General features: G+C 41.8%; 6 protein-coding genes across 6 annotated transcripts; 4 read left to right on the top strand and 2 right to left on the bottom strand.

Moving 5' to 3' along the window:
- The first annotated feature begins 10324 nt into the window (after positions 1 to 10324).
- LOC139456944 (adenosine receptor A3-like) lies at positions 10325 to 19735 on the top strand. Its single transcript, XM_071238411.1, has 2 exons — positions 10325 to 11220; positions 19501 to 19735. Exons 1-2 carry the CDS (start codon positions 10325 to 10327, stop codon positions 19733 to 19735), a joined length of 1131 nt encoding a protein of 376 aa, XP_071094512.1.
- A 9353-nt stretch (positions 19736 to 29088) lies between these two features.
- On the top strand, positions 29089 to 44093 carry LOC139456943 (scavenger receptor cysteine-rich domain-containing protein DMBT1-like). The gene is made up of 6 exons (XM_071238410.1): positions 29089 to 29191; positions 31853 to 32019; positions 37577 to 37718; positions 39128 to 39460; positions 39927 to 40086; positions 43985 to 44093. Exons 1-6 carry the CDS (start codon positions 29119 to 29121, stop codon positions 44091 to 44093), a joined length of 984 nt encoding a protein of 327 aa, XP_071094511.1. The 5' UTR covers positions 29089 to 29118.
- Positions 44094 to 47574: 3481 nt separating this feature from the next.
- Positions 47575 to 71088, top strand: LOC139457468 (scavenger receptor cysteine-rich domain-containing protein DMBT1-like). Its single transcript, XM_071238857.1, has 9 exons — positions 47575 to 47712; positions 50111 to 50443; positions 53357 to 53523; positions 56280 to 56421; positions 58067 to 58399; positions 58571 to 58737; positions 59324 to 59465; positions 62945 to 63276; positions 70990 to 71088. Exons 1-8 carry the CDS (start codon positions 47688 to 47690, stop codon positions 62998 to 63000), a joined length of 1365 nt encoding a protein of 454 aa, XP_071094958.1. The 5' UTR covers positions 47575 to 47687; the 3' UTR covers positions 63001 to 63276; positions 70990 to 71088.
- On the top strand, positions 63102 to 88414 carry LOC139456942 (uncharacterized). Its single transcript, XM_071238409.1, has 13 exons — positions 63102 to 63276; positions 66629 to 66641; positions 66881 to 67378; positions 67764 to 68845; positions 76139 to 76465; positions 76850 to 77203; positions 78355 to 78663; positions 80924 to 81232; positions 81630 to 81896; positions 82793 to 83074; positions 84691 to 85008; positions 87896 to 87911; positions 88174 to 88414. The coding sequence occupies exons 1-13, from the start codon at positions 63102 to 63104 to the stop codon at positions 88412 to 88414; spliced, it is 4191 nt and encodes a 1396-aa protein (XP_071094510.1).
- Positions 88415 to 90980: 2566 nt separating this feature from the next.
- On the bottom strand, positions 90981 to 107175 carry LOC139456941 (dopamine beta-hydroxylase-like). The gene is made up of 10 exons (XM_071238408.1): positions 107144 to 107175; positions 104373 to 104562; positions 102921 to 103050; positions 101547 to 101645; positions 100361 to 100549; positions 98622 to 98770; positions 98167 to 98410; positions 97243 to 97339; positions 92854 to 93133; positions 90981 to 91259 (listed from the first exon to the last, which is right to left on the bottom strand). The coding sequence occupies exons 1-10, from the start codon at positions 107146 to 107148 to the stop codon at positions 90981 to 90983; spliced, it is 1662 nt and encodes a 553-aa protein (XP_071094509.1). The 5' UTR covers positions 107149 to 107175.
- A 2604-nt stretch (positions 107176 to 109779) lies between these two features.
- On the bottom strand, positions 109780 to 113735 carry LOC139456940 (MAGE-like protein 2). Its single transcript, XM_071238407.1, has 2 exons — positions 113659 to 113735; positions 109780 to 110932 (listed from the first exon to the last, which is right to left on the bottom strand). Exons 1-2 carry the CDS (start codon positions 113733 to 113735, stop codon positions 109780 to 109782), a joined length of 1230 nt encoding a protein of 409 aa, XP_071094508.1.
- Between the last annotated feature and the right edge of the window lie 30444 nt (positions 113736 to 144179).

The following is a 144179-nucleotide window of genomic DNA, read 5'->3' as shown; positions in this document are numbered from 1 at the left end:
GTTGTGTCATTGCATCAAGACTACAGACACTGCTGACATCATGATGACAATTAACATTAACGTTATTTATAAGAGAGGACCAACGTTCAAGGGGTATTTCAAATATAGGCAAAAATACGACGTGTCTCGTTATGCAAAGGAGACGAGTGCTACTTTCAAGGTTTGGATTCAGAGGCAACATTATTGCACTTCCATTCGGGATCCATCTTTGAAATTCGAATCTTAGTAGTGTCGTGATCCGTATCAAGAATCGCAGAATCGCCTGTTCCGTGATTAGGGAACTCCAAGCCTATTCCCGGTGTCGTCTTGGTGGCAAACGGAGAAGGTGGGTGAGTCAGGTTTAACATCGCTTTGAACAGTATTCCAGTTACATCACGGCGTTTTCCATTCTCGTGAAACCCACGAGCACGGGTATGGTGCTCACAAACCAGGAGACATAAATCAAAACCTACCTGTAGAAACTGCTCGATAGAATAATACCCCTAAAGAGTAATGTTTATGTGGACTTTGTAATTCTCCAACAGGTGCTGATGAGTTCCATTATGTATTCCTTTGTGAAGCCTTTGTTTATAAGAGATTGCGACGTATACCTGAGAAATATTCATTTATGCATTTAAATGTTTGATAACAACTACTTAGTTAAAAGTACCCGGAAACATCCTTTTCCGTAAAAGCGACTATGCTTGTCTTAAGAGGCGACTATGCTTGTTTTAAGAGGCGACTATGCTTGTTGTAAGAGGCGACTATCCTTGCCGTAAGAGGCGACTATCCTTGTCGCAAGAGGCGACTAACGGTATCGGTTGATCAGGCTCGCTGACTTGGTTGATGTTTGTCATTGCATCCCTAAAGCGTGGATCGATGCTCATGATATCAAATCACTGGATTGTCTGGTCCAGTTGAATTACCATAGAAAACAGAAATGTGGCTAACATTAGTGAGTGAGTGAGTATGGTTTTACGCCGCATTTAGCAATATTCCAGCAATGTCACGGCGGGGGACACCAGAAATGGGCTTCACACAATGGACCTATGTCGGGAATCGAACCCGGGTCTTCGGCGTGACGAGCGAAGGCTTTAACCACTAGGCTACCCGACCGCCCGCTCTCACTTGTGAATTCACATACAAACTACGTTTATAACGAACATGCTTATAACGAACTGACGGATATAACGAACTTATTTTTAGTCCCGGCCATTTGCTGTGTATATGCTGTATATACGCGTATAACGAACTACGATTATAACGAACTAAAATTAGTGGTCCCTTTGAGTTCGTTATAGCCGTACTTTACTGTATGTTTTTAAGTTGATCTGGAGGAATACTGGAATATCTTACGACAAAACTTGATGATTTCAAAATATAAATTAATTAGAGAGAGACAGTATTCCAAACTCGATATTTGTAAGAGAGAGAGAGTTCGGTTTAACGCCGCTTTTAACAGTATTCCAGTTATATCACGGCGTGTCAGCTTAATGTGGGAGGAAAGCCCGAAGTGATGCAGGTCTCAGACGTTTACCACTTCGGTGAAACCCACGAGCACGGGTATGGTGCTGACAAACCTAGAAACATAATCGGGGCGAACCGGGATTCGAACTCACAATCATAGGTTTCTGGCATGCCCAAGGGACGCAACTCTGCACAGCGAATCGCGGCGCCTTAGACGACTGGGTCACCCGTGCCCCCCGATATTTGTAAGACTGACATTGCAACAGACGAGGTGTCACGTTTGTAGTTGTTCAGCTTGGAAAGATCTTGGGTCAGCTACTGACACACTGTCTTCAAATGTACACAACACAGTTTCAAAGATTCAAAACATCAGTATGTGACCGAATTCAACCTCTGAACTGTGTTCTTCAGACAGATAAAGGTTTCTTTAAGAATTAGGAACGGATTGGGAGATATTATGAAACTACCTGCACGTTTTGGTAACATTTTGGTCACAGGTTGACGAAAATCACGTCCTGACACGAAAAGACAGGATTTAGACAATTAATTCTGTAGGAAGACTGTGCCCACTGACACCATACTTATGAACATTTATTAGTTTCAGCTTGAAACCCTGATCTAAGTACATTCCTCAAAACGAAAATGATAGTGGTGTTTCACGGCCATACTTTTCTATCTCCAAAATGAACTTGAAAGTGTCTGTATTCAGATAAAAATGCTCAATTCCAACAAGAAAGGGCAGAATACTTTCCTCATTTGACTATTTTACAATTGAACATTTTCAATAATAGTAAATGAAAAGTATTATCGTTGCAAACTATCAAAATATACTGACATTTTGCATCACTAATTATCCATCTTTTCAATTTCAAAATATTCTATCTCCTGATCACGTGATATAAGGAATTATTTTCATTGGATACGCACTTGGATCAGCCTGGAGCTTAGATTGAGTTTAGATTTGGAGTAAACACAATACTGTGACAAGTCTCAGACGTTTACCACTTCGGTGAAACCGCCTCCGTGGTCTAGTGGTAGAGCGTCCGCCCGAAGGGGCGAAGGTCCGGGGTTCGTCGGCCTCATCATACCAAAAGATGCTAAATATGTTACTTGTTGTTACCCTGTGTGGCGCTCGGCATTAAGGGGCTAAAACAAGGATCGGACGGCTCTTCAGTATACTGTGTCTGAGTGGGGTGTCCATGTAAAACTGCGGCATGGTATCCCAATGGGATAGATGCCTAGCACTATAAGTCGGCATCAGTCCGGACTGGTACAAGCAGCCACACACACACACACACACACACACACACACACACACACACACAAACACACAAACACACACACACAAACACACAAACACCAACACACACACATACACGTTAAACCCCATTTCACCTAACCTCACCTCACCAGTATTGGAGTATACTCTCAACTTCTTGAGCATGTATTCATTTCTTGTCACGAGATAATGCATTGGTTTCTCCGTTAAAGGGACGTGTTCTTATGGGAGGAGTCACTGCACGTGCTACATATGTGGGTGTTAGTGTGTAATATGCTTGGAGTGGGTTGATATCGGCGCCTATGACAACTTAACACGTGATGAACTATCGATCCTGTACCATTGATGCTGACAGGCAGACTTTGAGATGAAGCACATCTCCCTGGTTTGAAGTGCCATGTGAAAACCGGGCTGAATGTCTTGAACAACGGTAAGGTCTAAAACTTCCTATTATCATTTTGGGGACACACTGTTTTATTTTATATCCAATACTGGTATGTCCCGAATTGAAATCCGATTTGCTTATGAAATATTTTGTATGTTATGCCATTAATCTGTTCGATTACTACGACTCTTTTTGTCTGTCAATTGTCATTTCAAGCCTCACAAACTTACATTCTAATCAAAGTATTTACCGAGGGCGGTCTCTGTTTTCTATTTTTTTGGGAAAATAATATAGTCCCTGTTCATGTATCTCCTAGGCCTGATTAATGTTAGCCACATTTCTGTTTTCTATGGTAATTCAACTATGGTATTCAAATGTGTGTTTGTCCGGCATTTGAGCCACGGTTGTGTTATTGTTTATAAAGAAAACCTTCGTTTGTCTGGTGAAAATTGTTCACTTGTGTACAAAGTGGACTAAACATATAGACACTCGAGTAATGATAAAAAAATAAAGGAATAAATGGAGAGACAAATATCGATCTAAATCGTCATTACCCCGAAACAGAAGTACTTGTGACGGGCACCTTGTCAATTTCGCAGGTGCAACACAAAGGTCATGTAAGGAGGACACGCCTATTCCTAAAAAAAAGGTGATTAAAACGTGTTTTGCACATTTAACTTTATGAACAAAACAATGGATAATACGGGTGCCATTGTGTGTTCAATAAAATGTCAGTAGTAGTTGATGGCCCCACTAGGGTAACCACTTTGGGTTCTCTGTATGCCCGATGACGTCACTTCCTGTGTCCGATGGCGTGCACATCCAAGATGGCGGCACTTCCGGTTCCGGCGATGCATGCGCATCCCAAATGGCGGCACTTCCGTTTCCGGTGGCGCGCGCATCCAAGATGTCGGCTTGTCCGTTTCCGAAAGGTGTCCACACTTCCAAGAGGGCGGCACATCTGTTTCCGTGGAGGAGAGCGACCCTAAGAAGCGCTCGTACATTATGAAAAGATCAAAATTGAAAGAGGCGCCTGTAAAATCCTTGATGTTCATTTTTCTTCTTTTTTAAAATAAAAAGAAAGGGTGGTGGTGGTGGTGGAGGGAGGGAGGAGGAGGAGGAGGAGGTGGGTTCTTTGTTTTGGTTTGAGGGTCGTCAAAGCCATGGATGAAAGTGTTCTTTCGGGAGAGATGGGTGGCCCTGAAAAGGGCCGTTGGAAACAAATTGGAAACAAGCTGGACAAGGGTTGTTTCCTTGATGACATTACTTTCCTTGATCTCGATACTAGATAATAATACGGACCATCCCAACAGTCGGGGACGTCAACTCCGCGTTGTATCGCTTGTTGTAATGCTGCAATAGCCTCAGACTTGTTCTTAAACCAGTGCGGGCTCTGCGATAAGATCGTCTCCTATTCATCAGGTGGATAGGCCACTATTGTAAGACAGACTGTACACCCATGTAAGGTTGACTGTACATCCATATTGATTCAAACATAATTATAAAACTGATTGATCACTGATGTACGACTGACAGTACGCTCAGGTAATACTGTCGGTAACCTTCTACGGTTGAATTAACTTACATCAACTGACTGTACACCCCTTAAGACTGACTGTACAACCCTGTAAGACTGACTGTACACCCTTTAAGACTGACTGCACAACTCTGTAAGACTGACTGTACACCCCCTAAGACTGACTGCACAACTCTGTAAGACTGACTGCACAACTCTGTAAGACTGACTGTACAACTGTGTAAGACTGAATGTACACCCCTGTGTAAGACTGAGTGTACAACCCTGTAAGACTAAGTGTACAACCCTTTAGAGTGACTGTACACCCCTGTAAGATTGACTGTACACCAATATAAGACTCGGTGTACACCACTGTAAGACTGACTGTACACCATGTAAGACTAGGGGTACACCACTGTAAGATTGACTGTACAACCCTGTAAGACTAGGGCTAAGGATAGAGTTTGGGTAATCCAATAGCCACTAAACGGGTACCTAACCCTAATGACCGTAAAGGGATGATTGATCGTAAAGGGGATCCAAGGGCTAAGGACAGAGTTTGGGTAATCCAATAGCCACTAAACGGGTACCTTACCCTAATGATCGTAAAGGGGTGATTTATCGTAAAGGAGTTCCAAGGACTAAGGATAGAGTTTGGGGTAGCCTACCCTAACACTGGCGACATTTCGATGTGTTCAGCGCCAATATAGTATCCCCAATAAACTGCATTCTTGTGCATAATAATGAAAATTAATGAACCGAAAAATATAATAGATGTATATTAGTTCCATTTTAGCCACTTCAATAACGAGAAAAACGAAATAAGAAATAAATAAAAAATAAAAGTGCTTTCGTTTACTAGCGCTTGCTATAAAATGCGCCGCCGAAGGCTATATTTAGTAAACAAATATTCAAAACGCTCAACACCGCTTGGCGTCTTCAATAATATTGCGTGTAGAGATGATAGATCTTTGGGAGGAGGTTATGCACACTCGATGACCTCTGACGTCACAGGGCATTGTTTCGCCGGTGTGACTGGCAATAAAATACCACAAATTACGACATAGGGTATTGTCACGTGTTTGTAAAGTTTGTGGTACTGTATTCTCCCATTACAGGGCTTGATCTTCAATCGCCAGCAGTGGTTTATTCGCAGTGGTTTTTTTATTCACCCAGTCTGATTGACTTGCTGAGAGTGGAGAGCTCTGTAATCGCGTTTTGATTGGCTGGCTATGACGGCACTATTTTCGGATCGGGGATACCCGAGGTCGTCAGGTTCAGGAAATCCCCAGCCGGCAAAACATTGCCGTAGTGACGATGTTTCCATCTCCGAAAGTTGGTGACCGAGAGAAAATTTGTGGGGGAAGAAGGGGTGTGATATGTGGAGATATATCAGAGAATTTCGGCTTCCCAATGTATGAGAATCAGTTGCAGAATGGGGAGACGGTAACCGAAGCGAGATACCGCATCGATATTACGGGACCAGGTGAGCCACTCCGGTATATTCTTTACTGGGCGTTTTCAAGGCTAATAACAAAGCTAATGAAACAGTACATTAATTCATATAAAAATACTGATGAAATAGGTAAACAAACCATATTGTTTTTTGTTGTTTTTTTAAAAAATAACTATCAAACACATATTAAATGTCATGTTATAACGAAGTGTTGATCTAGAGCCGATCGATCACAAACATAGTTATATTAACATAATCGAGACTTAAATTTCATATTTTAAAAAAATAAAGGCTCAAATAATTTGGATGTAAAGCAATACTCAATGTTTATGCAGGAAACGGCCAATCTTTGCCGGACGGACTGTACATCTCGCGACCATGATGTTGACAAAGCAGACAAACTGATGAAGATAAAGATAGTGGGCACTAATCAACATTATTAGGTATTTTTTGTCAAAAACTTTTTTTTCAACAATTATTTACATTTATGCATCTTCAAATATATTTTGTATTTTAGATACGATGAAATAATCTTAAAATTAATTTCATATTATTATTTTTAGGTAGAAACTCAATATCACAGTTAATCATTTTCAGAATTAACAGACAAAACAGAGTATTAAAGACATGTAGAATTAAGTTTGTCTCAAGTATATTCTTTAAACCAAAGATTTATTATTTACCATGTTTACTGAAAAAAATCCAATTCTTTAATAATGCAATTGTTATAATATCATAGCAGACAAAGAGCCCCAATATGCATAGCTAGCTTAATTTTAATGATAATTATTTAGCATTTCTCGGGATGATAAACTGGACATATGACAAAATAAGAAATGTATTCTTATTTATTATTCTCCCATTACAAGGTTTACAGTGGTTTTTTTTCCCATAATCTAATTGGCTGCCGGAGAGTGGAAAGCTGTATCGCTATTTTAATCAGACACCTTGAATTATTCTGATATGTACATTTTCAGAACATGGTAAGTAAAGAAAAACTCAAATTTATGGGTGATGAACAAATGACCAACAAGAGGTCCTCTTATAACATTTAACCTTAAACTTCAGTTCTTTACATAAGAAATGTCTAATTTTAATTTTAATACTTTTCACACAAAAATCATATATGAACAGGTCACTTAAATACAAATTTATTATGAGTCTTGTTTTCATAACGATAAAAAGAAGAACATGTTTATTTAAATTACCTATTATCAGTAGGTCTTAACTTCTAATCTGATAAAATAAGAAAAGAATAAAGTTTGGAGGTATCTGTTTCAGTAAAATAACAATGTAACTTTACAAAGGTATTAAAATGCAAATATTTGTATAGCTATTGGAATAATAATTTATTGTTTACATATATTCTATGTATTTATGTTTCACACACAATAAAGTATTGTGCTTGTCAAATTCACATTGTTTCTTGTCATTCACAAATATGGGGAAATTAGATAACTCATTTAGTAACATTTTTGGTGCCATGATGTTAAATATTATGTTCAAAAGAAAAATTGTCCACTGAATAAAAAAAAAGTTTTTTTATTTAATAAATACACGTGTGCTTCCAAGAAATGCTTAATAATTATCATTAAAATTAAGGTAGCTATGCATATTGGGGCTCATTATCTGCTATGATATCATAACAATTGCATTATTAAAGAAGTTGTTTTTTTCAGTAAACATGGTAAATAATAAATCTTTGGTTTAAAGAATATACTTGAGACAAACATAATTCGAAATGTCTTTAATAATCTGTATCGTCTGTTTGTAATTTTGATATTGAGTTTCTACCTAAAAATAATAATATGAAATCAATTTTAAGATTTTTTCATCCTATCTAAAATACAAAATATATTTTAAGATGCATAAATGTAAATCACTGTTGATAAAGAAATATTGTTTTTGAAAAAAATACCTAATATTGTTGATTGGTGCCCACCATCTTTATCTTCATCAGTTTGTCTGCTCCCTATTAGAAACCAAAATAGTTTAAAAAAATATAAATACATATATTACATTCTTGAGTTTACATAGATCTAGGTATGACTTAATACATTCAAGTTTAAACGTGGTGATAAAAAATGAGTTTCTTAATTGTCCTGAGATAGTATGTTTAAATAACTGAAATCTTCGTGTTAAAAAACCCCAAATAATTAAAGGCCAAAATAAACTAATTATACTGATCTGGATAAACTTCACCTGTTGAAAGGGGAAACAACTGCTGTGGTTGCAAAACATCTTGGTCGTGAGATGTACGGTCCGTCCGGTAAAGATTGATCGTTTTCTGCATTAAAATTGAGTATTGCTTTAGATCCAATTTATTTTTAAAATAACAAAAACAATACGGTTTATTTCACTATTTCATCAGTATCTTTACATGAATTAATTAACTGTTTCATTAGCTTTGTTATTAGCCTTGAAAACGCCCTGTAAAGAATATACCGGAGTGGCTCACCTGGTCCCGTAAAATCGATGCGGTATCTCGCTTCGGTTACCGTTTTCCTGCAAGTGAATCTCGTACATTGGGAAGCCGAAATTCTCTGATATATCTCCACATATCATACACCTTCCTCCCCAACAAATTTACTCTCGGTCACCAACTTTCGGAGATGAAAACATCGTCACCACGGTATTGTTTTGCCAGCTGGGGATTTCCTGTACTGGACGACCTCGGGTATCCCCGATCCGAAAATAGTGCCGTCAATTATTTTTAACCAGCCAATCAAAAAGTGTTGACACAGCTCTCAACTCTCAGACAGCCAATGAGATTGAGTGAATAAAAATAAACCACCGCTGGCGATTGAAGATCAAGCCCTGTTATGGGAGAATTTAATATTATATATCACAAGCATGAATACCATTGAAAGGTAATCGCTGCTTTGTTAAAGTTATATGAATAAATGGTCTTCAGAAAAATTATTAAATTTTAAAAATATAAAACAAAGAGTATTCAGTTGTGTAGCAAATATAAACCTCACATAGGCTCCTGTTTAGTTTTAGATGACAGTCCTATTAAACTTGTAATAGAAGCCCAGTTCTTGAGTATTGTTTTTATTTTCGATCAACATATGACCTTTCTGCCCAAAATGAAATACCTAAACAATACATGCCTGAAAGCCGTTGACATATTGAAAGTTGTTTCAAATGCCTTGTGGGGAGGGGATCAGAAAATCACCCTCCAACTATACAGAGCACTTATCCTTTCTAAACATGATTACAGCTCCATCATTTATGGCGGAGCTTGTAAAAACATTTTTTAAATTATTATGTTACGTCCACCACCGAAGTCTGCGGCTTAGCCTTGGAGCTAACAGAACTGAAATTTCATAGTATGTGGAGGCTGATGAGCTTGTCCAAAACAACGTCGCATTCAATTATTATCTCAGTATATATTGGCCATTCGAGAGATACACATGAATATTTATTGAAACTTAAGGATCCTCCGTTCTGTGTCTGTGTACTGTGATGGATTAATCACAGTCAAGCATGTCCTGCTTGAATGTGTTGTTTTTTTTCCACCACAAGGGATAACTATTTCAAATCATCATCTTTAAAGAATATTTTGTTAACATTGATTTAATTATAAGGTTTTTTTAAATAATTAAAATTATACAATACATTTTGATTGATAACTGAGATGGTCAGTGGCTGTACCCTCGAATGGTGTTGAAGTGCCCGAAGAGGGTATACAATACCACATCATTCAAAGCATACTTATTACAATACGTGGTTTTAATTTAGGCTAGATTTGTCAATATTCCCCAACATCTGAAGAGATGATGTCTAAATGTCTTGATGATTACTTTTAAACTCTTTAAAGTCACAAATAAAATATAAAATGAAATATATATTGCCGATATGACGACATCTTAACTCACTCACCCGAGCTTGATAATTGTTATCAACTCACATGTACGTTGTTGTTTTACGTTACCACTTTTAAAATACATGATGTGTTTGTGACTAATGTTGTATATATTATTGCAGAGAGAAGTCCCCAGAAGAACATCACTACAAAACAGGACGTCGTTGAAATAATACGTTTGGTTTTGATTGATTTTGGGCAACACCAAGATGTGGTCCTAATCAACGCACAGAAGAGGAAATACATTTCGAGGCTGACATCAACAAGGGTGCAGATATTCCAATACTTTCTGTTTGATTGAAACTTCGTCATCTTTCCTCGTGTCCAGAGTGTTTATAATGCAAAAGGATAATGCAACTGTGTTATTCTCTGAAATGGAAATCGCATCGACGTCAGTACTTGCAATAGCCCAGGCATTGGGAGCGATTGGAAATATCCTCATTATCATCATCATTGCAAGGACGCCAGGGATGAGAGGCGTTTCCGGTGCGCTCATGATAAACCAGGCTGCAGCTGATGTGATACAGAAGATCATTTCATTGGTTTCGATATGTGTTGCTCCTTTTCAAATGGCTCAGTTTCAAATACATCTTAGACTTAGTCTGTTTGCTCTGCAAGGCGTGGTCTCTCACAGTATAGCTGCCCTTTCAGCAAACCTCTACCTGGCTATATGCATGCAGCATATGTACAAGAGCAAGGTCACAATGAAGCGGGTGTATGTTTTTCTCGGTTGTTCCTGGACATTCAACATTGCGATCGCATGCACAAGCCACACTGTTCAATCATTCCACAGTGTTGATCTCACGTCGCTAAACATCATCCACATTCGTCTAACTTCTTCTAACTGTTGGTTCCTTGTTCTCATGATTCTCAATACCATCGTCGCACCTTTCTGCTTGGTAGCGGCTTCTTTCTTGAGAATTCGCTCCTTCACAAACCGCCCTTCCATGACCAACATCCTTCCTAGCAGTGTGAGGAAGGTGATGCTGTCTCACATGATACATATAATGGCCATCATCTACCTCATCTCCTCCATTCCCATCTTCGTTGCCATCTCCGTCGAGGTTCCGTTAAAAGGATTCAAGGCAATTGCCTTGACGGTAAACTCTATCTATCACATCTTGAAGCCATTTCTTTACATCAAGCTGTATAAGCCTTTCCGGGAGACTGTGACGGCTATGCTCGGCAACCCATGTCAAAACCGTGTATTGCCTTCCCAGCAGGACCAAATCCTCACTGTCCAAACTAAGGGGAACAAGTTTGCCCACAGGCAAGTTGCAGGGAGAAATGTCATACTATCGACCCACCTGTGAGTACTGGTGTTAGACGGATTGCTCATTTGGCTACTGGAGAACTGTCTGAACTCAGAAACCACAAAGTTGAACTGCGCACACTGACGAGAATACGCTCTTAAAAAAAGAAAAAAAAGAAAGAAAAGAATACGCTCTTCAGACTGGTGAACCCATCATAGTGTGGGCATGTGTTCGTAGAACATTACCAAGTGGTGATGATACAAGGTGTTAGCTGGACGTTGAGCGTACCCTGCACCAACCGGTGGCACTCGTCACAAACGCATGCAAAGACAAGATGACTGTTCTAAAGTTATAACGTCAAAACTTCAGTATTCAGTATATCCCCACACCTAGCATCAACTTGTGTTCAGTATATCCTCACATCTAGCATCTACTTGTGTTCAGTATATCTTCGCATCTAGCATCTACTTGCATACAATATATCCTTACATCTAGCATCTACTTGCGTACAGTATATCCCGACATCTAGTATCTACTTACGTACAGTATATCCTGACATATAGCATCTACTTGTGTTCAGTATATCCTCACATCAAGCATCTACTTGTGTTCAGTATATCGTCACATCTAGCATCTACTTGTGTTCAGTATATCCTCATATCTAGCATCTACTTGTGTTCAGTATATCCTGACATCTAGTATCTACGTACGTACAGTATATCCTGACATCTAGCATCTACTTGTGTTCATTATATCCTCACATCTAGCATCGACTTGTGTTCAGTATATCCTGATATCTAGCATCTACTTGTGTTCAGTATATCCTCACATCTACCTTCTACTTGTGTTCAGTATATCCTCACATCTAGTATCTACTTGTGTTCAGTTCATCCTCACATCTAGCATCTACTTGTGTTCAGTATATCCTCACATCTGGTATCTACTTGTGTTCAGTATATCCTCACATCTAGCATCTACTTGTGTTCAGTATATCCTCACATCTGGTATCTACTTGTGTTCAGTATATCCTCACATCTAGCATCTACTTGTGTTCAGTATATCCTCACATCAAGCATCTACTTGTGTTCAGTATGTCCTGACATCTAGTATCTACTTACGTACAGTATATCCTGACATCTAGCATCTACTTGTGTTCATTATATCCTCACATCTAGCATCGACTTGTGTTCAGTATATCCTGATATCTAGCATCTACTTGTGTTCAGTATATCCTCACATCTAGCTTCTACTTGTGTTCAGTATATCCTCACATCTAGTATCTACTTGTGTTCAGTTCATCCTCACATCTAGCATCTACTTGTGTTCAGTATATCCTCACATCTGGTATCTACTTGTGTTCAGTATATCCTCACATCTAGCATCTACTTGTGTTCAGTATATCCTCACATCTGGTATCTACTTGTGTTCAGTATATCCTCACATCTAGCATCTACTTGTGTTCAGTATATCCTCACATCTAGCATCTACTTGTGTTCAGTATATCCTGATATCTAGCATCTACTTGTGTTCAGTATATCCTCACATCTAGCATCTACTTGTGTTCAGTATATCCTCACATCTAGTATCTACTTGCGTACAGTATATCCTCACATCTAGCATCTACTTGTGTTCAGTATATCCTCACGTCTAGCATCTACTTGTGTTCAGTATACCCTCACAACTAGTATCTACTTGTGTTCAGTATATCCTCAAATCTAGCATATACTTGTGTTTAGTATATCCTCACTTCTAGCATCTACTTGTGTTCAGTACACCCTCACATCTAGTATCTACTTGTGTTCAGTATATCCTCACATTTAGTACCTACTTGTGTTCAGTATATACTGACATCTAGCATCTACTTGTGTTCAGTTTATCCTGACATCTAGCATCTACTTGTGTTCAGTATATCCTGACATCTAGCATCTACTTGTGTTCAGTATATCCTCACATCTAGTATCTACTTGTGTTCAGTATATCCTCACATCTAGTATCTACTTGTGTTCAGTATATCCTCACATCTAGTATCTACTTGTGTTCAGTTCATCCTCACATCTAGCATCTACTTGTGTTCAGTATATCCTGACATCTAGTATCTACTTGTGTTTAGTATATCCTCACATCTAGTATTTACTTGTGTTCAGAATATCCTCACATCTAGTATTTACTTGTGTTCAGTATATCCTCACATCTAGCATCTACTTGTGTTCAGTATATCCTCACATCTAGCATCTACTTGTGTTCAGTATATCCTCACATCTAGCATCTACTTGTGTCCAGTATATCCTCACATCTAGCATCTACTTGTGTTCAGTATATCCTAACATCTGGTATCTACTTGTGTTCAGTATATCCTCACATCTAGCATCTGCTTGTGTTCAGTATATCTTCACATCTAGTATCTACTTGTATTATGTGTATCCTCACATATATAGTTCATATTTACGCCACATTTAGCAATATTCCAGCAATATCAGCGAATATCACCGGAAATGGGCTTCACGCTTTGTACCAATGGCGGGAATCGAACTCGGGTCTTCGTCGTGACTAGCTTACGCTTTAACCACTGGGCTAGCCGACCGCCCCTTGTAGATATAAGACACCACATTCGAGCGAAATGGATATTTATGTTATAGGAGTTCAAACAAATAGTACCAGTATTGTTATACTAGCCTCCAGTATACACGGACTACAAGAGGCACAGCCAACAGTTTTCTACATTCCGTCATATAGCTGGAATATTGCTGAGTGCGGCGTAAAACAACAAACCAACCAGCCAATACTAGGCAACCACATACCGCTCAAGTATGAACCAGCCTTAAAGCCCCACCCTGACTGTAAATAGCCCGCAAGGTTGTGGTGTTTCAGTTTCGAACAATGACTGACAATGTAAACACAACCGAGTGTTAGACCGGCAGCCCAGAGCACTTTGGTCAAACGAACAAGGTACCAATATCCGAACACAGGAACATTTACTGTGTAACCCAACATATTCATATATGGATGTCTGCCGGGGAGCCCCTGCTGCGTGTGGCCCCTGTCCCCCCAAAAGAAGGGGCCATTCAAGGGCTGGATCAAACATTGGAGGTACCACATGAAAGTAACTGTAAATGAACTGGTACATCTCACAGAGTACAGAATGGGCCACGCCAGACAAATCTTCCTCTGCAAAAGGCCTGCCAGACACCCCCAAAGAGGGTCCCAAAATTTGGGCTGGGTTAAACATTGGAGGTACCACATGAAACCAACATAAAATGAACGATTGCACTCTACTTATTGCACAATACCCATTGCCAGACAAATCATCTTCTGCATAAGGCCCGCCGGACACCCACAAAAAGTTGACCCTTCAGGTATACACGGGTAAAATTGGTCTGGAATATATATCGATTGTACCACATTAAGGTACGTTTGAATGAACAGGTTCATATCACAATAATTAAATTTTCGTTGTGTTCATGGAAATTCCTGCATTCTGATTAGCTGAATTGGTCACGTGTTATTGCATTCATTTCCCAATGAATGTAAAAAATTAAGCCACGCCCACCGCTGCGCACTACTTTTATTACTGCGGAATGTCGGGGAATCCCAATATTACAGTCGAGGGAATTCCCTTTCTGCTCACGTGTATCGTCATGCACAGGACATTTAGCGACTTTCATACATATTCATTGTCCAAACTACCCTTTGAAACCGAAGGCCGAGAATGAATGAAACAGCAAACGTGCAGGCTCGCTCGCCAGTTTTTTCCGCTCGCCTCGGTTCAACTTTCATGTCTTCGCGTTTCATTTCTAACTAGCATTTCTCCAACTGTTTTACCGTAATCAGAGAAGTAATGTTTGAATCACGCAGTAAATGACCATGTTATTTGAAACAGCCGCCTTCTCTCGGACATATTTCTTCCGGTTCGTTACAGTCTGACTGTTGTAAGTCTTTTCGCCTCTTGCCTTAATTGACAGGTCAAATGAACATTGTTTTAATCCCACTCTCCGTTGATTGGCTACTGACTGTGTAGGCGTGTCAAGTTATGTGCATAAATGAAACGATCACCTGATTCATGTCACGCCACTGTATGTATTCCTACACCTGGAATGTTCATCAATGCCGTCATTTTTGACGTAGCGGATTCATACAGTTTGCACATCGGTTTTTCGATTCATACCTCCATGAACCGAAAAAAATACACAGTCAATCCTTAAGAGTACAGAATGGGCCACACCAGACAAATCTTCCTCTCCATAAGGCTTAAACATTGGAGGTATCACATGGAACCAACATAAAATGAACTATTACACTCTACTTATTACAAAATACCCATTGCCAGACAAATCCTCTTCTGCATAAGGCCCGCTAGACAGACCCTCACCCCACCCCACACAGTTGACCCTCTGTAATCCCAGTGTGCATAATGAAACATTGGACATCAGCTCTGAGAGTCAACAGATGGTCAAATTTATGAGATTATAGATTCATAGATTAGGCCTATCGTTGAAATGTAATAAAAAAAGGCATGAATCTGATTTTTGTGAATATATATATGATCAGCTATGAAGTCCTCAAAGCCTGCTATAGCCTGATAGCTTGGCTATGGATTCCTACAAACACAAACATGCTTACGTAGTCCTCAAAGCCTGCTATAAGAATGGTAAATGACAGTCCCTAATACCATATGAAAATCTTTGGGTGATAATTGTGTTTAAAAACCTATGATCTCCGTTTATTTAGCTGAATGATCTCCGTTTATAAAGCTGAATGTAAAATTGATAAATATGGAGATGTATTTGGCCTGAATTCAGATTTTTAGATGATAAAACTTGCTAAATAAATGGAGATCATAGGTTAATTATTAAACACAATTATCACCCCGAATTTCCAGATTATCATCCTAAAACATTTCCAAGTGGCATTAGGGGCTATCATTATCCATTCAGCAACACTCAACAACAAAAGTGTATAGTGTATTTTTCAAACAAGTAAAGTTTGGTTTTCATTATTGTAGTACATATGTGGAATCAAGTCACAAAAACGCAAATGCTACAGAAAAGCATGCATTCCATGCAAATGATGACTTTTATGCAAGCCCCATGCATTTCGTGTGCGTTAACGGGATTCCATATGCATTGTTTAGCATCGTGCTGACAACAACCATTCAGAAAAAACAACAAAATTACACAATTATTCAACATTATGAAATGCCACGCTTGTCCGAAAACGAGCGTCTACGAGCCATTGGTGTGCTTGAAGAAGGATTGAGTCAACGTGATGTTGCAAGACAATTTAACGTCCACAGAAACACCATTTGGCAACAGACGAATGCAGTCAGAGACCATCCTCGGAGTGGCAGGCCACGCGTAACCAATAATCGACAAGACAACTGGATTCGAACAACTCACCTACGAAATCGATTCTATCCAGCAACTGTGACTGCAAGAAGCATCCCTGCCCTTCGACGATTATCTTCACAAACCGTACGTCTCCGCCTCAGATGTGCAGGGATTGTCCTTGTTGTGTCATGGAAGAAGATCGGTTCTGGGGCAGCAGCGTTTTGGTATCGGGTGGGATTACAGCAAGACAGAGGACCCGTTTGATAGTGGTAGAGGTAAATCTCAATGGACAGCGCTACCGCGACGAGATCATCGGACCTGTTGTTCTACCGTTTTTGAGTCGTCATGGCCCAGGCATTACCTTTCAACATGACATCGCCCGGCCTCATATTGCTCGCCTTTTTCAGGATCTCTTCAACAAAAACAACGTGAATGTCATCCCCTGGCCGGCTCACTCCTCTGATCTATCAGCAATCGAGCACATGTGGGATGAGATGGATCGGCGCCTTCGACGTCAACCACGTGTTCCACAGACACTCCTGGAACTTCGAAACATGCTCCAGCAGATATGGACAGATATCCCACAGAACTTTGTGCGACGCCTGGTCCATTCCATGAGACGAATATGTGTTGCTTGCATCGCAACCAGAGGCGGACACACACGCTATTGATTTGTAAATTGACATTTTGGCATGTTCATGTTTTGTTTAATGAAATCACGCATTTTCAGAAGTCAGTATGACAAATTAAAACCATTTGAACACTTACAGGAGTCTTTTATCTGTTGCAAGCCGAAATTGTTTCAGATTTGGTAAAAACATAACTTTGCATTAAATCTTATTCAATGACACAGGAACTTTTGTTGTTCAGTATATAAAAATCATGGCACATAGCATCATATGCCTATCCGGCTTGTAGGAATCCATAACCAAGCTATCAGGCTGTAGCAGGCTTTGGGGAATTCATAGCTGATCAGATATATATTCACAAGATTCAGATTCATGCCATTTTCATTACATTTCAACGATAGGCCTAATCTGTGATATCAATACTAGTATTCAAAGACCTGATTTTATAAATACGTGATTTTAATCTCAATAAAATCCTTCCATCTTTAAGAACAAAACATAAATTTGACCATTTGTTGACTCCCAGAGCTGATGTCCAATGTTTCATTATGCACACTGGGATTACAGAGGGTCAACTGTGTGGGGTGGGGTGAGGGTGTGTCTGGCGTGCCTTATGCACAAGAGGATTTGTCTGGCAGTGGGTATTTTGTAATAAGTAGAGTGTAATAGTTCATTTTATGTTGGTTCCATGTGATACCTCCAATGTTTAAGCCTTATGGAGAGGAAGATTTGTCTGGTGTGGCCCATTCTGTACTCTGTGATATGAACCCGTTCATTCAAACGTACCTTAATGTGGTACAATCGATATATATTCCAGACCAATTTTACACGTGTATACCTGAAGGGTCAACTTTTTGTGGGTGTCTGGCGGGCCTTATGCAGAAGATGATTTGTCTGGCAATGGGTATTGTGCAATAAGTAGAGTGCAATCGTTCATTTTATGTTGGTTTCATGTGGTACCTCCAAAGTTTGATCCAGCCCTTGAATGGCCCCTTCTTTTGGGGGGCCAGGGGCCACACGCAGCAGGGGCTCCCCGGCAGACATCCATATATGAATATGTTGGGTTACACAGTAAATGTTCCTGTGTTCGGATATTGGTACCTTGTTCGTTTGACCAAAGTGCTCTGGGCTGCCGCTCTATGTCAGGAGAAGCTTTTTGAAAACCATACCGGAACAAGATCCCCTTTGACCGTCAAACTTCGTATAAAATGGAATATCAAGCCCCTGATACCACAAATGGGTCCATATTTATATCTATAGATAAGTCAATATATTTAGATCATAGTTTCAATATTAGGTAACTAACGCATTCTAAAGAAGGCCTGAGTCCCTATATATACGGAGTCCAGTGGCAGATACTTCACTCTGCCACCAATAAGACTTAAAGGGACTCAGCAGCCTTCTCTCTGTTTTAAAGGTAAGATGACATTATTGTCTTGTTAAATTATTCCTGCCTTTAACTTATATGGTATCCTGTGCAAGCAACTAAATATTTACCATGGTTTGTAATATTTAAGAATAAGTTATATGTCATTCATTATACCGCAAAGCAACTTGAATGTTAATTGTATGTGTGTGTTTACATATATGTTAGTAGATTAGTTCACTTGTACATTAACTGTTGATAATGCCAAGTGATAGATAAAGCCGTACATTTCATAGCACATTGTGGTAAATACCCGCGGGTAATCTCACGTAAATACCTTCTCATGCGAATATTGGCCATGCTACGTCTATCATTTGGTTAAGCATTTACTGCATTGGAATTATACAGTATGTTAAATACATTTGTATGTCAATACACGAGTAACGCTAGAGTACCGTAAATGTAAATGTTAACAGTTCCTGCATGAAATGTCTTAGCATAAAATACTTCCCTGTCCGTTATTATTCACAATTCGCTTTTTGTACCTTTTTTGTCAGAACAATACTGTTAAGAAACGTTCAAACCAGTCACTATCAATTCATGTATGGTTGTCAATTATATATTTAATGCAACAAGTCACTGACTGCATCTATCTTGTAATGTAATATTGTTGAAATATCTCTCTCTATATGAAATTTGACTCTGCCACGAATAAAGACTTAAAGGGACTCAGCAGCCTTCTCTCTGTTTTAAAGGTGATAGACGAGTAATCAGCTCTACCTAGTTAATTCGCCCACTATCTTGGTCATTGTGACATAGCAAACGGGACCACGCCCACACAAGGCAAAACGGTCCCAAAGACAAGCTACGTCAGTTGATGGAGATCAATGTTTCTGGTGCTGATGAAAGGCAGAACATAGAGAACAGGATGAGGCTGCAGTCATTTAGTCTTGACTCGTTGTAACCCTGAGTTACCAGGCAGAGTCATCATCAACAACAGCTCCACATCACAGACGCCAACCTCTACAATACCAACATCACCAGCAACATACACAACGTCAACATCAACGGTACCAACGTCAACATCAACATCTACGTCAGTATCAACAACCGTATCAACCTTATCAACAAAATCCTCAACAGCAGCTACTCAAAGTATTCCCTCCTCGGCTTCAAACACATGCATGGCCATGTCACATATTCAGCTTCCTAAATATTCAGGTAAGCAGGATGCAAATAACTGGTGGTCAGATCTTGAAACTTGAGTTAAACTCCAAGGTACTGATCAAGACAGAGCGTGTTTAATGTTGAACTTCCTCTTAGAAGGACCAGCCAAACATTGGCATCATGCCTTGAGTGACGATATCAAGTCAGACTGGAGTAGCTTGAAACAAGCTTTTATTGCGAGATTTCAACCATCAGGACAATTTGATCTGTCAGTATTGGCGATCAATCATCAACCTGCTGAATCAGTATCAGATTACATCTGTAGGTTACAGCAGTCCACCTCTAGTAAATCCATACCAGTCCACATCTTAGTTGCCATAGCTGTGAATGAATGGTCTGTGCCCTTCCGTCAGACAATGGGTCTATAATAAAGAACCAAAAACATTGGAAGAAGTGCGTCAACAGGGTGAACTGGCAGCCAAGTCATACCTCAGCATCCAACAGACAGATCACGCTAACCTCACAGACCAGGTGACTAAGCTATCAACACTATATATAGAGAAAACCATCTATACTTGCCGCCAGTCTATCCATCAATAGATACTAGCTACCAATGCTTACGAAACATATATATATACTGAGTCAAATTAAAAACTTCACATTGTTAAAAGTAATCCCATATATGATGTACAACGGACAAATGTATGAAAGAAGTTCATTTTTAATCATTAATGTCCAAAGAAGGATTTTAATTAACGGTGGTGACCTTAATTTGTTCCAAGCACCTACGGTATTCGGTAATAACATCAACAGTTTAATTCATAAGTCACAAGCACGAGAATCTAAAGGCACGAGAATCAGTAGCGTGTATGTGCGTTGACAACTGCCACACTGCCTCCTCATGGACATTGTGATTCTTGTTAACACATGATTGGGAAGACGACGCCATTGTTGCTTCAAAATGGTGCCAAGATCTTGCAAATGCTGTGGTTGGTTCTGCAGAGTGCGCAGACTTCTGCCAAGAGCATCACAGACGTGTTCGATGAGATTGAGGTCGGGAGACCTTGACGGCTAGTCCATGACGTTGACTCACACATTCTGAAGGAAATTCCTTGTCAAAATTGCTGTGTGGGGTCTGGCATTGTCGTATGGGAAGATCAAACCGGGTCCATGTGCTGCCATAAAAGGCAAAAGTTCTGGTGCCAGTACCTGGTCGCGGTTAGCAGTAGCGTTGAGGTTGTCACGGATGAAACCTTGAACGTGCATTGCCACAGAAAGCACCCCACACCATGACACTTCCGCCTCGAAATCTGTCAACTTACTGTACACAACACTGGGCGTAACGTTCATGACGGCGCCTCCACACCCTCGCCCTACCATCAGCAAATCGAAGATTGAATCGGGATTCATCACTGAAGACAACTTGATTCCAATTCCTCTGAGTCCATCGTAAGTGTCGCAGTGCCCACAACTGACGTTGACGTCTGTATAATTGAGTCAGAATCGGCCCCCAGTATGGCTCTCGTGCTTGAAGGTGAGCAGTTTTCGGACGGTTTCGAACAGTTTGCGCACTCAGTCTACCCCGAAACAGTTCATTTCTGGTTGATGTAGCCGTCAAAAATCGGTTACAGAGGTGACGTGCATGTGACGTCACACGTGGTCGACCTGGCCGAGGTACCCGTTTGCTGTAGACGCGTCTGTAAATCATAAACAGTCCGTCGACTACAACCCATCGTCCTTGCGACTTCAGCTACGGACGTTCCCGTCTGCAACATGCCGATGGCACGTTCACGTTGCACATTTGAAAGGCGTGGCATGACAAATGGCCGTAAAGACTTTTGTTTTCTTGTGTTTTTCTTTTTTTGTTAATGACTGCTAACAATTATGGCTGAAAAAACGCGCGGTATTATGGCCACGTGACCAGTTGCATGTGAAAAAACACTTTTGCCACTATAGTGCTGTGCACATGATTTTAATCGATTCACCTGCACAAAAACGGGTATTATCTGAAGACAATACGTGGCCATTACTGTTTAAATACAAAATAAGGGCCCACAATGATAACTGGTCAAAATGTTAAAATTTTAGGATTGTGAAGTTTTTAATTTGGTTCAGTAATATATATATATATATATATATAGTAAACATCGGTAGCTAGTATCTATCGATGGATTGTACACACTGGTGTATAGATAGATGGTTTTCTCTCTGTATATGGTACTCTTAAAAAATAGAAACGCAAAGCCAGTTAAGTGTGAGATAGGAAAATACATTCATACGAGGAACCGTACAAGGCAAAAACAATGTTGTCGAGCGTTGTCCTGCTGGAAAACACCGTTGCCGTTGCCTGCAATTTGGAGGACGTGCAATTTCGTCGATGTATCGTTGAGTCGTAAGATTTCCCTGGATATGATGGCCTAAACCTGTCCTGCCATGATGGGAGATACCCGCCCTCATCATAACGCTACCCCCACCAAACCCGTTCACTTCCTGTACGCAGTTTCCCGTGTAACGTTCTCCTCGACGTCTGTAGACCCGTGATCTTCCATCCCCTCAATGAAGGAGAAATCTTGATTCGCCACTGAACCAGACATTTCTCCATCGCAGTTGAGGCCATACTCTGTGTTGACAACACAAATGCAGTCGTTGTTGACGATGTCGTCGACTCAATATGACGCGTCGAACAGGACGTCTTGCTCGTAGACCTGCTGCTCGTAAACAGTTTCGAAACGGCAATCAAACACCCTGCTCCTTAAACTGTTCATAGTGCTGCTGCACGTGCAGTACGTGCAGCTCCATGGCCCCTTTGTTAATGCATTAGGTGCGTTTTTTCGAACCGTTCGTGTTTCCCGACTAATGGTTTGCAAGTCTTTGTTGTGATCATTTTGATCCGGGAAATTTGTCACTGACACTATAACACATTAAACCTCTTCATTTTGTACCTCTTGGTCCGCTAAGTTTGCTTTTATGGCCAAGAATATCCGTATTGCGTTTCTTTGTTTGAAGAGTATATGCAGTGAATATTGATTACTGGTAACTGGTTAATAATGACATGTCACAACCTGACCAAGACAATAATATACTGACATACTAGAAACGCATCACAGAAATGAAATTCGGATCCCTTCATCCGCATGACCAAAATGAAATCTGGATCTAACGGATGGATCTAACGCCGATATATCATGCACCCCAGTACACGTTGTTGTCGGTGTCTCTGAGTCAGTATCGCACCAGTATGGGGTCTACGAGCACGCAGTCCTGGCTGACGTAGTCGCCATTGTACTGATGTGGACTGATTATTCCCTGTCGTCCACGGATGACAGGGGCTGTTCTGGATGCTCCCTTGAACCTGTTACTTAAATGAGTGAGTGAGTTTTGACACCGTCGTTTTTTTTAAATTTATTGTAATATGACGGCGGATTCCACAAAGAACATGCAGTTTCACCCTGTATACAAAGTGAGTGAGTGAGTTGGGTTTTACGCCGCTTTTAACATTATTCCAGTTATATCACGGCGTGTCAGCTTAATGTGGGAGGAACGTCCGAAGTGATGCAGGTCTTAGACGTTTACCACTTCGGTGAAACCCACGAGCACAGGTATGGTGCTGACAAACATAGAAACATAATCAGGGTCAACCGGGATTCGTACCCACAATTATAGGTTTCTGGCGTGTCCAGGGGACGCAACTCTGCACAGCGACTCGCGGCGCCTTAGACGACTGGGCCACCCGTGCCCCCCTTAAATGAGCGAGGGCCCTATAACGATCATGGGTCGGGGTTGTGACAAGTGGTTGCCCTTGGCGTGGTCGATCAGGTATTGTGCCAGTTTGTCGTTGGCGCTGTGGTAACCTGACAATTGTTGAATTGTGACAATTACACCCTCTGGCCAGACTGGTGAAGATTCCGGGGTAGAATAGGTCTTCAGCAACCCATGCTTGCCGTAAAAGGTGGCTCTGCTTGTCGTAAAAGGCGACTAGCGGGATCGGGTGGACAGGCTCACTGACTTGGTTGATGCATGTCATCGATCCCAATTGCGTGGATCGATGCTTATGATATTAATCACTGGATGGTCTGGTCCAGACTCGATTATTTACAGACCGCCGTCATATAGCTGGAATATTGCTGAGTGCGGCGTTAAACAACAAAGCAACCAACCAACTATCTGACCACTTGACGTGTTGACAAACAAGCCTTTAGAGACCCAAAAGATCTTTCTCCTTTAACAGCTGATAAACTTCGCATTATGTATAGTCAACAATATAGTGCTGTTCAAAATGAAGGGGGGATTTTGGTTTGCAGTTGAAAGGTCTGCCAATGTGTTGTGGAACTCCGCGATTTATGCTTTTTCATGCGATGTGAACGTGAAAACGTGATTTTCAGCAAAGGTTGGTCACGTGGTCACACAGGGATGCACGTGCTTCTCAGTGTGCGGCGCGTGTATCTGTCATAGATTAATTCAAGCAGTGTTTTGGTTCAAATTTCATTTTTTTTTTTTCATTCCATGATCATTGATAATTAGGATGATGCGTTTCTTGTGAATTTCAGTATTATAGGACATCAAAACAGAGTTGGAATATTACTGGCTGATTCATGAATTAATACTGAAACACACGTATGCAAGTGATAGCAATGTAATTACCAATATGACCACGTTAATTGCAACATGGTGAGTATTATATTAGCACGTACCACCTGATTTCTTCATTAATGACCACCTACATATCACTGATTATACAACACAATAGCCTGCCAACTCTTATCAAGAAGTAATGAACTTTCTTATTAGAAGTATTTATGAAGTATACTAACCAACAAAAGAAACGCGAATATCATACATGTTGGTTAATGTGTGATTACTTACTCATACATAAGTGAGTGAGTGAGTGGGGTTTAACGCCGCTTTTAACAGTATTCCAGTTATATCGCGGCGTGTCAGCTTAATGTGGGAGGAAAGCCCGAAGTGATGCAAGTCTCAAACGTTTACCACTTCGGTGAAACCCAGGAGCACGGGTATGGTGCTGACAAACCTAGAAACATAATCGGGGCGAGCCGGGATTCGAACCCACAATCATAGGTTTCTGGCGTGCCCAAGGGACGCAACTCTGCACAGCGACTCGCGGCGCCTTAGACGACTGGGTCCCCCGTGCCCCCTACTCATACATAAGATTGGTTCGATCCGCAAACGAAAATACTGGCATGGTGTATGAACCGATGCTCCTGAACGCAATATATGTGACGTCATAGATCCATGACTCGACATGACCCGTGAAGATCCGGGGTAGAATAGATCTTCAGCAATCTATGATTGCCGTAAAAGGCGACTATGCTTGTCGAAAGAGACGACTAACGGGATCGGGTGGTCAGGCTCGCTGACTGGGTTGATACATGTCATCGATCCCAATTTCGTGGATCGATGCTCATGATATTAATCACTGGATTGTCTGGTCCAGACTCGATTATTTACAGACCGCTGTCATATAGCTGGAATATTGCTGAGTGCGGCGTTAAACAACCAGCCAACCAACCAACATTACTCGACATGCACCACTTGTCTCGTGCAGGATTAGCATGTAAAGTTTGGAAATCACGTGCAGCATAACGTGATTTTGCGGTTACCTCTGACTCATTGTTAGTTTTGTCATTAAGTGGAACACATTGGAAACATCTCCTCTGAACGTATATGCTACTTAACATGTTTCTATGGTTTCTTTTGGTGGTGAGTATATATATTTCTGGCTGGTATACCGTAATGACTTGTGTGTGTGTATATAGAGAGAATCTCACCCGAGTGTCTTTGGATATCAAATATATCAACACGAGTTGATAAAAGTGGTAAAACTCGGAGGCTTGCCGAGGATTTTTTCCACTTTTATCAACGAGTGTTGATATATTTGATATCAAGAGACGCGAGGGTGAGATTTTATTTATCATCCATCATCATTCTTCCAACTTTTTCAGTTTGTAGACAGTAATAAGCAGTGTCTTAAGTGTAAAAAGTACTGCTAACAGCTTTAGTAGTAGAGCCATTAGTGATGTTATTTGATTGTGACGTCATTGATACCATGACGTCACAATGGTCTGCAAAGCATTGTGATGCAATGTCATTGCAGCGATATCTACAGTGTAGACATCGCTTGATCTCACCCAAGCGATATCTCCCGTGGGAGCCAGTTTTGGATGATGAATTACATACAAGTAATAGAGTTGGAATATTACTGGGTGATTAATAAATTAATATTGAAACACACGTATGCAAGTGATAGCAATGTAATTACCAATATGACCACGTTAATTGCAACATGGTGAGTGTTATAATGGCACGTACCACCTGATTTCTTCATAAATGACCACCTCCATATCACTGATTATACAGCACAAAAGCCTAACAACTCTTATCAAGAAGTAATCAACTTTCTTGTTAAAAGTATCAGTGAAGTGTTAGTGGAAGGTGATGATGCTATTAGTGTTTGTTCACAGAATAAGTCCGACCTGGGTACGGAATCGTCTCCGCTTCAAGCTTCTGGGGGAATTGTCGTGAACGCGTACGGGGGCGGTGTGTGTGTGTGTGTGTGTGTGTGTGTGTGTGTGTGTGTGTGTGTGTGTGTGTGTGTGTGTGTGAGAGTGAGTGAGGGGGAAATACAGTATAGAGGGTAGGGGAAACCAAGTAGGCCTTTACTAAGTACATACAGGTTTTGCCCCTTATTTCTGTTTCATAATAAACGTTGTCGAAACTTCATTCATTTTTTTGCTTTGTTTGGGCGATGGGTGGCCTAGTGGTTAAAGAGTTCGCTCGTCACACAGAAGACCCGGGTTAAGATGTCCAAATGGATACAATTACTTGAGTGTGGTGTTGTGTATCAATATCATATACTACAACCTAGATTCCCCTCAATGCAAGGAGCGGGCATCGTATGCACTGATCGGACGAGTGAACACCTCTTAGGACGTTCATTGTATGTAGAACCCGTGGAGATTCAGGGTAGAATAGGTCTTCAGTAACCCATGCTTGCCGTAAAAGGTGACTAGGCTTGTCGTAAGAGTCGATCGGGTGGTCAGGCTTGCTGACTTGGTTGATGCATGTCACCGTATCCGAATTGCGTGGATCGATGCTCATGATGCGAATCATTGGACTCTCTGGTCCAGACTCGACTATTTCCAGACCGCCGCCATACAGCTGGAACATACAGTGCGGCGTTGAAAAACCAAGAAGCAAAACAAGCAAACATTAAACAGGCAGGTACAGGAACTGATGATGTGACGGTAGATTTGAATAGTGTTATATCTGTTTGTACTGATCTGTGTACGCAGACTATGCTTGAGAACAAGATCATTGTATGTCGTAGGTCTAAAGTAGTATGGGAGTAAACACTTCTGAACTTTCCCATGTAGAAATGAACGAATAATGTTCTTATTGAGGGGTCACGCAGATAATAAGTGAGTGAGTGAGTTGGGTTTAACGCCGCTTATAACAGTATTCCAGTTATATCACAGCGTGTCAGCTTAATGTGGGAGGAAAGCCCGAAGTGATGCATGTCTCAGACGTTTACCACTTCGGTGAAACCCACGAGCACAGGTATGGTGCTGACAAACCTAGAAACATAATCGGGGCGAACCGGGATTCGAACCGACAATCATAGGTTTCTGGCGTGCCCAAGGGACGCAACTCTGCACAGCGAATCGCGGCGCCTTAGACGACTGGGCCACCAGTGCCCCCGCAGATAATAAGAGGTAAGGGTAATGCTGTTACAAAACGTCACATTTTCAACTTCCACGAGTGCTGTTTCATCGGAATGAACCATAGTATGCCCACGTTGACCGTTACATGTCATGTATTGCACGGGAACGAGCTAAACCACATGTGTTTTTGCGTAGCTTTTACAATCACCGTCTATCTTGCATATTCATAGCTTCTTATTGTCCATTTTTCAAGTTCCATACACGCATCCAATCAGTGTGACATAGACAACTCGTTCTTCAACTGTTAATCACATTGTCAGCATAATCGTGGCAAGTGATACTGCTCAATAACGGCGTAAGAATCTACACCGACACGTCACTCCTAATTGTTATAACGAGGTGAGGTGAGGTGAAATGGGGTCTAATGTCACGTCCAAGATCATTGCACTTATATAGCGACGTGCATGCACGTGTGTGTGTGGCTGCTTGTACTAGTCCGGACTGTTGCCGATTTATAGTGCTAGCCCACTGAGATACCATGCCGCAGTTTAACATGAATACCCCACTCAGACACAGTATACTGACTCCGAGCCGACAAGTCCTTGTTTTAGCCCTTTAATGCCGAGCGCCAGACAGGGTAACAACAAGTACCATCTTTTACCGTCTTTTGGTATGACGCGGCCAGGGATCAAACCCCAGACCTTCCGCTCTCCGGGCGGACGCTCTACCACTAGACCACGGAGGCGGTCCTTATAACGACGTTGTTCATCCATATATATTATCCTGAATTAGTAGTCCAGCTTCTAAATGCCTATCAATAACACTTAGTCGGTTCTATTCCTGCGTGTTGGTAAACACGGGTATGGTCCTGACGAACCTGGAAACATAATCGGGGTGAACAGATATTCGAATCTACATTCATAGGTTTCTGGAGTGACGCAGATCCACACAGCGAATTGCGGCGCTTAAGACGACTGGGTCACCCGTGGCCCTTGGAATCCCCGGGGATTATGATCAGTGTGCTTGTTTATTGGTTATCGCAAAACTCAGCAGTATTCCAACTACAGTAAACTACGGTTATAACGAACTCAAAGGGACCTCTAATTTTAGTTCTTTATAACCGTTGTTCGTTATATGCAGTTATACTGCATAACCAAAGCAAATAGTCCGGGCAAAAAAGGTTCGTCATATCCGTCAGTTCTTTATAAGCGTGTTCGTTATAAACGTAGTTTACTGTACTTGATGGCCATCTGTAAATAATCGAGTCTGCACCAGCCATTCCACTGATTGAGCAATGATCTACGCAACTGAGATGCGATGACATGCATCAACCAAGCCTGACCACCCAATCCCGTTAGTGGCCTCTAAGAAGAAGCATGGGTTACTGAAGACCATTTCTAGCCAAGTTCTTCAGGGGATTATGACTATGAGGTATGTACATGTATATACCGGTACCCTATCTAGTTTGAAGGTGTCTAATATACAATGTGTATCAAGGCATCTGTAGTTCGTCCTCACCAACAATTCCGCGCCACGGAACACTACAAACACTTAACAATTCATCAACAACACTTGAACAACACTACAAACGGAATCTAGCAATTGTATCTTATATATTACGACTTACACATTCCGATGTAGCATCCAAAAGTCAGGCCAATTAATCAACGAGGTCCTATATACTGCTGCTTAATAATATAACGTATGTGTTAGAGTCATCGTGGGGAGCTTATGCTGTATCGTCGCACAGATGAAGAACTATCATGTGTTGGTTGACCTTTTCTTATACTGTGTTCTCACTGGGGAATTACAAGACGTTTATGGTGAGTAAGAGACAGGAATCTGTTTTACCAATTGGAAGATACATTATGCAGAGAGAGAGAGAGAGAGAGAGAGAGAGAGAGAGAGAGAGAGAGAGAGAGAGAGAGAGAAGGGGGGACGAGGAGTTTGAGGAACAAAGACTCTCACAAAAACTAGGGATGAGAAAGATAGATGTCATAGATTAATTCAAACAGTGTTTGGTTTGTCAAATTTCGTTTGTTTGCATTCCATGATCATTGATAAATAGGGTGATACGTTTCTGGTGAATTTCAGTATTATAGACCATCAAAGCAGAGTTGGAATATTACTGGCTGATTCATAAATTAATACTGAAACACACGTATGCAAGTAATTGCAATGTAATCAGTAATTACCAATATGACCACGTTAATTGCAACATGGTGAATGCTATATTAGCACGTACCACCTGATTTCTTCATTACTGACCACCTACATATCATTGATTATACAACACAAAAGCCTGTCAACTCTCATCAAGCTTTCTCACTGGGAATTACAAGACGTTTATGGTGAGAGACAGGTATCTGTTTTACCAATTGGAAGAGATACATGCATATAGAAGAAGATGGAAACGCGTTAGAGAGAGAGAGAGAGAGAGAGAGACTAGAGAGAGAGAGAGAGAGAGACTAGAGAGAGAGAGAGACTAGAGAGAGAGAGAGACTAGAGAGAGAGAGAGAGACTAGAGAGAGAGAGACTAGAGAGAGAGAGAGAGACTAGAGAGAGAGAGAGAGACTAGAGAGAGAGAGAGATACTAGAGAGAGAGAGAGAGACTAGAGAGAGAGAGAGAGAGACTAGAGAGAGAGAGAGACTAGAGAGAGAGAGAGACTAGAGAGAGAGACTAGAGAGAGAGAGAGAGACTAGAGAGAGAGAGAGAGAGCGAGACTAGAGAGAGAGAGAGAGAGACTAGAGAGAGAGAGAGACTAGAGAGAGAGAGAGGGAGAGAGAGAGAGAGACTAGAGAGAGAGAGAGAGAGAGACTAGAGAGAGAGAGAGACTAGAGAGAGAGAGAGAGACTAGAGAGAGAGTGAGAGAGAGACTAGAGAGAGAGAGAGAGACTAGAGAGAGAGAGAGAGAGACTAGAGAGAGAGAGAGGGAGAGAGAGAGAGAGTGGGAGGGGAGGACGAGGAGTTTGATTGAGGAACAAAGACTCACAAAAACTAGGGATGAGAGAGGGAGGGAGACAGGAAGCAAGGAAGGATAAAGAGTGGTGCGAGGAAGAGAGGGAGGGAGGACGAAGAGGGAAAGGGAGTGGCGGAAGTGTGGGTGATGGTGACAGAGAGAGTGAGAGAAGGATTAGAGGAAGAAGGAGAGTGAGAGAGGGAAGACTGTGAGATAGAGTGAGTGAGTGAGTGAGTTTGATTTTACGCCGCTTTTAGCAATATTCAAGCAATATCACGGCGGGGGACACCAGAAATGGGCTTCACACATTGTACCCATGTCGGGAATCGAACCCGGGTCTTTGGCGTGACGAGCGAACGCTTTAACCACTAGGCTAACGACCACCCCCTGGGAGATAGAAATATGGAGAGAGAAGTGTGGAGGAGGGAAGAGAGGAGATTGGGAGAGAAGTAAATTGAGAGAGCGCGGAGAGAGTGTTGGGGGGGGGGGGGGGGGGGAGATAGGATGAGTGAGGAAGAGGAGTATGAGGACGAAATGAGGATGGGAGAAGCAGCTCAGTTAAAAGAAATGGTTATAGAGTGTGAAGAGAGGGAGGGGGAAGGGGAGAGGAGGGAGGGTAGGGAAGAGAGGGGGGAAAACAGAGGTTGCAGAGGTGAGTAAGATTGATTTATTGATTGATTGAGTTTGATTTTACGCCGCTTTTAGCAATATTCCAGCAATATCACAGCGGGGGATACCAGAAATGGGCTTCACACATTATACCCATGTCGGGAATCGAACCCGGGACTTCGGCGTGACGAGCGGACGCTTTAACCACTAGGCTACCCGACTGCCCCAGGTGAGTAAGAGAGAGTGAGAGTAAATAGAACAAACAAATATGTATGTTCGCAGAAAAGTTTACATAACAACACAACTGTGTAAACTGAAATGATACTTTAAATAATGACATACTGAGATGGTGTATATTTCCGCTCCACTGGCGCATGGAGCGCAGTTCTCAAGTTGCCACTTCCTGAATAGAAGCGGGTTTCCTGACGTTGATGCAGACAGCAGAGACCAATGTACAAAGTATTGTCCTGGTCACAACCGAAACGTAATTCATTGTGTTCCCCTTTACTGATGACAACTAATCTTGGTACACGAATAGATTCCATCCAATGTCCATATAGTTAAAATAAACGTTATGATAACTTCATTCAAGTTTTGAAGCTAGTTGGAGCATTTTATACATTTCGTTTTCTCTTTAGGAGTGAGTGAGTATGGTTTTACGCCGCTTTTAGCAATATTCCAGCAATATTACGGCGGGGGAACCAGAAATGGGCTTTACACATTGTACCCAAATGGGGAATCGAACCTGGGTCTTTGGCGTGACGAGCGAACGCTTTAACCACTAGGCTACCCGACCGCCCCTCTCTTTAGGCATAGCACGTTGCAATTACCAGGTAGCTGACATGCGCTTAATGGCCTCAATAAACACATTAGCATTTGTACTGAATCCATACGAGTGCCTGTTATCTTTTTAAGGATGCGGGGGAAACTATTCGGGCACCACTGGGTCGTTCACGTCCCCAAACTACCCCTTGAGGTACGGCGGCAGACTTCGCTGCACTTACATCGTCGATGCAGGATCAACGCTCATCACGCTCGTGTTTGAAGAGTTCAATACACAGAACTTCTACGATCAAGTCCAGGTATGTGCTCCATGTTTCTTCACTATAAAATGAAATATTTATTCCAGCAGCTGGCTTTATTGACACTAACCGTGGGGTGCACGGGTGGCCCAGTCGTCTAAGGCGCCGCGATTTGCACTGCAGAGTTGCGTCCCTTGGGCACGCCAGAAACCTATGATTGTGGGTTCGAATCCCGGTTCGCCCTGATTATGTTTCTAGGTTTGTCAGCACCATACCCGTGCTCGTGGGTTTCACCGCAGTGGTAAACGTCTGAGACCTGAATCACTTCGGGCTTTCCTCCCACATTATGCTGACACGCCGTGATATAACTGGAACACTGTTAAAAGCGGCGTTAAACCCAACTCACTCACTCACTCAATAATTTACGAGTGACGAGGAATGATGGATTATCTGTCCCGAGTGAAATTAAAGTTGTAAGTCCCGAGCCTTGGGGAGGGACTTTCAACATTAATTTCACGAGGACAGATAATCCATCATTCCTCGTCACGAGAAGTTTATTGTTTTTATAACCCATCGTCACGTTTTAGAAATAGAAGCTAAAAGACAAGAAACAGTTTCCTCTTATCACAGAGGCGAAGTCGCATTTCATAATATTCATACGCGATACTCAACGCCCTCGATTTCGTGAATTTTGACCTGATCACACAGTCACTCAACACTAAGATTCCGCGAATGCCAAATAGTTCGTTTGACAATAATTCTTTGACAATTTAACCAATGTTATGAATTTTGGCAAAAACATACAGTTTGATTAATATCTAAATAATGAATAAAACATGATTTGGCATTATTGTCTAGACAAACTTCAAACACGTGTAGTTCAAACTGTTTGCCAGTTTGTCTCGGTCAATATGCCGTCAGTCGCCTCAAAGACACCAGCTCTCGTGACTACGAAAAGATGACCAAAGCTTTTCGTCTGCACATTCTCAACAACATCAAACTGTGAAAACTGACTCTACAACAAGTAAGGTGTTTTTGACAGGCTATTTCATGCGAGCATAGGGGCGGTCGGGTAGCCTAATGGTTAAAGCGTTCGCTCGTCCCGCCGAAGCCCCGCGTTCGATTCCCGACATGGGTACAATGTGTGAAGCCCATTTCTGGTGTCCCCCGCCGTGATAATGCTTGAATATTGCTAAAAGCGGCGTAAAACCATACTCACTCACTCACTCAAGCGAGCATTTGTCTTACATTTTAAAACAACAGTAAATATTTCAAACTGGAACGTTGGAATGTGACGTGGCCTTGACCTTAGACTGACTAAGTGTTTATGCAGCATTTTCACGAACGTTAAAACCAGGAACATTGGAGCAAGAATTCAAGAAGTCCGAAGATATGTCGGCAATGCGCCGACGTTTGGGGCAGCCAACATCTGACTCGACAGGCTTGCAAATGTTTACGTTGAATACGCCGCCATAGATCGGGCCAGAAAACAGGCAGTGTTGCTTGCGAGTTGGAAGATCGTTCATTGGCTGGGATGCTACTGATTGACATGGGCCTAGTAGTCTGTCTTACAGACCCTGATACAAATATATAATGTCTATATGTTTGGCAAGTCTAGATTACTGCAGTATCAGTACTGGGCTCCCTTTTATTATATTTTTATTAAGATAACTGAACAACTGTTTTTTTCTGTACGATATGTTCATTTCAGAGACTATATGTTAGTCTATGGGCCTAGCGGAATCCGAAAGTGGCTTGACGGGGTCACTGCGTGAACTGGTATTGGATAAACTGTTGGATATACCACGGTGTTAATCTTCAGTGATTTGTGAATATGTGTTTATAGAATGTATATTTTTGTGCCCAGACACTTGCATTATTTGGTGGGCTCGAACTCCCTCCCTGGACAGTGATTGTATCATGTGTTTCCTAGCGCTGTGATTACTGATGCGTTTGTCGGATGACAGGCTGGCTTTGGAAGTCCTGTTTTTAATTGGTGCACAAGATTGTTTTTCCTCACTGGCTGCCTTTTGAACCGGGATTCGCTAGATTTTGGACACCCTCTAGTGTTTGTTGCGAGATAGAATGGATCTTCTCTCCCCGAAACATTTCTGGGTCTCTAGTCGCGGAACACCTTATACACGTTGCCTGGACAACATGAGGGGTCGTCGGGTTGGGTCAAGGCCCTGGGTGTCACAGCACGAACACCCGTGGGGTCGTCTCCGATTCTGGTGTTGGATTGCCTTTCAACATACTCGATGAACTCATGATAACATGGTTCTCAGAATCTCATTTCAACTGAACCCCCATGTGTGGAGTTATTGACCATAGACCGAAAAAAATATATTGTTCCGCCATAGAGTGTTAAGTGAGTTGGTGAGTTGGGTTTAACGTCGCTTTTAACAGTATTCCAGTCATATCGCGGCGTGTCAGCTTAATGTGGGAGGAAAGCCCCAAGTGATGCAGGCCTCAGACGTTTACCACTTCGGTGAAAACCACGAGCACGGGTATGGTGCTGACAAACCTAGAAACAAAATCGGGGCGAACCGGGATTCGAACCCACAATCATAGGTTTCTGGCAAGCCAAAGGGACGCAACTCTGCATAGCGAATCGCGGCGCCTTAGACGACTGGGCCACCCGTGCACCCCATAGAGTGTTTAATATGGATTCAGGTGTGTTAGTGCATCTCGGAGTTGTTTTGTTTCACTGTTGGAAATAGCTTCCGCTCTGTAACGTCAGTTACCCTTTCCCAGTTTTTTCAGTGATTTTGTTTTTAACTTGAAGACATCCCTCATTTTAGAAAATTCAATTGAATCGGAAAGTGAGAAGCCATAAGCCTTGCGTCTTAAGTGACGATCTAAACTGCCCCTGAATCCAATAAGTGAGCTTTGCTCGTACTCGGAACCATCCTGTTTCCTAACGCCAATGAAAAACTTGCACATGATCTTAAGTTAAGTGGGAAGGAGAACTTTCATCGGGCGTTGCTCATTTAGCTTTTCTGAAAGAGACTGTTTGACAACTCGCATCCTGATCATATTTTTTTTTAAATGTTTGGATTTTCATTTACTGCCAGAAATTTGTCAATGTCGCCATCATGTACATCAACAAATCTTTCTGCTTGTTTTTGGAACATCAGGGATGTTATTTGGGCCATCCAAGAAATCATTATCCATCAAATCATCCACAAATGATTGATTTAGACCAACATGTTAGGGCGTGACAGACATTGAAGTCACGGTTTCAGGAATCACGTGAAGTCTATAACGAGGGACTTGTCGCTCACCCGTGTCAGTTTTCACCACAAAGAAGTTGATACTGTTCAATGGCTTTATTATGTTCATTACTCTTCCAACCAATTTTTCGTCAATCTTCACAAGATCGTGTGCACTTTTACCAGGGACAACAATGTCGCCATTGTTGTTTACAGGCAGGTTTAGCAGACGATTTATTCAATCAAATGTAATTTACAAGTCTCAATTAGTTTTTACGTCCGTATATTCAATTATCGTAAACATGTGTGAACGATATTTAGTTTAATGAATAAAAAAAACATAGTTATAAGAACGCTTTATGTTGTAAATGACAAGTCTCGAATGGCAGAGATGAGTTTGTGGAGCAAAGATGACTAATTTCATACTTTGAAGTTTACACTGTTTCTTTCAAGGTGATTGGCTGAAGGGGTAGTCACGTGATCTGATATTTGGCGTTCACACACCTGTGAACGGACAGAAAAAGTTCACACGATGTGAATAATTGTTTGTGAAATTGATCGTGTGAACTTTTGCCGGAACTACTTTCCGGTGTTTCCCAGAATTCTCGATCGGTGTTTACGATCAGCTCGTTGTTCTATTTTCTTTTCAATACCTGCATTTATCAGCAAAATAATTAATTTAATATTTTTGCCTGGTCTTGTAACGTTTCACCTGACTTATAAATAAATATAAATTATATGCTTTGGTTCTGGTGATTGATGTCGTCTAGCTGCTACATGAAACGAAATGGATTGTCCTTGCGATGATTTGGATATGGAATGGCTATCTAATACTAATAACGCAAGTGAAGAAAATTAATTCTGTAAAATTACTGAGGTGAACGAAATTGATTTATTGAGCGATATTGACTTTGATGCCTTGTTTTTGGAAATAACAGGAATTTTGCACCAATGAAAACAATGTCGTACCCTGCTCAGATGTGGCCGCTGACACAGCAAACGCGACTGCTCCTGATCAATCCCAAACCAAAATCCAATTTACTATCGTATCGGGAAAAAATCTAAGATTTTGAGAAACCATAAAACATAAAAAAATTAAGGTAAGGAAAGAAACTAAATTTAAATAAAAAACAAAAAAAACTTGCCTACCTGTTTTATCGATTGGTCATTCGAGTCGAGAAAATATCCGTAGACGGAATTAGAAATCTACTATTCCGGTTTCTGAGTTTGCCGACCTTCTCCGTGCATTCTAGGCCGAGAAGCGGCGTCACAGGAGGAATGACGGGGCACAGAAATGAAACTGGTATCAGGTCATACAGTAGGTCCATCTCAGGTGACAAGAAACACCAGCTAAGCAAAGTATTACAGCACACGCGACAAATCCCAAACTCCAAATATAACATACCCTGACGTTGAAAATTATCACAAAACACTCAAGTTTCAGAGCACTCGGTTCACCCCCCACCAGTCCATTCCGCATCGTCCGAATAGGTTTGCGATGATCCAAACACAAGCAACACATTCATAATTCGGTGATATTCCCAATTTGCTAGTGCCATGAGAGGGTTCACGCGTCGGGGTGTTTTCCATAACTGCTCCATGAACGTCATTTTCAACAGCAGTAAAGATCATGCTCCCGTTCGACTCGAAATACACCTCTTTACAAATTTATGTGACGTCATGTATAAATCCGCGCTTGAAAATTGACCTCACCTCGGTGCATCGAGGTCATGTTTATATTTTTGTCCAACTTCCTGTAACCTATTTTTAAGATTTGATTTATCCCAAATATTGTTTGTAAATTTGTTCAGAGAATGAAATGTTAACGTTTAAATTAATGTTGACATATTTCTAGATTATGCTGTATATATTCAAAGAACTATTTTTCTTTACATAACTGAGTATGAGTAGGGAAACGTATGTGACCGTGAGCCGGCAAATACCGAACATTGTTGTAATGTTCTTCGGCGAAACCAGAGGACTTCAAATTTAAGAAAACATTGTTACAATATTATTGGGCGAGACCAGTAAACTACAAAGTATGAAATTATAAGAATTGAACGTCAAGCTCGGAGGTTCGCACAGTTTAACCAGCGCTTTGAAATCGTTCGCACTTCCATGAACCCATCCAAACTGACGTTCAGTTCTTAAAGGAACATGGTGAATGGGGTAATGTAGTTCCGGCAATGCGTCATTAACCAATGAAAATACAGGCTTTCTAAAACAACCAATCGGCATTAAGCGATTGTTGTAACCTCCCAAGAGGTAACAAAACAAATACTACCCAACATCTCTGTTCCCACATGGGTAATAAAGTAAAATAAAATATTCACTGTAAGTATGTCATGAACAATTCAGGAAAATATTTCCGTCAAATATGGAAGCTATCTTTTTGTGAACTACAGGTTTATGATTCCGATGGGAACATACTGGCTGAAATTGATGGAAAAAGACGCGGCTACATCGTCCAGTCAGCTATCTACTATCGTGTTGTGTTTCGTACAAACAATTGGGGGACAAGAAAAGGATTTAAAGCTGTATGGTCACGTATGTTCCATCTTCCTATTAGCTGACACTTTTGTATATTTAGACTTTCTGCATAGGAAATGTTTCTCGGGTTAGTTTGTACCATTTTCTTTAACATTTCCCACGTGACATGAAGCAGACTCTGTTTCCCATGTGTCACGACATGTATTGAAGTGAGTGTGTGAGTGAGTTTGGTTTAACGCCGCTTTTAACAGTTTACCAGTTATATCGCGGTGTGTCAGCTTAATGTGGGAGGAAATCCCGAAGTGATGCAGGTCTCAGACGTTTACCACTTCGGTGAAACCCACGAGCACGGGTATGGTGCTGACAAACCTAGAAACATAATGGGGGCGAACCGGGATTCGAACCCACAATCATAGGTTTCTGGCGTGCCCAAGGGCCGCAACTCTGCACAGCGAATCGCGGCGCCTTAGACGACTGGGCCACCCGTGGCCCACATGTTTTGAAGAACCGACTGTGCTCAAGTGGTTTGTTGGTATGTCTAGTGGGGAAAAGGTCTTTCTGCCTTATCACTTTTGTTTTTGACCAAAAAAACCCGGATAAACGTCCTACCTTCCACCCACGTTTAAGACACATGTAATTCAGAAACATTTATTTTGACCAAGGGGCCCTAGATACACTTACCAATCTTCAGTCGTAAGCATATATCAGCACAATCTGACCAACAGCATCATTCATAGGTCCAACATATGTCCCAACAGTGCAATTTAACATGACCAACAGCATCATTCGTAGGTCCAACATATGTCCCAACAGCGACATTAACATGGCCAACAGCATCATCCGTAGGTCCTACATATGTCCCAACAATGACATTAACATGGCCAACAGCATCATCTGTAGGTCCAACATATGTCCATACAGTGACATTAACATGACCAACAGCGTGCTACACATTTAGACTACAGTAAACTTAATTGTTAACTTAGCAGTTAAACTGGTTTTAGGGGGCACGGGTGGCCCAGTCGTCTAAGGCGCCGCGATTTGCACTGCAGAGTTGCGTCCCTTGGGCACGCCAGAAACCTATGATTGTCGATTCGAATCCCGGTTCGCCCCGATTATGTTTCTAGGTTTATCAGCACCATACCTGTGCTCGTGGGTTTCACCGAAGTGGTAAACGTCTGGGACCTGCATCACTTCGGGCTTTCCTCCCACATTAAGCTGACACGCCGTGATATAACTGGAATACTGTTAAAAGCGGCGTTAAACCCAACTCACTCACTCACTAAACTGGTTTTACTTCTCCGTCGCAATGGACTCGTGTCTAGATAAAGCCTTGAGCAATAATATTTCAACGATAAATTTAAAACGTGAGCGACATGGAATTACCAGTGTCGTTATCCATAAAGCAATGGCATGAAATTGTCAGGTGTATCACCGCTATGATGTGGATGTTTTCTGTGTTCCAGTGACCACAGCTGAACATGCCAGGTACGGAGGCTACGCTACTTTGTCCTGGAATCTGACCCAGCCTGGAATCAGAGAGTTCACCGTGTGGAACAGCCGGTCAGGGGAATACATACTGCACATCACGAACTATAACAATGTCAGGGCTGTCAGGGAGAAGATGGCGTCCAGGATACAGTTCATTGGACATATCACATTATCAGGCATAGGGTTGTTGCGGTTTGTCATCCATGACATTATTTGGGAAGATGCAGGCCAGTACGCGTGTTACAAAGGCTCCATGAGTTCACGAGGAGCCAGGATCCCTGACTGTGGACAGGAGCTGGCTGTGCTGGGTAAGCATACTTTAATACGTCCAGGAACATTTCTTGACCAAGCGACCTTGCAAAAATAGCTTAGGGCGTGATGGGCATTATAACATAGCATGTGTTCTGCTTAAGGGTGTGATAGTCACTATAACATGGTATGTGTTCTGCTCAGGGCTGTTGTGGCAATATAACATAGTATGTGTTCTGCTCAGGGGTGTGATGGCAATATAACATAGTATGTGTTCTGCTCAGGGGTGTGATGGCAATATAACATAGTATGTGTTCTGCTCAGGGCTGTTGTGGCATTATAACGTAATATGTGTTCTGCTCAGGGGTGTGATGGAAATAAATCATAGTATGTGTTCTGCTCAGGGGTGTGATGGCAATATAACATAGCATGTGTTCTGCTCAGGGGTGTGATGGCAATATAACATAGTATGTGTTCTTCTCCGGGCTGTTGTGGCATTATAACATAATGTGTGTTCTGCTAAAGGTTGTGGTGGACACTATAACACAGCCTCTGGTTCCCTCAGCTCTCCCAACTACCTGGACAACACGAAGATGTACTTTTCATGCATATACACTATTGACGCTGGATCAACATATGTCACAATGGTGTTTGAGGACCTCAGCACGATGCGCACGATGTCAAGGTAAGTTGATACATCTAGAGACAAACAGCATCTCACGAGGATGGTAGTTGGTCAAGTATCCTTGACAATAAATTGTTTTTGTCTCAGATAGCTCTTGCGGATGTTTTTGGTGATTTCAGAGTTTTCATTTCGAGTGTATCCCTTTTGGAGTCATGAGGTTTACTTAGAGTAATTTATCAGTAACGTCAAGGACCAACAGTGCGTGTCTTCCTTATCTGGAGAAGCATTTACTGTAGGTCAGTGAAACTTGGTATATCACGATTTCAAGTGAGTGATCTACATACGCAGTCAATGTGATCAGTTAGTCATTCCCCGCTAAAATGCCATTACCTGCAAATATTTTGAAGCTTACTCATTTAATGGTTATAGCATTTGAATGATTATGTATGACAAATGATGAAAAATGGTATGGTTAGAAAAGTAGGTCAGCGTGACTTCAAGTCACAGATATAAATGTTCCATCGAGGGACATATAATTGAGTTCATATTATATATAGCCATTTTGAATATTCTTGAGAATACTTGTTTAATATTAAAGGTCAAATTTACTCTGAATGTCATGCACTCAAAATATATTAGGTTGGTAGCAATATCACGAGTCTTGTCGGCCACAAGAAGTTTCATTCACCTCATGAACTGCCAAGTCCACATTCAGCAACACGTTCCTGTAATTGAACAAAGATCATGACACTGCCGCAATCTCACTAGAACCACAACATAAATCTTAATTCTCGCAACCGCAATACAAAGATCTGAGGTCGTCACTTTACAGATCACGTTGGATCGACCTTTCGCGAACTTTGACCGACCAATGGAATGACTGATAAGAAGTCGGCAACAGCCAATAAGAAGGCAGCCTTCGCGTGATTTACGGCACTAATTTCAAACTTGCGACTATGCTTCGAAATATATTTTGACAAATTCTCACTTTATAAAATGAAGACTGACCATAAGAGTATTCTGGAGTTGCTAAAATATGGCCTAGATTGTATGGATTAAGTTGTAAAGCCCGTAACTGTCGTTCTGAATACCCGAGTTAAATTTTTGAGGTTGCATGATTAGAAAACATATTCCGACTGTCACTTTCTTGATCTGAAAAGAGACCTTCAAATTTGTCAGATGAAAGGTCATTCTTATGTGATCCCTAATGGGATGTCCACAGATCTTTGTTTAGAGGTAGCGAGAACTATTAGATCTGATTTAAACGAGATTAGAAACAATTGTTGGTTCCAGATATTTAAAAGTATATGGACAAGAAAGGAAACTGTTGTCTGAGAATGTTATTTAAGTTTAAAGCATCAATTATACACATTGCAAAATTCAGTCGGCCCGTTTCTGATTTAGTGGATGCCATTTCACCAGAAGTGTATGCTGCTTCTTTGCTAGAACCATCAATGTTTTTGCGTTTTTTTGCAAATGAACCATTAAGCCCAGCCTCAACGATTAACCAAAAACTCTTGAACAACAACGGAAGGACTTTCTCTACAGTCACAGAGGTATTTGAGACCATGGAATTGATACCATCTGTATTCACAATAACCCCAAGGATTTGCTTGATTTGTTGTACCCTCAAAACACTGTCAACTATCCCACACGTCTTACTAAAGGAAAGACATCCTTGCCTTGTACCATGGGGCAGATGTTTCTGAACGTGGTGACCACAGATATGGTTACATATCTATTTTAAGTGGTTCAGAATATTTGTCCATACTAAAAGCAAATGGCTTCTGAAGTTTCCTGAGAAAACAATATGTGAAATGCTGGAGTTCCTCATTGATAACATCTATGTAACATTTGGGGGTGATGCATTTAAGCAAGCAGAAGGCATCTCCACCAATTATGAACTTTAGATTGGCAAATTCAAAATAAGGCAATTGTGTCAAAAAGTGTAACATAAGCTTCAGATAATATATCGATGATCTGATATCATTCTCCTCAATTGCTTTACCCACCTGGCATGGGGGCCGTTCCACAAAGGCATTTTAGCGGTATGACTGACGTAAGTCTATGTTAAAGTATTGGAGTTACGATCGTCTTAGTGATGTAATGGCTTTGTGGATCGAGGCCCTGAAAATGAAATTAATAGTACGATTTACGCATAACGATTCAGAGTAAAAACAATATCCATAAGACTGTATGACAAGATGGATGACTTCAACATTCCAGTCGTCAAGAAGTCGAGCTGTCCAGCAGCTCTAGCCTTTGGTGTCTACAGTCCGTTTGATTCCATCTGAGACCGATGAATTTCTCACTAACTCAAAACCTAATAATTGCAACAAAACCAAAATGTGCACAGCGACATGAATTTGACAGACCAACTCTGATGGTTTGTCTCATAATTTTGGACACCCGAATAACAAAATTGTTTAACAAACGATCATCATATTGTTGACAATTTTTCGCCATCACGTACCAGGGAGGACGATGTCTGATGCAGTTACCTTTTCTGAATTGAACCCTGTGTTTCCATGTTCTTTCAGGTGAAAAATTGAAATGCCTTAGCATGGGTGGCATCGGTAGGGCAGGATACGTGCATCTTTTCCGACCACCTGCTATCATTACTATTTGATAGTGATTCATAGACACATGTTGATTGTAAAGTCATAATCGTTTCTGCTTTTATCGCGGATTTCTTATGAACATGGAAAGGGTTTTGTCGCTGATACATTCATTGCTTCACGCTGTAAATGCATCGTGTTATCAAAAGATTCAGGGTCTTCTTGGAGAGATGAAGGTGATATTGTTGTCTTTTTGCAAGTATTAGCAACCATTTTCCTGCTTTAATAAAGTTTAGGTAACATTACAAAGTAGTTAATACTCCGGAGTTCGTGGTTCGTTTGTCATTTTAGGTTTTTGATGCCTCAGACGATGTGCTGGCAGTACTGGATGGCAACCTTAAAGGATATGTCATGCAGTCAGCCAATTACTACCGTATATCCTACAATGAAAATTACCCAACGAAAGGATTCAGAGCCACATGGTCAGGTAAGTGAAAAATAAATATCTGGCAAGAATTAATTTATTCTGCTCAAAGTTTTAAATACTCAAGCTTTCATAATGTTAAAAAATCCCCAACAAATAAAAATTGAAATATTCTGGTACACTATGATTGGGTCACCCCTATAGGACCCAAATTGAACGGTCAAAGGCAAGAAGTCCTTGGCAGGAGGTGCTTGAAAACCTGTGTTTGTATGTATCATGACAGATTCATTGCACATCCTTATCACAGAACATAACAGCATTTGCTACTGAGGATTGCAACAATTAAATGCACTTTTTCCCCTAAGTGTCAAAGACATCGTTTGACGGTCGAAGGTTAAGGCAGATGCATATGGATGCTTGAAACTGGGTCACGATGCAAATGTCTTTGGTGTGAGCAAAAGTGTGATCAACAGGGCGTCGAATAGAAACCAGACGTTTGGACATGCAGGTGGTCGACAGCATTCCACCACACAGCAGGAAGACAGATTACTCCTGATTGCAGCAAGACGTGACTGTCACCACACTCAGTAATGACATGCAGAACGCCAGTGTCTTTAACCCCAGTCACGGAGGGCATGCATTTGTATACCACTGCCCCAACATTATAAACATGCACATTTGGATTGGAGTGAAGACAGAACAGGACTAGTCTCCAGTATTTGTCACTGATGAATCGAGTAGCTGTCTGGAACTTATCATACCTGAGTGTGGCGTTGGGAAGGAGATAGATGTCAGGATTCCAATACAGCCGAACATGACCACTATGAAAGGGGCTAAATCATGATTTGGGTGGGTTTCTGTAGAGCTGGAAAAAACGATCTCCGTGTCCTACAATAGGGCACAATGACAGGTGTGAGCTACAGGGATGACTTTGTGGATATGTACATGTGACCGTATGTTGGTGCAATCGGGTCAGATGTATCCTCATGGACCTCATCATGCCAGAGTCGTTGATGACCATGCACTCGTCGTGTGAGGGCAATCTACAGCCCCTCCCACATGTCATCAACTGGGCTCAGGTCTAAGAGTGAGTGAGTGAGTTTGGTTTAACGCCACTTTAAACAGTATTCCAGTTACATCGCGGCGTGTCAGCTTAATGTGGGAGGAAAACCCGAAGTGATGCATGTCTCAGACCTTTACCAATTTGGTGAAACCCACGAGCACGGGTATGGTGGTAACAAACCTAGAAACATAATCGGGGCGAACCGGGATTCGAACCCAGAATCATAAGTTTCTGGCGTGCCAAAGGGACGCAAATCTGCACAGCGAATCGCGGCGCCTTAGACGACTGGGCCACCCGTGCCCCCTCCTGGTCCAAGAAGGTATCAACATCTCCGACCTTCGGAGAAACCAGTCATATCATATAACGGATCACATTGTGTTATCCACATACGCCTATGGAGACGTGAGATGCATTTGAATGATAACTCACATGGAATAAGCCATGATGACACATGTTTATAAAAACAGATGGAAATGAATATATACTAGCCTCTTCTTACTATCAATATCTCGCATTGAGTCTTTTTAGAGTGTTATATATTCAAATCGCATTTGTAAATATGGCCAAGCCTTTAGTTACAATGGGTTACCCTCGTTTTATACATGTACCAATCGGCCCGTGAAGATTCCGGGGTAGAATAGGTCTTCAGCAACCCATGCTTGCCGTAAAAGGCGACTATGCTTGTCGTAAAAGGCGACTAACGGGATCGTATCCATTGTTAAATAATAATAATAATAATGATAATAATAAATTAAAAAATAAATAAATAAATGAATAACATATTATATATGTACTATACTAATAAAATACTTTTACAAGCCCAAACGATTGTTGTCCACACGACAGTCTAAATGACCGTCACCGTGGTGTAGTGTAGCCTAGTGTAGTGTGTAGAGCTTCTACTATGCTCGGGAGGCTAGTGGCAAAATGCTTGTCGTAATTGGTGACTTACGGGATCGATTGGTCAGGCTCGCTGACTTGGTTGATGCATGTCATCGATCCCAATTGCGTGGATCGATGACCATGAGGTCAATCACTGGATTGTCTGGTCCAGACTCGATTATTTACAGAGACCGCCGTCATATAGCTGGAATATTGCTGAGTGCGGCGTTAAACAACAAACCAACCAACCAACCAACATGTACCAATCATATCAAATGATACGGAGACCACAACTCAACATGCTTGGGGCATCAATCAGAAATTTAATTACGACTGACGAAGGCCAAGCTGTGTCCCCTAATTATGTAATAGTACTTTTAGTGTGTGACGTCAGTGCACAAACGGCACGAGACGATAAGGTATTAATTTAAGAACATAACCTTTAACTTTATATTTCTTTATGCTTATAAACATTATGTAAATCTTTAAATCTTTATTTAAAAAAAATACAAAAAACAAATATTCTTTTTTTTTTTTTTTTTAAATATTTACATTTTGTAAACGTATACACGTAAAAGTAGCTGTGTGACATGTTTTTTCTAGTGACTACAGCTGAACATGCCAGGTACGGAGGTTATGCCACCCTGGCCTGGACTCTACAACAGCCTGGACTCAGAGAGTTCACCGTGTGGAATAATGACACGAGGAAATGTATACTGCACATCACTAACTACAACACTGTCGGCATTGCCAGTGAAGAGCTCACCTCTAAAGTGAAATTCACTGGCAATATCACATCCTCTGGGACAGGGCTGATGCGGTTTATCATCACTGACGTACGTTGGGAAGACAAGGGCCGGTACGCGTGTTACAGAGGCTCGAAGGCTGTGAGGGGTTCTTGGATATCCAACTGTGGACAAGACCTGGATTTGCTTTGTGAGAGTTTGCAGAGTAAGTCTTGTATTTTTGCAATCCATATGGTTGAAATGTGGAGTTTTGAAGCTGCCACTTATTAGCATGCGTCATAATGATAGTACAAAACTGACAACTTGTTTCACGCGCTTGGGAAACCATGAATCCTGACACAAGTGTCCTGCTATTCACATATGAATGTGTTGGTCTACATTATCTTTGCCCTCTGTGTTAAAGACACGTAAGTGCATATGTGCTCGATCTGTCTTATAATAAGGGGCGGTCGGGTAGCCTAGCGGTTAAAGCGTTCGCTCGTCACGCCGAAGACCCGGGATCGATTCCCGACATGGGTACAGTGTGTGATGCCCATTTCTGGTGTCCCCCGCCGTGATATTGCTGGAATATTGCTAAAAGCGGCGTAAAACCATACTCACTCACTCACTGTCTTATTATAGGGCTCCGCTAGTCGGAGGTTCGAATCCTTAATTCTCCGTGATTACTTCTGCCTCAATAACTGGTGAGTGTGCTCCAGGTTGTGGTGGTCACTACAGCACAGTGTCAGGGTCACTTACCTCCCCTAACTACCCTGGCAACTTCACACTCACCTACGACCAGAGATGCGTCTACACCATTGATGCTGGAGCAACTCTAGTTACGCTGGTGTTTCAAGATTTAATTACACCACACCAGCTTAACAATGTCAAGGTAAATTAGCTTAGCTGGAAATACAGGTACGTCTATATCACATGAAAATGATTCATAAATATGTCATTAATGTTTGAGTGAGTGAGTTTGGTTCAATGCTGCTGTGAACAGAGCACTAGTATTATTGAGGGGGCACGGATGGCCCTGTCGTCTAAGGCAATATGAATCCCGGTTCACCCTGATTATGTTTCGAGGTTTGTCAGCACCTTACACGTTGTCGAGGGTTTCCAAAAGTGGTAAGCGTCAGACTTCGGATTTGTCACCTCCATCAATCTGAAACAACGTTATATAAATGGAATACTGTTCAAATGACCGTTAAACCCACTCACTCACCCACTCACTCACCCACTCACTCACCCATTCACTCTTAATGAGTAGAGAATCTCTCACTGGCGTGGGGCGGTCGGGTAGCCTAGTGGTTAAAACGTTCGCTCGTCACGCCGAAGACTCGGGTTCGATTCCCGACATGGGTACAATGTGTGAAGCCCATTTCTGGTGTCCCCCGCCCTGATATTGCTGGAATATTGCTAAAAGCGGCGTAAAACCAAACTCACTCCATCCTGAGCACACAATGTCATTTAGAAAGTGGTGAAACGTAAGAAATGTTTTATTTGGGATAACACTTTCATTTTTGTGGCTGAGTGGGTTTGACCGCTGACTTTGTGTGCTGGCGATTAGGATCCTCACTCAACCCCCCAAAACATTTGTACGACAATCTGTTCTTTACTAAGAAAGAGTTAACCCCAATATAACATTTGTTCTACTTATTCATCATTTGCACCTTGCTAACAGTAAATTCTAAAATATATTCTGGTAACCATCGGTTCCAGTATATACTGAACAGTTAGGAGTCATGACTATTGTTGTGGATATTCTAATGACATCGTGTGCTCAGTCATCACTGCAAGACTGTGTCCTGATTTTTTTTATTATCTCTCACCTGTGTTCAGTATATGTTGCTTACCTTTGACCCCGGAGTATCAACAAAGTTGTTACTTATTTCTAGGTATACGACATATCAAATAAACTCCTGGTTCAGTTATATTCGAACAGAGAAGGGTACATCCTTCAGTCGTCCGCGTACTACCGTGTTGTCTTCAGTGGTGACGATACACAGATGGGTTTCAAGGCTACATGGACAGGTATGTAAAAGTTACCATCAATACGATTGGTGGATGTGAGTGGGGTACATGTGTGGGTGCGGATGTCAGTGAGGGTGTGATTGGTGGCTTGGGGTAGGGCATTGGTGTAGGGTCGGGTAGGGTGTGATTGGTGGCTTGGGGTAGGGCATCGGTGTAGGGTCGGGTAGGGTGTGATTGGTGGCTTGGGGTAGGGCATTGGTGTAGGGTCGGGTAGGGTGTGATTGGTGGGTGGAGGTAGGGCATTGGTGTGGGGGTCGGGTAGGGTGTGATTGGTTAGTGGGAGTGGGGCATTGGTGCGGGTGTCGGGTAGGGTGTGATTGGTTGGTGGGAGTGGGGCATTGGTGCAGGTGTCGGGTAGGGTGTGATTGGTTGGTGGGAGTGGGTCATTGGTGCAGGTGTCGGGTAGGGTGTGATTGGTTGGTGGGAGTGGGGCATTGGTGCGGGTGTCGGGTAGGGTGTGATTGGTTGGTGGGAGTGGGGCATTGGTGCGGGTGTCGGGTAGGATGTGATTGGTTGGTGGGAGTGGGGCATTGGTGCGGGTGTCGGGTAGGATGTGATTGGTTGGTGGGAGTGGGGCATTGGTGCGGGTGTCGGGTAGGGTGTGATTGGTTGGTGGGAGTGGGGCATTGGTGCGGGTGTCGGGTAGGGTGTGATTGGTTGGTGGGAGTGGGGCATTGGTGCGGGTGTCGGGTAGGGTGTGATTGGTTGGTGGGAGTGGGGCATAGGTGCGGGTGTCGGGTAGGGTGTGATTGGTTGGTGGGAGTGGGGCATTGGTGCGGGTGTCGGGTAGGGTGTGATTGTTGGGTGAGAGTAGGGAGTTGGGTGTGGGTGTGGTTGTGGCTGGGGATGGGTGTGGATGTGGGTGTGGGTGTTGTTGGGGATGTGGGTGTGGGTGTGGGTGTGGATGTAGATGTTGTTGTGGTTGGGGATGTGGGTGTGGGTGTGGGTGTGGGTGTGGGTGTGGATGTAGATGTGGGTGTGGGTATGGGTATGGGTGTGGGTGTGGGTGTGGGTGTAGGTCTGGTTGTTGTTGTGGTTGTGGGTGTGGATGTGGGTGTGGTTGTGGTTGTGGGTGTGGGTGTGAATGTGGATGTGGGTGTGGGTGTGGGTGTGGGTGTGGGTGTAGGTCTGGTTGTTGTTGTGGTTGTGGGTGTGGATGTGGGTGTGGTTGTGGTTGTGGGTGTGGGTGTGAATGTGGTTGTGGTTGTGGTTGTGGTTGTGGGTGTGGGTGTGGTTGTGGTTGTGGGTGTGGATGTGGATGTGGGTGTGGGTGTGGGTGTGGGTGTGGGTGTAGGTCTGGGTGTGGGTGTAGGTCTGGTTGTGGTTGTGGTTGTGGGTGTGGATGTGGTTGTGGTTGTTGGTGTGGGTGTGGGTGTGGTTGTGGGTGTGGTTGTGGTTGTGGGTGTGGGTGTGGGTGTGGGTGTGGGTGTGGTTGTGGGTGTGGATGTAGGTGTTGTTGTGGGTGTGGGTGTGGATGTGGTTGTGGTTGTGGGTGTGGATGTGGTTGTGGTTGTGGGTGTGGGTGTGGGTGTGGTTGTGGGTGTGGGTGTGGTTGTGGTTGTGGGTGTGGTTGTGGTTGTGGTTGTGGTTGTGGTTGTGGGTGTGGGTGTGGTTGTGGGTGTGGATGTGGTTGTGGTTGTGGGTGTGGATGTGGTTGTGGTTGTGGGTGTGGGTGTGGGTGTGGTTGTGGGTGTGGGTGTGGTTGTGGTTGTGGGTGTGGTTGTGGTTGTGGTTGTGGTTGTGGTTGTGGGTGTGGGTGTGGTTGTGGGTGTGGATGTAGGTGTTGTTGTGGGTGTGGGTGTGGTTGTGGTTGTGGGTGTGGGTGTGGTTGTGGGTGTGGATGTAGGTGTTGTTGTGGGTGTGGGTGTGGGTGTGGATGTGGGTGTGGGTGTGGGTGTAGGTCTGGTTGAGGTTGTGGTTGTGGGTGTGGATGTAGATGTGGGTGTGGGTATGGGTGTGGGTGTGGGTGTGGTTGTGGTTGTGGTTGTGGTTGTGGTTGTGGTTGTGGGTGTGGATATGGGTGTGGGTGTGGGTGTGGTTGTGGTTGTGGTTGTGGTTGTGGGTGTGGATATGGATGTGGGTGTGGGTGTGGGTATGGTTGTGGTTGTGGTTGTTGGTGTGGTTGTGGTTGTGGTTGTGGTTGTGTCTGTGGATGTGGGTGTGGGTGTGGTTGTGGTTGTGGTTGTGTTTGTGGATGTAGGTGTAGATGATTTACGTTAGTGACGAACACTTAGACAAACTCTTTGAAAGAAAGAGCAGTTAAGTTTCTTTTCGCAACACATGTAGGATGTCCTGTCCACCATTATTTAAAAAAATAAACACACACACAAAAAAAACATGTTTGTCGAGTATCCCCACCCCCCACCCAAACATTCATGTATCTGAATCTGCGTTCCAGTGACCACAACTGAACATGCGAGATACGGGGGTTACGCTACCCTGTCCTGGACTCTGACCCAGCCTGGAATCAGAGAGTTCACCGTGTGGAACAGCCGTTCAGGGGAATACATACTGCACATCACGAACTACAACCATGTCAGGGTTGTCAGGGAGAAGATGGCGTCCAGGATACAGTTCACCGGGAGTATTACACCGTCGGGCACGGGGCTGTTGCGGTTTGTCATCCATGACGTCACTGCTGCAGATGCAGGCCAGTACGAGTGTTACAGAGGCTCCATGAGTTCACGAGGAGCCAGGATCCCTGACTGTGGACAGGAGGTGGTTGTCCTGGGTAGGAGCTAATTAGGAATACAAGCTATATTTTGTAATCTTCTTACTGGTCTGTACATAACCAAATATCTAAACATTAATTAATTTCTAATAAGCGTGAAATGATTAAATTCGCATCAAAGATTTTTTTTTTTCCAGAAGGTACTTTGAATAAATAACTAATGATGCTAATGTCTTGGTCCCACTCCCCGGGGGCGTTTTCACTGATTGGCTTGTGTTTTTTAAAAACTGTTGTTTGAAATCAATCAACAACATTCAAATATAATATAAACATGTCGGACTTGAAAATAATACACAAATATTTAAAGTAAATATAAAATTGTGGATAACATGTGTTATAATATAAACTAATTACCTACTCATGATAGTTTTCTCACTGTAAAAAATAACATTCAAGTTGAAATAGGTTAAAATTCCATAAATTGAATAATTACGAATTACGTGTCCCATGAAATAAAACCATGCTATAGTTACGACTCAATAAAGAAATGGTTTCTTTCTTCAGCGTCCCAAAGAACTAAAATGGACAAAGGCTTCAAAATTGTATCATAATAGTATTTCTTTAAATGTTGAGCAACATTTTTTCACTTGCATCAATCAGATGAATGCAGGAATTTCAGGGTTAATAAACATGTTTATTACAGCCACATCCAGTAAACGGCAGCTCATGTGTATTGTAGAGCTATATTACCTTTCCTACGTTCTGTGCAAATCCAGACAATATATGGTTTCAATGTTGACAAATGTGTAAGAACAGATTGTTTGTTTGTTTGCTTGTTGTTTAACGCCGCACTCGGAAATATTCCAGCTATATGACGGCGGTCTCTAAATAATCGAGTCTGGACCAGTGATTGACATCATGAGCATCGATCCACGCAATTGGGATCGATGACATGCATCAACCAAGTCAGCGAGCCTGACCACCCGATCCCGTTTGTCGTCTTTTACGACAAGCATAGTCACCTTTTACGGCAAGCATGGGTTGCTGAAGACCTATTCTACCCCGGGATCTTCACAGGTCCACACCAGTTTGAAATTCATAGCGACTACTTACGATAACACAGGTACCAAAGCTGCAGTAAAGCACTACGAAGTTATGGCCCTTTTCTGTATAGCGTGCACATGTGTACTTACCCATCTGGGGTGTTTTTATGTCATAGATGAAATTCCATTTTCATCAAATATTGCAGGTGATAATTAATATCAACTATGTAACGTCATTTAAGACGATACATATCCTATTTATATATCATCATGTCTTTCAGACGTCAGACAAAGGTTTGGCCATTCACAGCTCGTGTATCGCTGTCAGAAGGCATTTTCGTTGCAAAATGCATCAATCTATGTAGGATTATGAGCGACAACAATTACTCTTGGACAACAATCGGCACTGTCTGGTGTTCGATTTGTTAATGTCTAATATTTGCAATTTATCTTTCAACATATTCGGAAACTCGTTATATGCGTGATGGAGGTGGAAGTCTCACAGAAGGCTCCTTTTACAAACCTGAAAACAATAAGTGAGTGTGAGTGAGTTGGGTTTAACAGTATTCCAGTTATATCCAGCTTAATGTAGTTGGAAAGCCCGAAGTGACGCAGGTCTCAGACGTTAACCACTTCCGTGAAACCCACGAGCACGGGTATGGTGCTGACAAACCTAGAAACATAATCGTGGCGAACCGGGATTCGAACCCCAAATCATAGGTTTCTGGCGTGCCCAAGCGACGCAACTCTGCACAGCGAATCGCGGCGCCTTAGACGACTGGGCCACCCGTGCCCCTTAAAACAATGAAGGAGTGACAAGAACAAATGTAGGTTCTGATAGATTTATCCACCTAAACTAGACAAAACACACAAGGGAAACCGACTCATCTGTTTCCTATTCAGGACGACAAAAAAAACACTAATGTTATATTTGGGATAACACTTTCTTAGTAAAGTACAGATTCTAGTACTTTTTTGGTTTGAGTCCCGTCCGGGATTCGAACCCACACCTGCCAGGTTGAGGCACCTAATCGTCACCGAGGCTTCCACAAATAGCATGTTTTTTTGTAACTTGTGGAAGCCTCGGTGGCTGAGTGGGTTACATCGCTGACTTTGTGTGCTGGCGATTAGGTGCCTCACCCTGGCAGGTGTGGGTTCGAATCCCGGACGGGACTAAAGTGTTATCCCAAATATAACATTAGTTACATTTGACCACTTTCTAAATGGCATTGTGTATTTAAAAAAAACACTCCACAAGATTGTATGACAAGAGGGATGACTTCAACATTTCAATAGTCAACTTTCTCTTTATGTCGAGCAATATTCCAGTAGCTCCAGTCTTTGGCGTCTACATTTCATAATTGTTAATGTACAATCGAGAATGCTACAAAGATGTCAAAGAGTGCCATAAGACGCTTTAAACGTTGGGGGTTTAAAGCATACAAGGCATTAGTAAAGACTTGGAAGAGTCCACAGCAGGTGGTTCCGTTATTGAATAGGACCGCCTCCGTGGTCTAGTGGTAGAGCGTCCGCCCGGAGAGCGGAAGGTCCGGGGTTCGATCCCCGACCGCGTCATACCAAAAGACGTTTAAAAGATGGTACTTCTCTGTCTGGCGCTCGGCATTAAGGGGATAAAACAAGGCCTGGTCGGCTCGGAGTCAGTATACTGTGTCTGAGTGGGGTATTCATGTTAAACTGCGATATGGTATCTCAGTGAGCTAGCACTATAAATCGGCATCAGTCCGGACTAGGACAAGCAGCCACACACACACTTGCATGTACGTAGCTATATAAGTGCAATAATCTTGGACGCGGCGTTAAACCCCATTCCACCTCACACCTTATTGAATATTCTTTTGCGGCGTTAAACAACATTCAACCGTTCATGTTTCGATCGCCTCTATGTTCATCTTGCTTTGTTCTTGCTCAGGTTGCGGTTGGCATTACAACACGCCTGCAGGATCCTTCACCTCCCCCAACTACCCAGACGACTATAACAGCAGTCTGTCATGCATCTACACCATTGACACTGGATCTACATTAGTGACGCTAGTGTTTGAGGACTTTCTCACTGAGAGATTCAATGACTTTGTACAGGTAGGTGACCTCATTGTGACCTGCCTTGACCTTATGAACGTAGTGACAAAGTGAACAGCGCGTCATTTTTGTCCGCACACTTCCATACAAACGATTTGATCTCTGGCATAGATAGATAGATATTCTTTATTTCTTCTAGTTGATTGAAGATGAAAATATGAAGATATAATTATGTTATATGTTTAACATGAATTAGGGGTATATTTACACATGTTCATAGACATACAATTTTTTTAGCAGGTATCGTCATTTCCTTATGAAGCGGCTTACATTAATTATTACTCCTGCCCAACACATATCTTTCTAGTTCCATAATACATTCTGTTGAACATCCACATGAGGGGTGTAATGGGGAATGTCTGTGTATGGCGTACCCAGACATTCGTACACCATGAGAGGTGTTATGGGGAATGTCGTGGATGGCGTACCCAGACATTCGTACACCATGAGAGGTGTTATGGGGAATGTCTGTGTATGGCGTACCCAGACATTCGTACATCATGAGAGGTGTAATGGGGAATGTCTGTGTATGGCGTACCCAGACATTCGTACACCATGAGAGGTGTAATGGGGAATATCTGTGTATGGCGTACCCAGACATTCGTACACCATGAGAGGTGTAATGGGGAATATCTGTGTATGGCGTGCCCAGACATTCGTACACCATGAGAGGTGTAATGGGGAGTGTCTGTGTATGGCGTGCCCAGACATTCGTACACCATGAGAGGTGTAATGGGGAGTGTCTGTGTATGGCGTACCCAGACATTCGTACACCATGAGAGGTGTAATGGGGAGTGTCTGTGTGTGGCGTACCCAGACATTCGTACACCATGAGAGGTGTAATGGGGAATGTCTGTGTATGGCGTACCCAGACATTCGTACACCATGAGAGGTGTAATGGGGATGTCTGTGTATGGCGTACCCAGACATTCGTACATCATGAGAGGTGTAATGGGGAGTGTCTGTGTATGGCGTACCCAGACATTCGTACACCATGAGAGGTGTAATGGGGAGTGTCTGTGTGTGGCGTACCCAGACATTCGTACACCATGAGAGGTGTAATGGGCAATGTCTGTGTATGGCGTACCCAGACATTCGTACACCATGAGAGGTGTAATGGGGATGTCTGTGTATGGCGTACCCAGACATTCGTACATCATGAGAGGTGTAATGGGGAATGTCTGTGTATGGCGTACCCAGACATTCGTACACCATGAGAGGTGTTATGGGGAATGTCTTGGATGGCGTACCCAGACATTCGTACATCATGAGAGGTGTAATGGGGAGTGTCTGTGTGTGGCGTACCCAGACATTCGTACACCATGAGAGGTGTAATGGGGAATGTCTGTGTATGGCGTACCCAGACATTCGTACACCATGGGAGGTGTAATGGGGATGTCTGTGTATGGCGTACCCAGACATTCGTACATCATGAGAGGTGTAATGGGGAGTGTCTGTGTATGGCGTACCCAGACATTCGTACACCATGAGAGGTGTAATGGGGAGTGTCTGTGTGTGGCGTACCCAGACATTCGTACACCATGAGAGGTGTAATGGGCAATGTCTGTGTATGGCGTACCCAGACATTCGTACACCATGAGAGGTGTAATGGGGATGTCTGTGTATGGCGTACCCAGACATTCGTACATCATGAGAGGTGTAATGGGGAATGTCTGTGTATGGCGTACCCAGACATTCGTACACCATGAGAGGTGTTATGGGGAATGTCTTGGATGGCGTACCCAGACATTCGTACATCATGAGAGGTGTAATGGGGAGTGTCTGTGTGTGGCGTACCCAGACATTCGTACACCATGAGAGGTGTAATGGGGAATGTCTGTGTATGGCGTACCCAGACATTCGTACACCATGAGAGGTGTAATGGGGAGTGTCTGTGTGTGGCGTACCCAGACATGCGTACACCATGAGAGGTGTAATGGGGAGTGTCTGTGTATGGCGTACCCAGACATTCGTACATCATGAGAGGTGTAATGGGGAATGTCTGTGTATGGCGTACCCAGACATTCGTACACCATGAGAGGTGTAATGGGGAATGTCTGTGTTTGGCGTACCCAGACATTCGTACACCATGAGAGGTGTAATGGGGAATGTCTGTGTATGGCGTACCCAGACATTCGTACACCATGAGAGGTGTAATGGGGATGTCTGTGTATGGTGTACCCAGACATTCGTACACCATGAGAGGTGTAATGGGGAATGTCTGTGTATGGCGTACCCAGACATTCGTACATCATGAGAGGTGTAATGGGGAATGTCTGTGTATGGCGTACCCAGACATGCGTACACCATGAGAGGTGTGATCCTCACGTGGGAGGACAGCATTGAGTCCAGCAGGTCTTTACAACTTTAAACCCACGAACATGTGCATGGTGTTTGCAATGATCATCATTGGTGCGAATGCAGGATTTATGGCCACTCGTGTCAGTTCATGTCGCGATTAAAGGACACTGCACTTCGAATTGCTGCCTGCATATATACTGAACCGCAAAAAAAACGTTACCCAAATTTGTCATTTAAACATCTGGGTATTTTTTGTCAAAGTTTCTAAAATTTATCATTAACTTGTCCGGAAAAATGAAATTTGATGATAAAAAATCAAAGCAGATGACAATCAAACCGATCGCCCAAACGCATCACGACTACGGCCATGGTAACCTGATACACGTAATGCAGATCGAATAACATTTATTCGTCATTGAATTGCCTTGATGTTTCTACGATGTATGTGCCATTAGGTCTACGATGCCTCCCAAAATCTTCTGGCACATCTCCATAACAAAAGAAGTGGGTACGTACTTCAGTCTGCCACCTACTACCGCGTCAACTTCACCACAGATAGCTATGGTACACGAAAGGGCTTCAAAGCGACATGGGCTGGTATGTAGACACACAATACAATGGAAGGAACTCTCATATTGTAAACGCTTCAGTTACGAGGCAGAGTCGGATATTGCTATTGAGTGGGTTTTTCCGTCTGGAAACGTATTATTCAACTATCTGTACTAAAATTTAGATTACAACGATATTTCATCGAAAATTACACTTCTCAATTTTATATAACCATTGGATAAAGGATGGATAACCTCCAATATGTCCTGATAAATTGGAAACTATGTTCCAGTGACGACAATAGAACATGCCAGACATGGAGGCTATTTAACCTTTAACTTTATATTTCTTTATGCTTATAAACATTATGTAAATCTTAAAATCTTTATTTAAGAAATAAAAAAAAAATTTAAAAAAAAAAAAAAAAAATGTAAATCTTTATGTACATTTTGTGGGTAGACTGCAGTATTTGGGTCCCCACTTCGGAACGAACGTTTTTACGTGTTTACGGAAGTTATCGAATGAAAAACGTTCCACGCATGCGCAGTTCGTTATTTACGGTCGAAGCGAGAGGATTTATTGGCCGCCATTTTTCTACCGAACGCTCTCTGCAGTTCAGTATTTTCTTACTCAGACAGCACACGGGAGGTTCAAGGGGGGTTTGTCCCCCCTTGTCGAAATATTGAAGTAAAAAGGGGGGTAAAGGGGGGTCACACACCCCGTTTTTCAAATAAATCGCACGACGGTAAGTTCATTCGTATACGTATACTTCACGTCACTAACTACAACACTGTCAGCATTGCCAGTGAAGAGTTCAAATCTAGATTGAAGTTGAACAATATATTTTGTTGGGCGGACAACACAGGGGGGTTCAAGGCAGGTACAACCCCACCTTTAAGACATTTTAAAAGGAAAATACCGGGGGTAAAGGGGGAGGATCCCCCTTTTTCAAATAAATCGCACTATGGTATAACTTCATTCATGAAAGCATGTGACTTTTCATAGGAAAATGATCATCGATAGATACTTTCTCATTCTAACAAATCATTTGAAACGTTGAATTCGTATCCATCTAGACCTAGTTCAATTTCTTTTTCTGCTTCTTTTTCCCTAAGTTTATAAATGTAAACACGGCTTGTGAACTTAGAAACTGATCAATTGAACAACTGGAATATTTCTTTTCTGATAATGTTTTGAACAAAATAATTGTCATACATTCCCGCATTCGTCTCATACCTATGCAAAGATGTCTTCACTGTACGCCAAGTCGACTCTGTTTTATTTGTACAAGCCACACTTTATGAATTTACAAGTTATGAACGAAGTTGCTTTCGTAGTAACGAGTCCATATAAGGAAAGTCACATGATCAGACACGTGACGTCTAACGTCATTTATGTCCCGCCCATAAACAATACGAAGTCGGCAGTACCATAATTCGGCTTCACTTTCTATCGTAAAACTATCGTTTTAGACCATACTTTTCACGTCTAGCTCATATTTGGGGTTCTTTTTGCTAAAAAATGGCTCCTAGCGGATTTTGGCACGCTTCCGCGTGTGCGCTTATATATAAGCGAAGATGCCGAAGGCAGCTTTTTACTTACGGAAACCCCCGAAGTGGGGACCCATATACTGCAGTTGACCCCATTTTGTAAACGTATACACGTAAAAGTAAATGTGTGACATTTTTTCTAGTGACTACAACTGAACATGCCAGACATGGGGGCTATGCCACGCTGTCGTGGAATCTACCACAGCCTGGAATCAGAGAATTCACCGTGTGGAATAATGACACGAAGAAACGTATACTTCACGTCACTAACTACAACACTGTCAGCATTGCCAGTGAAGAGTTCAAATCTAGATTGAAATTCATTGGCAAAATCACATCCTCTGGGACAGGACTGATGCGGTTTATCATCACTGATGTACGCTTGGAAGACAAGGGCCGGTACGCGTGTTACACAGGCTCGAGGTCTTCAACCGGGTCCGGTATATCTAACTGTGGACAGCAGTTACATGTGGCGGGTACGAGTACAATCTCGACTATCCGCTGCAACAGCTTATACTGTGCGCATTGGGCTAGTAATGATAAGAATGTTTACATTTTGTTTCATTCTTTATTGAAATTGTATCAAAAATACGAAAATTGCAATTGTTGACGACATTGATGGCATTTAATATGAGCTTCCTCTCCAGGCTGTGGTGGGTACTTTAACACACCCTCGGGTACAATCACCTCCCCCAACTACCCCGGCAGATATGGCAACTACCGGACATGCGTCTACATCGTTGACGCGGGATCAACGCTAGTTACGCTGGTGTTTGAAGATTTCCTTACATACAACGATGAAGATTATGTCACGGTTGGTGCATATATGAATCCCTTGTTCAAGTTAAAATGTTCGTGAGGATCTGGGGTAGGGTGTGTCTCCAGCACTTGCTTGTGGTAAGAGGGGTCTAACGGGACGGGACCATTGCTATATAATGTCTTATAATATCCCAGGGATTTTACTTGATGTCCTGGGTATTTTATTAATATAACTTTCCGTTCAGATTGTAACATGTAATGAAATGTAAAATCAAATGACTAATGTTTTCTTTATATTCCCGAGGATCGAACACGCAACCTTCATATCTGTAGCCCAGTGAGTGTACCACAAAGTTACAGAGGGGTTGATAAGGCATAATGTTTTTTAGAATGTCCTTTTCAACATCCGTACGCAAGCAACAGATATTTTACGCGCGTTTCCTAAGGTTCATGGAAAGTATGTTCGAAACATATAAATGTTGATAAATGTTGTTTTGAGTTTCTTTTTTCGGTTTATAAGTATGGAAAAACACTTTCCCTCGGTTTTGGTAGACAGAGCATGCCCTTGGGGTCTATGTACCAAAGCCTCGTAAGCGTGTTTTCTCCAATAAGTCCTAACTTGCCTTTGTCTGCGCGTCTAGGTACATGATGGCTATGGTAATCGCCTGGCGCATCTCACTGGAAACAGAAAAGGGTACATTGTTCAGTCTGCCTCCTACTACCGTGTTTACTTCAATACCATCAAACTTGACAAAGGGGATGGATTCAAAGCCACATGGTCAGGTTAGTAAGTCTACACACGTGTCATGGTGAAGATGTTTATAGGAGAGAGTCGTTATAGCCAGCTGTCAATCGCATGAGACGGCATCCGATGTGTGGTGGTTAGAGCCTCTGTCATAAGATCGCCTCGTGGTGTAGTGGTTAGAGCGTCTGTCATGAGGTCGCCTCCATGGTGTGGTGGTTAGAGCGTCTGCCATGAGATCGCCTCCATGGTGTGGTGGTTAGAGCGTCTGCCATGAGATCGCCTCGTGGTGTAGTGGTTAGAGTGTCTGTCATGGGGTCGCCTCGTGGTGTGGTGGTTAGAGAGTCTGTCATGGGGTCGCCTCGTGGTGTGGTGGTTAGAGCGTCTGTCATGAGATCGCCTCGTTGTGTGGTGGTTAGAGCGTCTGTCATGAGATCACCTCCATGACGTGGTGGTTAGAGCGTCTGTCATGAGATCGCCTCGTGGTGTGGTGGTTAGAGCGTCTGTCATGAGATCGCCTCGTGGTGTGGTAGTTAGAGCGTCTGTCATGAGATCGCCTCGTGGTGTGGTAGTTAGAGCGTCTGCCATGAGATCGCCTTGTGGTGTGTTGGGTAGAGCGTCTGCCATGAGATCGCCTCGTGGTGTAGTGGTTAGAGCGTCTGTCATGGGGTCGCCTCGTGGTGTGGTAGTTAGAGCGTCTGTCATGGGGTCGCCTCGTGGTGTGGTAGTTAGAGCGTCTGCCATGAGGTCGCCTCGTGGTGTGGTAGTTAGAGCGTCTGCCATGAGATCGCCTCGTGGTGTGGTGGTTAGAGCGTCTGTCATGAGATCGCCTCGTGGTGTAGTGGTTAGAGCCTCTGTCATGAGATCACCTCCATGGTGTGGTAGTTAGAGCGTCTGCCATGAGATCACCTCCATGGTGTGGTAGTTAGAGCGTCTGTCATGGGGTCGCCTCGTGGTGTAGTGGGTAGAGCGTCTGCCATGAGATCGCCTCGTGGTGTAGTGGTTAGAGCCTCTGTCATGAGATCACCTCCATGGTGTGGTAGTTAGAGCGTCTGTCATGAGATCACCTCCATGGTGTGGTAGTTAGAGCGTCTGTCATGGGGTCGCCTCGTGGTGTGGTGGTTAGAGCGTCTGCCATGAGGTCGCCTCGTGGTGTGGTAGTTAGAGCGTCTGTCATGAGATCACCTCCATGGTGTGGTAGTTAGAGCGTCTACCATGAGGTCGCCTCGTGGTGTGGTAGTTAGAGCCTCTGTCATGAGATCACCTCCATGGTGTGGTAGTTAGAGCGTCTGTCATGAGATCACCTCCATGGTGTGGTAGTTAGAGCGTCTGTCATGGGGTCGCCTCGTGGTGTGGTGGTTAGAGCGTCTGCCATGAGGTCGCCTCGTGGTGTGGTAGTTAGAGCGTCTGTCATGAGATCACCTCCATGGTGTGGTAGTTAGAGCGTCTGTCATGGGGTCGCCTCGTGGTGTGGTAGTTAGAGCGTCTGTCATGAGATCGCCTAGTGGTGTGTTGGTTAGAGCCTCTGTCATGAGATCGCCTCGTGGTGTGGTAGTTAGAGCGTCTGTCATGGGGTCGCCTCGTGGTGTGGTAGTTAGAGCGTCTGTCATGAGATCGCCTAGTGGTGTGTTGGTTAGAGCGTCTGTCATGAGATCGCCTCGTGGTGTGGTAGTTAGAGCATCTGTCATGAGGTCGCCTCGTGGTGTGGTAGTTAGAGCGTCTGTCATGAGATCGCCTAGTGGTGTGTTGGTTAGAGCGTCTGTCATGAGATCGCCTTGTGGTGTAGTGGTTAGAGCGTCTACCATGAGATCGCCTTGTGGTGTAGTGTTTAGAGCCTCTGTCATGAGATCACCTCCATGGTGTGGTAGTTAGAGCGTCTGTCATGAGGTCGCCTCGTGGTGTGGTAGTTAGAGCGTCTGTATGAGATCGCCTAGTGGTGTGGTAGTTAGAGCGTCTGTCATGAGATCGCCTCGTGGTGTGGTAGTTAGAGCGTCTGTCATGAGATCGCCTCGTGGTGTGGTAGTTAGAGCGTCTGTCATGAGATCGCCTCGTGGTGTGGTAGTTAGAGCGTCTGTCATGAGATCGCCTCGTGGTGTGGTAGTTAGAGCCTCTGTCATGAGATCGCCTCGTGGTGTGGTAGTTAGAGCGTCTGTCATGAGATCGCCTCGTGGTGTGGTAGTTAGAGCGTCTGTCATGAGATCGCCTCGTGGTGTGGTAGTTAGAGCGTCTGTCATGAGATCGCCTCGTGGTGTGGTAGTTAGAGCGTCTGTCATGAGATCGCCTCGTGGTGTGGTAGTTAGAGCGTCTGTCATGAGATCGCCTCGTGGTGTGGTAGTTAGAGCCTCTGTATGAGATCGCCTCGTGGTGTGGTAGTTAGAGCGTCTGTCATGAGATCACCTCGTGGTGTGGTAGTTAGAGCGTCTGTCATGAGGTCGCCTCGTGGTGTGGTAGTTAGAGCGTCTGTCATGAGATCGCCTCGTGGTGTGGTAGTTAGAGCGTCTGTCATGAGATCGCCTGGTGGTGTGGTAGTTAGAGCGTCTGTCATGAGATCACCTCCATGGTGTGGTAGTTAGAGCGTCTGTCATGGGGTCGCCTCGTGGTGTGGTAGTTAGAGCGTCTGTCATGAGATCGCCTCGTGGTGTGGTAGTTAGAGCGTCTGTCATGGGGTCGCCTCGTGGTGTGGTAGTTAGAGCGTCTGTCATGAGATCGCCTGGTGGTGTGGTAGTTAGAGCGTCTGTCATGAGGTCGCCTTGTGGTGTGGTAGTTAGAGCCTCTGTATGAGATCGCCTCGTGGTGTGGTAGTTAGAGCGTCTGTCATGAGGTCGCCTCGTGGTGTGGTAGTTAGAGCGTCTGTCATGAGATCGCCTCGTGGTGTGGTAGTTAGAGCGTCTGTATGAGATCGCCTCTTTGTGTAGTGGTTACGGTGTCTGACACAAGTACTGAACTTGACGATCTCGAGCGAGCGCTTTCATAAATGATATAGTTACCGCCTACGATACTGCTACTTTTTATTGTTTTATGTAATTGCAAGAAATAACACATGACCGTTGCAATTACTTCGGAATCCGTGTTTTAGTTTTTGTTTCAGTTCCAGTGATTCTTGGAACACTTACGTCACGGTGGTACCATGACGAAACATGAGGTGTATTGTATTATACAGCAGGAATTGTATGAATGAATTGTATATTGATAACTCACCCGTTGACAAACATGAAAACAAGACAAACATGGCTACAAGTTATTTAGCACTATATCTTAAGTACATGGGTTCACTCAAACGAAGTCTTTATACGCGGTTACTAGAGATAAAACGTCTTAGTAAGAGAATAAACAGTCTAGAGTATCCTTTATATCTCATCTTTGAGCGAAGAGGGCCTTTTATTGAATCCCTGTGTTTCAGTGAGCACAACTTAAAATGCCAGGTATTCGAGTCGCATATGGAAATATGGCCAAGATTTAGATACACGGATTTACCAACAGCTTAAATATGTCCTGACGTCCCACGTTTCCAATGTTCCAGTGACCACAACTGAACATGCCAGATACGGGGGTACGCTACCCTGTCCTGGAATCTGACCCAGCCCGGAATCAGAGAGTTCACCGTGTGGAACAGCCGGTCAGGGGAATACATACTGCACATCACGAACTACAACAATGTCAGGGCTGTCAGGGAGAAGATGGCGTCCAGGATACAGTTCACCGGGAGTATTACACCGTCGGGCACGGGGCTGTTGCGGTTTGTCATCCATGACGTCACTGCTGCAGATGCAGGCCAGTACGAGTGTTACAGAGGCTCCATGAGTTCACGAGGAGCCAGGATCCCTGACTGTGGACAGGAGCTGGCTGTTCTGGGTAGGAGCTTATTACCTAGCTGGCTTTAAGTTCCCCTCTTGTCCATTCTCTCACCTATCAGTGCTAATGTCAGCGCCAATCATCTGTTGGCTTCCTTTGTTAGCTTCTATCACTTGTGACCGCCTCCTAAATGCGGCGTAAAACAACACTCACCCATGCATGGCTTTAAAACACGCTATAGACTGCCTCCGTGGTCTAGTGGTAGAGCGTCTGCCCGGAGAGCGGAAGGTCCGGGGTTCGATCCCCGACCTCGTCATACCAAAAGACGTTAAAAGATGGTACTTGTTGTTACCCTGTCTGGCGCTCGGCATTAAGGGGCTAAAACAAGGACTGGTCGGCTCGGAGTCACTATACTGTGTCTGAGTGGGGTATTCATGTTAAACTGCGGCATGGTATCTCAGTGAGCTAGCACTATAAATCGATATCAGTCCGGACTAGTACAAGCAGCCACACACACACACGTGCATACACGTCGCTATATAAGTGCAATAATCTTAGACTCGACGTTAAACCCAATTTCACTTCACCTCTATCCTTTGTTATTTTCCATATTTTGTTATCTTATTAATTTAGTTGCCCATACATGTACATATATATGGTCTCTGCCTCCCGATGAAGGAGTAAGCATATACTCCGAAACGTTGTGTTCCTCGTGATAAAGAAGTTGACGTCCATATATTCTCTTCCTTATGTGTATCACTTCTAAATGCCCTTCAAATGCAGGAATACAAGTTTTTACTATGTTGGCAAGTCTTCGTTCTTGAAGATTCTTATTCCAAAGTTATTAAGAGGAGCATATTCCCTCACACAGTAGGAGCATATTCTCCATGTTTCATGACATGAGTAGTACGGGACGATGTGGTACGTGACCCTAGAATATCATGGACTATTCTGCTGAGGCAATCTGGGCACATCATTTTTAAACAAAAACTAAATGCACAACCCAAAGTACAGTCCATCACATACTGGACAGTTTATCATAGACAGTTTTATCATAACATAGACAGTTTTATCATAACATAGACAGTTTTTTCATAACAAAAACAGTTATATCATAACAAAGACAGTTATATCATAACAAAGACAGTTATATCATAACAAAGACAGTTTTATCATAACAAAGACAGTTATATCATAACATAGACAGTTTTATCATAACAAAGACAGTTATATCATAACAAAGACAGTGGTATTATAGCATAGACGACCCGTGAAGATTCCGGGGTAGAATAGGTCTTCAGCAACCCATGCTTGCAGTAAAAGGCGACTATGCGTGTCGTAAAAGGCGACTAACGGGATCGGGTGGTCAGGCTCGCTGACTTGGTTGATGCATGTCATCGATCCCAATTGCGTGGATCGATGCTCATGATATCAATCACTGGATTGTCTGGTCCAGATTCGATTATTTACAGACCGCCGTCATATAGCTTGAATATTGCTGAGTGCGGCGTTAAACAACAAACCAACCATAGCATAGACAGTTTTATTATAACATAGACAGTTATATCATAACAAAGACAGTTCTATCATAACATAGACAGTTTTAGCATAGCATAGACAGTTTTATCATAACAAAGACAGTTTTATCATAACATAGACAGTTTTATCATAGCATAGACAGTTTCATCATAACATAGACAGTGTTATCATAACAAAGACAGTTTTATCATAACATAGACAGTTTTATCATAGCATAGACAGTTTTATCATAACAAAGACAGTTTTATCATATCATGGACAGTTTTATCATAGCATAGACAGTTTTATCATAGCATAGACAGTTGTATCATAGCATAGAGAGTTTTATCATAGCATAGACAGTTTTATCATAGCATAGACAGTTTTATCATAACATAGACCGATTTTTCATAGCATAGACAGTTTTATCAAATAATGGGAGGCGGTGGGATAGCTTAGTGGTGAAAGCGCTCGCTGGTCACACCGAAGACCCGGGTTTGATTCCACAAATGGGTACTTGTGTGAAGCCCATTCCTGGTGTCCCTCGCCGTGATATTGCTGAAAGCGGCGTAAAACCATACTCACTCACTCGCTATCATAGTATGGACAGTTTCAGTGCCAATAAACCAATACGATAAACGTGGTATCATAACCTGAAAAATTAGCAAACGAGGTCACCTTACAGGAACTACATGCAAGCTCCTTATATCGACGCAATGACGTTTTTCGCAACAAACTATTGAGTATCGATCCCTAAATGATTGCATAGGGTATCCCAGTGTGTCACCCTGTTTCTGAAGACAAGTATTGCTTCAGGTTCATTTGTACAATAATATACATAGGGCAGATCACTCAAACAGTGTACTAATACAATTTCACTAAAGCATCTTCACTGAATGAGGTGAGGTGAGGTGAAATTGGGTTTAACGTCGCGTCCAAGATTATTGCACTTATATAGTGACGTGCATGTACGTGTGTGTGTGTGTGTGTGGCTGCTTGTACTAGTCCGGACTGATGCCGATTTATAGTGCTAGCTCACTGAGATACCATGCCGCAGTTTAACATGAATACCCCACTCAGACACAGTATACTGACTCCGAGCCGACCAGTCCTTGTTTTAGCCTCTTAATGCCGAGCGCCAGACAGGGTAACAACAAGTCTTTTACCATCTTTTACCGTCTTTTGGTATGACGCGGCCGGGGTTCGAACTCCGGGCGGACCCTCTACCACAAGACCACGGAGGCGGTCTCTTCACTGAGTGGGAAAACATCTAAAACATGAATTATTGTAGGAATAATATGATATAGACTGTATTTCCTCTGTGTGTTTCTGTGTTGTAAATGTCAAATATTAGGATTAAACATATGAGGGTGAGTGAGTGAGTTGGATTTAACGCCGCTTTTAACAGTATTCCAGTTAAATCACGGCGTGTCAGCTTAATGTGGGAGGAAATCCCGAAATGATGCAGATCTCAGACGTTTACTACTTCGGTGACAACAGGTACTAGATAACAAGTAGCATACAGATAATTGGATGAAGCCAAATGTACAGTAAGAATAACAAAAAGCACACAGGTAGTGAAGTACGAGGGTAGTTAAGCCAAATGTCCAGTAAGGGGATGAATTAAAAGGATTAAACAGTTGTGAATCTATATCGAAACGTCGCTAAAATAAACCAGAAGTTGTTATCCATAAAACCGTACGTTTTCTTTCTTACTCACCCATTTCGAGAATGCTTATCAAACAGTAACCATGGTAACCTGAACTCAAGCACTTCGTCAACAGCATGAGTTGTCCAGTTGACATTGTATGACACTCTTGATACTGATGGCATGACGTATCCTAGTTATATGAACTGCAATGAAATGCTGCTGTCTGGTTTAGTTGTGATTCAGGCTCAGAATATATGTAGGTCCTCAGCATCCGCAGCTGGCGCTCACAGCGACTAAATGGACCAAGTGGTCAAGCTCGGTGATTTGGTTGATGGCGTGTCCTTGACCCCGACGATGTGGATCGTTGGTTACAACATCAATCACGGAATTGTCAAGTTCACTTGAGATAATTTACAGTCAGTCACCGTACAGCTGGAATATTGGGGAGTACGGCGTTAAACAACAACCATTCAACAATGATGAGTCGTCCTATAGCTGGGATATTGGGGAGTACGTCGATAAACAACAACCATTCAACAATGATGAGTCGTCCTATAGCTGTGGTATTGGGGAGTACGTCGATAAACAACAACCATTCAACAATGATGAGTCGTCCTATAGCTGGGATATTGGGGAGTACGTCGTTAAACAACAACCATTCAACAATGATGAGTCGTCCTATAGCTGGGATATTGGGGTGTACGTCGATAAACAACAACCATTCAACAATGATGAGCCGTCGCACCGCTGGGGTATTGGAGAGTACGTCGTTAAACAACAACCATTCAACAATGATGAGCCGTCGCACAGTTGGAATATTGGGGAGTGCGTCGATAAACAACAACCATTCAACAATGATGAGCCGTCGCACCGCTGGGGTATTGGGGAGTACGGCGTTAAACAACAACCATTCAACAATGATGAGCCGTCGCACCGCTGGAATATTGGGGAGTACGGCGTTAAACAACAACCATTCAACAATGATGAGCCGTCGTACAGCTGGAATATTGGGGAGTACTGCGTTAAACAAAACCATTCAACAATGATGAGCCGTCGTACAGTTGGAATATTGGGGAGTACGTCGTTAAACAACAACCATTCAACAATGATGAGCCGTCGCACCGCAGGAATATTGGGGAGTACGTCGTTAAACAACAACCATTCAACAATGATGAGCCGTCGCACAGCTGGAATATTGGGGAGTGCGTCGATAAACAACAACCATTCAACAATGATGAGCCGTCGCACCGCTGGAATATTGGGGAGTACGTCGTTAAACAACAACCATTCAACAATGATGAGTCGTCGTACAGCTGGAATATTGGGGAGTACGTCGTTAAACAAAACTATTCAACAATGATGAGCCGTCGCACCGCAGGAATATTGGGGAGTATGTCGTTAAACAACAACCATTCAACAATGATGAGCCGTCGTACCGCTGGAATATTGTGGAGTACGTCGTTAAACAACAACCATTCAACAATGATGAGCCGTCGTACCGCTGGAATATTGTGGAGTACGGCGTTAAACAACAACCATTCAACAATGATGAGTCGTCCTATAGCTGGGATATTGGGGAGTACGTCGATAAACAACAACCATTCAACAATGATGAGTCGTCCTATAGCTGGGGTATTGGGGAGTACGTCGATAAACAACAACCATTCAACAATGATGAGTCGTCCTATAGCTGGGATATTGGGGAGTACGTCGTTAAACAACAACCATTCAACAATGATGAGTCGTCCTATAGCTGGGATATTGGGGTGTACGTCGATAAACAACAACCATTCAACAATGATGAGCCGTCGCACCGCAGGAATATTGGGGAGTACGTCGTTAAACAACAACCATTCAACATTGATGAGCCGTCGCACAGCTGGAATATTGGGGAGTGCGTCGATAAACAACAACCATTCAACAATGATGAGCCGTCGCACAGTTGGAATATTGGGGAGTGCGTCGATAAACAACAACCATTCAACAATGATGAGCCGTCGCACCGCTGGGGTATTGGGGAGTACGGCGTTAAACAACAACCATTCAACAATGATGAGCCGTCGCACAGCTGGGGTATTGGGGAGTACGTCGTTAAACAACAACCATTCAACAATGATGAGCCGTCGCACCGCTGGAATATTGTGGAGTACGTCGTTAACCAACAACCATTCAACAATGATGAGCCGTCGCACCGCTGGAATATTTGGGAGTACGTCGTTAAACAACAACCATTCAACAATGATGAGCCGTCGCACCGCTGGAATATTGGGGAGTACGTCGTTAAACAACAACCATTCAACAATGATGAGCCGTCGTACAGCTGGAATATTGGGGAGTACGGCGTTAAACAACAACCATTCAACAATGATGAGCCGTCGTACAGCTGGAATATTGGGGAGTACTGCGTTAAACAAAACCATTCAACAATGATGAGCCGTCGCACCGCAGGAATATTGGGGAGTACGTCGTTAAACAACAACCATTCAACAATGATGAGCCGTCGCACAGCTGGAATATTGGGGAGTGCGTCGATAAACAACAACCATTCAACAATGATGAGCCGTCGCACCGCTGGAATATTGGGGAGTACGGCGTTAAACAACAACCATTCAACAATGATGAGTCGTCGTACAGCTGGAATATTGGGGAGTACTGCGTTAAACAAAACTATTCAACAATGATGAGCCGTCGCACCGCAGGAATATTGGGGAGTATGTCGTTAAACAACAACCATTCAACAATGATGAGCCGTCGTACCGCTGGAATATTGTGGAGTACGTCGTTAAACAACAACCATTCAACAATGATGAGCCGTCGTACCGCTGGAATATTGTGGAGTACGGCGTTAAACAACAACCATTCAACAATGATGAGCCGTCGTACAGCTGGAATATTGGGGAGTACGGCGATAAACAACAACCATTCAACAATGATGACGTAGTGGCTGTTGGTCGTCATGCAGATGGTCAATGTTTCACTCGGTCTGTACAATGTAGAAAGCCATTGTCTATCCCAGATCCGCATATACCACGTGACATATGATAATTAGCGACAAACATATATTGATAGATGAATGTTTTATTTTAACACCATTTTTAACGGTTATATTACGCTGTGTAGGAGGAAACCCCGAAGTAATGAGGATCTTAGGCTTCTGCTTTGAAGAAACTGGGGTTCGGTACTGACATTCCTCGAAATATATTCGGGGCAAACGGTGATTCGAAATTCGAGCCCACGATCATGGGAAACTAGCGCACCAAAGGGACTCAACTCTGCACAGCTAATTGCGGCGCCTTCCGATTCATTTTCACCTGGCTATAGTTATCAGCAATCATATTACATGAGAATGTTGATGTTATGATGTGAAAGTTATCGGTATTTGGTATGGAAACGACTGATCTAGCTTTGTACAAGATTTATGAAAGAAAACCAATTTTAGCTTGTACTGTCGGTAGTTCAAGGTGAGGTGAAATGTTTATTGATCTGCCCTGAATTAGACAAGGAAAGTTAAGAAACCAGCTACGGTGGAGGTTTCTTTGTTTGTTTGTTTGTTTGTTTGTTTGTTTGTTTGTTTGTTTGTTTGTTGTTTAATGCCGCAATATCCCGGCTTTATGACGGCGGTCTATAAACAATCGCGTCTTGACCAGACAATTCAGTTGTTGACATCATGAGCATCGGTCAACACAATTGAGATCGATGACATGCATCAACCACGTCAGCGAGCCTGACCACCCGATCCCGTTAGTCGCCTTTTATGACAAGCATAGTCGCCTTCTAGGCAAGTATGGGTTGCTGAAGACCACCCCGAGATCTTCACGTGTGGAAGTAATGTAAACGAACATGCATATTACTATTGACGCTGATATATTTTGACTGCATCTGTGCTCTAGAATTCCCTTCCAGTGGAAATTAGGCAATCTCCAACTCTGGACACTTTCATGAAAAAACTACAGGTTACACACAACCAAATGTTTTCCCATAGACTTCTATAGTAACGTTATATCTTTTTTAAAAATAACTAGGCATTCAACAGCCATTACATTTACATATATGCACAGTCTGGCCTTAAAGCTGCAATAAAAACACAAATTTTGGCTAGGTTAGTCAGCTCCTTTTCCGAGTACAGGAAGCTGAACACACCAACCCCAGTTCCGCACCAAATGTCGCCTACTTGAAAATATCTGTGCTCACATAAAGCACAAGTCATCTTGTTAAAAAAAGTCAGCACCAAATATTGAAAAATATGGGCAGTTTTAATTGCTGGATGGATGTACATTTAAAAGAGATAAAAATCTTACACAATATCATCCAATCACAGCCTGCAGATGTCTCTTGAAACCGCACTGTCACAACCAGTTCTGATTTGGTGTAGTAGAACCTGTAGACTTATCTCTTTAGATATGACCCCGTGTGTGGCGCTATGAGCGACTACGTAGACGGAAATGGCGCTGAAGAAATGGACTTTATGATTGTTATTATCATCATCATCATCATCATCATCATCATCATCATCATAATTAGTATTAGTATTATTATAACGCCAAACGTAGCGTGACACTAAACTCACTCAATGGGTGATATTTACATTTTTGTTTCTGCTTCAGGCTGCGGTAGACTCTACAATACAAGCTCAGGGTCCTTCACCTCGCCTATCTACCCCTACAGTTTCAACAGAAGGCCGCCATGTATCTACACTATTGACGCTTGAATTTGAAAACATCAATACACCAGATACTGTTTCTGGCGCTGTCGAGGTATGTCAGACTTGCTTAGAGCTGGAAATTATTGTTGAGATTTGATTGATGTTTATTGAACTCTGAAAATCTCGGTAGTATGGGACCCGGTAATCCGGAATCTCTTCCTTCCGGGCGATTACCATGGGGGCGTCCATATGTATTTCATGATATTCCTATTTATTATATCGAGGTTTCTCAGTGGGCGGTGGGGTAGCCTAGTGGTAAAAGCGTCCGTTCGTCCCGGCGAAGGCCCAGGTTCGATTCCCCACATGGGTACAATGTGTGAAGCTCATTTCTGGAGTCCCCCGCCATGATGTTCCTGAAATATTGCTGAAAGCGTCTCAAAACCATACTCACTCACTCATTCACTCACTCACTCACTCTGCGGGACAAAATCAACAACGATATACTTTGGAGACAATAACCAAATAATTAAGGTAAAAAAGGTACTTGTTTCAGTGTATCTAACAAATAGGGCTTCGCTCTTGTCTATTTGACAAGTGTCTGTTAGTATTAACTGTCGGTGACCTGGATAAAATTATTAGGACAATCGTTATCATTATCAAAATAATTTCGATGATACCGAATTTCAATGTATAAAAGTGACGTAGCTGAGGTCTTTCAGAAGTGTCAGCACCATTGGAGATATTACTTGCGAGGTATCAGTTCCCATACCGCATGTAGACATTCGTATCTTGGGGGGGGGGGGGGGGGCTTTCCCTGAATTAACAAGAGTTGGATATCGCCGAAATATGACCTGGTTTCGTTTTATCGCTGTGTGTGATATCTGAGTGCATTACGTAATACCGTTATGTAACGTCATCACAGACCACCATACTCTAAGCAAAAGTAATGTTTCATAGAACTAGACTGAGTAGCTGCCCTTTGATAAAGGGCAATCACTTTTGCGGGCTGACTGATGGATTGCCGCATAATGCGTTCAGTGACGAAGTTGAACAAACGATCCAATGCTAGTACTTAAGGGCTCCTGTTCAGTTCCATTTCGATATACTGAAAATGAACAGATTAAACAAATCTTATGAATGACACCATTTCTACTATACAGAATAGCGAATTGCTAACCTGTAGTCTTACCATCTTCCCGAGGCAAGTGAGTTCACTGACTATAAAAGTCCAGTTTCCATCCTTGCCGAACTAGGCTGGTATTTTGGAGTTACAATTTGGCTGGACTAACGAGTCTATGCATAGTCCAATCAAAATCGCGCAAAACGAAATCGAAATCCGGTTCGTAAACTGTCATGCAGATTTCGGTCTATTGCAGGATTTGCAAAGCATGTGCACCGCCAACTCGTTGTCAACAGATATTTTCAATTTTTTTTCATGTTGTTTATCAAGGTGCCTACGTGATTTGATGCATTTCGAGATGTTAGGCCGGTTTTATCACAATATAGATCCTGATTATCGAGCAGATCGTCCTGACATGGCGCCGCCATTTTGTTTGAAGCAAATGCAAGTGATACGAGAGGTGGAATCGGATTGGTCCATAGGAGAGGCTTAGAAGGGACATAACTGGTAACAGCCACTGGTTGCGCTACGATCGAACCCAGTAATTCCAGCCTAGTTAGGCAAGGGTGGAAACTGGACTTTTAAAAAACTGATAGTAATATTTTACCCGCGTGTACTCAACGCGCCATTATCTTCAGGGATGTTGATTACTTAAAGGGGAAGTGTACACGCAAAAATCACTTTCTTTCTTTTTCTAAACAAAACGCAATTTTAGAATTAGTTAGTATCTGTGTTTGAAAATATACACTCATTTTTTTTCACAGTGAAAGTAGGAAGCTCACAATAGTGTGAAAGTGATATGCCGTTATGAGGCCTTCGTTTTACGAGCGAAATAGGCCTGAGTTATCCCCCTTAGATTATGACGTAATTGGTGCCAATTCAACTGGGTCCCTGTCTATTCTCAACGCAAAAGATATCAAGGACCAGTTTGCGGTAAAACAACATGGTCTACGACACACTCCGGCGCAGTGGTGACTCAGCATAACACAATTCTGGCTGGCATCTGAGATGCTAGAATCACAAAACTGTACCTACACCACGTGAAGCGGCTCTAACAAAGCATGATGACGTCATAATGTTTATCAATTGGCACCAATGACGTCATATTGCAAGGGACATAAGCCATGGTGTTTTTGTTATGGAAATAGAACACTTGGTAAATGTGAAAAATATAAATCGTTTTAGTGCAAAAAATATGTTAATTAAATATGATGTTTTTATATTTTTGTCTATGACACTTCTATGTTAACACTTTTAATGTGGAAAAAGTACAAGAAAAAAAGGTTCATTTCCGTGTGAACTTGCCCTTTAACATCCGGATCTTTGTCCTTATATCGAGTGATAATTTTATTCTTAACCGCTATTTAGTCCTGCTAAAATACATCAGTTTACATTTGGGTTTTTTCAAAAGCCTTTACTGTTCCCAGGGGGCGGTCGGGTAGCCTAGTGGCTAAAGCGTTTGCTCGTCACGCCGAAGACCCGGGTTCGATTCCCGACATGGGTACAATGTGTGAAGTCCATTTCTGGTGTCCCCCGCCGTGATATTGCTGGAATATTGCTAAAAGCGGCGTAAAACCATACTCAGTCAGTCAGTATTGTTCCCAGAGTTGTAGAGTAACACAGTATTGCGTTAAAAACATATTTCGGATTGCATAGAATGACACAATGCACTCTTTAAAAAAATAAATGGTTGGAAGCAAACATTGTCATGTTTCAAACCAAAAAGGTTGCAACACACAATCAGACTCAAACAAAGCATATATTAAAAGAGCTAAGAATCAAATAAAATTGACCATTTTTTTGTTAAAGTTATTTTTGTCATCTTTTTGTATAGCAATTAATTTCTCGATTGAATAAATGTTTTTTAGAAGTTTTCTTTTTTCGGTTTGGTTCCTTGAATTCATACATGAATATGCCCTTTTCCCAATATAACTATATGATTGATTAGGTTATTAGAGTTGTTAGAACCAAACCAAATAATATACTTTGTTAATTTATTTTTTGTGAAAGATAATTGTTAAGTCAAAGTTTAAGATCATTCCAAAATTGTTTAGTTTCATTACATTCCCAGCAGACATGGCTGACGTCCTCATTGACAGCATTACAAGAGCTACAAACAATGTTGTCCACAAGATTCATTGTTAATAGTTCCTTCTTTGTATAGATAATTCCGTGTAGAAATCTGTACTGAAAATCTAAAACTTTTAAACAGTAACTATCTTTTTCCCAATTAAAATCACAGTGAAAAGATTTTTTTACATGTGGCTAATGGTATAAAGGGGACAAGTTGACAGAGACTGGAATATTTCACTTGTATCAAAGTATTGGCATTATTAAAGTTATTAATGGAGATCAGTTTGTTATGACGTTAGTTTATTAGAAGATGTAATTACACTCAACATATACTGCTTTGAAAAGAATATTTATATAAACCAGTGTAGTATTAATTTACCATACAAATCTCTTCTACTCCACTCTCACATGTAAGGATGTGACAGAATGACAACATGGTGTTTGGTTGGACACAGGTATATGATGAGACCAACATACGTCTAGCGTATCTCTGTGGGAACTGGAGGCGGCACACCCTCCAGTCCGCAACATTCTACCGTGTCTTGATCTCAGAGAGGTCGAGATTTAAAGCATCATGGTTCGGTGAGTAAAACATGTATTCAAGTAATAAACAACTGGTCGGATTTGTTTATTGTACAATAAAACACTGCAGGGAGAATAAACCATGAGGGTCAAGATTTAAAGCATCATGGTTCGGTGAGTAAAACATGTATTCAAGTAATAAACAACTGGTCGGATTTGTTTATTGTACAATAAAACACTGCAGGGAGAATAAACCATGAGGGTCAAGATTTAAAGCATCATGGTTCGGTGAGTAAAACATGTATTCAAGTAATAAACAACTGGTAGGAGCTGTTTATTGTACAATAAAACACTGCAGGGAGAATAAACCATCAGGGGCGCAGGCCCGAGTGGTTTGATCTTCCCGCAGTGTTTTATTGTACGATAAGCAACGACCACGAGTCGTTTATTTCTTATGAGATATCACCGTAATGTACCACCTCTTTAAGGATGATGATCAAATGTACTAGCTTTAAAAAAATATTTACCCGCATTTTAATAATGAGGACTCAATGAATTTAATCGAACCTCGGGAATGTCGGACAAGTCCATCTTATGAACAGGTGGGTTTAGTATTGGTATTTCACACATATTCTTACACCGTACCTTTTCTCTTGATACCGATTATGATATTTTACCACTTTCGAAAGCGATCGTTCGCCAGCTGCGTGTATTTGTGTACCCCGGCTAAATCTACGGGAAACAACTGACTGGACACGTCATCCAAAATAACGTCATCCAATATACGACGTCATCAAGTTGCGAGCGCATATTCGAATCTCCAGAAACAATGTTTTATCCTGAAATATACCAAGATTCGTTCATCATTGTTCTTGTCGATTTATCGTGTAGATATGTTATATATGTTAAATAGCACTGTACAACGACGCCATTGATATCACTGTTACAGCAACATATGGTTATATTGTCTGTGTAATTGTGTTATGACGTCACAAGTAACACTGGTGCACCAAAACGTGTTCCTATGGCAAGCCGTTTTTGTGGATACATGCGCATGTATAACTTAATTCAAGATATCTTGAATTTATTTCTAATATATTTATGTACTGTAGGATGGTAATTGTTTAATGATATCTTAAATACAATTAGAGATATCACAAACTTATTCGTTGATATCACCGTCACATTTTAAGATATCAGTAACATGTATTATGGATATCAGAAATGAATTTCCGATATCTTTAATTATTTTTTGATATCTTGAAAAAACATTATTGATATATTTCAATAAAATACCGATATCTTTAAAACAATTGAAGATATCTGTAATTCCGTAATAAATGTGAAAACGGCTTGCCATGTGTTCCAGCAATTTCACGACCAATGTGTGTTTCAGTGACGACAACAGAACATGCAAGATATGGAGGCTATGCCACGCTGTCCTGGCCTCTCCCCGCGCCCGGTATTAAAGAGTTCACTGTGTGTAACAGTGGTTCGACGGCGTGCCTCCTTCAAATCACAGACTTTACTGTTGTCAATACTACCGGCTCAACATCCAGAGTCAGATTTGTGGGCAGCCTATCCTCGTCAGGGCCGGGACTATTCAGATGTCTGCTGTATAATGTAACTTGGGAGGATGAGGGGGAGTACAAATGTTACAGCGGCTCATCTCATGCAAGAGGGTCCATAATCCCTGACTGCGGACAGAGGCTTACAGTGTTAAGTAGGTGCAATTCCTTCCTACAAAGTTTCCGACTGCCTCCGTGGTCTAGTGGTAGAGTGTCCGCCCGGAGAGCGGAAGGTCCAGGGTTCGATCCCCGGCCGCGTCATACCAAAAGACGTTAAAAGATGGTACTTGTTGTTACCCTGTTTGGAGCTCGACATTAAGGGGCTAAAACAAGGACTATGTCTGAGTGGTGTATTCATGTTAAACTGCGGCATGGTATCTCAGTGTGCCAGCACTATAAATCGGCATCAGTCCGGACCAGTACAATAGCGTCCATATATAAGTGCAATGTTCTTGGATGCGACGTTAAGCCCCATTCCACCTCACCACATGTTATATTATTTAGGTTTCCATGTGATCACGGGACCTATTGTATTTCAGCGGCTACAACAGCCTATGCTCGTTATGGCGAAACTGCGTCCCTCACCTTGAAAGTACCCAAGCCTCGAGTAAAAGAGTTTACCGTGAGACGTCTTTCTACCCATTGGGGGTACGATTTAGCACGTGGTCCAGATCTATTCCATGTCACCAACTACCACACCGTGTACACAACGAACACATACGAGTCACGTGCCTTGTATACAGGGAACATCACCACACCGGGGTCTGGTGTCTTCACTTTCCTACTGGACAATGTCCGAGATCTGGACGGTGGTGAATACCAGTGTCTTGTAAATCAGTCGGGGTCTGGAGAGGCCAGAATATCTGACTGTGGCCAGAAGCTTGTGGTCCTGGGTAAGTACCGTGGTAAACACATGGTTGGTTTGATGTTTAACACCGCACTAAGCAATATTCCAGCTATATGACGGCGGTCTGTAAATAATCGAGTCTGGACCAGACAATCCAGTGTTTAATATCATGAGCATCGATCCACGCATTTGGGATCGATGACATGCATCAACCAAGTCAGCGAGTCTGACCACCCGATCCCGTTAGTCGCCTTTTACGACACGCATAGTCACCTTTTACGGCAAGCATGGGTTGCTGAAGACCTATTCTACCCCGGAATCTTCACGGGTCACTTGGTATTGTGCAGGTGGAAGGAAAACTAAAGTGTTGATTTAGCATCAATGGGTGTAGGAATAATTGTTTTATGCCGCTTTTAGCAATATTCCAGCAATATCACACATTGTACCCATGTCGGGAATCGAACCCGGGTCTTCGGCGTGACGAGCGAACGCTTTAACCACCAGGCTACCCGACCGCTCGATCACAAATGGATTAGACAGCACGAGATTGTTTATTGTCAGCGAAGCATCTAGACTTCGAATTTGTTTTAAATATTTGAATATTTCGAAATATGGTGTGGATGACCTCTTCAACTTTGACGCATCAGTGTTATTCTTTATTTTGACTTGTACCATATGTTGTTACATATTTCAGGTGTTCAATTGACTTGTCTTTGCATGTGTTTGTGACGACACAGTGCCATAAAATTAGGGTCAGGTATGACACATCTGCTGCTGCATATGTTACTTTGTTACTGCAAAGTGTTACTGCCAAACCCATGGGCCATCATCAACACGCACTCCATTGGTTATCTGAGACATTGTTTCTTCATCCCCTCCCAGACCCGTGAAGATCCGGTGTAGAATAGGTCTTCAGCAACCCATGCTTGCCGTAAAAGGTGACTATGCTTGTCGTAAAAGGCGACTAACGGGATCGGGTGGTCAGGCTCGCTGACTTGGTTGATGCATGTCATCGCTCCCAATTGCGTGGATCGATGCTCATGATATCAATCACTGGATTGTCTGGTCCAGACTCGATTATTGACAGACCGCTGTCATATAGCTGGAATATTGCAGAGTGCGGCGTTAAACAACAAACCAACCAACCAACCAATCATCCCCTCCTGTCGTGTCGCATATTCAATTTATTGTTACCAGAGACTGAAGAGCCATACATTGTGGCCACAGACAGACTCCGGGCAGGGAGCATCAGTTTGACCTGTCACGTCATCCTTCACCCCTCCTTTCATTGCCACCCCGAGGTTTCCGTGACCTGGAGGAGGAATGGGGCGACGCTGACGGGGGAGTACCACGTGGCTGTAGAAACGTGGTCGTGGGGGCATAACTACTGCAGCTACTACAGCACTCTGCATGTCAGATGGCGACAGGGGGATAGGTACAAATGTCACGGTGTGGTTGAGCGCACACTCGTGTCTGTTTGGAGCGAGGAGCACGTCCTTGGCACAGGTGAGTAATCTTGATATAGCTTGATATGAATAAAACTTGATATAGCTGCTTTTGGTCAGGTGAGGTGAAATGGGGTTTAACGTCGCGTCCAAGATTATTGCACTTATATAGCGACATGCATGTACGTGTGTGTGTGGCTGCTTGTACTAGTCCGGACTGATGCCAATTTATAGCGCTAGCATGACTAAAGCATAAAAGGTTTTGTTTAATATGATGATGTGCCCAGATTGCCTCAGCAGAATAGTCCATGATATTCTAGGGTCACGTACCACATCATCGTCCCGTACTACTCATGTCATGAAGCATGGAGAATATGCTCCTACTGTGTGAGGGAATATGCTCCTCTTAATAACTTTGGAATAAGAAACTCCAAGAACAAAGACTTGCCAACATAGTAAAAACTTGTATTCCTGCATTTGAAGGACATTTAGAAGTGATACACATAAGGAAGAAAATATATGGACGTCAACTTCTTTATCACGAGGAACACAACGTTTCGGAGTATATGTTTACTCCTATATCAGGAGGCAGAGACCATATATATGTACATGTATCGACAACAAAATTAATAAGATTACAAAAGATGGAAAATAACAAAGGTGAGGTGAAATGGGGTTTAATGTCGCGTCTAAGATTATTGCACTTATATAGCGACGTGCATGTACGTGTGTGTGTGTGTGTGTGTGTGTGGCTGCTTGTACTAGTCCGGACTGATGCCGATTTATAGTGCTAGCTCACTGAGATACCATGCCGCAGTTTAACATGAATACCCCACTCAGACACAGTATACTGACTCCGAGCCAACCAGTCCTTGTTTAGCCCCTTAATGCCGAGCGCCAGACAGGGTAACAACAAGTAGCATCTTTTAACGTCTTGTGGTATGACGCGGCCGGGGATCGAACCCTGGACCTTCCGCTCTCCGGACAGACGCTCTACCACTAGACCACGGAGGCGGTCTATAGCGTGCTTTAAAGCCATGCATGAGTGAGTGTTGTTTTATGCCGCGTTTAGCAATAATCCAGTAATGTAACGGTAGGGGACGTCAGCAAATGCAAACATGTGAGGTGAAAAGGGTTTGATGCCGCGTTCAAGATTTTTGTACTAATAAAGCGACATGATGCACGTGTGTGCGTGTGAGTGTGCGTGTGTGTGCGTACTGCTTGTCCGGACGACTGCCGATTTTATAACGTTAGCCCACTGAGAAACCATGTGACATTGTTAGCCCACTGAAATACCATGTGACAGGACCCGTGAAGATCCGTTGTAGAGTAGGTCTTCAGCAACCCATGCTTGCAGTAAAAGGCGACTAACGGGATCGGGTGGTCAGGCTCGCTGACTTGGTTGATGCATGTCATCGTATCCCAATTGCGTGGATCGATGCTAATGATATTAATCACTGGATTGTCTGGCCCAGACTTGATTATTTACAGACATCCGTCATATAGCTGGAATATTGCTGAGTGCGGCGTTAAACAACAAACCAACCAATCAACAACCATTTTTACGAAACTAGTGGACTTTCTATGATATCTGACGGTCAGGTACCACAAAAAGATCAAGAGTTTCTTAAAATTGGTATCTAACGAGAATAAGACATGTGACAATCTACACAGATCAGACACAGTATACTGACACCCAGACGAATCGACAATATCTTCAGAAAATATCTAGATGTCGTGTGATCAGTAACACATCTACATGCTAACCGTAACAAGTATAAATTGCATGAACGCAGTGTGAATGTATGTGTTCTTACATACTTAATGTTAAAATTTTTGGGTAAAAATTCTTAATTCAACACATCAACAATAGATGGTGATGAAGGGGAAAGCATATATGCCAAAACGTTGTGTTCATCTTAATAAAGTTGACATCCATAAATTATCTTCCATGATAAATTCTCATTTCCAAATATAGAGGAATATTTAGGTTATGTTCTAGTCATCTACCCTCTACATGTTATAAGGGGCACGGGTGGCCCAGTCGTCTAAGGCGCTGCGATTCGCTGTGCAGAGTTGCATCCCTTGGGCACGCCAGAAACCTATGATTGTGGGTTCGAATCCCGGTTCGCCCCGATTATGTTTCTAGGTTTGTCAGCACCATACCCGTGCTCGTGGGTTTCACCGAAGTAGTAAACGTCTGAGACCTGCATCACTTCGGGCTTTCCTCCCACATTAAGCTGACACGCCGCGATATAACTGGAATACTGTTTAAAGTGGCGTTAAACCAAACTCACTAACTCACTCACTACATGTTACAGCCTGGCTTGAAAGTGACGCAAGTTACACTGTCGTTCGTGAAGGCAACAACGCCACGCTCACGTGGAAGATACCTCTGCAGGGACGTAAAGTTTCTATCAGGGCCCCGAATAGAAAAGTCTTGCTTTACATGGAGCTGACTAATGTCTTCCCACCATACAAGTCAAGCGTGAAGATTGTGGGTGTTGTCTCCTCGCCTGCTGCTGTTGTCGTGAGGTTAAGACTCTCCAACGTCACAGCGGCTGATGCTGGTGTGTACTTCTGTCGGGACACCAGACCCCCCGGGTGGCAGCACACCCTCTTTGTTTCGAGTAAGTACAGTGCGAAATGTAATCACACATCACGTATTGTATTCATCAAGTAAGTACAGTGAGAAATGTGATCACCCATGAGGTATTGTATTCATCAAGTCTGTACAATACATAATGTATCTTCCATGATGTATTGTAAGTTGTGGGGGTTGGTTTGTTGTTTAACGCCGCACTCGGCAATGTTCCAGCTATATGACGGTGGTCAGTAAATAATCGAGCCTGGACCAGACAATCCTATGATTGACATCACGAGCGTCGATCCACGCAATTGGGATACGATGCAAGGCATCAACCAAGTCAGCGAGCCTGACAACCTGATCCGTTAGTCGCCTCTTACGAGAAGCATGGGTTGCTGAAGACATAATCTACCCCGGATCTTCACGTTCGCCTTTTGCAGGAACACCAACGAATCCCATCATGGTTTACTCCCAGTTTCAACAGATGACACTCCTGACATGTCTGTCGATATCACGGACTCTTCCAGAACACCGTCAACTGAAGCTGTCCTACAGATGGCGTAGAAACAGTCCTCACCTTGAGCACCACGTCCTCGGATTTATAGGGCCTTCTGTTCTGATAAGAAAGGAGGATAATGATACTACATACCTGTGTCAGGCTGAAGAGGAGGGGCTGGTATCGCACTGGACTTCTGACCGAACTCTCTGTATGTATTCATCTCTTTTATAATTCTGATACAGTAGACTACGGTTAAAACGAACGCGCTTATAACGAACTGACGGACATAACGAACTTACTTTTTGGTCCCGACTATTTGCTGTAGTTATGCTGTATATATGCTTATAACGAACTACGGTTATAACGAACTAAAATTAGTAGTCCCTTTGAGTTCGTTATAACTGTAGTTTACTGTATCATGTTTTATTAAATTCGGATAAATGATCAGTTAGAGTGAATGAGTGAGTGAGTGTGTTTGGTTTTACGCCGCTTTTAGCAATATTCCAGCAATATCACGGCGGGGGACACCCGAAATGGGCTTCACACATTGTACCCATGTCGGGAATCGAACCCGGGTCTTCGGCGTGACGAGCGAACGCTTTAACCACTAGGCTACCCGACCGCCCCTGATCAGTTAGAAGTGTATGTGGACACACCTACCTTACGATCATACGGAGTTTGTGAGTGATAGTGTAGTGTTTAAAGTATAATGAATAAAATAAGATGACTAAAACAGCATTTAATTATGTACATGAATTATAATTAAAACGTAAAATACAAGACATATTCAAAAGCTGTAACGGTCACATTTGGTATGCAATGTATAGGGAAATAATGGACATGTGTATATTGGATACGTGTAGGGTGTAACCTTACACGGTGTTAAGTACATAGTGTATGGGTGTGCCGTGTATAAACACACTGTGATGGTGCAAAGTGCGTATGTGCGCAGCGTACACGGTGCATATTACCCAGTGCACAGGTGCACAATGCCTGGTGTATGCCCACGATATACACATTTGTTTTAACATTGATGTAATTCTATCTGTGTGACGAAAGTAAAATTATGCGATGTAAGCAATCCTGTCATAAACATCCTTTCAGACGAACTATTCATCACTGATTTGACGGTGAATAACACGAAAACGGTGGTGGTAGAGGACGGCTGGACACTCCGATTCAAGTGCAACGTAACAGGCTACCCCCGGGCCTCAGCCCACATCGTGAACCATGAGACACGTGGAGTATATGCTCTGTCTGACAGGCTTCAGGACGTGATTCTCACCAACATCAACGCTTCCCACCATGGACAATACACATGCTCAGCGGTCAACATGATAGGTGTTACACACGGCGATGACCACCCTGTGTTTGTTAAAGTCAAATGTAAGGAGTATAGAGATACGGAGATGTGTTTGTTAAAGTCAAATGTAAGGAGTATAGAGATCCGGAGAGGACCACTCTGTGTTTGTTAAAGTCAATGTAAGGAGTATAGAGATACGGAGAGGACCACCCTGTGTTTGTTAAAGTCAAATGTAAGGAGTATAGAGATACGGAGATGCGTTTGTTAAAGTCAAACGTAAGGAGTATAGAGATACGGAGAGGACCACCCTGTGTTTGTTAAAGTGAAATGTAAGGTGTATAGAGACACGGCGATGACCACCCTGTGTTTGTTAAAGTCAATGTAAGGAGTATAGAGATACGGAGAGGACCACCCTGTGTTTGTTAAAGTCAAATGTAAGGAGTATAGAGATACGGCGATGACCACCCTGTGTTTGTTAAAGTCAATGTAAGGAGTATAGAGATACGGAGAAGCGTTTGTTTAAGTCAAAAGTAAGGAGTATAGAGATACGGAGAGGACCACCCTGTGTTTTTAAAGTCAAATGTAAGGAGTATAGAGATACGGAGAAGACCACTCTGGGTTTGTTAAAGTCAATGTAAGGAGTATAGAGATACGGAGAGGACCACCCTGTGTTTGTTAAAGTCAAATGTAAGGAGTATAGAGATACGGAGATGCGTTTGTTAAAGTCAAACGTAAGGAGTATAGAGATACGGAGAGGACCACCCTGTGTTTGTTAAAGTCAAATGTAAGGAGTATAGAGATACGGAGAAGCGTTTGTTTAAGTCAAATGTAAGGAGTATAGAGATACGGAGAGGACCACCCTGTGTTTTTAAAGTCAAATGTAAGGAGTATAGAGATACGGATATTGTAGCCATATATCTCCTATCTGATATATGCATGTTGATAATAGGAATATAAGGGTATTGTTGTAGAATGAGTGAATCAAATTGGGTGGCGCCATTTTGAACAATAATTCTGTACTGGCATGGCATGCCCGCCTGATGTGTTGTTCTGAGCCTCTTGTTAATGTTCCGTGGCAAAATAAATGGCCAGTACATGATGACTGTCATACAATCTGAAGGAAGGATTGGGTTGTGGATGGTGACCGCAAGATATAGCCTGTCTGGTTGTGTGACAGTCTGCATTAAAGGCACACCACATCACTCTCTGATAACATGTATGAGACGAAAATGATGTCCGATACAATTCCCTATTTTGGCTTGTACTATACCTTACCGTGCTTTTTACAGATGAACCATTGTTTTGCCTTTGCATGTGTTCATGATGGGTGCCACCTGTGAGTCAGGATACGCTCACATTTTGGTGCACAACTGGTATCATTGCTATTTGATAGTGATTCATAAACAAATTCTCATGATATAGTCGGCATCGTACTATCGATTCTGCCGCACTCAGCAATATTCCAGCTATATGACGGCGGTCTGTAAATAATCGAGTCTGGACCAGAAAATCCAGTGATTAATATCATGATCATCGATCCACGCACTTGAGATCGATGACATGCATCAACCAAGTCATATGAATATGGAAAGGGTTTTGTCGCTTTATGTATTAGTAATTATAATCATTTCTATCTAAACATATTTATATTCATGAAAATTTCGTTCGTCATATTTCAATCTGATATGGAATATTTCAGCAAGTCCAGTAAGAACGGATTCGGGCAATGTTTCTCTGACATTGACCTACAACAAGTACGTTATGACCGGGACTTTCTTAATCCGTGGTTACCCGGAACCGAAGCTCAACAAGATGTACTTCTCACGAGATGGGAACACGACTGTGGACATTTCAAACAGACGCAGACCCAAGATCTCCGTGAACCCTGTCAGAGACAACTTGTTCAAGTTCACATTCACCATCACCGAAGTGCTAAAGACGGAATTGGGAACGTATAGAATTTCCATTGACAATGAGATAGGTGCAGTTGACATCTACATCAAGCTGCTCGGTGGAGGTCAGTGGGAGTAACTCTGGTTACCATAGGTGTTACCTCACCATAGTGTACTTAATGTAAATGTATTACGACGCGCTGTCATTGTGATTGACTTAGTGAGTGAGTGAGTTCGGTTTAACGCCGCTTTTAACAGTATTCCAGTTATAGCGCGACGAGTCAGTTTAATGTGGGAGGAAAGCCCCAAGTGATGCAGGTCTCAGACGTTTACCACTTCGGTGAAACCCACGAGCACGAGTATGGTGCTGACAAACCTAGAAACATAATCGGGGCGAACCGGGATTCGAACCCACAATCATAGATTTCTGGCATACCCAAGGGATGCAACTCTGCACAGCGAATCGCGGCGCCTTAGACGACTGGGCCACCCGTGCACCCTGATTGACTTACAGAAGTTGTTCTTAAGAGACGTTTTTCATCTAATGGTGTTGTTATTTGAAGACGTGTTGTGTATGATGTTTCTGAAGAGCAAGTTGTGCATACATACGCTCATGTCACCTCTCCTAATGAGGAACTATTTTATTCCGCGATACAGCTGGTTGTTGTATGGCTGTCAGTGTAAACATGAAATCACAAATACTAAATAAAATAAGACATCCAGGCCTACATCCTTTGAGTAAGAAATTGTGATAAAAAATTATAAGAATTGACTTTCAGTTTGTGTGATTTCATTGGAGTATGAACCTTCCTAGAGTGAGGGTCAAACTGTATGAACGTCGGAGCTTGGTTCAGTTTATGTGACGATATCTGCAACTTTGACTAAATCGAGTCTGCAAGATGACAGTTATTCGACCTACATATAGACAATATCTCACCTTCACAGAGAACGCAATTGCCACTTCTGGTTAGACTCAAACATACATCAGATCTGGTTAGTAATTCCACTGTTAGTCGCAAACACAGATGACTCATTCATGATTGTATAATGAGCAAAATATTATGAGCATAATTAAACCTTCTTTCTTTATTGCTTTGTGTTCAATATATCAGTAGATCAAATGTTTCAAACTTACTGTCTTTTCGTTACAAGACACAGAATCTCCTAAGAGGAATCTCTACGTCACCTTGTGTCTTGCTGTGGTCGTACTTGCTGCACTAGTGCTCTCAGTCTTCCTGTTGCCTTGCAGGCGACGTAACAGTAAGTAGCATGGTATACTAGTGAGTGAGTATGGTTTTACGCCGCTTTTAGCAATATTCCAGCAATACCACAGCGGGGGACACCAGAAATGGGTTTCACACATTGTACCCATGTGGGAATCGAACATGGGTCTTCTGCGTGATGAGCGAACCCTTTACCCACCAGGCTATCCCACCGCCCCGCATCATAGACAAGCATTTCTACACGGGACTGAGGGTTGTACAAAAAACATCCGGTAGTAAACGGTATATGTTAAAGAGATTGACATTTTGGTATAACCATAAAACATCACCCTTATTGTTAGGGCTAGTCACGTGATGACAAACGATCAGACTTCAGAGTCTCAAATCCCCGAATATATCAGCAGTTACACAAATGGGAACAAAACTGCACGTTAGTTGCATAGCAACACCGACATTCCTCTCCTTATTCACGACGATAATCTACAAAAGTATGACGCTAACAACAGACGACCTGCCCTCATCTAAGGTGCTCCGTTTAACAACTTAGTTTGGAGACTTAAGGACAAGAGGTGAGGTGAGGTTAAATGGGGTTTAACGTCGCGTCCAAGATTATTGGGGGGGGGGGGGGAGTTTGGGTGTGTGGTTGTGGGTGGGTGTCGGTATGTGTGTGGGTGGGTGTGTTTGGGTGTGGGGTGTGGTTGTGGGGATGTGTGTGTCTGTGTGTGTGTGTAGGGTAACATTAGCTCATAACAACATATTGTCACATTCTTCAGAAAGGCGTATTGGAACAACTCAAAATATTTCATCAAAATACCTGAAATAGCCACAGTACAAAGTTGCATCCCATTTGTGCTACTACAGACCAATGCCGGGCCTCAGACACCTCGGCCTTCACAAAATGCGAGTTTTGATGACAACGTTGACGTGATTGATTTTTCTGCCGCTTCAACTGATCTAAAAAATCGGACAGGACAATGTTGAGAAGTTGCACTCGAGCTCTGGAAATACTGCAGGATGAAATTACACGACCAGTGAGAATATGGTTGAATCTATCCCAGACCGAATAGACATAATCTATCCAAAACTAAATGAATAGTGCAACATGGTACAGGCAGTATGACGAGACCAGTATGAACCAGTGTGCAGACAAATACCCTCACTGAGTAGTTATATTGTCCCAGTGACAGAATTGACGCTAACGCTGCGTATCATCGTACAAGCACCTTGAAATATATGATTATTTCTTTGTAAAAAACATGTTTGAGTGAGTGAGGGATTTGGGTTTAACGCTGCTTTTAACAGTATTCCGCTTATTGTCGGAGTAAAGCAAGAAGTGATGCAGATCTCAGACTTTTACCTCTTAGGTGAAACCCACGAGCACGTGTATGGTGCTGACAAACCTAGAAACATAATCGGGGTGAACCGAGCCAAAAGGAGGCAACTCTGCACAACGAATAGCGGCTCCTTAGACGGCTGGGCCACCCGTGCCCCATAAAATATGTGTGACAAATTCCGGATTTCTTTGCACAAAGCTATAGCTACAATTACTCCTAACACTTGAAGTCAGCATTTAAATATCAACGTTTTTGTTATGTGAAGGCAATGCTATCTGTATTTGGTATGGATACATATTATTTCTCTCTGTATAGCATTTATAAATAGAAATACTATTTATTTATACTGTTATCAGTGAAATATGATTTTTTACATTCAAAAGTTTTAGAGGTATACAGAGTATATATGTATCAATGGCGTCTTTCCTTGCTTCATGTTTGTGTTTCCTTTTCAGAATTGAGCACGTCGAGGTAAGGAGCTAAAATACATATGTGGAGATCAGTTTCTAAATATACTGAAGTATATATATATATTTCTAATAAAATATATAAACCTATAAGTAATAGCAAAAGATTATTGTGGCTTGTTATAATTTAAGAGGCCACTTGATATAAACTTAAACCTGATTGTGTTTTGTCAAAAAGAATTGTTTTTCAAAATGACCACTCCGCAGTTGGTATTATGAATTTGTCAGATGAAAATAGGATTGACTCCACTTCAAAATAATTGCAGACATGCCGTTTCCTACGTACCACATGTGAAAGGTGCAAGCATGGATGATATTGGACAAATAGTATGCTCTCCCAGCGACCTGCGAGAGTCTGAAACCAACAACGATGAAGATGATGTTCAAGAAGATACCGTTGTCATTCATCAGGAACCAGACAAAGATGTTTTAACAAACGATGTTCAAGACAGCGACCTGCCTGATGCCGAGCCTTCGTCAGGACACCCGACTGTGGAAATGAACTAACTTGTGCTATTGGGGTGTCAGTACACTGATCTTGTCAGCAATTCAGACATACGCATCAAGTAATTGTGTCATTTATACGCACCCTGTATAGCACAAGGTTTGATAAGGGCCTTTTTGGCCCAGTAATTATGTCATTTATACGCACCATGTATAGCACTAGGTTTGATAAGGGCCTTTGTGGCCCAGTAATTATGTCATTTATACACACCATGTATAGCACACTGATTGATAAGGGCCTTTATTGCCCAGTAATTGTGTCATTTATACGCACCATGTATAGCACAATGTTTGATAAGGGCCTTTATTGCCCAGTAATTATGTCATTTATACGCACCCTGTATAGCACAAGGTTTGATAAGGGCCTTTTTGGTCCAGTAATTGTGTCATTTATACGCACCATGTATAGCACAAGGTTTGATAACGGCCCTTTTAGCCCAAGAAATTGCATTTTTTTCAAGAAATTAGGAAAAAAACAACTTTAACAATCAATAACAGGAGTGTCATATATTTTAACTGTATCATGATACGGCTATATAAGAAGATTATAAACAGAGATCAAGTTAACATGTGTCAATAAGTCTGATATTTGAGGGTTTCAGGAAGAGTTTGTCCAAAGTTTAAACATAAGCAAGTCTCAAGTCTTTGAAAGGCATTTTGGAGAGACACACATAATTAAGAGAATGTATGGATGTCAACTTCTTTATAAGGAACACAACGTTTCGGAGTATATACTTGCTCCTTCATCGGGTGATGTAATATCAAATCTTTGAAAGGCACTTAGGAGTGAAACACAATAGGAAGAGAATGTATGGATGTCAACTTCGTTATTATAAGGAACACAACATTTGGAGTATGTACTTACTCCTTTATCAGTTGATGTGTTATGAGTGACTCAACGTCTTCCACCTAAGCTCGTCTTCTTCGGAGATGTAGATAAAACCAGTACAAACTTAGGGTATCAAGTTCAAGTATCAAGTTGGGGGGATACCGACCTGTTCATTTATTTTGGAAGTTAGAAAAGTAAGCTTTTAAACTCGCTTGAGACATATTTTTGTATTTGCTTTTGCCAGAAGTCCAAAATGTGCAAGCGTAAGAAAGAAGCAAGGCTGGATGTCTGGACACATCAGGATCTATCGAGTGTTGTTTGAAGTCGCATGATAGTGACCTTATGTAGGAATGTTGTATCAATTCTCTGTCTTGGAATATTCATTTCTATATACCTTGCTAGAATGACCTGCAAGGCAGCTATTTGTGGTAATATTTCGTGTCATTAGCTTGTAGCTATCATCTACGACGTGCCATTGAATGTCATGCGGATCTGACAGGCAATAGGTAATGTCATGTTCTTGTCAACATGTATACAGAATAGCAAAACAGTCAAAGCTTAATGATACTAACACAAGTATAGAAGGCGCTATTCAGTAACAAGTTCATCACGTTTATAACATATTTTTTTAGAAAACGTCCATCCCGTGAATATCCAGGCTAGAATAGGTCTTCATCAACCCATGCTTGTCGTAAGAGGCGACTAACGGGATCGGGTGGTCCGACTCGCTGACTTGGTTGATGCATGTCATCGTATCCCATTTGCGTTGATCGATGCTCATGGTGCTCATTGGATTTTCTGGTCCAGACTCGATTATTTACAAAGTCCGACAACTGGTAGTCTAGATCACGTACTTTGAGGACCCCTCTGACAAATGTAAATTGGCACGGCTCCGGCTGTGGGTTCGAGTCCCGGACGGGACTCAACCTAACCAAAAAAAAGTAAGATAATCTGTACTTTACTAAGAAAGTGTTAACCCAAATATAGCATTTGTTATATTACATTTGACGGTGACATTTTGGTACCACAGCGATCTGATTTTTAAATAATCAGTAATGATTCATTTTGTACTGAACATAATAATTGCATTTTAAAGACAGGCGCGTGTTACAATGCCTATCCTGACTCGACTGCTGTATAATGCGAGAAATAAACACATTCACATTGCGTTATCAGTTTGTTTGATGCCCATGGGACATTTCTGAGAAGTTTCCGGATGACAAAGTAGACACAAGTTATAGATAACAACTTCTTTATTTTCTGTAATGGCGACGATTCGGTACAGATCCTAATACCGTTGTCAAGCAACCGTTAGTTAACAACGGTATAAGGATCTTCCAACACGCCGCCTTTACAGTAAATAAAGAAGTTGTTATCCGTAGATTGTGTCTACTTTGTCCTGTTATCCATAACACTCCAAACAATACTGGTGAGACACGGAATACTGACTCCGAGCCGACCAGTCCTTGTTTTAGCCCCTTTATGCCTAGCACCAGGCAGGGTAACAACAAGTACCATTTTTTGGCGTTTTATTGTACGACGCGGCCAGGGATTGAACCACCGAACTTCCGCTTTTCTGGGCAGACTGTCTATCCATTAGACCACAGAGGCGGTCAGTCGCGCATGACTAAACCATTGAATACAATCATCTTCAAAATATGCGAGTAAAGCTAAAACAAACATTGCTGAAAACAATGCGCTTGAAAACAGTTTACTGTCGAAAGTACTTTTAAGAAGTTTTCAATAAAACAAAAGGGCAAAGACGAGAGTCATGATGCCACTGGCTGCTGAACTTGAGTGGCCCCCATTACTTGGATACACCGACAGTTCACTGACTGAACAGTCACAAGACTGCAATGCTGCCAGAAACTTGGCGTCCTCCAGAGACGGGCTCTTGCTCATAGTGGACACCGTGTAATCTGGAAGCTTGCCACTGAAACATGGATGTTCCCGAACCTCGGCCAGAGCAGCGGGACACTCAGTGCGACATCCTCCATACGGACTGCAGTGGTCCAGCACCTGGAACACAGCGTGTGTGGATTAGGGGAAGATGGAGGTATGGGTGAGGGCTAGATTCGATTAGTGTTGAAAGGATTTGTTGGTGAGTGTGTGAGTTTACATGTATGTTCGTGAATTCTAGGGGGTTGCAATAACCAGATATTCCTCTACAACATGTGTAAACAACACAAATAATACTTGTTTCGTTAAGGTAAGAGGGGTACAGCTAGACTTGACTAAGTCCAAGTTTATCTTAGACGTCCACAAATTCGAGATCCTCCCTCCCCATATTAAAATGACATACTACGATATAACTGAATCATGGTTCAAAGTGACGTTAGACACAACGCACTCTTTCTTATTAAGTAGCGAACCTCTCATTGATATGAATTATCCCTCTTTGTTACATTGTCATTTTGTCACGTTATCACTTTGTCACTTTGTCATTTTGTCACTTTTTCATATTGTCACGTTGTCATTTTGTCATATTGTCACTTTGTCACTTTGTCACTTGGACACTTTGTCGCTTTGTCACTTTGTCACTTTGACACTTTGTCATTTTGTCACTTTGTCATTTTGTCACTTTGTCACTTTGTCATTTTGTCATTTTGTCACTTTGTCATATTGTCACTTTGTCACTTTGTCACCTTGAAACTTTGACACTTTGTCACTTTGTCACTTTGTTATATTGTTACGTTATCACTTTGTCACTTTGTCACTTTGACACTTTGTCACTTTGTCATTTTGTCACTTTGTCATATTGTCACGTTGTCATTTTGTCATATTGTCACTTTGTCACTTTGACACTTTGACACTTTGACACTTTGACACTTTGTCACTTTGTCATTTTGTCACTTTGACACTCTCACTTTGTCACTTTGTCATTTTGTCATATTATCACTTTGACACTTTGTCGTTTTGTCACTTTGACACTTTGTCACTTAGACAATTTGTCACTTTGTCACTTTGTCATTTTGTCATTTTGTCACTTTGTCACTTTGTCACTTTGACACTTTGTCCCTTTGTCATTTTGTCACTTTGTCACTTACCTCGGACGATGGATCTAAAACAGTGTTCAGCGCGGTTTTAATCGAGTCTCATGAACTCACTTCATTAAATACACAGAACACGATGTTAGTTACGTTTGACTTTGATAATATTATGTCTCATAAGCATGCCGAAATACGTTCTTACTGCATACGACATTTCAGAGACATCCATCTTCAGCCCATAGCAACAACAGCATGGTGTCTATCTTCAAACCAAAAATGAAGTTTGCGCTTGTAAAGGATCCCCAAAGACCGTCTCCGTTATACAAAAAAAACGTTAAAAAATGGTACTTGTTGCTACCCTGCCTGGCATTCGGGATTATGGGGCTAAAACAAGGATTGGTCGGCTCGGAGTCACCATACTGTGTCTGTATAGGGTACACATGTTCAACTGCGGCATGGCGTCTCTGTAGGCTAACCCCAAACAATCGGTATTAGTACGAACTATTACAAGCAGCCACACACTGTAAAAGTGCAATAATCTTGGACGCGGTGTTAAACCCCATGTTGTACACTTCAGTTCCTACACCCCTAGGTAACCAAGAATTAATATTGTGACCAGGTACCTTTGTTATCAGTCTCTGACGATCGGGGTGTGACTTGTTGCCCATCATTGTGTAATCACAACCATGAATAACCCCTCCGTCCATCAGACCGAGCTCGACCTCATCCCAGGAAAGGCAGTCGGAAGCCAGGTTCTCAGCGGGATAGAAGGTAAAGACAGCGAAACACATCTCGTCGTATGTGCCCTCCCCAAACTCCGTGGTGATCTTCTTGGAGGTGGATCTGTACACACACGTGGTCTTCAGACTGTCTCCGGGTCGCAGCTCCACCAGGGGGTCGTACCTGCATGTGTAACAGCAGCATGTGTAACAGCAGCATGTGTAACAGCAGCATGTGTAACGGTAGCATAGCTAGTAACAGCATATGTAACAGTAGCTTCAGTAATAGTAGAATACGTAACAGTGGCATATGTAATAACAGCATATGTAACAGTAGCTTCAGTAATAGTAGAATATGTAACAGTGGCATATGTAATAACAGCATATGTAACAGTAGCATATGTTAAGTATAATATGTAGCAGTGGCATGTGTAATAACAACCTATGCAACAGTAGCATATGAAACAGTATCATATGTAAAAGTGGCATGTGTAATAACGACATATGAAACAATATCATACATGTATGTTCAGTATCATATGTAGCTGAAGTATATGTAACAGTAACATATGTTGCTGCAGCATGTGTAACAGTGTCAAATGGATCTGTAGCATGCATAGTAACAACATATGTAGCGGTAGCATATGTTCAGCATGATATATATCTGTATTATATGTAATAACAACATATATAACAGTACCATATGTAGCGGTAGCATATGTTACAGTGTCACATGTAGCAGTAGCATATATAATAACAATATGTGTAACAGTAGCATGTGTAATAACAACATACGTAGCGGTAGCATATGTTCAGTATGATATTAATCAGTATTATATGCAATAACAAACTATGTAGCGGTAGCATATGTAGTAACAAAATTTGTAGCGGTAGCATATGTAGTAAAAAAGTATGCAGCAGTAGCATATCTAATAACAAAATATGTAACAGTAACATATGTAACAGCAGTATATGTAACAGTAACATATGTAACAGTAGCATATGTAAAAACAAAATATGTAGCAGTAGCATATGTAGTAACAAAATATGTCACAATAGCATATGTAATAACAAAACATGTAGCGGTAGCATATGTAGAAACAAAATATGCAGCAGTAGCATATCTAATAACAAAATATGTAACAGTAACATAAGTAACAGCAGTATATGTAACAGTAGCATATGTAACAGTAACATATGTAGCTGAGGCATGTGTAATAACAATATATGTAACAGAAGCATATGTAACAGAATTATATGTAGCTATAGCATGTGTAATAACAATATATGTAACAGTACCATATGTAGCGGAAGCATATGTTACAGTGGCATATGTAGCAGTAGCATATATAACAACAATATGTGTAACAGTAGCATGTGTAATAACAACATATGTAGCGGTAGCATATGATCAGTATGATATTAATCAGTATTATATGCAATAACAACATGTGTAACAGTGGCATGTGTAACAGAAACATATGCAATAACAACATATGTAACAGTGGCATGTGTAACAGTAACATATGCAATAACAACATTTGTAACAGTAGCATGTGTAATAACAACATATTTAGCAGTAGCATATGATCAGTATGATATTAATCAGTATTATATGCAATAACAACATGTGTAACAGTGGCATGTGTAACAGAAACATATGCAATAACAACATATGTAACAGTGACATGTGTAACAGAAACATATGCAATAACAACATATGTAACAGTGACATGTGTAACAGAAACATATGCAATAACAACATATGTAACAGTGGCTTGTGTAACAGTAACATATGTAATAACAACATATGTAACAGTGGCATATGTAACAGTAACATATGCAATAACAACATGCAGCATACAGAAAAGTTGCAGCATACCCAGCTGTAGCACTGGGATTTGGATACCGTGTTGTAGCAGTGTGTTTACCTAGGAGAATATGTACTTGTAGCTATCGTATCAGCAACATAATAATAAAATAATACAAACAGTTACAACTATATGTGATAGCAGTGTACTTAAACGACATGTAATAGTGGCATGTTTAATTGCAGGATGGGGAATAACGCCCTCACAGCAAGTGTAATAACAGGATATGTGCAAATGGCATACCAACTAAAAATATTAAACTGTTGGCATTATTTAGAAATTACAGCATTTAGCATAAACGTCATCGTGAAGTTGAGAAAAGTGATGCTTTTACTGCAGTGAACATATCACTTAATATTTCCCTGAAGTGAACATAACACTTGATATTTCACTGCAGTGAACATAACACTTGATATTTCACTGCAGCGAACATAACACGTAATATTTCACTGCAGTGAACATAACACTTGTTACTTCACTGCAGTGAACATAATACTTGATATTTCACTGCAGTGAACATAACACTTGTTACTTCACTGCAGTGAACATAATACTTGATATTTCACTGCAGTGAACATAACACTTGATATTTCACTGCAATTAACATAACACTTGATATTTCACTGCAGCGTACATGAAACTTTGACGGAACGTGTGTCACACATGAATTACCTCCCCGCAAATTGTCTCCCTTTATCGTATATGTCTGGCCCGTACATAAACTGTTGACTTACTCTTTACGTTAGTTCCACATTGACACGGAAAATGATTACAGAAGGTCATTTGCGGAGTTAATATCGCTCCTTGCCATTTGTTATTCTCTTGAAAATGTTTCTTTATAACCTGTAAATCTCTCATTTAACTCGTCAATAGAGACTGTTCGTTTCGCAAAGCGCTAAGATTGTTAGTTGGCAAGCGTGTATACCTTCGCTTCCAATAGCGGTCTCGAAACGTTCAAGAAAATGTTTTATTTTGTATATAATCATATCCAAATATATGCTAAAGCGTTTTAGTGACTACAAATATTTTGAATTGCTTTTGTTATTTTGTTATTTTTTTAAGATTTTGCAAACAAGGAACAACTTTTTAAGTTGCAATTATAAGGGATGGTGAAACGTCCCTGCGTGTTAGGTAGGGAGAATTTACGTTTCAAGGTGATAAATTTGCAGTGAAAAAAATAATTTCCCTGAAGACAACTGCACAAAAAGTATAAAGTAAATGGTATATTCCGTGTATTTCGTGGAAATTCATGTTGATCTCATCTCGTAAAAAATATTTCCTTTCTCCCTTCACTCGATAAGGGGAACATGATATTTCACACGATACATAAAATATGCTGTTTATATAGCATACTGGGGGGCAAAAGAGAGCATACCGAGTCGGTAATTTAAAAGTGAAAAAACAACTGTTGATGAAGATGATTATGTCTATTTAATAATCATTACTTCATGCAACAGCTGGCGTAAAGCCATCTGTAGCACGGTAGGTTTGTGTGAACATAAATTGGTTATGAAAACTGGGGTAAGAAATATTTTTCATCCAAAACTGGCTCCCACAGGAGATATCAAGCGATGTCTGCACTGTAGATATCGCTGAAATGAAACTGCATCACAATGCTTTGCAGACCATTGTGACGTCATTGGTTACCATGACGTCACAATCAGATGACCACACTAATGGTTCTGCTACTGAAGCTGTTAGCAATACTTTTTACACTTAAGACACTGCTTATTACTTTCTACAAATTGAAAAAGTTGGAAGAATGATGTTGGATGATAAATAAAATCTCACCCTCGTGTCTTTTGATATCTATTAACATGTATGTAATAGACGTATGTATTTTATATGAGCACATCTATTAACATGTAATAGACGTATATGTTTAATCTGAGAATATATATTAACATGTATGTAATTGACGTATATATTTAATATGAGCATATCTTTTAACATGTATGTAATTGACGTATATAGTTAATATGAGCATATCTATTAACAAATATGTAATGGACGTATATATTTAATATAAGCATATCTATTAACATGTATGTAATTGACGTATATATTTAATATGAGCACATATATTAATATGTATGTAATAGACGTATATATTTAACATGAGCATATCTATTAACAAATATGTAATAGACGTATATATTTAATATGAGCATATCTATTAACATGTATGTAATTGACCAATATATTTAATATGAGCATATCTATTAACAAATATGTAATAGACGTATATATTTAATATGGGTTCATCTATTAACATGTATTTGACGTATATATTTAATATGAGCATATCTAGTAACATGTATGTAATGAACGTAGAACGAAAATACTGTAATGGTAATAGAAGGGATATGAGCATAAAGGTTGGTAGAGAATCTGCATATTATTGAAAGGATTATTGACTCACTGGTGAATAACCGGGTTGTCGTAGCTGTAAACATCGTCAGTTGTCAGGTCGCGCACTTTCATTCCATTTCTGAAGAGTTCCACATTCTGTTGATAACCTGTGTATCAATATATAAAGTACACACAACGAGGCATTCAGCGGGGGACAGAAATAGCCCATACCGAATAATTGCATATGCCAAGGTAGTGCGTATGGTTTATTAGCTTACCAAAGTGTTGCATATGGTTTTATTAGCTTACCAAGGTGTTTCAAATGGTTTTATTAGCTTGCAAAGGTGTTGCATATGGTTCTTCAAACTTGTCAACGCAGTACGTATGGATGTATCAGCTTACCAAGAAGGTGCATAGGTTTTTATAAGCTTACCAAACAGGTACTTATGGATTTATAAGCTTACCAAGAAGGTGCATATGATTTTAATAGCTCGCCAAAAAGGTGCATACAGTTTTATTATTTTTCCGAGACGGTGCATATGGTTTTATTATCTTGCCAAGTCGGTGCATATGGTTTCACAAGCTTACCAAAAAGGTGCTTATGATTTTGTTATCTTACCAAGAAGGTGCATATGGTTTTGTTAGCCTGCCAAGAAGGTGCATATGGTTTTATAAGCTTACCAAAAAGGTGCAGATGGATTTATTAGTCTGCCAAGAAGGTGCATATGGTTTTATAGGCTTACTAAAAAGGTGCATATGGATTTATCAGTTTGCCAAGAAGGTGTATATGGTTTTATAAACTTACCAAAAAAGTGGATATGTATGCATTAGCTAACCAAGAAGGTGTATATAGATTCATTAGCTTACCAAAAAGGTGTATATGGATTAATTAGTTTGCCAAGAAGATGCATATGGTTTATTTAGCTTGCCAAGAAGGTTCATATAGTTTTATTAGCATGACGCATGTGGTTTTTTTCCTTCGGTTCAGACTTACCTAAGTAGTGCATGTGGTTCAATCCAGTCATTAGTGTCACGGGGCCTTTTAAAATTTTATTTGTGCTTTCACTACTGCATGTGCCTGTTTCCACCACGCGGTTCTGGCCAGGAGGAATAACAAGGTGCAGCTCCCCTACTGTGAGGTAGGCCATATTATATTTCCGCAGATTTTTGGTCAGATACAGAATCATCCCGGAAGAATCTATATAGTTGGTCTGCAGTTCCGGGTTGGTCCAGTGATGCTGGAATGGGTGGAGTTATAGGTCGTGGTTTAATACAATGACATATCAAATAAGATATATATTTACATATATATCAAATTGTTACACTTGTCATAATTATTACAATGGAAACTTTTCGCACAACCACATATATAATACATGCAGCTTTTTGCAAATGCGATGCATTGTGCAACATACATAAGTATCGTGACAAATAAAATTTTAAGATCACCTGCATGTTCACACGGGTGATTCCATTATGTCCAATCTTGAAGCCAGCATCCCTGTGGAGACATTCACCGGGCATGCCGAGTGTCCACACTGCGAACATCAACTCGCAGGCGCCCATGTTGCACGGTTCCGGCGTTTCCAGGGTTCTGCCTGGCAATATTAAGAATAGCGTACAGGTAGTGCTGTAAATCAGTGAGTTTGGTTTTAACGCCGCTTTTAACAGTATTCCAGTTATATCACGGCGTGTCAGCTTAATGTGGGAGGAAAGCCACAAGTTATGCAGGTCTCAGACGTTTACCACTTCGGTGAAACCCACGAGCACGGGTATGGTGCTGACAAACCTAGAAACATAATCGAGGCGAACCGGGATTCGAACCCACAATCATAGGTTTCTGGCGTGCCCAAGCGACGCAACTCTGCACAGCGAATCGCGGCGCCCTAGACGACTGGGCCACCCGTGTCCCCCGGCAGTGCTGTAACTCATTCCTTATACTCGACGAGTGCTATAATATAACATATAAACAAAATCGCTCATATTGGTGTTAAACGAGCGTTGGTAGCATTTAGATAGGGTGTGAAGTTTAAACATAACGACTGCAGATCTTTAATCATTCAGCCTGGTACGTAGCAACATAAACGTTTGAACACTTTACATGTAAGAAGGCTTTCTATTGGTTAATATATGACTGAAAGAGGTAACCTAGAAAAAAAGGCTTTCTATTGGTTAACATACGGCTGAAAGGAAACCTATATGTAAGGATGCTTTCTATTGGTCAATATACGACTGCAAGTGATTACCGATATATCGATTTGTTTCAGATACATCACAAACAGTTGTGAATAGATGAATGTAAGACTGTCAGAGACCACAACTGACATCTCTTCCACGCCAATGGATCGGGCCATACTAACATTGCAAGGAAATCTAAATTAGCACGTGACGGAAATGCGTTGCACTTGCCTTTGTGCGCACCCCAGCAGCACAGCATCTTCCGTCAGCGTGGGATAACGCAAAACCGATTAACGGATTAAAAAAACGGATTAACTGAGCGGACATTGCCACCCCACGCAGTGTTCAAAGCACTTTTATTACCCCGGTCATGATTATGGATCATTGTACACTCAAGAATCATTCTCAGCTCCCAGGGGAGTATAAAACCCAAGCTGCCATCTCATTCTACTGGGTACCCATTCACTGCTGGGTAAACAGGGTTTTTTTTCGAACAAAGTCTCTTGCTCAAGAGTGAGTGAATATGGTTTTACGCCGCTTTTAGCAATATTCCAGCAATATCACGGCGGGGGATACCAGAAATGGGCTTCACACATTGTACCCATGTCGGGAATTGAACCCGGGTCTTCGGCGTGACGAGCGAACGCTTTAACCACTAGGCTACCCGACCACCCCCTCTTGCCCAAGAAGACACTTTATGTGTTACGCGTGCTTCAGTGTGGGGCAAGACCGAAACCTTAGAAACTCTCAGGAGCCAGACTGCCGAAACGCGGTCACCCATCCAAGGACTCTCCGCGACCGAAGTTCACCTGATTTGTGATCTGTGGGCTGTGCACATCACTGATATTACTACGATATACACCTACTGTTGACATTACATCGGGAAAGCGACAAATGATGCTGTGCACATCACTGATATTACTAGGATATACACCTACTGTTGGCATCACATCCGGAGAGTGGGGTATGATGCTGTGCACATCACTGATATTACTAGGATATACACCTACTGTTGGCATCACATCCGGAGAGCGACGAATGATGCATGACATTGGCGTTGTCGATGTACGGCTGCGTAGCAATCAGGTGATAGCTCACCCCAGGTTCCAGCATGTCCAACTCAAAGGTGAAACACATGTAGGTAGTTTGCTGGGCGGGGACGACAGTTGGGGGAAACCTCAGCGTAATGTTCACCACGTCTATAAAATAGCAAAAGGAACGTTCACAGTGTATAGCTACAACACACTGTGGTGTTACGTATTTGTTACAACGTTGTCTTACCTCCATTCATGTATAGAGTGTGCATATCTTCACCATATGTCACAATGTATGTCTCATGCCTTCATTGTCTTCACAGTATACACCAACATACCATCACCTTGTATACCAACATATTGTCACTGTATACACAACATACCGTCACTGTATATACAACATACCGTCACTGTATATACAACATACCGTCACTGTATATACAACATACTGTCACTGTATATACAACATACCGTCACTGTATATACAACATACTGTCACTTTATATATAAACATACCATCACTGTATATACAACATACCGTCACTGTATATACAACATACCGTCAACGTATATTCCAACATACCATCACTGTATATACAATATATATACAATATACCGTCACTGTATATACAGCATACCATCACTGTATATACCAACATACCGTCACTGTATATACAACATACCGTCAACGTATATACCAACATACCATCACGGTATATACAATATACCGTTACTGTATATACAACATACCGTCACTGTATATACAATATACCGTCACTGTATATACAACATACCGTCACTGTATATACCAACATACCGTCACCGTATATACCAACATAAGGTCACTGTATATACCAACATACCGTCACCGTATATACCAATATACCTTAAGCGTGTATACCAACATACCGTCACTGTATATACCAACATACCGTCACCGTATATACTAACATACCGTCACTGTATATACCAACATACCGTCACTGTATATACCAACATACCGTCACCGTATATACTAACATACCGTCACTGTATATACCAACATACCGTCACTGTATATACCAACATACCGTCACTGTATATACCAACATACCGTCACCGTATATACTAACATACCGTCACTGTATATACCAACATACCGTCACTGTATATACCAACATACCTTCATCGTGTATGCTATCACACACAAACTCCCCTGTGTCGCAGCTGAGGTCCTGGTTGGCCTCCCGACATTTCTCACTGCCCCAGGGGGTGCACACCCCTGCAAGGACAAACAAAGGAAAACGAAAGTACACCCGTTAGAGGCAAAGATGATCAGGCACACACAGTTCTCATGGAAACAGATTTTATTTAAATTCGGACAGTTTCTTATTGGACACAGCTGAGAGTTAAATCATTGTCAGAGAATATGTGAAACATTGACCATAACGAGAAATTCCAATATCTATAGAAACATTGAACATATAGAGAAATTCCAATATCTATAGAAACATTGAACATATAGAGAAATTCCAATATCTATAGAAACATTGAACATATAGAGAAATTCCAATATCTATAGAAACATTGAACATATAGAGAAATTCCAATATCTATAGAAACATTGAACATATAGAGAAATCCCAATATCTATAGAAACATTGAACATATAGAGAAATTCCAATATCTATAGAAACATTGAACATATAGAGAAATTCCAATATCTATAGAAACATTGAACATATAGAGAAATTCCAATATCTATAGAAACATTGAACATATAGAGAGATCCCAATATCTATAGAAAATAAGAAAACAGGGTACGGTCCATTTTGGCCAACTTAAAATATAAAATTTTAAAGTTGCAGAAATTTATTGCAATAATGGTATAAAACCTATCAATGGCTCAATGGTTACAGCTTCCCTTCCTTCTTTCGACATGTTCAGATACATAAGAATGGCGACAATGGGCAAAAAGGCACGATTTATTTCAAGTATCATAAAAAATGGCCAAGCCCTTGAACGTACATGAATGTATCGCCATATGATCGTACTGTTTGTATTTACAGCTTCTTAGGAAATCAGGTTACGTAAAAGACTTCTCCATTTTCAAGCACTTAACCTCGGAAATCAGCCTCGTGACACAGTTTAGCCTCAGGGATATGTTTTGTGTGGCCATAGGGCCAAATGTGGCGAAATCTAGGTCAAACTCTATTAAACATATTTGATGACTTCCACAGCAATTTTTAAAAGTTTTGCTATTTTATTTTTTAAATGAAACAAACCCTGTAGTCCAAAAAGGGCATTTATCATTCATTTACCTTTAACGCTAAATGAAACTGTTCACTGGGTAGATATCTGTGAATGCATGAAGCCCTCACCTGGGTGGGGGGCGGTCGGGTAGCCAAGTGGTTAAAGCGTTCGCTGGTCACGCCGAAGACCCGGGTTCGAGTCCCGACATGGGTACAATATGTGAAGCCCATTTCTGGTGTCCCTTCGTGATATTGCTGGAATATTGCTAAAAGCGGCGTAAAACCATACTCACTCACTCACTCACCTGGGTGGGTGATGTCTGAGGTTCTGGGCGGAAGACTGCCCGGTGTCCAGACACAGTCCGGATCTCCAAGTTCCTGCCCATTGGTCAAGCCGTCATTGTCCGAGTCCATGCGGCACAGTTCCGTCGACCACTGCGGAATGCAGCTGACCGTTCACCGCTGAACACACTTGCTACAGCTGGTAAGCACATTGGGCTTACAGTAAACTACGGTTATAACGAACACGCTTATAACGAACTAACGGATATAACGAACTAACTTTTTAGTCCCGACTATATGCTGTAGTTATGCTGTATATATGCTTATAACGAATTACGGTTATAACGAACTAACATTTGTAGTCCCTTTGAGTTCGTATTAACCGTACTTTACTGAATATTTTATGTTTATTTGCTTGTTTGTTGTTTAACGCTGCACTCAACAAAATTCCATCTATATAACGGCGGTCTATAGATAATGGAGTCTGGAGCAGACTATCTATTGATTGATATCATGAGCATCGACCAACGCAATTGAAATACGAAGACATGCATCAACCAAGTCCCGTTAGTCGCCCCTTACGACAAGCATAGTCGCGTTTTATGGCAAACATGGGTTGCTGAAGACCTATTCTACCCCGGATCTTCATGGGTGTTATATGTCATGCTTTCATACATAATATTTTCATACATATCATCATATCATATTTCCTCTGACTATACACCAATACAGGCATTGCAGTATAATTATACATGTACAGTAAACTACGGTTATAACGAACTCAAAGGGACGACTAATTTTAGTTCGTTATAACCGTAATTCGTTATAAGTATATATACAGCATAACTACAGCATATAGTCGGGACTAAAAAGTTAGTTCGTTATATCCGTTAGTTCGTTATAAGCGAGTTCGTTATAACCGTAGTTTACTGTATGTCAAATAGAACCAGGGAAGGGGTCTAGCGTATAAAGAATTCGTTCATTGCCTTCAAACTCCGGTTTCGATTCCTCAAGAAGCTGTGACATAGTACTTGAGAAACGCTTGATGTCCCAGGTTTTCTGTTCTATTATGTATACTGGGAGGGGCACGGGTGGCCCAGTCGTCTGAGGCGCCGCGATTCGCTGTGCAGAGTTGCATCCCTTAGACACGCCAGAAATCTATGATTGTGGGTTCGAATCCCGGTTCGCCCTGATTATGTTTCTAGGTTTGTCAGCACCATACCCGTGCTCGTGGGTTTCACCGAAGTGGTAAACGTCTGAGACCCGTATCACTTCGGGCTTTCCTCCCACATTAAGCTGACACGCCGCGATATAACTGGAATACTGTTAAAATCGGCGTAAAACCCAACTCACTCACTCACTTTGTATACAGGGTGAAACTGCATGTTCTTTGTGCAGTCCGCCGTCATATTACAAGAAAAATGTTAAAAACGACGGTGTCAAAGCGTCGTCATATAAATAAGCCATTTTCAAACCTGTTTATAACGTGCATAATCCTGTCCAAACGGATTCTTATCGTCTCCACCTAAAGGGTTGAGGTGGCCTACTCCCCGCCATATGAAGTTGGGTTTACACGGGTGCGGAACCTGGTCACCATTTGGGATTCGATCCTGATACATCCGGTAGGTAGCTACCACCTGTGCCAACACGAGGACTAGGACAAGCCTAGAAACAGTATGCATGTGAATACAAAGGACAAAACAATTACAGTAAACTACGGTTATAACGAACACGCTTATAACGAACTGATGGATATAACGAACTTACGTTTTTGGTCCCGAGTATTTGCTGTAGTTATGCTGTATAACGAACTGCGGTTATAACGAACTAAAATTAGTAGTCCCTTTGAGTTCGTTATAACCGTAGTTTACTGTACTGTCTTCAAAACAAATTTCCGCTCTAATCTGATACTGTTGTTCAATTTTGACTACAACGTAAGCGTGTGTTGACTTTTTAGTATAAAATGATTATGATAAAGTGAACGTATTCTGTCCGTCTGTACCCTTATTTGGCAGTGCATCACCTTTATAATGGCCCAATAAAAGTTGCAGGGCAAAAGAAAGCACACGCCTATGTTTGTCACGGAGGGTAGTTGGGTGGAGTTTCAAGCTTCGGTCCTGCCCACACTGAAGCACATGTAGCAAATGTGGTAACTACTTAGGCGTGAACTTTATTCGAAATGTGCTTCTGTTCACCCAGCAGTGAATGGGTACCCGGTAGTATTTGCTTGAGGTTGATAAAGTTCTAGCGACTTACAGGTTGGGTTGTATACTCCCTTAGGAACTGAGAAAGATAATCGAGAGCACACTGATCCATTGACCGGGGTAACAATGGTGTTGGCGCTGTGATCTTTCGTCACCGGATAGCGCATTATTATTATTATTAGTTTTGTTTGTTTGTTTGTTTGTTCTTTAACGCCGCACTCAGCAATATTCCAGCTATATGACGGCGGTCTGTAAATAATCGAGTCTGGACCAGACAATCCAGTGATTGATATGTTGAGCATCGATCAACGCAATTGGAATCGATGACATGCATCAACCAAGTCAGCGAGCCTGACCACCCGACCCCGTTAGTCGCCTTTTACGACAAGCATTGTTGTCTTTTACGGCAAACATGGGTTGCTGAGGACCTATTCTACCCCGGATATTAACGGATCTAGTAGTTGTAGTAGTAGTAGTAGTAGTAGTAGTAGTAGCAGTAGTAGTAAATATTATGTACAGATTCAAATAAAAAATGCAGCAAAAAGAGTTTGGGTGATCCTGGCACAGTCAGGCTGGTTAGGCTCATCATCAGCTCAGGGCCCTTGCCCCCTCTACACGCAGCCCAGACATAAAACCTTTTACTGTAACCCATGGTGGATTTTTGGTTGCCATTTAATTGCCTGTAAAACTTTGGAGACACAAGTCACATTGTGACATGAAATAAGAAAACATAGCAATGTTAAATAGATAGGGGAAACATGCGACTAGGAAGGAGAACCACGTGACTAGGAATGAGAACCACGTGACTAGGAAGGAGAACCACGCGAGTAGGAAGGAGAACCACGTGGTTAGGATGGAGAACCACGTGATTAGGATGGAGAACCACGTGAGTAGGATAGAGAACCGCGTGACTAGGAAGGAGAACCACGTGACTTGGAAGGAGAACCACGTGGCTAGGAAGGAGAACCATGTGACTAGGATAGAGAACCAAGTGACTAGGAAGGAGAACCACGTGATTAGGATAGGGAACCACGTGACAAGGAAAGAGAACTACGAGATTAGAAAGGAAGAACGTCTTCGGGTACTGAGAATGCACAAACCAGCTTAATTCCAACGACATTTGACGCACAGTAATTTTTTAAATAAATGATCCTCAATTAAGCTTCTACCTTGAGTAAACTATGTGAATGTTGTACGGAGAATAATCAGAACATAAGAGAAATCTGGAAAAATAAATACTTGTCTCAATCGAATTAATGCCGGATCTTATGACCCACCCACAAGTGTAAATCCACGGCGATTATTCAAGGACTATTGTCACATGTGTGCTCGCAACGTTAAATGTTAGCGAACAATACTTGCAACGTGCTTCATATTTGAGTTCGAGACAATGTTTCAGGCCTACCCGAAACACAGCAGGCTATGGAATATGTACACATTTTAAACAGAAATGAGCACACACATTACAAAAAGAGACACAATTCCCATAAAGTTTGCATCATACAGTAAACTACGGTTATAACGAACTCAAAGGGACTACTTTTTTTAGTTCGTTATAACCGTAGTTCCTTATAAGCATATAAACAGCATAACTACAGCAAATAGTCGGGACTAAACAGTAAGTTCGTTATATCCGTAAGTTCGTTATAAGCGTGTTCGTTATAACCGTAGTTTACGGTCATGCAGCATGTAACGATTTGTTGCCATCTGCTCGATTTACATATTCCACAGTTTTGGAGCCTTCTGCTGGCCTTTTTAGTGAAACAGTGCAGAGTTGCATCCCTTTGGCACGCCAGGAACCTATGATTGTGGGTTCGTATCCCGGTTTGCCGAATTGTATTTCAAGATTTGTCAGCACCATACCCGTGCTCGTGGGTTTCACGGAAGTGGTAAACGTCTGAGACCTACATCACTTTGGGCTTTCCTCCCACATTAAGCTGACACGCCGAGATATAACTGGAATACTGTTAAAAGCGGCGTTAAACCCAACTCACTCACTCACTCACTCACTAGTGTAACGGTACATGAAACCCATACTTCACCTCATCGTAATGCCGCCTGTCTCATGTCGTGAGTGTTCGGGTGATAAATCAAATGTCCCTTTTTAACTTTCACGAGACTCCTTATTAATCAGTCGCAGGAGTTGAATAAATAAAAAACCACGAGGTTCTTAACACAACCTCACGAGACTGTGAAAAACACTAACTCACATGACTCTGAATAAAGAACTGTCACGAGACCCCCATTTAGCTTACTTTGGCTCACGTGGTTGAAAACCGTAGGATAGGATACGGCTGATTACATACAATGTAACTACCTCATACCTGCAGTGTAGAGTGGAATGATCCACTATGACGACTCGACAGTACAATGTGAGACGCCCATTTCTGGTGTAGCCCGCCATGATATTGCTGGAACGTTGCCAAAGGCAGCGTAGATCCATACTTACTCGGTGCGGTCAGGTAGCCTAGTGGTTAAAGCGTTCGTTCGCCACGCCAAAGACCCGGGTTCGAATCCCAACGTGGGTACAATGTGTGAAGCCCATTTCTGGTGTCCCCCGCCGTGATATTGCTGGAATATTGCTAAAAGCGGCGTAAAACCATACTCACTCACCCATACTAACGCACACACTCCTATTGATGCTGCGTTCATTTTTCACATTCTTATTGAAGAGAGACTCGTAGAAGTTGAGATTCAGACTCTCCCAATTAACACTGTTTGTTTTGAGACCCATTGTATTGATTTATCTGACACTCTATTGTACACCACAAGGCTACTGATGCTATAACTACTTACGCCCTTCCCGCTATTCTAATCTGGAAGCATGTTCACAATATATTATGATTCAATCTCCCATCTCTTGTAAATGAGGGCGCACGGGTGGCCCAGTCGTCAAAGGTGCCGCGATTCGCTGTGCAGAGTTGCGTCCCTTGGCAGGCCAGAAACCTATGGTTGTGGGTTCGAATCCCGGTTCGCCCTGATTATGTTTCTAGGTTTGTCAGCACCATACCCGTACTCGTGGGTTTCACCGAAGTGGTGAACGTCTTAGACCTGCATCACTTCGGGCTTTCCTCCCATATTAAGCTGACACGCCGTGATATAACTGGAATACTCATCATCATCATCATCACCATCATCATCACCATCATCATCACCATCATCATTACAATCATCATCACCATCATCATCACCATCATCATCACCATCATCATTACCATCATCATCACCATCATCATTACCATCATCATTATCATCATCATCACCATCATCATCATCATCATCATCATCATCATCATCATCATCACCATCATCATCACCATCACCACCATCATCATCACCATCATCATCACCATCATCATCACCATCACCATCATCATCACCATCATCATTACCATCATCATCACCATCATCATCACCATCATCATTACAATCATCATCACCATCATCATCACCATCATCATCACCATCATCATCATCATCACATCTTCACTACCATCATCATCACCATCATCATTACAATCATCATCACTATCATCATTACCATCATCATCACCATCATCATCACATCATCATCACCATCATCACCACCATCATCATTACCATCATCATCACCATCATCATCACCATCACCACCATCATCATCACCATCATCATCACCATCATCATCACCATCACCATCATCATCACCATCATCATTACCATCATCATCACCATCATCATCACCATCATCATTACAATCATCATCACCATCATCATCACCATCATCATCACCATCATCATCATCACATCTTCACTACCATCATCATCACCATCATCATTACAATCATCATCACTATCATCATTACCATCATCATCACCATCATCATCACATCATCATCACCATCATCACCACCATCATCATTACCATCATCATCACCATCATCATCACCATCATCATCACCATCATCATCACCATCATAATCACCATCGACATTCCAATCATCATCACCATCATCATCACTATCATCATCACCATCATCATCACCATCATCATCACCATCATCATCATTATCATCATCATGATCATCACCATCACAATCATCATTACCATCATCATTACCATCATCATTACATCATCATCACCATCATCATCACCATCATCATCACCATCATCATTACCACCATCATCATCACCATCACCATCATCATCACCATCATCATTACCATCATCATCACCATCATCATTGCCATCATCATCACCATCATCATCACCATCATCATTACTTGCCTCAGCCCTGGCATGTTCACGAGAGCTATGGAAAGGATACCACACCATATGTACTTATATACAACAATACCATGCACTTTGTATTGCTTTACACCTAAATAAGCAAAATCAACTTGATATGTGTTAAATCTTCGTCTTCACTCAGACCTTCTTAAACTCAGACCTGTACGATTAACAACGACCAGGAGTCGTTTATTTCTTATGTGAGACACCAACATTATGCACAGCCTCTCTAAGGTTGTTTATGAAATGTACAAGCTTTAAAAACAGTAACACCAATTCAAATAATGATGACTCCATCAATAAAATCCGACCTCAGCAATGTCGGACAAGTCCATTTTATGCACAGGTGGGTATTTCCCGCATATACTTACAATCCTCACGATGATAACCTGTACCAGGTAAAACCTCTCAAGAGGTTATGACGAAAGACGGGTAATGTAGGCACAGGGTGAAGAAAGGCCAGAGGCCGTAGGGGGTAGTGTATGGGTGGTGCTGGAGGACGGCCAGGGGTAATGTAGGCACAGGGGGAAGGAAGGCCATAGGGGGTAGTGTATGGGTGGGCTGGAGGACGGCCAGGGGTAATGTAGGCACAGGGTGAAGAAAGGCCAGAGGCCGTAGGAGTAGTCTGTGGGTGGGGCTGTAGGACGGCCAGGGGTAATGTAGGCACAGGGTGAAGAAAGACCAGAGGCCGTAGGGGGTAGTGTATGGGTGGGGCTGGAGGACGGCCAGGGGTGATGTAGGCACAGGGTGAAGAAAGGCAAAAGACCGTAGGGGGTAGTGTATGGGTGGGGCTGGAGGACGGCCAGGGGTGATGTAGGCACAGGGTGAAGAAAGGCCAGAGGCCGTAGGGGGTAGTGTATGGGTGGTGCTGGAGGACGGCCAGGGGTGATGTAGGCACAGGGTGAAGAAAGGCCAGAGGCCGTAGGGGGTAGTGTATGGGTGGGGCTGGAGGGCGGCCAGGGGTAATGTAGGCACAGGGTGAAGAAAGGCCAGAGGCCGTAGGGGGTAGTATATGGGTAGGGCTGGAGGACGGCCAGGGGTAATGTAGGCACAGAGTGAAGAAAGGCCAGAGGCCGTAGGGGGTAGTGTATGGGTGGGGCTGGAGGACGGCCAGGGGTGATGTAGGCACAGGGTGAAGAAAGGCCAGAGGCCGTAGGGGGTAGTGTATGGGTGGGGCTGGAGGACGGCCAGGGGTGATGTAGGCACAGGGTGAAGAAAGGCCAGAGGCCGTATGGGGTAGTGTATGGGTGGGGCTGGAGGACGGCCAGGGGTAATGTAGGCACAGGGTGAAGAAAGGCCAGAGGCCGTAGGGGGTAGTGTATGGGTGGTGCTGGAGGACGGCCAGGGGTGATGTAGGCACAGGGTGAAGAAAGGCCAGAGGCCGTATGGGGTAGTGTAAGGGTGGGGCTGGAGGACGGCCAGGGGTGATGTAGGCACAGGATGAAGAAAGGCCAGAGGCCGTAGGGGGTAGTGTATGGGTGGTGCTGGAGGACGGCCAGGGGTAATGTAGGCACAGGGTGAAGAAAGGCCAGAGGCCCTAGGGGGTAGTGTATGGGTGGGGCTGGAGGACGGCCAGGATGGTGTAAGGGGGAGGGGACCAATGCTGTCAGGTGGTGATGATATGTGCACAGAACCTGTTTTACCCTAAGCTTTGCTAACTATTCCGAGCGATATACGCGGCAAAGTCCTGTTTACTTAATTGAAGCTCAGAATGAACACAAAGTGTGAGAGCAAACACGGCCCCGAGGTTTTGGTTGAAAATGTAAGTACAAAGAAGGAGATAGATTTCCGACTCCCGAGTATTTACTTTTCAACCAAAATCGTGTTTGATCTGGTTTAAATTTCAACAGAAAATCAAATTTACATTTGGTGCGTTATAACGGGATAATTGTAAAGTCTGTTCATGTATACGGCTGTTGTCGAAAGCAGTCGCGGCACGAGATTTCCGTGGTATAAAAGGGAATTTGATGAAAACATGAGAGAGAAAGACCACGTGCAGCATGCAGCACAAACTGAAATCATGACAATTGATCTTTTCATCACCTGTCTCTGTGGAAAACACAGGGTTACAAAACTAAACACGTGAGGTTACAGGTTCGATTCTCGGCATCCACAATGAAAACTTTCATTTTTTGTCTTCGGGTTTAGAATATTAGACGTTAAAAACACTAAGTACAAATGTCATCTATTCAACTCACAACCCGTGAAGATCCGGGATATAATAGGTCTTCAGCAACCCATGCGTCAAAGGCGACTATGCTTGTCGTAAGAGGCGATTAATGGGATCGGGTGGTCAGGCTCGCTGATGCATGTCATCGTATCCCAATGTCGTGGTTCGATGCTTATGATGTCAGTCAATGGATTATCTTGTCCAGACTATATTATTTCTAGACCGCCGAATATTGCTTAGTGCGGCGTTAAACAAACAAACACACAAACTTAACTCACCTGGTCTTACTAGGAAATGCAAAATCTTAGTGTGTGAGTGAGTGAGTATGGTTTTACGCCGTTTTAGCAATATTCCAGCAATATCACGGCGGAGGACACCAGAAATGGGCTTCACACATTGTACCCATGTCGGGAATCGAACCCGGGTCTTCGGCGTGACGAGCGAACGCTTTAACCACTAGGCTACCCGACCACCCCGTAAAATCTTATACCCAGGATGAGTTCTCACTGAGGACAGGTAAAACCTCCCAAGTGGTTATGACGAAACACGAAGACACCTGCATCACAAAAGGCAAAAGTGGTCATCGCCGCAGTGTTCTTATCCTTTCGCTGTTCTTCAAACCCTGGGGTGTGGATAGAGATAACCAGGGGTTGTGTTAAATCTGTGAAATCTGTTAAATCCTCGCCTTCACTCAGACCTTCTTAAACTCTTATTTTATCTAAAAAAAGAATTAAGGTTTTCTTGGGCAGGTTTATTCTCCCTGCAGTGTTTTACTGTACGATTAACAACGACCAGGAGTCGTTTATTTCTTATGTGAGACACCAACATTATGCACAGCCTCTTTAAGGTTGTTTATGAAATGTACAAGCTTTAAAAACAGTAACACCAATTCAAATAATGATGACTCCATCAATAAAATCCGACCTCAGCAATGTCGGACAAGTCCATTTATGCACAGGTGGGTATTTCCCGCATATACTCACAATCCTCACGACGATAACCTGTACCAGGTAAAACCTCTCAAGAGGTTATGACGAAAGACGGGTAATGCAGGCACAGGGTGAAGAAAGGCCAGAGGCCGTAGGGGGTAGTGTATAGGTGGGTAGGAGGACGGCCAGGGGTAATGTAGGCACAGGGGGAAGGAAGGCCATAGGGGGTAGTGTATGGGTGGGGCTTGAGGACGGCCAGGAGTGATGCAGGGACAGGGTGCAGAAAGGCCAGAGGCCATAGGGGGTAGTGTATGGGTGGGGCTGGAGAACGGCCAGTGTAGAAGGAGGGGGGTGGGGGGGGGTATGAGGAATTTTTTTTTTGGGGGGGGGGGGGGAATGGGGGGTGTAGGTATAGGGTACAGTGGTTCGAGGGGTGGTGTACAGGGTAGGGGAGAAAGGCTAGGGGTGGGGCACGGATACGTTCTGCCCAGGAATTCCCACGGATTTCGGCTCGCGGAGGCGTGTCAGATAACAAGCGATTAGTGTCAGACAACGTAAACGGGCACTTGTTATTGAATAATTGTGGATCACATGGACAGGTTGGATCAAATACACTGCAACACAAATACGTGTACTGCAGGTAGTACATTGACAGAACACACTAACGAGGTGCTGTAAACTTAATATACTGAACCTCAAAAGAAACATCACACCAAATAAATCATTTAAATATATGGGTAAGTTTTTTCAATGTTTCAAAACAATTACATTACCTTGTCATGAAAATATGAAATTTGATGATAAAGAAACCAATGCAGATGACAATAAAACCGATCGCCCAAACGCATCACGGCAACGACCATGGTAACCTGATGCACGTGAGCTCCGTGCAAATGGAAATGCACATGCGTTCCCCCATTTCTTGCCCTATAAAAATCCACCTAGATCGGATAGTATTCATTCGTTATTGATTTGCTAACACATGCCAAGATTGACATGAAATCAGTGACACCAAACCCTTAGACGATTGCAAGCTGGACAAACCGCCTGGCAAGTAGCTAATGCATTTCAAGTCCACGTAAGGATCATATTCAGGCTCCAGCAACGGTACCAGACCATCAACACTACAGATGACCGACCGCGTAGTGGAAGACCAATGGTAACCACCCAACGTTAGGATCGTCTGACCAGCGACACATTAGTGCGGACTCCTGGACTGTCACAGGCCACACTGATGACCCATTCTGACGCTCTAGGGTGACCATATTGACCTTGTTACAGGTCCAAGGTCAGTCATATTGGCTCTAGGGTGAAAATATTGGCCTTGTTACAGGTCCAAGGTCACTCATATTGGCCCTGTGGTGACCATACTGGCCTTGTTACATGCCCAATGTCAGTCATAAAGGCTCTAGGGCGACCATAGTGGCCTTGTTACAGTCCAAGGTCAGTCATATTGGCTCTAGGGTGACCATAGTGGCCTTGTTACAGTCCAAGGTCAGTCATATTGGCTCTAGGGCGAACATATTGGCCTTGTTTCAGGTCCAAGGTCAGTCATATTGCCTCTAGGGTGAAAATATTGGCCTTGTTACATGCCCAAGGTCAGTCATATTGGCTCTAAGGCGACCATAGTGGCCTTGTTACAGTCCAAGGTCAGTCATATTGGCTCTAGGGTGACCATATTGGCCTTGTTACAGGCCGAAGGTCAGTCATATTGGCTCTAGGGTGAAAATATTGGCCTTGTTACAGGTCCAAGGTCACTCATATTGGCTCTAGGGTGACCATATTGGCCTTGTTAAAGGTCCAAGGTCACTCATATTGGCTCCAGGTTGAGCATTTTGGCGTTGTTACAGGCCGAAGGTCAGTCATATTGGCTCTAGGGTAACCATATTAGCCTTGTTACATACCGAAGGTCAGTCATATTGGCTCTAGGGTGACCATATTGGCCTTGTTACAGGTTCAAGGTCAGTCATATTGGCTCTAGGGTAACCATATTAGCCTTGTTACATACCCAAGGTCAGTCATATTGGCCCTGTGGTGACCATACTGGCCTTGTTACATGCCCAATGTCAGTCATAAAGGCTCTAGGGCGAACATATTGGCCTTGTTTCAGGTCCAAGGTCAGTCATATTGCCTCTAGGGTGAAAATATTGGCCTTGTTACAGGCCGAAGGTCAGTCATATTGGCTCTAGGGTGACCATATTGGCCTTGTTACAGGCCGAAGGTCAGTCATATTGGCTCTAGGGTGACCATATTGGCCTTGTTACAGGTTCAAGGTCAGTCATATTGGCTCTAGGGTAACCATATTAGCCTTGTTACATACCCAAGGTCAGTCATATTGGCTCTAGGGCGACCATATTGGCCTTGTTACATACCCAAGGTCAGTCATATTGGCTCTAGGACGACCATATTGGCCTTGTTACAGGTCCAAGGTCAGTCATATTGGCTCGAGGGTGACCATATTGACCTTGTTATATGCCCAATGCCAGTCATATTGGCTCTAGGGTAACCATATTGACCTTGTTATATGCCCAATGCCAGTCATATTGGCTCTATGGTGACCATATTGACCTTGTTACAGGTCAAAGGTCAGACATATTGGCCCTGTGGTGACCATACAGGCCTTGTTACATGCCCAAGGTCAGTCATATTGGCTCTAGGGTGAAAATATTGGCCTTGTTACAGGTCCAAAGTCAGTCATATTGGCTCTAGGGTGAGCATATTGGCGTTGTTACAGGCCCAAGGTCACTCATATTGGCTATAGGGTGAAAATATTGGCATTGTTACATGCCAAAGGTCAGTCATATTGGCTCTAGGGCGACCATATTGGCATTGTTACATACCCAAGGTCAGTCATATTGGCCCTAGGGTGACCATATTGGCAATGTTGCAGGTCCAAGGTCAGTCATTTTTGCTCTCGGGTGACCATATTGGCCTTGTTATAGGTCCAATGTCAGTCATATTAGCCCTAGGGCGACCATATTGGCCTTGTGACATGCCCAAGGTCAGTCATATTGTCTCGAGGGTGACCATATTGGCCTTGTTACATGCCCAAGGTCAGTCATATTGGCCTTAGGTCGACCATATTGGCCTTGTTACATGCCCAAGGTCAGTCATATTGTCTCGAGGGTGACCATATTGGCCTTGTTACAGGCCCAAGGTCAATGATATTGTCTCGAGGGTGATCATATTGGCCTTGTTACAGGCCCAAGGTCAATCATATTGGCTATGGGGTGACCATATTGGCCTTGTAACAGGCCCAGGGACAATCAAATTGGCTATGGGGTGACCATATTGGCCTTGTTACAGGCCCAAGGTCAATCATATTGGCTATGGGGTGACCATATTGGCCTTGTTACAAGCCCAAGGTCAATGATAATGGCCCGAGACGATGTCAGCCCAACGTAACTCACTCACTCACTCACTCGCGAAAACAGCCATTTAGTTACATTTTCATTAATCAACAATCTGTATTTCAACAATCTTTTAACATATGCAGTAAAAACAACAAACTCATAAACACAAAACTGTTTACTCAATAAACATGTTCAGAGGTAAAAAGTAAACTACCTCTGTTTCATTTTTTGCTTTTTTCAGTTTTCTTTTTCAAATAATAAATTTTTGGAGTAGGCCCGTATACAGTCTCAAACCTGATATTGCCCTTTCTGATAAATCCAATGAAATCATTTATATCATTAATACAAACAAACAAACAAATCATTCATAAGGCTGAATAGTAACTGGCATATTATCCCTTAACAGAGTCGAACGATGAGGGCTCCTTGTTTGACCATGTTATAGTAATGAGACGGTTATTTCTCACTATATGGACTACAGTATGAGGCTGTTGGGTTTTGAAGACAATAAACATCGCTTCGCCTCGTCAAGTCTGTTCAAGGGGCACGGGTGGCCCAGTCGTCTAATGCGCCGCGATTCGCTGTGCAGAGTTGCGTCCCTTGGATACGCCAGAAACCTATGAATCCCGGTTCGCCCCGATTATGTTTCTAGGTTTGTCAGAACCATTCCCATGCTCGTGGGTTTAAACGAAGTGGTAAACGTCTGAGACCTGCATCACTTCGGGCTTTCCTCCCACATTAAGCTGACACGCCGTGATATAAATGGAATACTGTTAAAAGCGGCGTTAAACCCAACTCACTCACTCACTCACTCACTCAAGTCTGTTCAGATATCATGGAATATGTGATATCCTAAAAGAGTCGTATGTGTTTCGTGGAGAATGCCTCTTGGATGTAAAAAAAGTTCTGCTGATATTTTGACTCTATATAATGTTTATCAAGTATTTGAATAACTGTTTTCATTAAAAAAACCCAACTATTTTGATGACAGGCCGTCATGGAGTTACTTTGACTTTGAACTTTGGCTGTATTATTTCTTTCTGCTTTGATGCGTGAACATTGTTTTTGGTAGTAATCAAACATGGATTTCCCATGCAATACATTAAACCAAAACGATAGTTTGAAGTGCAACAATGATATAACTAGTACCCCTTCAAGAGGTCTCCCACAGCCGCAGCCTATATTGACACACGGTCTCGGAATGCCTGGGCTATTGTCCCGACCATGTCAAGTGTAGTTGCAGCTAGATTACAGCGGGTTGCCTCCTCCATTCAGTGTGTGTAGGGGGAAGGGGGAGGGGTGGGGTTGGGGTGGGGTTGGGGTGGGTGGGGGGGGGGGTAATTTTTATCAGACCATTTACGGGATATCACAGTGGTGTGAAGGTTTGGAAATTGAAGACACACACACACGCACACGCACACGCACACACACACGCACACGCACACGCACGCACACGCACACGCACACGCACACGCACACGCACACATATCATACGAACACATGCCATTACGAACACATGTTATATGTTATAAGGTGTGAGTGAGTTTGGTTTAACGCCACTTTTAACAGAATTCCAGTTATATCGCGGCCTGTCAGCTTAATGTGGGAGGAAAGCCCGAAGTGATGCAGGTCTCAGACGTTTTGCCACTTCGTTTAAACGCACGAGCACGGGTATGGTGCTGACAAACCTAGAAACATAATCGGGGCGAACTGGCATTCGAACCCACAATCATAGGTTTCTGGCGTGCCCAAGGGGCGCAACTCTGCACAGCGAATCACTGCGCCTTAGACGACTGGGCAACCCGTGCCGCAATATGTTATAAGGACTACATGCCATAAGGAGGAAATATACTAAGAAGTACACGCCATTAAGTACACATGGACTTATACAGATTTAATTACATGGACTGATACAGATGTAATTACCTAGACTGATACAGATGTAATTACATGGACTGATATAGATGTAATTACATGGACTGATACAGATGTAATTACATAGACTGATATAGATGTACTTACATGGACTGATACAGATGTACTTACATGGACTGACTGATACAGATGTAACTACATGGGCTGATGCAGATGTACTTACATGGACTGATATAGATGTAATTACATGGGCTGATACAGATGTAATTACATGGGCTGATACAAAGGTAATTACATGGACTGATACAGATGCAATTACATGGACTGATACAGATGTAATTACATGCACTGATACAGATGTACTTACATGGACTGATACAGATGCGATTACATGGACTGATACAGACGTACTTACATGGACTGATACAGATGTAATTACATGGACTGATACAGATGTACTTACATGGACTGATACAGATGTAATTACCTAGACTGAAAAAGACGTAATTACATGGACTGATGTAGATGTACATACATGGACTGATACAGATGTACTTACATGGACTGACTGATACAGATGTAACTACATGGGCTGATGCAGATGTAGTTACATGGGCTGATACAGATGTAATTACATGGACTGATACAGATGCAATTACATGCACTGATACAGATGTATCTACATGGGCTGATACAGATGTACATACATGGACTGATACAGATGTACATACATGGACTGACTGATACAGATGTAACTACATGGGCTGATGCAGATGTACATACATGGACTGATACAGGTGCAATTACATTGGCTGATACAGATGTTATTACGTCGACTGATAGAGATGTAATTACATAGACTGATATAGATGTAACTACATGGGCTGATACAGATGTAGTTACATGGGCTGATACAGATGTAATTACATGGACTGATACAGATGCAATTACATAGGCTGATACATATGTACATACATGGACTGATACAGATGCAATTACATTGACTGATACAGATGCAATTACATGGACTGATACAGATGCAATTACATGGACTGATACAGATGCAATTACATGGGCTGATACAGATGCAATTACATGGAATGATAAAGATGCAATTACATGGGCTGATACAGATGTAATTACATGTCACTGATACATATATACTTAGATGGACTGATACAGATGCAATTACATTGGCTGATACAGATGTTATTACATCGACTGATAGAGATGTAATTACATAGACTGATATAGATGTACTTACATGGACTGATACAGATGCAATTACATTGGCTGATACAGATGTAATTACATGGACTGATACAGATGTAACTACATGGACTGATACAGATGTAATTACATGCACTGATACAGATGTACTTACATAGACTGATACAGATGCAATTACATGGGCTGATACAGATGTAATTACATGGACTGATATAGATGAACTTATATGGACTGATATAGATGTAATTACATGGACTGATACAGATGCAATTACATTGGCTGATACAGATGTAATTACATCTACTGATAGAGATGTAATTACATAGACTGATATAGATGTACTTACATGGACTGATACAGATGCAATTACATTGACTGATACAGATGTAATTACATGGACTGATACAGATGTACTTACATGGACCGATGGAGATGTATTTACGTATTTGTTAAAGCGTTTGATTAGCATCATCGAAGTTGGTGAGTGAATAAAAATATTCAACTGATGGTTACATTTGCGATGATCCATGTAGATTCTCAGATTTACTCTAGCTTGATAACGGTGAAAGAATTTACTTCCCTAAATGTTTGTTTGTTTGTTTGTTTTTTATCGCTGCATTCAGCAGTATTCCAGGCGTATGACGGCGGTCTGTAAATAATCGCGTCTGAACTAGACAATCCAGTGGCATGAGCATCGATATCTGCAATTGGGATACGATGACATGTATCAACCAAGTCCGCAAGCCGATCCCGTTTGTTGCCTCTTATAACAAGCATAGTCTCCTCTTACGGAAAGCATGGGTTGCTGAAGACCTATTCTAACCCGGATCTTCACGGGTCTGCCAAATGCACTGAACCCGAAATAATTCACATTTGTACGATTTCTTAACCTAATAAAGGAAGCCATCTAGATATCAATGAGTAAAAGCGCTAAAACCCTTTCCATAATCATTAATGATTTTTCTCAGTCCATTCAATTAGTCCATTTACTAAAGGCCGTAAGGCGCCGCGATTCGCTGTGCAGAGTTGCGGCCCTTGGGCATGCCAGAAACCTATGATTGTGGGTTCAAATCCCGGTTCACCCCGATTATGTTTCTAGGTTTGTCAGCACCATACCCGTGCTCGTGGGTTTCACCGAAGTGGTAAACGTCTGAGACCTGCATCACTTCGGGCTTTCCTCCCACATTAAAGGGGCACTGATCTAACGCCATTCCCCGGACTGGTTGTTGCCTTTGTTATTGTTTTTTCCCCCGTGAGTACACGGATGATACGTAACGCAACTGAGCGTGACCAGAGACTGGGCTACCGTCTGCAAGGACAGCTAAATAAACTTGGAGGCTGGAGGCAATATTTGTTTTACGCATTTTTGCATAAACACTGATTGGTTAACTGTGATCTATAAAGATTTCGACAAAGGGCGCATGTTAATATTTTCTTCAGCCTAAACAAACAGACAAAAAGAACGGCGGAGCTCATCGGATGTCTTCATTTGGAAATACCCCAGATGGTAAAGAAAAGTATCCATGCAGTGAAAGCATTTTCAGATTTCAGATTGCGTCGATAATACGATTACTAATCCCTTGTTGTCATCCACGTTTTCTCGTATAACCCTACACTTGTGTACTTGTCGTCATTCACTTGATGATCAGTAAACGAATTTATTACAGGTACAATTAGTGGTAGCACCACTTAGATTACCTGACAAAGGTTCCCATTTAGCATTTATTGTGTCTGGGGTAATTATTCAATCTAAATCAAGGTTTGAAGTGAGGTGAAATGTGTATTATGTAATATGCACGTGGCAGACCAGCAAGAGGTGAATGATCAGTTGATTTACTTTTTTTTGTAAATCAACGGGTCGTTCCTAGTCATCAAAGGATAAACAGAAAATACGTTGATTTATTAATCACTGTTATCTTGCACAGTTGATATGTCAAAAGTGAGTGTTTACATGTCTAGGTTTACTAAAACAAAGTGAATACACTCATACCATGGCGTGAAGTGCCGATGTAAAAACAACATACTTTGTTCAAAGGGTTAACTGATAATACGTTGATTGATTGATCATTGCTATCTATCACTCAATGGATTTTTTAGGAACCGTGGACGTTATGAAAATAGTTGTCACGTGGGCTTTAATTTCTCAGCCGACTCTTGAGACTTGACACCTATGTGAAACACCTGAAACAATCCAAGTGACCAGTTGAGAAACGAACACGGGTTATAATATCCCGAAACGATATATATCTTATTTATATATATATATATATATATATATATATATATATATATATATATATATATATATATATATATATTTGATTGTTACAGAGACACGTGACATCGAATAAGTTTCTTTGTACATCTGCAGACGAGTGGGATATTGTTCCTTTGTGTGAATATTCACGGATACATTCCTCGAACAAGGAAGCTGCCTAAAATTTATACACATAAATTTGGTAGGTTGTAATTATAGTATTTGCATTTTGTTTTCCTTCTTTTGAACCGATTCGTTCTTGTTTCTCTACGTCGTGGTTGGGAAATTCTTTAATGCGCGATAGACGTTGTTTTCACAGGTCTTTTCCTTTGTAAGCATGTATATATTACCGTCAATTTGTAAAATGTGATTTTCTCAGGCAATTTATAAAATGTGTTTTTGACTTAAAAAATCTGTCCAGATTGATTAAGATGATCAAAAGGGCCTACAAACATCACAACAGATTATTATGTAGGATTAGAAGCCAAACAACATAGAAATGTACTTTTCAACGTAACATTTTCAGTCTCTTGGTGATGATGTTAAACATCAAAATGTTTGGAGTTCGTTATTATAATAATACAGATGGAAATGTTTTTCAGTCACTTTGTAAAATAACTGAATATTTAGACGTTTAATTAATTTGAAAATGTTACACATTTTGACAGTAAAAAAAATATGCACACTATAAAAAAGCAATGTTCAGGTGAAATATTTACTTTGTGTTACAAGTCAAAATAGTGTAAAAGAAAATCGCAAAATTGCCAAGCAAGTGACTTATCAAAACTTCGTCACCATTACCGATGCTACCCAAAGAGATCCTACATTTCCTTATTATCTCGAAAACTGTATTTAATTTTGTTGATCAATGTGACCATACGCCCTTATTACTACCCATAAAAGTGACTTATGAAATTCTTTAATGCGCGATAGACGTTGTTTTCACAGGTCTTTTCCTTTGTAAGCATGTATATATTACCGTCAATTTGTAAAATGTGATTTTCTCAGGCAATTTATAAAATGTGTTTTTGACTTAAAAAATCTGTCCAGATTGATTAAGATGATCAAAAGGGCCTACAAACATCACAACAGATTATTATGTAGGATTAGAAGCCAAACAACATAGAAATGTACTTTTCAACGTAACATTTTCAGTCTCTTGGTGATGATGTTAAACATCAAAATGTTTGGAGTTCGTTATTATAATAATACAGATGGAAATGTTTTTCAGTCACTTTGTAAAATAACTGAATATTTAGACGTTTAATTAATTTGAAAATGTTACACATTTTGACAGTAAAAAAAATATGCACACTATAAAAAAGCAATGTTCAGGTGAAATATTTACTTTGTGTTACAAGTCAAAATAGTGTAAAAGAAAATCGCAAAATTGCCAAGCAAGTGACTTATCAAAACTTCGTCACCATTACCGATGCTACCCAAAGAGATCCTACATTTCCTTATTATCTCGAAAACTGTATTTAATTTTGTTGATCAATGTGACCATACGCCCTTATTACTACCCATAAAAGTGACTTATGCGCTTACGAATGGCGCAGCAGAGGTCGCGAACTAGTCTAGATTTCTGCTATACATCCGGGTACTCACTGGGAAAAAACAATAACAAAGGCAACAACCAGTCCCGGGGAATTGCGTTAGATCAGTGCCCCTTTAAGCTGACACGCTGCGATATAACTGGAATATTGTTAAAAGCAGCGTCAAACCCAACTCACTCACTCACTAAAGGCAGTGCTATAACTTTTTGTAAGGTGGTTATGTTTTTGTTGGGGCTTATTTAGATTCCATGTTACATTCAGTCTTCTCGTGTCATTGAACGACAAATGTTATGTACACGCGCAAGGACTTATGGGTAGAAACACCCACACCGCTAAAAATAGCACAGTGACGTTATCCTCATATCGGACGAAACAGTGTCTTTCGACGATCGCATTGCGCTACCATACACCACGCCTAGCGGCTAAATAATGTGGTAGGCACACAGGGCGGAAGCTTCTCACAGATACTGGATTATAACGCCAGGACAGGTGAGGATTTGTCTACTTGATTATGTGATGGTTGAAAGTTGGTGGTTGATTAACTTACAACAGAACATGTGTCTAGGAACAAACGGCGAGGTAAACTGATGGGTTTCATCTTTATAGATCAATTTATGTACACAGGAGGTTGTTGCCGATGCATAAACAGCCATGTTGCTGTTGCATACACCGTTATAAGGTCATTCAAAATACATGCACAGAACAGCTGCCTTTTTTACAGCCCCACAGGCTAATTATCTACACTTATCCATGCCATTGCCTGCACAACTCCATTGCCTTTACAACAAACCCACGCATTATTGTGTTTACAACCACTACTCAACATGTTATTGCCTTTAAAACCACAATTCCACGTGTAATTGTCTTTACAATCACTACCCATCGTCTCTACAACCACTACCCAGTGTCTTTACCACTACCCATTGTCTTAAGAAAGACTACCCATTATCTTTACAGCCACTACCCACAACAACAAAAGAAACGTGTAATTGTCTTTACAACCACTACCCATTGTCTTTACATACACAAACCATTGTCTTTACATACACAAACCATTGTCTTTACAACCACAAACCTTTGTCTTTACAACCACAAACAATTGTCTTTACAACACAAACCATTGTCTTTACAACCACAAACCATTGTCTTTACAACCACAAACCATTGTCTTTACAACCACAAACCATTGTCTTTACAACACAAACCATTGTCTTTACAACCACAAACCATTGTCTTTACAACACAAACCATTGTCTTTACAACCACAAACAATTGTCTTTACAACCACAAACCTTTGTCTTTACAACCACAAACAATTGTCTTTACAACCACAAACCCACGTGTAATTTTATTTACAACAACTACCCATTGTCTTTACAACACAAACCCACGTGTAATTTTATTTACAACCACTACCCGTTGTTTTTACAACCACAAACCTTTGTCTTTACAACAACAACCCACGTGTAATTTTATTTACAACCACTACCCGTTGTCTTTATAACCACTACCTATCATGTCATTGTCTTTATAACCACAATCTATTGTCTTTACAACCACTACCCATTGTCTTTACAAACACTACCCAACATGTTTTTATCTTTATAACCACAATCTATTGTCTTTACAACCACTACCCATGATGTTATTGTCTTTATAACCACAATCTATTGTCTTTACAAACCACATGTCATTGCCTTTACAACCACTACCCATCATGTTATTGTCATTATAACTACAATCTATTGTCTTTACAAACCACATGTCATTGCCTTTACAACCACTACCCATCATGTTATTGTCATTATAACCACAATCTATTGTCTTTACAAACCACATGTCATTGCCTTTACAACCACTACCCATCATGTTATTGTCATTATAACCACAATCTATTGTCTTTACAAACCACATGTTATTGTCTTTATAACCACTACCCATGATGTTATTGTCTTTATAACCACAATCTATTGTCTTTACAAACCACATGTCATTGCCTTTACAACCACTACCCATCATGTTATTGTCTTTATAACCACAATCTATTGTCTTTACAAACCACATGTCATTGTCTTTACAACCACTACCCATCATGTTATTGTCTTTATAACCACAATCTATTGTCTTTACAAACCACATGTCATTGCCTTTACAACCACTACCCATCATGTTATTGTCTTTATAACCACAATCTATTGTCTTTACAAACCACATGTCATTGTCTTTACAACCACTACCCATCATGTTATTGTCTTTATAACCACAATCTATTGTCTTTACAACCACTACCCATGATGTTATTGTCTTTATAACCACAATCTATTGTCTTTACAAACCACATGTCATTGCCTTTATAACCACTACCCATCATGTTATTGTCATTATAACCACAATCTATTGTCTTTACAAACCACATGTCATTGTCTTTACAACCACTACCCATGATGTTATTGTCTTTATAACCACTACCCATCATGTCATTGTCTTTATAACCACAATCTATTGTCTTTACAACCACTACCCATTGTCTTTACAAACACTACCCATCATGTTTTTATCTTTATAACCACAATCTATTGTCTTTACAAACCACATGTCATTGTCTTTACAACCACTACCCATCATGTCATTGTCTTTATAACCACTACCCATCATGTTATTGTCTTTATAACCACAATCTATTGTCTTTACAAACCACATGTCATTGTCTTTACAACCACTACCCATCATGTTCATGTCTTTATAACCACAATCTATTGTCTTTACAAACCACATGTCATTGTCTTTACAACCACTACCCATGATGTTATTGTCTTTATAACCACAATCTATTGTCTTTACAAACCACATGTCATTGCCTTTACAACCACTACCCATGATGTTATTGTCTTTATAACCACAATCTATTGTCTTTACAAACCACATGTCATTGTCTTTATAACCACTACCCATCATGTTATTGTCTTTATAACCACAATCTATTGTCTTTACAAACCACATGTCATTGTCTTTATAACCACTACCCATCATGTTATTGTCTTTATAACCACAATCTATTGTCTTTACAAACCACATGTCATTGTCTTTACAGCCACTACCCATCATGTCATTGTCTTTATAACCACAATCTATTGTCTTTACAAACCACATGTCATTGTCTTTACAGCCACTACCCATCATGTCATTGTCTTTATAACCACTACCCATCATGTTATTGTCTTTACAACCACTACCCATCATGTTATTGTCTTTACAACCACTACCCATCATGTTATTGTCTTTACAACCACTACCCATCATCTTTGCAACCACAAGTCAGCTTCAAGTGCACAACACTTCAGTCCATGATACAACTATTAACTACACACATCTACGTGTCCTTGACTTTACACTCTGAACACTGTTTGGTGCGGTGGGGTAGCCTAGTGGATAAAGCGTTCGCTCGTCTCGGCAAAGACCCGGGTTCGATTCCCGACATTGGTACAATGTGTGAAGTCCATTTCTGGTATCTTCCGCCGTTAAATTACTGAAATATTGTTAAAGCGGCGTAAAACCATACTCACTCTCTGACACCACCGTACATGCCTAACAGGATGAACCACCGTTGCCCCACATGATGGTGTCGATGTAGTTAATCCCCTATCCTCACAATGACGAGTGCCGCGTAGCGTCCGTAGATCCAGAGACACAATATGCTAAACGCCCAAGCAGGTCCAAAATACCCTGGCAAGTCCATTTATCTTCAGTTTCTAGAAATACGAATATTCTCTGTGCTCTTTTCTTACATATTCAAAGTCAAATTGAGCAACACGAACATGTTTAGGCATTCACATCAGAGTACCCCTTAGATTATTTATCATATCAGCATACACCCCTGAACCCCATACATAACAAACTGTTGGTCGAGATGTGCGTCTGTGAGAGTAATACCCGACTGTTTGTGTTACCCGATATTAAACAAGCAAAGCATGACCCCGGGCTTGTGTCAACGTGAGGTTGGTTGGATACCAGAGCAAATTTAACATATATATTTAATAGCCTAAAGCGCGTATACAGTGTGCGAACATACCTTGTCTGAACATGTGTTACCGGGCTCACGGAAGATTAGTGGAAGAGAGGATCGATATAATGTTATCAAGCAGCCGGTCTATAGACGACTGATTTATATGCACAATCTAACTTCCATGTAGAACCGACAAACATGTGACACTATCATCAGCTACACTGACCCAATGATTGCACAATGGCGGCCTACACTAGACGAACAAACAAGGCGGACACGACATGATTTTACTGTAAAAAAACGCTAGAACGGTTGGTTAATTTTTTTCTTAACATTTACATGAATTCTCTTGCAATGTCTGTGTTGTCACGAAATCGTATACATAATACACGAAATTAAACGACCACGTTAATGAAGCACCGGGAGCATCTTTACTTTAGCAAATTTGATGAGGCAAATGTCACCGATTATGCCCCGTTTTCTCCCACTATCATGGTCAAACTTCATCTACTACCTTGATGAATACATCGACATATCGAGAAACTCACCCGAGTGTCTTTTTGATGTCAAATGCATCAACGAGTGTTGATATATTTGATATCAAAAGACACGAGGGTGAGTTTTAACTTGTCATCCAACACCATTCCCTTCAACCTTTTTCTGTTTGTAGACAGGAGAAAGCAGTGTCTTAAGTGTAAGAAGTACTGCTGATAGCTTCAGTAGCAGAGACATTAGTGATGTCATTTGATTGTGACGTCATGGTAACAATGACGTCACAAGGGTCTGGAAAGCATAGTGATGCAATTTCATTGCATCTCACCCAAGCCATATCTCCTGTGGGAGCCAGTTTTGGGTGATAAATTATTGTTTTTACCATGCCCATCCTACAGTTCAGTAATACAGGTCGTTATCTGACAAAAGAACCACATGCCATTGTCTGACAAAAGCACTGCAGTGTCATACAAACAATCCCACAAGCCCATGCCTAACAAGCAACGCTATATGTCGTTTACTAATAAACAAAATATTCAGGTGACTATCTGTCATTATCTGACCAAACAAAACCCAGACCAAAGTCTAACAAACAACGCTACCTGTTATTGTCTAACAAAAAATACCTAATGTCCTTGTCTGTCAAACAATCCTACATGTCACTGTCTGTAAAACAATCCTACATGTCATTGTCTGTAAAACAATCCTACATGTCATTGTCTGTAAAAGTATCCTACATGCCCTTGCCTAACAAACAATCCCATATGTCATTATCTGTAAAACAATCCAACATGGCCTTGTCTGTAAAACAATCCTACATGTCATTGTCTGTAAAACAAATCTATATGTCATTGTCTGTAAAACAATCCTACATATCCTTGTCTAACAAACAATCCTACATGTCATTGTCTGTAAAACAATCCTACATATCCTTGTCTAACAAACAATCCTACATGTCATTGTCTGTAAAACAATCCTACATGTCATTGTCTGTAAAAACAATCCTACATGTCATTGTCTGTAAAACAATCCTACATGTCATTGTCTGTAAAAACAATCCTACATGTCATTGTCTGTAAAACAATCCCACATGTCATTGTCTGTCAAACAATCCCACATGTCACTGTCTGTAAAACAACCCTACATGTCACTGTCTGTCAAACAATCCTACATGTCACTGTCTGTCAAACAACCCTACATGTCATTGTCTGTAAAAACAATCCTACATGTCATTTTCTGTAAAACAATCCTACATGTCCTTGTCTAACACACAATCCTACATGTCATTGTCTGTAAAACAATCCTACATGTCATTGTCTGTAAAACAATTCTACATGTCTCTGTCTATCAAATATTCCTACATGTCATTGTCTGTAAAACAATTCAATATGTCATTGTCTGTAAAATAATCCTACATGTCATTGTCTGTAAAACAATTCTACATGTCATTGTCTGTAAAACAACCCTACATGTCATTGTCTGTAAAACAACCCTACATGTCATTGTCTGTAAAACAATTCTACATGTCCTTATCTGTAAAACAATCCTACATGTCAATGTCTCACACACAATCCTACACGTCATTGTCTGTCAAACAATTCTACATGTCATTGTCTGTCAAACAATCCCACATGTCATTGTCTGTCAAACAATCCTACATGTCATTGTTTGTTAAAACAATCCTACATGTCATTGTCTGTAAAACAATCCTACATGTCATTGTCTGTAAAACAACCCTACATGTCACTGTCTAACACACAATCCGTCATATCATTGACTGTAAAACAATCCCACATGTCATTTTCTGTAAAACAATTCGACATGTCTTTGTCTATCAAATATTCCTACATGTCATTTTCTGTAAAACAATTCTACATGTCATTGTCTGTAAAATAATCCTACATGTCATTGTCTGTAAAACAATCCCACATGTCATTGTCTGTAAAATAACCCTCCATATTATTGTCTGTAAAACAATCCTACATGTCATTGTATGTAAAACAATCCTACATGTCATTGTCTGTCAAACAATCCTACATGTCATTGTATGTAAAACAATCCCAAATGTCATTGTCTGTAATATAACCCTCCATATTATTGTCTTTAAAATAATCCTACATGTCATTTTCTGTAAAACAATCCTACATGTCATTGTATGTAAAACAATCCCAAATGTCATTGTCTGTCAAACAATCCCAAATTTCAGTGTCTGTAAAACAATCCTACATGTCATTGTCTGTAAAATAATCCAACATGTCATTGTCTGTAAAGTAATCCTACATGTCATTGTCTGTAAAATAATCCTACATGTCATTGTCTGTAAAATAATCCTACATGTCTCTGTCTGTAAAATAATACTACATGTCATCGTCTAATACACATTTCTGCACTTCAGCAAATTATCTATCTCAATTAAAATATGTACACACGTTAATGTTTTATTACACAGATTAAGGTAAGATGAAGGAAGTTTATAATCAGTTCTAAATGAACATGGTTCTGGTTTTGGACATTTAAGAAACACCGGTGAGCGCAGGTAAGTTGTTCCCACCCCCTTCAATCATTATCCCTTGAATCCCAGTTAACACAAACAAAAAAACAAGAAACTTCAAAGTTAACCTGGAATATCTAAAACTAAAAAGTCGCCTTCGTGCGAAGACACCAATACAACACTGCACGAGCTTTGGATAACATTAGCGCAAGGGGGAAAAGATGGCGCTGTAGTGACGAGCTATTCGGCAGTGAAGGAGAGAAGCGCTCTGATTGGCTAAATGGCTTCCGGTGGAAACTCAGTACACATTTTCTTCGCTGGTGCAATGTGGTATAGTCAACTGTTAACTCCAAGCAGGACTATGATATGTGTCTGAAATGCGTGACTGTTATCTAATCAAATATGTATGATATGGTTATGATCTGTGTGACTTTGATACATCATACACTACAACGCAAACATATTTTACTTTATTTCTTTATTTCGCGAAATGTCCGCAAAATGTTTTTTAAACTTTTGCGTAGCTACGCGGGGACTACCCAGAATGTTTGTGAAGTTCCTGCGTAGCTACGCAAACACTCCGCGGAGTATCTGCGAAACCTTTTATCTGACCAATCAATTTTAGAATATTGAATCGAGTTAGAATATACAGGAAATGATATGTAACACTTCTCTGTGTACTAATTACATGTTTGGATGTTATAATTTCTGCGTCCTGGGATACAGAGATGTAAATATCTACTCCAATTAACAATACATGAACAATACATGTATATATAATTAAAAAAATCTCTTCTAGAATGATGTGTCACCAGTCTTTTCGCTCGGGTAAGAATCGTAAAATATATGACTAGACGAATTTTCCATTCATACCGGATACAAAAGAACAGCCAGATTTTAGCTGTCCATAAAGTGGAGGGACTGGCAAACAAGCAAATACTGTTATCTAAATGAAATGTCCTCTGGCAGGACATGCATGCGCGCTGGCTCGTGTCGGCCTTTGACGCAATCGCATAAAACTGTGCATTCATTTCAAAATTTCAAGATTTGTTGCAGTCGTTAAATGTGAATTACCATTTAGAATTGAATTTAAATCGTAGCCTTTTACGAAATAATACATATTTTGCCTTCATGTACTGATTAAAGACACGTAAGATAGGAATGAAGTGCCTCTTCCGTGTGATAGCCACAACAACATCTCGGGCTGTCGGATATAAATCTGGCAAATTTGTCGGCGTGATGATCACTGCCCGAACTGAGACGGGAGTGTATAACCTGACATAATCTTAATTCATTATTTACATCAAAGTATATACCATTCTAATCATTATTTTTATAAAACTGTTAAAACTTCCTAAACTGCTGGCATTGGTGTATTCAATGAGTAGTGACTTACAAATATTAGCTGTATCTGGAATGCTAGTAAGTGATTTGGCATAATTATTTGTTTTACATTTTATGTTTTACAGCTGTGAGCAGTTTCTCAAATTATAATCACTTTCATCCAACACTCTGTTTGGAACTTAGGACGAGATATTATCCAGTACTTGATTGTTAACCATTTTATAAAAGATATTTAACGTTTGAAAATGCCTTCTTTCTTCAAATGACATGATACGATTTGTTGCTTTATAACGTTTACCGTGACTAGTGCCACGAACAGCCCCACAAATAGTTCTGAGTGCATCTAGATTCAGATTTTCAAGTAGTAAGCCTTGTTCTGTTGCACAGTTGTCCCATATTCTATTTCTATTTTGTGAGTGAGTGAGTGAGTTGGGTTTAATACCACTTTTAACAGTATTCCAGTTATATCACAGCGTGTCAGCTTAATGTTGGAGGAAAGCCTGAAGTGATGCAGGTCTCAGGCGTTTACTACTTCGGTGAAACCCACGAGCACGGGTATGGTGCTGACAAACCTAGAAACATAATCAGGGTGAACCGGAATTCGAACCCACAATGATAGGTTTCTGGCGTGTCCAGTGGACGCAACTCTGCACAGTGAATCGCGGCGCCTTAGACGACTGGGCCACCCGTGCCCCCCTATTTCTATTTAGACACTACTTGAAACTCCTGAGACAGCAGTGACTAACCCCAAGTAACGTTGTGCTACGAAGTTTGGTTCATTACTATATTCACCTCAATTCAAAATACTTTAGTGTTACATTTTTCAGAGGAAAGGACATACACACAAGAATTATATTGCTTCCGTGCGTGAGTGCACGTAATACTTGGCTTCTCAGCTTCATACTGCTTCACACAGGTGGTATATCTGAAAGTGTATATGGAAGTATTAGTATAGCATGACAAACATTGCTATTCGCCAGTCTAGAACAAGCCCAAAATATGTTTGTGCTGTCTATGCAATATCCTATCTTTGAGAGGTGAGTAGCATATAACGGGTCGCCAGAAGGTAGTTTTGGTTGATCCGGTTGATCCAGGCGGACCCGAAGTTGATTGGCTGATCCAAGTCACGTGGTCAGATAGGATGACTCATGCATCAACAGCACGTCTCAGGTGAGGGGGAATGAAAGGTGTGTGTTTATAAGGCAGAAGGAATTCATAAGAACACAAAAGTAATTAGGGTTATGAATAGAGCTATGTGTATAGCGTGCTGCCCTAAATAGACAGACCGTACCCGTCAGCCCAGTTTGAATTGAGCCTGCTTGACAACTCACGTCACATATCAGTGCTGGAATCATCTAATCAAGAACAGTGTGACATAGACAATACTTTTAACCTATTTCAAGAAACTGTTTTAAGTGAAATGTACAATGTACTTCCAACGAAGCGTGTTTTATCTTCCTATGTAAACTCTAAACGGAAAAAAACGAAGAAGGCGTGGTGGACAGAGACTCTGGCTGAGCTATGGAACGATATATGTAGAGCGGGTTACATCCCATTAGTAAGACATCCCATTAGTGAGACACCCATTGTAAGACAGTGGAGTAGGTGGGATTAATTAAACAAACACAGCCAGTCTACCCACTTAACAATGGTCACAGCCCATGATTAGCGGATTAATTAATAAGAGTAGGCCATTAATTCTGTTTGTACGTCTAGCTGGATCAAATCCATCTTATATGGTCTACAAGACAACCTGTATGGAAAAAAAAGACATAGAATAAATACACATTACACAATCAGTAAGCTAGCAGTGTCGTTAAATTACATTTAGCGCGCAACAACGAGCTAGTCATGTCACCCTGCATTGACTATAACGCTGAAGGCAGACGGATCTCGAATCACCCGCGCTGCGTACTATTGTGAACCATTTGTAAAGAATTATTCAGCCACGTCCCGACTTGCATAGTTGATGTTTCAATGCTAGCGTTTCCATTTAACGCGATGACAAATAAGAATTTTAACCGTGTAACATGATGTGCACAGTTTTACTTCAGAACGTGCTATTTTGAAAATAGATAGAAAACTGATAAGTACATGTACCAGTGTGACGACACGAAGCTAGGTTTGTTGGGAAAGTGATGGAAGCAATCTATAGGACATTTTCATGTTTACAATAATTCGAAGAGAGAACAGAGTTTATCATGGAAAATTGTTTGACGAGAGAAATGTTTTATTGGAAACATATGTCGAAGCAGGTTTATTCATAGCTTAATGTATAGCAGAGACCGACCGCCCATAACAATGTCAACAAACCCCGGCGTAACAATTAATGTCAACATACCAGCCTCGCCTGAAGCTTCCCATTCATAAATTGTGTGACCAGTGTCCCGTATTTATGATATGTTAGGGAAGATGTGTTGTACATTTGTTATTTTATAAGGGAGTTATTTCAGAGAGGAGATATATATATATATATGGGCATTCCCCTCATTAAACCTTTCTTTCGTTGGTGTCTATTAAACGTATCCGGTATTTAATACATTTGTAATGATGTAGGAAAGTATGTGCGTGTAGATGTTGTTACTATATCCGAACACGAATGTATGACACCTTTCAATAGATCAATTACGGTTCTAACCACGACACGCAACAGACAATTGTTTATTTACGTGTCACTTCTGTAAAACATACAACATACATATATATTTAGAACATAGATAAAAGTACAGAACCACTCAATATGAGTTATGAGAGACGAGGTAACATAAAAAAAAAATACAAGTAGAATTTATAAGTGGTAAAATATATCACGAAGGTAAATCTAAGCATTATATAAAATATTCTTGCGTTTTTCAAGTAAAAGTTTGCAGGTTTTGGCCGTTAGAAACAACAAATCATCATTGGACATAATAAAAGAGAACTTATCAACATCAGATAAAACTTGAAAAGTATCACAGAGATTCGCACATATAGTTAAAAGGCTATCAGTAATGTTTTTATATAAAGGACAATGAAATAAAACATGGCTTTCATCCTCCACGCATTCATGACAGTTAAAACACACCCGTTCATTCAATGGTATATTATTGTAGCGACCTGTCTCAACACGGAGCGGGGCAACACCACAGCGGAATAGAACTATAGCACGGCGGTGAGACCGGGGTAGGGGAAACTGCAAATACCGTTCAACTTCAAAACTTGTCTTAAAATGTCGATAAAGTCGGAGCTTGTTCTTTCCTGTTCCATGTCTACTTTTCTCCTGTCTGACTGACTTACTCCATTCCTGTATGAGGTTCTGCTTTATCTTCTCTCCAACCGTACTCGTTAAAAAGTGTATATAAAAAGTGTTTCCAATAGGGATAAAATGGTTTAACTGTAAACTTCGTAGTTTCTTGTGGACACGGAGATTCCAGTAACGTGTGCCTAATGACGCCGCTGAGTTTGCCCACTTGAACACTTTAAATACAAGTCTGTCCGGATTCACGTCGCATGATCGCTTGTAATACCTTACTACACTTCTCCATAGCCGTACAACCGGTGGCTCCCATCCCATGTCACCTGATACAGCGCTGTTTGGGGTTGACTTCCTCACTCCCATAAAATACTTCATGGCCCTGTTATATACGGTGCTGATAGCTGGAATGTGATGAGCTCCCCATATCACAGCTCCATAGTCTGTTGTTGCCCACACCATGGAGTCATACAGCTTGGTAAATGTTTTGTACTCCCTCCTAGAATCTTGCTCTTTGATATGAGAAGTCCCAGAGCACGACTTGCAGCACTTGCCACGGCATTCCCCATCCGAGTGTAGTCCAGATGTTCTGTTAGTAACAGCCCGAGGTAACAGTAACTCTCCACTATTTCAAAATTAATGCCTCTACACTGCAATAAACTATCCGTTCTTGTCACTGCCTGGCTCCGGAAATGCACAATCTTCGATTTGTTGGGATTAATTGACATCTTGTTTGTCGTACACCACTGCCCAAGCCCGTTAAGAAGTATATTTAAGTCTTGTTCACTCTCAGCCAGAAGAATGATGTCGTCAGCGTAAGCCAGAACACAAATGCATTCATCGTCAACAGTTACACCAACTTCTAAGGCATTCAGCGTAGTTATGAGGTCATTGATGTACAGGTTGAATAACAGTGGAGAAAGTAGGCATCCCTGGCGTAGACCACTCTTGACGTTAAACCAAGACGTAAACGACCCGTTTATCCGCATACAAGACTGAACATTCCGATACAGTGAGACAATAGCATTAAACATATTCCCCTGGATCCCGATGTCACTCAATTTACTAAATAGAATACCTCGATCAATACAGTCGTAAGAGTTCTTGAAGTCCACGAAAGCAGCAAAGGTTTGTTTCCCCATACTCTTACGAGTCTCTATTATGGATGTCACAGTAGAAATGTGCTCTGTAGTTGATCGTCCTCTTCTAAAACCGTTTTATTCATCACATAAAATATTAGCCCCTTCCACATGTTCTGTCAATCTATTGCTTAAAACTCCACAATACAATTTATAAGATGAGTTGGCAAGCGTTATGCCTCTATATGAGAGTGGATTACGTGGGTCATCTGTTGCTGATATGGGGTTAATGATTCCTTTTGACCAGTCGGTTGGAACTTTACCAGTAAGAAAACACAAGTTAAAAGTTCTGTATAAAAACTTAAGACTTTCTTCATTTTTCAAAACGTCCACAGGTATACCATCATTTCCGGAGCCTTAGCTTTCTTTGCTTGCATCATGACATGGTGTATCTCCTGTAGCTTTATTTCTTCATTAAGATGGGGGTTAATGTCAGTGACGTCACTATGGTGCACAACTTCCTCCTCGGTGCTGCTAGAGTTAGTGTTGAGAAGTGCGCAGTACGCTTGTGTCCATGTGTTTAACACAGCCTCTCTGTCTCTTACAACCCTTCCATCCTCTGTAACTACTTCGATAGGAATCTGTTTCCTTCTTTCATTCCCAACCCCAACTCTTCCAATCTTTTTCCAAAACTCTCTTGTCCCCGATCACACATGTCCTCTATCTCTCTAATAGTCTTGTTTCTGTATTCACGTTTAGCACGTTTAACCGCTTTATCAAACACTGAACGTTTCTGCACGTATATGGCTTTCAGACTAACACGTCTTGGACCACGGGATTTACACCAAGTGCGTTCCGCTCTACGGTCTCCTCCCATTAGTAAGACAGCCCAGTTGTGAGACACCTTAAAACTTAAAACAATCTCATACCTGGTTGCACATGATAATCAGGTAATTAACCCCTATCGTGAAAATGGACTTGTCTTATTATAGACAAAAGAAATGACTCAAGATGCATGATACCCTCTTTTACATTATTTCATTCAACATTTTAATTCATTCATCCCTGAAATCCATTGTTTTAAGTTAATATCACAGTTCACATCACAGTTCACATCGAGGTTGTCACACTGACACCACTTAATCCATCTTCAGAAGTTTGCCAACAGCATCCAAGAACTGGAGTGGTGTCTTGACACCCTGGGATAGCTGATCCTTCAGTCTGGAAAGTCGATTGTCAATCTCCTTGTACACACGCTTTCTTGCTGGTGGAGCTGCACCTAGGTCTAACTGAGATAACTTGGTCTTCTCAGATTTCTAAATCTTCTTGATGATCTCGATGAACCTGTAGAGATTAGGATGACGATGATACAGTGATGCATTGAGGCGACTGTGGAAACCGTCCAGGTTGTTGTTGGTCCTTGGGCCGAATGTCTAGTGATGGTTCCACAGCAAAAGAGGGAATCTGGCTTCATAATCCACCCAGTTTGTGACTATGTAGTCGTTGAATTCGTCAGCCTTCGGTACATCGGGAGACTGGTTCGTGGAGTCAATCCATGCATCCTGAACCTGTTGAAGAGGCAGCAGAGGCAAGGCAGTAGCTCGTCGGATCCACTGGAAGAAACACCCCGAAACACGCCGACTGAGCTGAAGGAGGGAAATATAGCTGGTGGGTGCTTGTGTACAGTGAAATTTCTAACACAATTTCCAACTGTTGTACATTTGCCAATGCAGGTCTTAACGGTACATCGCCAATGAGTACCAGTTTGTCTTACTTTGTTTTGTAGTGGAGATATCCCTGAAAGAGGACCTGGAGAGTACCTCTTTGACTGCTAATGAACTCAACCTGCGGCAAACCTGCCATGATTGTGCATGAATTGTTCACTTACTTACTTACTTACTTTGGAGATTTAACGTGCGCTTTCCGACTGACGCGTATTTCGCACACGGGCCCGGCCAGGCCATTTAATGTGTTTCCGAAAGGGGCGAGGGTGGTCTGTGCAACCCAAGAGGGGGCTTTAGGGGTTGCTTATATAGAATTTGGGAATTTTGAGATTTGGAATAGATGCCGATGGGGTTGGGGAGGAGAACTAAGGGAGCTGGGTATGGTGGATGATTGTTTGTTTTTGTGATTTTGATTTGGTAGGTTATTATGGTTTTAGATGCGTTTTATTAGTTCCGTTTTTATTAAGAATACGCCTAAGGCCTTGAAGTTTTCTAGTTTATTTTGTGGGTTTAGTATTGCTTCTAGAGTGAGAGCCTTGTTTAGATTGAGGGTGGTTTGTAATGCGGTTCGATGTGTTAGGTAGTGTGTGCAGTGGATGAGTGCGTGTTCTGGGGTTTCTGGTTGTTTGCAGTGTGGGCAGTTACCTGTAGTGTGTTTTTTAATTTTTTTTAGGTGGTTATTTAGGTTGGTGTGTCCTGTTTGGAGTTTAGTGATTACTCTGTCGATTTTTTTGGATGGATGGAGAATTTTTGGTTTGGTTAGTGGTTTGCTGAGCACTCTTTTGATTTGGCTATTTGAGTTTAGATATAGGTTATGCCATTTTTTTGTGATTTTTTGTTTGTTTACTTGAATGGGGGAATTTATATGTGTAATAAGTAAGTTTTAACAAAACATGCATCTCAACTTTTTGAGTAAGCTCCTACAAGCTCCTAACTCATTTATTTCCTGAGAATATTCAAACAGAATTAATGGCCTACTCTTATTAATTAATCCGCTAATCATGGGCTGTGACCATTGTTAAGTGGGTAGACTGGCTGTGTTTGTTTAATTAATCCCACCTACTCCACTGTCTTACAATGGGTGTCTCACTAATGGGATGTCTTACTAATGGGATGTAACCCGCTCTACATATATCGTTCCATAGCTCAGCCAGAGTCTCTGTCCACCACGCCTTCTTCGTTTTTTTCCGTTGGAAGTACATTGTACATTTCACTTAAAACAGTTTCTTGAAATAGGTTAAAAGTATTGTCTATGTCACACTGTTCTTGATTAGATGATTCCAGCTCTGATATGTGACGTGAGTTGTCAAGCAGGCTCAATTCAAACTGGGCTGACGGGTACGGTCTGTCTATTTAGGGCAGCACGCTATAGACATAGCTCTGTTCATAACCCTTATTACTTTTGTTTTCTTATGAATTCTTTTCTGCCTTATCAACACAAACCTTTAATTCCCCCTCACCTGTGACGTGCTGTTGATGCATGAGTCATCCTATCTGACCACGTGACTTGGATCAGCCAATCAACTTCGGGTCCGCCTGGATCAACCGGATCAACCAAATCTACCTTCTGGCGACCAGTTATATACCACTAAGGTGAGGTGAGGTGAATCCCCAAAACACTCCACCACCGCTCACCACAACACACGCTCTCCAACACAACACCCAAACAATATGACTGACACCCGCAACGCCACACTCGCAGACATTCCAGCTCCTTACTCACCCACGCCTGCGGAAGCGCACAACACTTCTGGGAGGTCACTCGAAAACATCGTCCCGACCGAGTATGGCGAAAACACGACATACACCACCCCAACCAAACCAGCTAACTCGCCACCACAAAACACCAAAAAACGCAAACTCGACACATCCACTCCACCTCCATCGCCAACACCCTCCCCGGCCGCCTTCCTCACCACCTTCGCCCTCTACTTCTTCTCAGCAGGCTCAGGCACCACTCTCTCACTAGAACTTTCGGCAGACAAAATAGGACTTTGGTTCAAAAGACAAAAAATAAATTACAACAATATTAAAAAAGCCAACAAAGGATACCAGATAATCTTCCCTAACCGAGAATCTTACAACGCAGCAAATAAAATAACTCAAATATTCCACGTCACGGTAATCAAACAAACACCTAATTGGCAACAATATACACGAGGCGTAATTAGGGTTAACCCCAGGGAAACAACTGAGGACTTACAATTATACTCTCTAGCAGTTAACATAAACCAAGACCAAAATCCTCAACCCCTCATCACCAGCACGCGCAGAATAACCTCAACTAGAAACGGAAAAACGGTCCCAACCTCCATTGTCATAATCAACTTTAAAAAAACCGCTAAATTCCCTGAAGCCCCCAAACACATATCCTTCGGAGCCCACACCAACTTAGAAGTCAAACCCTATATAAAGCAGGTTAAGCAATGTTCAAAGTGCCTCAAATACAACCACACTGCTTCCCAATGCACCTACCCTAAAACTAAATGTAAAAAATGTGCACAAACAGACTGCCCAGGCACATGCACACCCTGGTGCATCCACTGCAAATCCACCCAACACACCTCACTTTCAAACCAATGCCCACACAGACACACACTCACCCAGCAGGCCAACAAACACATAAACATAGAAACGGCTAAAATCCAAACACGAAAATTTGCTACACCTGCATCTAAACCACTCCTCCCTACACCACACCCAAACACCATCCCACAAACAAACACCACACCCATAACCGACAGCTCTGTCTGGGACCCCTACCGAGAAACCGCACCCACCTCACACACACAAGCAGCCACTCAACCAACCACGAACCCTCCCAAAACATCAACCCCGCATGCAAAACAAACCTCAAAATGACCACCACAACACGACCCTCATCCAAGCACCCTACAGCCCATATGGCAACAACGCTCTCCCACAAGCAAGCACAACAACAAAACACAAACACTAAGAAAACATCAGCTACACCCATCCCGCCAACACCTTCACAACCCTCCACATCACATGCCTCCCTCATGGAAACTCAACCATCTAAACCTAATCCAACCCATGACGAAGATTTCTCCACTACTGAGGAAACAATAGACACTACTCCAACTAAAACAAACCAAACTTCCCAACCAGCCAACACCCCAAACCTAAATAACCTCACCTTACTCCTAGCATATATGCATAGTCAAAACTCACCAAAAGCTAGTATGGAATCCTTCCACAAAGTAGCTTTCAATCTAAAATTAACCGATCTTCCCTTCTTCCTCTTTAACCTCCATCTAAAAGAACTCACCGAATAAAATAAAAACTAAAAACTAAATCACCAATCACCCGAAACCAATAATGGAAGGACTAAATATTTTTCAGTGGAACGCCAACGGACTCACCTCCCACGGCCATGAACTAAAAACTAAATTTAAACTAAATAAAGGCCCTCACATTGCTTGTATACAGGAAACCAAATTCTCAAAAAAATCGAAATTCACACTACCTAACTACAACTCAGTTAGAACTGACAGAGCTAAACCGAAAACAAGAAGAGCCGCAGGAGGACTAATCATATTTATCAGGGAAGATATAAATTACGAAGAAATAAAAATAGACACGCCAAACCTAGAAGCCAACGGCATTAAAATCACATTAAATAACCGAAACATAAACATCATAAATATTTACCACTGGGCGGAACAAAAAGTCCAACCTGAGGATCTAAACAAACTACTCAAAATAAGCGATAAATCTACTATATTCCTAGGAGACTTTAACGCTCACCATCCTACATGGAGCATAGATGATAAAATAGATAATCATGGCAAATTAATCTCCGAATGGATAGAAACAAACGACCTAGTACTCCTTAATAGCAACCAACCCACGAGGTACGATAAGATAAACCAAAAAATGTCGGCTATCGACCTAACCATATGCACCGCAGATCTAGCCCAAAGCACTCAATGGGAAGTGCACGACGTCCCGCTAGGTAGCGACCACTTCCCCATAAACATAACCATAGGAAATACAAACGTACCAATCCAAACAGAAAACCAAGAACCAAAATTCCATTACAATAAAGCTAACTGGGACCAATTCCAAGATATCTGCAACGAAGCTAACTTAAACGAAATAGACAATAATGATCCAGAAACCTATTGTAAAAACCTAACAGACTATATAATAAACGCAGCCAAAACCTCCATCCCCTTCAAAACATCTAAGACAGGCAAACCGACGGTACCATGGTGGAATGAGGAAATAGAACAGACCAGACGAAAACGTAAATCAGCCTTCAATAAAGCAAAACGCGACTGCAAATATTTAAACATAGCCCACGAACTAAACCACCAGGTTCAAAAACTAGTCCAAATAGCCAAAAGTAGAGACTGGAAAAAATTCTGCGAAGGTATAAATAACCGTACAGATGCCAGAACGGTCTGGCGCAAAATCCACGCCATTAGAGGCTTAAAACGACATAAAAAAACCCCTAACATTAACAACTCAACCAACCCCGCCCAAAAAGCAAATAATCTCGCCAACCACTTTTCGGCCGTTAGCAGTAACAGCAACTTCAGCCAAAAATTCCAAGATAAACTTAAAACAGAAAACAAACCCACAAAAGAACCAAACAATAACAATCTAGAAATAAATCAACCCTACACAATGGAGGAGCTCCTCTACGTAATCCAAAACAGGAAAAAGGGCACAGCCCCAGGATTAGACCTAACCTCTTACCAAATAATTAAAAAACTCCCCCTAAAACTACTCCAGGCACTACTCAAACTATACAATCTCATCTACCTAAACGGACAGGTTCCTACTCCCTGGAAACAGGCCCTAGTCATACCAATCCCTAAACCTAATAAACCAGCTAATCAAGCTAACTCATATAGACCAATATCCCTAACTTCAAACTTATGTAAAGTAATGGAATCAATGGCTAAAAATAGATTACAACATTACCTAACCCAAAATAAAATCATAAACCCAGATCAAAGCGGTTTCACTCCTGGTCGCTCAACCCTAGATAACCTCGCCCGACTAGAACAAGATATTAAGACAGGACAACTAAATAAACAATATACCACAGGCATCTTCTTAGACTTCTCTAAAGCTTTCGACATGGTATGGCACGATGGGCTAATACAAAAACTTAAAAAATAGGACTCAAAGGTCAGATAATAAACTACATCCAGGACTTCTTAAACAATCGTAAAATAACCTGGGTATAGACCAAACTCTATCGGACCAATGTCCCCTAGAAAATGGCACTCCACAGGGCAGTATCCTCAGCCCCACCCTCTTCAATATAATGATAAACGATCTATTCGAGGGTCTATCCCCTAAAGTAAACACATCAAAATTCGCGGATGATGGAGCCATCTGGATCCGCACTAAAAGCATGAAAATGGCCAAAAATCTACTCCAAAAATCTCTTAATAAAATACAACAATGGGCTGACAAATGGGGCTTCTCCCTTAACACAGAAAAAACAACAGGAATAGTATTCAAACATAAAAACATGAAACCCGCCTCCCCAATCCTCCAGCTAAACAATCAAACTATCAAATTTCAAAAACAAACCAAATTCTTAGGACTTATTTTCGATGAACATCTCACCTGGGATGCTCACATCCAAAGCCTAACAACTAAATGCAGTAAAGACCTAAACACCCTAAGATGCCTAACTGGCTCTAACTGGGGAGCCTCCAAAGATACTCTCCTCTCTCTCTACATATCCCTAATTAGATCAAAACTAGACTACGGCTGCGCCATATACAACACCCTAAACAACTCTCTATCTAAAAAACTTGACTCAATACAATATCAGGCTCTCAAACTAATTACACGCACCCAACATGGCACCTCCTACACCTCACTTCAGGCCTTAACAGGAGAAATGCCACTAAGTCTACGCAGGGAACAGCTAAGCTTAAATTTCTGGGCCACGTCCCAATCAAACCCTCTCATCCAAAACTTAATAAACCAAAACATCAGCCCCCAAAACCAAGCTCTAGCTCGTAAACACCCCTTACTTACCCCAATATCCCAAAGAATAACAAACTACCTAAATGAACACCAAATTAAAAATCTTAAACAAAACTGCAAACAATCAAATATCTTCACCCCTAAACTTAAAATACCCAAAATAGACACAACACTAGCTAGCCAAATAAATAAACAAACCGACCCAAACATAGCTAAAACTACCACACTAGCATACATACACAAAAATTGGCCAAATTGGTGTCACATTTACACGGACGGATCCTCAGATCCGACCTCCAAACACACGGGTTTCGGAGTCCATACCACACAACCAACTAAAACCACACAATCCTTCCGACTCCCAAATAACCAATCAATATTCACGGCCGAACTAATGGGCATGGCCTCAGCCCTCCACAATCAAGAATCCAAAAACCACCAAAAAATCCTAATACTTACTGACTCCCTAAGTGGACTACAAGCCCTCCAAAACAAAAATACCAAAAACCGACCTAAATTAATAAATCAAATACTTAAAAGCTCCAACGACCTAACAAAAGCAGGCAAACAAATAACCTTCTTGTGGATACCCGCCCACGTAGGAATATACGGTAATGAAAACGCCGATAAAGCAGCTAAACTATCACTCAAAATCCCAGAAATAAGCTTAAACTTACCCATCTCAAAATCAGAAATTAAAAGTGTAAACAAACAAAAAATCACAAAAAAATGGCATAACCTATATCTAAACTCAAATAGCCAAATCAAAAGAGTGCTCAGCAAACCACTAACCAAACCAAAAATTCTCCATCCATCAAAAAAAATCGACAGAGTAATCACTAAACTCCAAACAGGACACACCAACCTAAATAACCACCTAAAAAAACTTAAAAAACACACTACAGGTAACTGCCCACACTGCAAACAACCAGAAACCCCAGAACACGCACTCATCCACTGCACACACTACCTAACACATCGAACCGCATTACAAACCACCCTCAATCTAAACAAGGCTCTCACTCTAGAAGCAATACTAAACCCACAAAATAAACTAGAAAACTTCAAGGCCTTAGGCGTATTCTTAATAAAAA

This window comes from Haliotis cracherodii, unplaced genomic scaffold, assembly GCF_022045235.1.
Source record: "Haliotis cracherodii isolate W230 unplaced genomic scaffold, xgHalCrac1.p SCAF_12, whole genome shotgun sequence".
NCBI lineage: Eukaryota > Metazoa > Mollusca > Gastropoda > Lepetellida > Haliotidae > Haliotis > Haliotis cracherodii.
Note: the sequence above shows the minus strand (reverse complement) of the source record. Positions and strands in the feature narration are given on the sequence as shown.

Coding starts and splice junctions, on each gene's coding strand:
- LOC139456944 (XM_071238411.1), top strand. CDS start 10,325: ATGGAAATCGCATCGACGTCAGTACTTGCAATAGCCCAGGCATTGGGA. Junction 11,221..19,500: donor GGGAACAAGTTTGCCCACAG/GCAAGTTGCAGG, acceptor CTGAGTTACCAG/GCAGAGTCATCATCAACAAC.
- LOC139456943 (XM_071238410.1), top strand. CDS start 29,119: ATGAAGAACTATCATGTGTTGGTTGACCTTTTCTTATACTGTGTTCTC. Junction 32,020..37,576: donor ACTTCTACGATCAAGTCCAG/GTATGTGCTCCA, acceptor TGTGAACTACAG/GTTTATGATTCCGATGGGAA. Junction 40,087..43,984: donor ACGATGCGCACGATGTCAAG/GTAAGTTGATAC, acceptor CAATCGGGTCAG/ATGTATCCTCATGGACCTCA.
- LOC139457468 (XM_071238857.1), top strand. CDS start 47,688: ATGGGTTTCAAGGCTACATGGACAG. Junction 58,738..59,323: donor ACGATGAAGATTATGTCACG/GTTGGTGCATAT, acceptor CTGCGCGTCTAG/GTACATGATGGCTATGGTAA. Junction 59,466..62,944: donor ATTCAAAGCCACATGGTCAG/GTTAGTAAGTCT, acceptor CCAATGTTCCAG/TGACCACAACTGAACATGCC.
- LOC139456942 (XM_071238409.1), top strand. CDS start 63,102: ATGGCGTCCAGGATACAGTTCACCGGGAGTATTACACCGTCGGGCACG. Junction 77,204..78,354: donor CCAGAAGCTTGTGGTCCTGG/GTAAGTACCGTG, acceptor TATTGTTACCAG/AGACTGAAGAGCCATACATT. Junction 83,075..84,690: donor TGTGTTTGTTAAAGTCAAAT/GTAAGGAGTATA, acceptor GGAATATTTCAG/CAAGTCCAGTAAGAACGGAT.
- LOC139456941 (XM_071238408.1), bottom strand. Junction 97,340..98,166: donor GAACCACATGCACTACTTAG/GTAAGTCTGAAC, acceptor ATTGATACACAG/GTTATCAACAGAATGTGGAA. Junction 91,260..92,853: donor GTCAGAGACTGATAACAAAG/GTACCTGGTCAC, acceptor GCTGTGTTCCAG/GTGCTGGACCACTGCAGTCC.
- LOC139456940 (XM_071238407.1), bottom strand. CDS start 113,735: ATGGTCACCCTAGAGCGTCAGAATGGGTCATCAGTGTGGCCTGTGACA. Junction 110,933..113,658: donor TCCGCACTAATGTGTCGCTG/GTCAGACGATCC, acceptor GCCGTCCTCCAG/CCCCACCCATACACTACCCC.